The sequence below is a fragment of the Benincasa hispida genome, chromosome 10 (genome assembly GCF_027475165.1).
Source record: "Benincasa hispida cultivar pf3 chromosome 10, pf3_genome.v1.1, whole genome shotgun sequence".
In the NCBI taxonomy this organism is placed as follows: domain Eukaryota; kingdom Viridiplantae; phylum Streptophyta; class Magnoliopsida; order Cucurbitales; family Cucurbitaceae; genus Benincasa; species Benincasa hispida.
In genome coordinates this window covers 50934187-51078365 of record NC_143487.1, presented here as the reverse complement: position 1 = coordinate 51078365, position 144179 = coordinate 50934187, and the positions used below count along the sequence as shown (strand labels likewise).

The 144179-nt window shown below is 34.6% G+C and overlaps 6 protein-coding genes, 1 long non-coding RNA gene and 1 other non-coding gene across 14 annotated transcripts; 3 read left to right on the top strand and 5 right to left on the bottom strand.

Annotated features, from left to right (window-relative positions):
- Positions 1-1189: 1189 nt before the first annotated feature.
- Positions 1190-2365, top strand: LOC120089264 (uncharacterized). The gene is made up of 2 exons (XR_005485121.2): positions 1190-1747; positions 1932-2365. It is a non-coding gene; the product is annotated as an uncharacterized LOC120089264 (long non-coding RNA).
- A 13874-nt stretch (positions 2366-16239) lies between these two features.
- Positions 16240-20931, top strand: LOC120088619 (uncharacterized). 2 transcript variants are annotated; one of them, XM_090305514.1, is made up of 6 exons: positions 16240-16598; positions 17593-17892; positions 18942-19076; positions 19199-19273; positions 20420-20536; positions 20629-20931. In XM_090305514.1, exons 1-6 carry the CDS (start codon positions 16389-16391, stop codon positions 20788-20790), a joined length of 999 nt encoding a protein of 332 aa, XP_090161640.1. In that variant the 5' UTR covers positions 16240-16388; the 3' UTR covers positions 20791-20931. The 2 variants fall into 2 exon arrangements, with proteins under 2 accessions (XP_090161640.1, XP_038901961.1); XM_039046033.2 differs by having other exon boundaries at positions 20408-20536.
- A 34558-nt stretch (positions 20932-55489) lies between these two features.
- Positions 55490-57799, bottom strand: RD2 (Adenine nucleotide alpha hydrolases-like superfamily protein). Its single transcript, XM_039045688.2, has 5 exons — positions 57343-57799; positions 57144-57223; positions 56922-57040; positions 55895-55971; positions 55490-55780 (listed from the first exon to the last, which is right to left on the bottom strand). The coding sequence occupies exons 1-5, from the start codon at positions 57572-57574 to the stop codon at positions 55755-55757; spliced, it is 534 nt and encodes a 177-aa protein (XP_038901616.1). The 5' UTR covers positions 57575-57799; the 3' UTR covers positions 55490-55754.
- Positions 57800-57819: 20 nt separating this feature from the next.
- Positions 57820-85268, bottom strand: LOC120088412 (uncharacterized). Of its 3 annotated transcripts, XM_090305772.1 has the most exons (3): positions 80477-85268; positions 61975-62081; positions 57820-61869 (listed from the first exon to the last, which is right to left on the bottom strand). In XM_090305772.1, exon 1 carries the CDS (start codon positions 84564-84566, stop codon positions 84021-84023), a length of 546 nt encoding a protein of 181 aa, XP_090161898.1. In that variant the 5' UTR covers positions 84567-85268; the 3' UTR covers positions 57820-61869; positions 61975-62081; positions 80477-84020. The 3 variants fall into 3 exon arrangements, with proteins under 3 accessions (XP_090161898.1, XP_090161899.1, XP_090161900.1); XM_090305773.1 differs by lacking the exons at positions 57820-61869; positions 61975-62081 and adding an exon at positions 62093-65097; XM_090305774.1 differs by lacking the exons at positions 57820-61869; positions 61975-62081 and adding an exon at positions 67752-69025.
- Positions 85269-85409: 141 nt separating this feature from the next.
- Positions 85410-88322, bottom strand: LOC120088694 (uncharacterized). The gene is made up of 2 exons (XM_039046117.2): positions 88273-88322; positions 85410-87065 (listed from the first exon to the last, which is right to left on the bottom strand). The coding sequence occupies exon 2, from the start codon at positions 85847-85849 to the stop codon at positions 85433-85435; it is 417 nt and encodes a 138-aa protein (XP_038902045.1). The 5' UTR covers positions 85850-87065; positions 88273-88322; the 3' UTR covers positions 85410-85432.
- On the bottom strand, positions 88125-88207 carry LOC120089582 (small nucleolar RNA U30). The gene has a single exon (XR_005485257.1). It is a non-coding gene; the product is annotated as a small nucleolar RNA U30 (small nucleolar RNA).
- An 11038-nt stretch (positions 88323-99360) lies between the features above and the next one.
- Positions 99361-114942, bottom strand: LOC120088044 (glutamine--tRNA ligase-like). Of its 4 annotated transcripts, none has more exons than XM_039045065.2 (23): positions 114265-114942; positions 113893-113943; positions 113602-113673; positions 113347-113446; positions 113129-113224; positions 110412-110473; positions 110171-110272; positions 109974-110069; positions 109601-109753; positions 109436-109491; positions 109152-109242; positions 108979-109065; positions 108555-108752; positions 108375-108473; positions 102638-102769; positions 102422-102558; positions 102207-102306; positions 102031-102126; positions 101470-101570; positions 101275-101380; positions 101093-101182; positions 100871-101000; positions 99361-99666 (listed from the first exon to the last, which is right to left on the bottom strand). In XM_039045065.2, exons 1-23 carry the CDS (start codon positions 114400-114402, stop codon positions 99578-99580), a joined length of 2382 nt encoding a protein of 793 aa, XP_038900993.1. In that variant the 5' UTR covers positions 114403-114942; the 3' UTR covers positions 99361-99577. The 4 variants fall into 4 exon arrangements, with proteins under 4 accessions (XP_038900993.1, XP_038900995.1, XP_090161950.1 ...); XM_039045067.2 differs by having other exon boundaries at positions 113788-113943; positions 114265-114857; XM_090305824.1 differs by lacking the exon at positions 110412-110473 and having other exon boundaries at positions 114265-114891.
- A 19831-nt stretch (positions 114943-134773) lies between these two features.
- LOC150033446 (secreted RxLR effector protein 161-like) lies at positions 134774-135605 on the top strand. Its single transcript, XM_090306410.1, has 3 exons — positions 134774-134818; positions 135054-135119; positions 135216-135605. Exons 1-3 carry the CDS (start codon positions 134774-134776, stop codon positions 135603-135605), a joined length of 501 nt encoding a protein of 166 aa, XP_090162536.1.
- Positions 135606-144179: the final 8574 nt, after the last annotated feature.

The window sequence follows — 144179 nt, the reverse complement described above, 5'->3', positions numbered from 1 at the left end:
TCACACAACGTGCAGATTTTAGCATAACTCAATTATTTTAGATATTAATAGCTTTGGTCGAGGTTAGAGATTCAAAATATTTTCCAAAATTGAATATAATAATTATAACAAAGTCATAGAAAAATCCAATATAATTGAATGGTCATTGTTGGCTTGTAGTTGTAGGGTGTGGGGTAGGATCAAAATGCATATAATACAGATTATGTATGGAACTACTCTACTAGGAAAAAAAATTATATGAAATTCATTTAAAAAGGAGGCCCCAATCATGTGACAGTATATCCTTCCTCACCTTAGAGATATGGAAATGGACATGGACATTAAATCAAAACACAAGAATGGTTCATTCAACATACAATAAAATGAACACTACCATTATTATTTTTTTTTTATTATTATTATTATTTTCAATTTTAGTCTTTAGGATTCTAGGACTTTATATCAATGAAGTTATTTGTCTTTATACATATACTAAAGATCTATGTCATTTTGATATAAATAAAAATATATTTCTTAATAATCTAAAGGAAAAAGGGGGGAAATAAAATAAAATAACTACTTGGATAAAGTAATTCTTTTTGTAGATCATAAGTAGTTGTCAAACTAGAAAAAGATTGGCCAACACAGCATGTTACCCCAATCCATGAGTCCTTTTCCCTAACACAAATTTTAAATTCAAAGAACTTCGTCATGGGTAATCTTATGTTTATGAGAAAAACTATTTACATAAAATAGCATAATTTTAAATTTTTTTTATAGAGATTGATAGAAATCTATCAATTTTTATCAGCGATAGACACTAATAGAAGCCTATCACGAATAGATATTGATATCACTGATAGACGTTGATAGACACTGATATCACTGATAGACGCTGATAAAAGTCTAATAAAAGTCTATCCGTATCTATCAATATTTTCTTTTTTTAATATTTTTTAAAATAATTTGACATTTTTTTTATCTATAAAAATTTTCCTTATTTTTTTTATGGTTATCATGTTCCTATCTTGGTCTCCCTCTAGGCATTTTAAGTCAAATCTAGTAAACTATAAACCAAACTTTTCCCTTAAATAAATGCACTTTTTTTTCCTACTTTTTTTTTTCTTTATTTGTTGATGGTGGCATGGGCACTGATAGCCAGATCAGATTGGAACTCAAAATATAGATACTTGAAAATCAACTTGTCTTTATTAGTTGATTTGTTACTATGAACCTTATTGATAACTTTATTTCAAAGCTCTATAGCGCACTATAAAAATCTTTCTAGAAAAACAAATTGAGAGAAAAATGTGATGATTACTATAAAATCTACCGTAGTTGACACTTGTAGTTTTTAATTATTTGACATTTCTTTAAAAAAAAATGTCTAGTAATGACCTTTTAAAAAAGAAAATGTCAAGTAAAAGAATTAAAAAAAGCAGAAATTGACGGAATATTTCGAATATTTTCACATTGTGTCAAGTAATATAAGATCTTGCTTGACACGTTTTTTTAGTCAAGTATAAGAAACTCTTACTTGACATATTTTTTGTGTTAAGTAAAATATAAAAAAATATTTTGCATGATCAAACATTGTTGCTCGTCTCCTTAGCCCAAGCCGGAAGGAGAATTCATCGCCCGTCATTCACGCCGACTAAACGCTGTCGCTCACGCCCTAGCCATATAAAAGATCGAACAAGACAAACCAGGGATGGATGCTCAGTTCACTTAAGCTGCATTTATTTCCATCAATTCAAGGGAAAAAGGGGTACTGCTTCGATTTCGTCTTGCTTTTGTCTTCTTAATTAATCTCATATGACTTTAGATTGCATTTCTTGAAGTTTAGTGTCTGCTGTGGTTGATTTTTTGTTATGGCACATGAGGTGTTCGACGAAAGTCCAAACTGGAAACCACTGGTTTTTCTTCTAACAAAGCTTTGTGTTGCGATTCAGAAATGGAAATGATTTGTTATATAAAGTGGAGCCCTGTTGGTCAGACCGCAAGTTCTCTGCTTGCTCAAGCGGATGCTGATAGTTGTCTTAAAATTCATGCTCTTGACTGCTCTTCAAATGGTGTAGAAGATGAGAAGCTTTTTTGCATACTTTTTGGAAATATACGTGGGAAATGGAGATGTTAAATGTACTAAATTATATATGATATTTGAGATTGAATTAAGCACAAACTGGTGACCGGAGAATTATTCCGCCTCTCCTCCAACAGCTACAGATTTCAAGCTTTGCCATCCATTCTAAATCTCCTCCTCGTCCCATGAAAATAATGCTAGAATATATGTAATCAAACGCTGGTTGGTTGTGTGTTATTTGTAATGTATTGATATGTACTAATGCTCGTTTAGTTCATTAAAGTGATTCATGATTGAGTGTGAGCTCATGATTTTTCATTAAGTATGAAGTATGAACTACGAGAAAAGTGTTAGGTGTAAATAAAGTCCCACGTTGATTAGAAAATGAAGTGATTATGGATATACAAGTGAGGATAATTATCTCATGTTTGGTTATTTCTTCATTGTCTCATGTTTAACAGATTAGTTTCACCTCATAGTCTAATTTCTTGTTTATGATTAGAAAATTTCATGTTGAAAATTGGAAGAAATTGATCTTGGGTTGTATGTCCTAAAACTCGCAGTTTGTAAAGTTAAACATTTTCTATTATTAATACTCAACATTTCATCAATAAAGTTGTTATTGAATCTTTAAATTGCATTCATAAAGTCTAAATCCAATAAACTAAGATCTATGACTATTACACAAATACTTGAACTTTATGTAGAGACATAAAGATAGATCAAGTTCGAGTAAATAGCCAAAATGGTTTATAGTATACGAATAAAGTTGGGTACCTTATTCTGGTAACACTATTGGATGTGGCCTACTCTGTAGCGGTTACAAGTTGTTGTAAAGGTGCTACAAACAAAGTGATCCTAATTCGTTCATGTATTGACATGAGGAGTAGGGGCATCCTATGAGATGAGTTTGCATAAGATCAGACCAATAAATAAGTTACTCTTACTTTATAATGTTGTTTACTGTTTAAGATTGACAATTTTACTTACATAACCTAGGTAACTCGATCTTAATCCTGAGCCAACTATGAACTCATGTTTATTCGTGATCATCCTTAGACTTGCATGGGTGAGGGTTGGGTCAACAACGCCAGCTCAATAAGCCTCCTATTTCAGGTGTAAGGCTGAGTAGATACTTGGGGACAGAGGGTGTAAGATGGAATTCACGTCTACCCAATTTAAGGATAGGAAAAATGTTGTTCTCTTAAGTACTGAATCTAGGTCTTGAACAAGGGGTCCTACTCTTTCACTGTCCCGAGCAAGATCCGGTTTAGTGATTGAATCATAAACCAATTGTTCATTAAAGGATCAGTAGGAACTTAACAAAGATATAATATCGGGGGTAAAACAACATATTGACCCAGTCGTTATTACAAACAACCTGTGAAGGATCGACTTACTGGTTATGGTTAAATCATGTGGGCACAAATATATCTACAGTGAGGAGAGTGCAACTATCGAGCTATAGTGGTGTTACTTGATAGTTAATGAATGCTGATTAATTTGGTCTAAAGAGTGTTAGCCAATTAATCTTAAATTATTGGAGCTCATGATTTGTAGGTTCATAAGGTCCCTCTACTAGCTCATAAAACATGAACATTGAATTATTAAATTGAGTGAATTTTGAATAATATCAATTTGAATTGTTCAAATTGAAATTAGGGTTTGTATAATTATATTTGATATGATAAACGTTTAATTTATTGAAATTAAACGTAATTGGAGTGTTAATTATATTTAAATATTGATTTAAATATTAATTACATGAATAGGATTCATGTTTAAAATTAGGTGTATGATTAATTTAATATTTGATATTAAATTAGATTAATTAATTAAAAATCAAATTAATTTCCAATTTTAATTCAATTTAAGAAATTGGACTTTGTTTTTTTTTTTAATTGAATTAATTATGAATTAGTCAAATTAGATTTTAGTTAATTAAAGAATTAACTGAAATTTGAATTTAAAATTTGAAAATTGAAAAATTAAAGCCTGAGTGGGTTTTTCCCCCAAAACAACCAAGCATGAGATGTTCTTCATGCAATCACACTCAATTCCACTTCCATCTTCAAGCAGCTAGTGGCAATGTTGTTGGTAAGTGCCTGCATGATGAAGAGTGAAAAAACACACAGAATTGAAAGAGAAGGAAGAGAATTTTGAAGTTGAAAAATAGTTTTCTGCATCTTCTTCTTCTCCCTCTCAAACCCAGAAAATTAACCTCACAAATTCACTCAAAATTCGATTTCCACCACTCAAATTCAAGGCTGATAATAGTAGAGAAGATCTCTTGGTGGTTCACCGACGATTTGGAGCTGAACTCGAGTGAAGAGCAACTTGGATTTGGAAGAATTCATTAAATGTATGTTTATTTGAAACTCAGTTGTGATTTTCTACAAAAGCATGCTTTAGAACTTAAATTAAATTTAATTATAGTGCTTATTGATTTTATTTGTTTTCGTTGCATGCTAATATATCCTATCAAGTGAAGGAAGAGAAGATAAAGTGGCTGCAACTACTTGTAGATAAGATTGGGCTTCCAATATTCTCTATTTTTTATTGCTTCTAGATAAGATAAGTTGTGAAAGTTGGGGAAAGGTATCTCCATTCTTCTATTTTAAATTTTAGCATATGCTTGATTTGTTAATAATCTTCTTCCTCTTTATTATATTTTCTCAAATCCCTCTCATCTTCCTTTGTTTTGCAGCGAAAGGTAATTGTTCCTCCTAATGCTGGATATGGTCAAAAGAGAATGAATGAAATTCCAGTAAGTCCCTAACTTTAAGTTGTAGATATTTTTTAAGTTTTGAGTATGCTATTTTTCCATTGCATAAAGTAAATCAATCTTGTACATTTTTCCTTGTGCGTGACTTTTTGTCGTTGTATCTTAACACTTATTTCTATATTTTGAAATTTGATGTTATCGCCCTTTATTCTATTTTGCAAGTTGACTTGCAAACATGGCTTGCCTGATCCTTAGTTCTCGATCTTTAAACTTCAAAGCTCAATATATAGATTAAATAATGTACCTTGTTCAGAGTTTACTTATTAAACAATTTTTCACTTTTGTATTTGTTGAAAGTTGAGTTTTGTATACAAAAGCAATAGTTGAGATTTTATTTTGTGCATGTACATGTAAAAGAGAAATATTGTTGTAATTTATGAGGAGTGTTCATATGAAAGGTCATTGTTGAACATATGGAATTTTTAGTGAATATATTGAGTTGATAGATCTTAAAGGTATAATTTTGTTTAGTGATGTGATTGTATCAAGGTAGAAAATGAGAATATCAATTGGGACATTTAATTTGAAAAAAAAAAAAAAAGGACACATACTTGACAAATAAAAAACATCAAGAGTTATCATATATAATATGTAATTGATGTCAAGAATCAATAAACTTGACATACCACCAATGTCAAGTGTATTATCTTTCTTGACACAAAAATTGTATCAAGAAACGTTTGTCTTAACATTTTTTAGGAGTCAAATTATCACACTATACTTAACAATCAAATACTCGACATTTTTATAAATGTCAGGTATACCCTTTACTTGACATTGAAAAAACGTCAAGTAATCCAATTTCTGTTGTAGTGCGATATTCACGTATAGAAGTTTCAATAGATGATTACGGCAGTTAAATCGAACATAGTTTAATATAATTGGTATATGAATATGTTAGTAGTCATGAGGTTTGTGATTCGAATCCCCTACCTTTAATTGTACCGAAAAATAGATGATTATGGCACATATAAGTCCATGTGCAAGTTTAGTAAACATGGTAACCAAGATGAATTCCAAATAGTATTACTATAGTTTGTTTGGTATATAAACGATATATTCACTACAAGAATTCTTGGCTTTAATGTCGGGTGACAATTGACATTAAAGATAGTGTTAATAAAGCCCTTTAATGTCGGTTGTCTTTAATATCGGTTTAAAAACGACATTAAAGACAACCGATATTAAAGGGCTTTACTAACACTATCTTTAATGTCGGTTTTAAACCGACATTGAAGCCCAGAATCCATGTCTATTTTTTTCAGTTATTGTCTATTTGTTTAAATTCCGTTGTCGAATCCATTTTTAATATCAGTCAAAAAGTTAAAAACGACATTATACGTCGTGTTGGGTCAGGAAATGTCCGTCATTGTTTTTATTAAAAAAATATAAAAAAAAAATTATTCATTGTAATGCGTGTTTGTTATATTCTGCATGGCAAGCCAACAATATTTTTCTTCCACCTATGAATTCATTGAACTCAAACCTGAAATATAACAATAGACAGAACAATATACTCTATCACAAAACTAATAAAAAGTTACCTGCCATCAAGCACACTTCTATAATAATTTATCCACAAATAAAAATTAATATTTCCAATCCATTCTATAAGTACTCATCAAATATGAAATAAACACACTAACCAATATTTGTATATCGATAACACACTTTCATAGAACAATAATTATAAGTATCAACCACCTCTATAATATTAATAATCATTTCTCTCATTCACAAATATCAATTAGTACTTCCATGAATACTTACACCAAATACCCCATAAACAAAAAAATTATACATAAATCTTCCAATAAACAGATCATAGTTAGATAACAATTCCTCTATCCACAAACCAACGATTAGTACTTCGGATTCATTCTAAACTTGCATATTTTACTCAAAACTCGTCAAGATTCATTCACATTATATTGAGACAAAAAATAAGAAGTACATCCTTACACAAATCGGCCAACAAAACTTGCCTATTGGGTTCGAATTACGTTAATCTCTCCTTAGGTATATGCATTTTTTGTATTGAACTACAAAAAGAAAAAAATAAGATAAACTCAACATAAGTTTACATCATTTATTAAATCAAAGCTAGTATATAAAAAAATAAACAATTTACATACGAGGCTACTAATGGGAGTAGTAGGATTATGCACTATTTCGTATATTTACTTTTGCATATAGTACCCGCATCCTATAGAATCTAATTAACGAAGGCACTGCATATAAAGAAGTTGAAAACAATTATTCTTATGTTCGAATGAACATAAATTGTTAAAAAATGAATGCAAATTTACCTTTACAAGTTTCCATTTTGGAGAAAACCGATGGTGTTGGAGATCGTGCTTGGCTTGCCATGTTTTCAGTCCACTAAATAGTTTGAAAACATTAGTTAAACATAAATACTTCAATTAAGAGCTAAGAAAGTTCAATTACACTTACATATTTATAACTCCATGAAAATCCTTACTTTGAATAGAGTCCAAATCATAAACACAATTTTCTTGTTGATTGATTACAATCAATATCCAATGATAACTATAATAAGCAACAATTTTGAAATATTAGTACACGTATAATGCAAATTAAAAACAACTAAAGAACTTGTATGTACTTACCCTGTGTTATATGGAATAAGAACTAATTGGTCCAAATTAGCCAATTCTAGTTGGTTGGCTAAATTTCTAGATCGAATATCTTGAGACTTCACATGTGACGATATTTTTGCTTGATTAATTATAAATAAACATCTTCGTAATATCACAGCCACATTCATCCCCAAGATACCTAAACAAAGTAAAAGTTATTATTTAAACATGAAACAAAATGTACATGAGTGAATCTAGATGAGTAATACTTACGCAGTATATGTCAAAATACACATGTAACCTATTTCAACCATATTGCAATATTAGATCAGATCATCACGGCCTAAATAAACAAATTTGTCTCTTCCAAATATATGCTCATTCAAATAGATATGGATCATGTCTACATCATTCATGTTGTGCATGGCATGTCCGTTCAAGAGTTTGATGGTACCATTGGTGTCCGTATATTTGAAGGAGTGGCTGAAGCTCTTAATTGTTGAATGGTCCTACGATAACCAAAGTTACAAAAATTCAAAGTAGAAAAAATAATAAATAACCAAACTTATATACTAAAAAAAGAGGCATACTTTTTTCTCGTCAACCATAATTACAAGTTCACGAGGCCATGTTATGAAGTTGTCCATTGCTTGATTTAAGGACTCTATTTTTCCCTTCATGGGAATTGATATTGGCAAATCTTCTCTCATGAAAATGTCAATCAATACTTTAACAGTTAAGCATGACACATCATCATCAAATGTTGTGACTACTGCAACAATATTATCTAGAGTTCCTATAGCCAAGTGGCATGGTGTCCCCTTAACAAATTTAAAAGAACTAATGTCATGCATGGTTAAACACAATATGATTAAAATTTAAAAGTCACAACAAATAAATTACCTCCAAATCTTCTTTAGGCATTTTCTTAGTATCTTTTTCTTCAGATGCACTAAGTGCGACACTTCCAATAGATGATTTAGACTGATGAGATTGTCTCATTGATAAGGGAGAAGCTTCTCGGTCCATCAACTGAAAGGAAGAATCACTCAAGTGAATTCTACTCATATAGAAGAGTAGAATCAAGTACAGAATGCATTCACTAGGGAGATGGAATCCCTGGTATAAGGTTAGGCCAATGCATTAGACTTCCTAGCTTTCAATACTGTATCAGTACGGGAAGAAAGACCAAGCTTATCATATGCTATGGGTTTTTTCTCTTGACACTTTAACATGTCAAACATTTTTTTCATTAGAGCCTCCTTCAATTTCTTGGCCCGTTGTGGACTTTGGTTTTATTAATTTGAAATATTGGGAATGGGAAACAAAATCACCCACCTCTAGCACGTCCCCAATGTTCATCTATCTCCAATGCTTTGGTCAAAACATCTTCATCTTCATAGACTTTGGCCAATTTATCCTATAAAACATATTACAATTTTCACACAATATCTATGTCATCACAAGTTTCAGATATTATATATATGCCATCTTAAACTTTGTACAGTATAAACTTACAATTCGACTGACATATTCTCGAGTGGCTCCATCAAAGTATTCATTATTTTTTTTCTTTTCGTGCTTCTTTCCATAAAGTCCACCAAATTTAATCGAGTTTTTATTCCATTCTTCGTTTTACCAGGAATATCAAGACGGTGCCAATAAGATTTGCACATACATTCTTTTCAATGTGCACCACGTCTAAACAATGTCGCGCGTCAAGATACTTCCAGTATTCTAACTAAAAAAGAATATTTTTTCTTCCAGTAAGTTGAAGGGTTAACTCCACTGTTCTTTTCCTTGATAGTTTTCTTACCAAATGAATATTGATACTTACTTGTTTCTGCAAGAATTTCTTCCACACTCAATGGTTCTGAAGCAAATTCTAATTCTTGTGCGCCATTAAAAGCTTTCTTTTGTTTCCTATATGGATGATGACGTGGTAGAAACTTGCGATGCCCGAGATATGTCATCTTCTTCCCTTTTGGTAAATAAGTGGATTAAGTTTTCTCTCCACAAATTGGACATGTATGATATCCATTAATTTCATCGAGTTTTTATTCCATTCTTCATTTTACCAGGAATATCAAGATGGTGCCAATAAGATTTGCACATACATTCTTTTCAATGTGCACCACGTCTAAACAATGTCGCGCGTCAAGATACTTCCAGTATTCTAACTAAAAAAGAATATTTTTTCTTCCAGTAAGTTGAAGGGTTAACTCCACTGTTCTTTTCCTTGATAGTTTTCTTACCAAATGAATATTGATACTTACTTGTTTCTGCAAGAATTTCTTCCACACTCAATGGTTCTGAAGCAAATTCTAATTCTTGTGCGCCATTAAAAGCTTTCTTTTGTTTCCTATATGGATGATGACGTGGTAGAAACTTGCGATGCCCGAGATATGTCATCTTCTTCCCTTTTGGTAAATAAGTGGATTAAGTTTTCTCTCCACAAATTGGACATGTATGATATCCTTTAACCGTACAACCACATAATTTACCATACGTAGGAAAATCATTAATGGTCCATAATAAAATAGCTTTAAGCATGAAAGGTTGTTCTTCATATGCATCGTAACATTCTACCCCATCTTTCCAAAGTTTTTTCAAATCATCTACTAACGGAGCTAAATAAACATCTATGTCATTTTCCAGTTGTTTAGGATCAGATATTAGTGCAGTCAACATAAAAATTTTTCGCTTCATGCACAACCATGGAGGTAGATTGTACATCACTAACATCACTGGCCAACAACTATATTTCCTACTAAGATCCCCATGTGGATTTATCTCATCTGGCGAAAGAGTAAGATGAAGATTTCTAGGTTCTAGAAACTTGCGATGCCCGAGATATGTCATCTTCTTCCCTTTTGATAAATAAGTGGATTAAGTTTTCTCTCCAAAAATTGGACATGTATGATATCCTTTAACCGTACAACCACATAAGTTACCATACGTAGGAAAATCATTAATGGTCCATAATAAAATAGCTTTAAGCATGAAAGGTTGTTCTTCATATGCATCGTAATATTCTACCCATCTTTCCAAAGTTTTTTCAAATCATCTATTAACGAAGCTAAATAAATATCTATGTCATTTCTCGGTTGTTTAGGATCAGATATTAGTGCAGTCAACATAAAAAAATTTTGCTTCATGCATAACCATGGAGGTAGATTGTACATCACTAACATCACTGGTCAACAACTATATTTACTACTAAGATCTCCATGTGGATTTACCTCATCTGTCGAAAGAGTAAGATGAAGATTTCTAGGTTTTGACGCAAACTCTAGCCATAAATTGTCTATTTTTTCAACGATAGGGCATCTTTGGGATGTTTTAATAAACCATCTGTTTCTTTTTGTTTTTTAGCATGCCACGTCAATAAACTTGATGTTTCTTTACTTTGAAACATTCTTTCAAATCTTGGAATTGGGGAGAAATACCACATGACTTTTGTTGGGATATTCTTAGCCCTTCCTTTAAATTTTTATAAAGCTTTCATCTTGACGTACCACAAATGGGGCACACATTTGCATTAGAGAGTTCTTTTCTAAACAAGCAACAATCGTTGCTACATGCGTGAATCTTCTCGTACTTCATTCCAAGAGTACCCAACATCTTTTTTGCTTCATAAATAGAAGTTGGAATTTCATTAGGACTAGGTAATATGTCATGAATTAATTCCAACAACTAACTCTTATCGCTTCATCTAAATTTAGCTTTCAAATTATATAACTTTACCAATGTAGATATTTTGGTAATAGTTTTACAATTTGGGTACAATTGTTTCTTCGCATCATCTAATAATTCTTCAAAATTATCGGATTTTTCATTAAAATAGTTGTATGCAGCCTCAAACATTCCAATTGTGTCATCAACATCAACATCATCCTCATCAACTTTGTCTCTTTCACTAGTAGACATATTTTCATTATTTCTGTTAATCGGTAATGATTCATCATGAAAAATCCATGTCTGATAACTTTGATTTATATCATTAAATAATAAGTGATCTCTTATTGTGTTCACATTTAGAGTCTTTGCATTCACACACTTCAAACATGGACAACTATGACATTCGGTATATTTGAATGTTGTAGACCATTTTTAATAAACATCTAAACCCCTAAACCATACTCAGCTGACGTTCTATTCATTTTCATCCATGACTTATCCATGATTGTAAAATATGCAACTTAATCTTAAAAAAAAAAAAACAAACAATAACAAGGAAAAATTACATAATCGTAAGCTTATAAATTTAACAATAATCAACAATAAGACCTAAAACATTAACCAAGCGAGACTATCAACTAAATACATGTTTTTTAACTAATTTCATTCCAACATTAAAAAATTTCAAGAAGCTTAATCATTGGAACAAAACATAAAACTAATGAAATAACACTTGAACCACACCAATCAAATTTAATCAACCAAGTAAGACCAAATTAGTTTATATATAGTTGAAAGAAAAGGATTTTGATATATACTTGAACCACACCAAGCAAGACTATCAACCGAGTACATATTTTTTAATTAATTTCATTCCAACATTAACAAATTTCAAGAAGCTTAATCATTGGAACAAAACATAAAATTAATGAAATAACACTTGAACCACATCAATCAAGCTTAGAAGCTTAATCATTGGAACAAAACATAAAACTAATGAAATAACACTTGAACCACACCAATCAAATTTAATCAACCAAGTAAGACCAAATTAGTTTATATATAGTTGAAAGAAAAGGATTTTGATATATACTTGAACCACACCAAGCAAGACTATCAACCGAGTACATATTTTTTAATTAATTTCATTCCAACATTAACAAATTTCAAGAAGCTTAATCATTGGAACAAAACATAAAATTAATGAAATAACACTTGAACCACACTAATAAAACTTAATCAACCAAGTAAGACCAAATTAGTTTATATATAATTGAAAGAAAATGATTTTGATATACACTTGACCCACACCAAGCAAGACTATCAACCAAGTACATATTTTTTTAACTAATTTCATTCTAACTAAAACAAATCTCAAAAAGCTTAATCATTGGAACAAAACATAAAATTAATGAAATAACACTTGAACTACACCAATCAAGCTTAATCAACCTAGTAAGACCAAGTTAGTTTATATATAATTGAAAGAAAAGGATGTTGATATACACTCGACCCACACCAAGCAATATAACCAATCAAGTATATATTCTTCAACTAATTTGATTCTAACATTTCAAAATTTCAATAAGTTTAATCATTAAAATAAAAATAAAATGAATGAAATAACTTTAAATTACTATATTGAAAATTCATATGAAAATAAAATTTTACCTTTCCTAGAAAACAACTTAAACAACCCACAAACTTGAAGAGATCTGAATCGGAGCTCGAAGATTGGAACGTCAGCAGCACCAAATCTTGCGAACAGATTTGAGATGGCAGATCTGACAAAATTACAACGCCGATGACCGGATCAAAAGACCCATGAGTAGATCGGGCAAATAGACGACCGAATCGGAAAAACCCACAACTAAATCTATAGATCCACTCCGGCGACCCACCTCTACAACCAGAACCAGCTGGACGAACGGCGAGCTGACCCACCGGAAGAACAACCACGGCGAACAACCATCGGAAGAACAACCGGAAGAACAACGCCCACGCAATGACGAAAACCAACCAGAGAACACCCATGCGAAGAACTACCGGAGAACACCCACGCACCAGCGAAGAACATCCCGAGAACACCCACGCACCTGCAAAGAACACCCACACGCCAACGAAAACCAACCGGAAGAACAACCATCGGAAGAACAACGCCCACCGACGACGAAAAACAACCAGAGAACACCCATGACGGTGACCCACCATCGAAAGAAGCCCACGACGATGGAGATCCAAGCAACATCGGTGACAACGACAATTGAAAGTGATGTGCACGGTCAAGCTAAGGAGAAGAGAGGGTTTGGTAAGAAAGGATTTGGTAAGAGGAAGTGAAAGGAGAGAAAAGATTTGATATGTGAAATGAAGAAGATATTTTTTAGAAAAGTTAAAAAAATAAAATAAATGAGAGGCCTTTAATGTCGGTTTTAAACCAACATTGTAGTTCATCTTCAGTGTCGGTTTAAAACCAACATTAAAGATCCATTTTTTTTAGAAAAACCGACATTATACATCCGAGTTCACTTTTCTCAACTGACATTAAAACCCAAAATTCTTGTAGTGATTGTACAAATTTCCTATTCATGCACTTATAGAACATATCCTGGTTTATTTTTAGAAAATTCAAATATATAGTATTGTACAAATCAAATATTCCATTTTTTTTTCAAAGTTTCTTATTGATTCTTGTTTTCATTTACGAGGACAACAATTTTTTAACTTTTGGAGAAATTTCCCTTATTAATATAGATTCTGAAAATAAAAAACCTTGGAAAGTTTATAACCATTAGAAACTTTTCTTACGTGCTTCTTTTATTATTATTATTATGTGAATAGTAAGGAGGCAAGAAAAGGTAAATTGGACAAGACTCTCAAGTAAAACAATAGCATATTAGATTATTCATACAAAAAACAGAAAGTTTAGACAATTATGTAATTAGACTTATTTATTTAGGTTATATGTATAGATAGCCCTAGTTGAAAATACCAACTATTATAATTGGAGACTCAAACAATGAGTGAGCTATAATAGTTCAGTCTACTCCACCTAATTGAAGGTTAGGCCCAAACGATCCCATAGTATTTTCCCGACTTCTAAACCATGTGAGACAACATAATTCACATTATGGTATAGGAACAAACTGAATCATGTTCCTAAGGGTGATGGAGAGACAACCATAAACAACCCTTCGTTTTTTAGGAAATTAAGTGTATTAGAATTTTTTTTCCTTCTTTTTTCCTGTGTACAACAAAGGGGTAGGACATATATATATATATATATATTTAAGTGCAACAATTGTGGTTATAAAAGGCCAAATATCCGACTTCTAAAAAGGAAAATCATATCAATTATCATTAAAATAGGCTCGCTTTGATGAAGGGTAGGAGAAAGGTAAATCTCCAATTTAAAAAAAAAAAAATAGCACATACCAATTATTGTCATTTTGATTTATTAGAATTAGGAGATGCATATAAAATAAAACCAACAATTCTCCAAACTTGTTTTAGTAAAAAAGCTTACCTCATAAAAGGGCAGGTGTAAAATGCTCCAATTATAAGGTTCACCAAGTTGAAAAAGAAACACATGAAGAATAACTTTCACACGGTTAATTGTTAGGTATCCTTATCACATAGAAGGAAGAAATTAAAATAATATCCGTCCATATTTTATCGGTCCATCGAAAGGTTCGACAACAATACTAAGAATTAATCAATATCTTTTGTAAATACTTCAAAAAAAAATTAAATAAATAATATTAATTCCTATATGAATATAAATACTAAAAAGTTCTAAAACTAAAATGGTTATAACTATTAATTTAAATAACTCTTATGCATTTTGTTTTACTTATGTAAAAATATTCATCGATATTAATATTTTAGGTATATTTATGTCCTTTTTTTTAAAAAAAAAATCATTAAAGCAAAACAAACATACATGCTTAAATCCTCATTAAGAACAGAGATACACAGTTAAAATAAGAAGAAAGCCAAAAAGTCTCGTGATCTTCCAAACTAAAAAAGAAGGATGAGCAACAAAACTAGTTACAACATATGCCAAAGAGAAAGCATCAACATTACAAGAACAATCATTTAACAAAAGAGTTAACATCAACACGTTACCCAACGCCCAAGAACAAACGAGGCATCAACCACATTGAAAATGTTGATGACAAAATATGGATAAGAAGAGTCGTCTGATCTTCACATGCCCTCAACGGTAAATTTGTAATCAAGAGAAGAAAGATTGCCTACAAAATAGAAAAGAAGAGAACACTAGTGTGGTGCCAACCACATACCCTTTAATACTTAAGTCAATAATCAGTAAATAATCAGAGTAAGCTAGAAGTCGGATAAAGAACCTACCTTGGGTGATGCCTATGGCCCTTATTTATAGTGGGATAGACTTAGGATTCTAAATCTATGAGGGATTAGGGAATGCAAATTCGGACCAACAAAGGGAGCTTGGATCATGATCCACAAGAAGTAGACTTTCAGGGATTGGACAGAGGCTCGCCTCGACCTTTAATGTCGAGGCGAGCAAGTTGGGCCGTTTGGCCAAGCAAAGCCACTCATGCAAGCCCGAGGTAGGTATGTTAGGCCATTTGGCCCAACATCTTTCCTTCCTCTGATCTCTTCTTTCGATCCATTGATCTGTTTCTTACCATCTTTAGGCCCTCACATGTCATTAATTATTCTAATTTCATCTTAATAATCCTCTCTTCTAAACACATGATTCTTGGTCCAGAAGTTATCCATAATCGTTAATATTAAACTGATATTCGATATCGACATTAATAGTTTAATCATCGATCATATGACTAATGGCAAAGAGTTCTTAAAAATAATAATAATTGAAAAAACAAAAACAAACTCATATGAGATTTGACCCATTCCATTTCACAAACGTCTCCTCTGAGTCTCTGACTGAATTCCCCCTTTTCGTTAAAAAAAATAATAAATAAAAGTAATTTAATTTACTGAAATTAAATAAAAATTCAGGCTTTTTTCACATACCCACGTGGCCGTCATGTCACCGGCCCCACCGCCCATGGCGTTGGCTCTCTCTCTCCGTTTTAACGTCCGCCGTTGCTGTCAGAATTCGGTGCCACTGCCACCCTTTTTTCCCCTTAATTTATTTCTTCTTTCTCACATTATTTATATATCTCTTCTCTTCTTTTTACTTTCATTCAACAACAACAAAAACCACAACGTTACTAAACACAATATTAACTCTTTTGGGCTGCCGGCCGGAGACATGTTCAAGTCGGAGATGACGGTGTCGGCTCGACTCAAACGGCGGCGACACCGCGGAAATTGCCAGAGCTTGTCTTCCGTCTCAGTTCCGGCAAGTCGGGTCGACCATTTCGAGGATCTAGTTAGACCCGGAGGTTTGTCCGAGTTGGCTAAGTACGAGATCTCCTCTACGGAATTTCGAATTAATATGATGTGTTCGCCCCTAGTAGAGGTGATGGTTCGTACTATATTAAATCATCACTAAACTCAAAAAATTTTAAATTACTATCTATTCTACTATATATTTATAATTTACTATCAATTTAATTGTACATTTATAATATTTTTTTTTAATTTTATGATTATATTCATTATTAGGTGATATTTTTTTCTTCTTTTGAGTGAGAAGATTTCTCTAATTTTAAGAGATTAATTTTGAGAAGGGTTAGTAATGATTATATGGGCAATACTACACTAACTTTAAATGACAGATAAAATATTAAATTATTAATAGTAACAAAAGTTTAAATGTAAAGATTGTTGTACATTTATTAGAGTACTGTTTGTAACTATTTTTTTTTTAAAAAAAATAGTGTTTCATCACCATTTTTTTATAAGTTTTTCACCTTTCTTAAAACTCATTTAAAATTTTTTATTTTTCAAAATTTAGCATGATTTTTAAAATTTTTTAAGTAGGTGATAAAAAAATAAAAAAAAAAAACAATGTGTAAAAGTAGTATTTACATACCTTTTAAAAATAGAAACAAAATAATTATCGAATGGGATATTTATTATTTGCTACATTCTCAACACTTCTTTTGTTTATTATAAAAGAAATACTTCATTAATAGATGATGTGAGAAACAGACAACAAAGTTACATTCTCAACATTAAGAATATGTCACAATTATAAAATAATAATAATAATCTCATTTGATTTTTAATTTTTGAAAATTAAGTTTATTAACGTTACTTAAGTTCTTTTATATTATTATATAAATTTGCAATTATTTTCCAAAATCCAAGTTGACTTTTGAAAACATAATAATTTTTTGTAATCTTATTTATACTTTTGAAATTTAGTTATGAAATCAAATGTTTTTTAAACAAAATAAAAACTATGACAAAGAAACCGTAAAAACAACAAACATAAATTTATAAAGCGGGTGACTGTCAAATGAGAAATGACATTATATTTAATCAGTTATTCATATTGTTCGACGCAGGCGAACTCCATGGTCGAGGGAGAGATTTCGAGAAAGAGAAAAGGCAAGAACAAGGAAACAAAATCGAAAGTGAGAAATGATAATAATAATAATAATGTTGACAGGGAGGATGGGAAAAGAACAGAGAAGAAAATGAAAGAGAAAGTTGAAGAAGATGAAGATGAATCAAAGATTACAGAGGAAACAGAGAGATGGAAAAAACATAATTCAAAAGCTTTAGAAGAAGTTCAAAAATCAGAATATGTTCATGTCAGAGCACGTCGAGGCCAAGCCACAGACAGCCATAGTCTTGCAGAAAGAGTACGTTTTTTTTGTTTGCTTTCGATTTAAAAAATTATAATTAATTAAGTTTTACTATTAAAATTAATTTTAAAATTTCAGTTCATAATTAATTTAAAATAATTAATAGACATTACCATAAATGAGTATTTAATAAAAATTGAGGTTAAAAGTATAAATCTTGAAATTTAGGAACTAAATGGAAAGAAAATTCAAATGTCAAAAGTAAAATTGTAACATTTTAAAACTTAGAGATTAAAATTAATCCAAAATCTAGGACCAAAAAGAATATTTTTCCTAGTTACATTACAAATTTAGTGTATGAACTTTCAATTTTTTATGAAATTCACGAACGTATTCGACACAAAATTGAAAATTTAGAGTTTTAATAGGCCTAATATTTAAATTCATATTTAATAGATCAATTAATTTTAAAAACTTCTAAATTTCTCATAAATTTATTAGACACCGAATTGAGAGTACACAGACATATTAGATTCTTTGAAAGTTCAAGAATAAAATACATATAAACATCAAAGTTTAGGATCTAAACTTATCATGTATTACTTTTTTTAGTCAAATTACAAAGTCCCACAAGTTTCAAAAGGTGTTTAATAGATTGTAAACTTTCAATTTTACATCCATAAAGTTCTTAAATGTAAAAAGTGTCAAAATAGATCTTAGACTTTCAATTTTGTATTTAATAAATCTCTATTTTATTCAATTTTGTATCTAATATGCCTTGACCACTTCAACATATATTTTTTTAAAAAAATTAAAGTATGTTAACGTATCTACTAAACATAAAATAAAAATTTTAGGGTTTCATTATACATTAAATTCAATTTTGTAGCTAATAAATCAATTCTATATCAATTAATAATTTTCTAAAAACAATTTGAATATATCGGAATATTCTATTAGATGTAAAATTGAAAGTTTAGAATTTAATAGACACAAAATTACGACTTTAATTTATTATACACTTTTAAAAATTTAGAGATCAAATAAATATACACGAAAGTCCTAATTTAACACGTTTTTTTTTTCTTTTAAATGGGAATATGCAGGCAAGGAGAGAAAAGATAAGTGAAAGAATGAAGTATTTGCAGAATTTGGTCCCTGGGTGTAACAAAATTGCTGGAAAAGCTGGAATGCTTGATGAAATTATTAATTATGTTCAATCTCTTCAGCAACAAGTTGAGGTCATAAATTCATCTAAATTAACTCAAAAAAAAAACATAATAATAACAACTTTTGAAAATTTTCACTGAAGTTTTTTCTTTTTCTTTTTCTTTTTCTTTTTTTTTTTTTCAATCTTGTGTAGTTCTTATCAAGGAAGGTGGCTGCTCTAAATCATAGAGTTGATTTTATCAATGTAGATGACCTCTTGGCCAAACAGGTGAGCTAGATAATATCTCAATCATACCATAGAAAATAAAAAGGTTAAGAGAACCACGTTTTAAGTCTCATTTGTTAACTATTTCATTTTTTATTTTTTTATTTTTAAAAATTAAGTTTATAGACACTACATCTACCTCACCTCCAATCTCTTTTTTCTTATCTACCTTTTACTAAATGGTTTAAAAAATCAATCTAAATTTTGAAAACTAAAAAAAATGGCTTTTAAAAACTTGTTTTTGGAATTTGAAATTTGGAATTCAACCATTGTACAATAAAGATTCAAATCATTATAAGAAATAGAAAGGTAATAGGCTTAATTTTCAAAAACTAAAAACAAAAAACAAAATGATTACCATACGGGATTTTTTGTTTTTGGTTTTTGAAAATTAAGCATATTTTCTTCCCATTTCTTACAATGATTTACATATTTTTTTAAGTATCATGATTGAATTATTAGTCAAATTCCAAAAATAAAAATAAGTTTTTAATAGTTACTTTTTTTAGGTTTCAAAGTTTGACTTAGTTTTTTAAATAGATAACAAAGACAGAAATTTGCAGATAGAAGTAGTATCTATAAATTTAATTTTCAAAAACAAAAAACTAAAAACCATATTGTTATCAAACGGGATCGAAATAATCATCAAATGGGTCTTAATATATATATTTTTTTCAATATGTTATAAATTATTCGAAGGATTTCAACTAAAATCGTACGATCTATTAGAAGTTGTAGATCAAGTAGGTTTACCATATATTTTCCATCGTATTAAAATATTTAGTATTTATAACTTAATTAATAAAATGTAGGGTAAATTACACTATTGACCTTTAGAATTTGGACAACTTGTTCATTAGTGACGTCAATAGGTCCAATGGTGAGTGTTATCTTTTGTAAATATATATATATATATAATCCAACGAGAAGAGTATTAGGTAACATTTCATCTCAAAATTAATTGATATTAATTCTTTATTTTTTAAGAATAATTATTCTAAATGACATCTATCAATGTCAGATATTTATTAGATATATATCAATGTCTATTACTGTCTATCATTAATATTCAGTGATATTTTGTTATATCGAAAAATAAATTGATTTATTTTTCTATATTTTAACGAATTTTTTCAGGAAAATTTACAGGTATTTCCAACGATAACAGCTGATTGTTCATCCTACTTTAATCAACTTGGAATGGGCTCAAGCTCTCTAACAGTCCCACAAACTCCATTGATCAATAACAACCTATCTTCAATTACTGTAATTTCCTTTTTTCTTTTTTTTTTTCTCTCTAATTCAAATTCTTCGTTTTTTTAAAAATGAATTTCTTTCCTTTTTTTTTTTTTTTACAGCATTTTGAACTTTCTTCAACTTGGGGAGGTGATTTACAGAGGTTTGAAGAATTAGGAGGGCCGCCATTGTTGTCGCCATCAAGCTTTTTATCGCAACAATGTTCAGGCATTGAAGATGAAAATGAAACATTATTTATGGACCACAAAGTTGTTCCATTTTAACGTTTAATTATTATTGCAGATATTCAAAATAAAAAAAAAAAATAATAATAAATAATGTCTTATGATGGAAATTCACTAAATTGTAGGTTGGTGTTACTATTGAATATATTCAATTTCATATGGATTTGGTATTTTTCAATACACCATTTTCTTTTCTTTTCTTTCTTTGTAATTAAGTTGAGATATTCATTTTAATTATAGTCTCTATCTATTTTTAGAGTTGATTTTGAGTCTTTGGTTTCAAAATGTTACATTTTCATACCTGAGTTTTGAGTTTAATTTATATTTGGTTTTCTAAATTTCAAATTATTACATTTTCATATTTAAATTTTGAGTTTAATTTATATTTGGTTCTCTAAGTTTCAAATTATTACATTTTCATACTTGAGTTTTGAGTTTAATTTATATTTGATTCTCTAAGTTTCAAATTATTACATTTTTTTCCTTTGAATTTTGAATTTCGTTTCAATTTATTATCCATAACTTCATAATTTGTAGTTTTAATATTTATTTTTATTAAATACTTAATTTTTAAATAAATAAATAAATCCTCGGTGTTAATGTATATTAATTAATTAAAAATTTTCATATGACAATTTAAATTAGTTGACTGAAAATTAATGTCAATAACAAAGTTTCAATTAAAAATTAAAATGCAAGAATGCTAGGAAAAAATGAATGCCAAAATCTACCTACTTTCAAGAAGCTTAATTAACAAGGGAAAAAAAATCAACTTACGAACAAAATCTCAAAACGAATAAACAAAAAGTATGTGAATAACTTTCGACTAAGAGAACAAGATCAAATCTTTTTTTTTTTTTTTTTAAAGTTTAAAATCGAATAACAAACCAACAATGCATGAATTTTTTTCACCTTTAAAAATTAGAACGGGTGCTTCCCTTCTCTAAAAATCAAAGTCATGACTACTTCTTAGCTCCTTTAAAAAACAAAACCACACCACCACTCAATTAATTGGACTTGTGACGAAAGCCCAATTTATCCCCTCATGTGTCTGTATCATCACTTACTACAACGTTTTGGTCTTTTATCATAGTTTATATGTAACAGTTTGAATGTTAGTCATAGTACAATTGTAACTAAATAGTTATTCGTTTTAATGTGATGACATTGGACATTGTTGCTAGATGACAACATATAATATTTTTGCCGCATTCTTAACGATGAAAATTATCATTCGTCACTAAATCGAGCCATGATTTTGATATAATCGCTAATATTTCATCACTAAAAGCTATATTTCCTTGATGAGGGAGAAATGGATTTGAAAAATCAATATACATATTTATATTTTTTAAGTTCAAAACTCCCTCAAGCCATGAGAATGTTTATGTCATCCCTAACCACTACCTATTAAGATAGGTATTAAATAATTTCAGGTGACAAGGTTTAATACTAAAGTACATCAAAAGTCCAAACCTAGCTAGGGCAGGCAAAAAAGGAAAAAAGAAGAGGAAAGGTATGGTTGGTTTGTGGGTAGTTGAAGAATGTTTTATTTGTCCCTAGTTGGAAATTGAATTCAATTTCATCAAACCTATGGATAAATTTATTATTATTATTATTATTATTTATAGGGAAAATGGAGAGTTTTGAGTATGTGGATGAGACTAGAGGACCACAGAAAGAGATGCCTGCACCTTCTTGTTACTTAGCTTTCAATTTGGTCCATAAGGCAAAAGAAAGAGATCTCATTGATTCTACGTTTGGGTCAATGGATGGGGAGATATGATTTTGTTCTTTCATTTTCTTTGGTCCCAAATTTTGGGTGCTACCTTATCTTTTCTTCTTTTTGCCCTCTCTAAATGTCAATTCTCATTTCTCATCTCAACTTTGACGGCGTAGAAATTAGTTTAATATTAATTTCGAGTTGTTTAGTCATGAAGTCTCGTAGTGTAGGTTGTAAATAAGTAATAAAATTGATGTTAATAAGTCTTGCTCACGGTGGATTTAAAAACTCCTAGACCAAACAAAGAAGGGAATTAAAATCTCTACCCCATTTCTCAAATACCCCATGGTCTTGTTTGTTTCTTCAAATAAAAAAATAATATAAAATTAGATTATTTTTACGAGATCCAACAAGCTGGTTACTAAGGTTTTACTGTATTCTAACTTATGGACATATAGGTTGTTGATCCAAAATCTAGACAAGGTAGAAACGGTAAATTTATTTGTATAGAAAAAAAAGAAACTCCTACAAAAAAAAAAAATAAATAATAACTGTATCCACCAATGTGATAGATATTGCGTCCACTCTGATCTTTAAGTTAGAAAACAAATCAAAACTTAAAGTATTAAACTTTAACGGAATTCACTTAAAGAGTCTTCATGACATGTTTATAGAGTCTATTGCTCTAATCTTTTTAGGCTCATATTTCAAAACCTCTTTAGGATACGTTTTAGGCTTCATTGGACTAGACGACTCGAATGGGATATTCCCAAGGGTTTTTGTTAGGCTCGATCTTGGCTTGGGCCGAGGTCGAGCAACTTGGAACAGGATTTGGTTCTTCTTCCTTCTTTCCTTTTACCCTCTCTTGGGCCTTAATTGTTTTTTTTTTTTTCCGGCCCTAGCTCCTCCTCTTAGATTGATTTGCTGCCCAAATTGTGTCTTAGAACAATTTTACCCCTAATCCAAAAATTTTCCACAATATAGGTGTTTAGAAAGTTATCCATTTTCTCCTTAATTCTCATCTGCAAATGTGTGCAATCATTGTTAACATTTGTTTATAATGTTTGGAGCAATTGTGCAACACTAGTAAATATTGCACACAATTGCCCACAAAGAAATACAGAGTAAATGAATATGATTATACACTTAAAACAAAAAACAAAACAAAACATAAATATGTAAACCAAATGAGAGGAACATAAGCTTCAATGAGCATATATGATCAGAAACAAGAACTTGAAAACACAAGATTGAAATGATAGGTAGTTAAAGACATTGTTTACAACAATCAAGTGCTTATCTGAAGACAATTAATTGCTTTGTACGGGTTGCTAGCAATTCCAAGTGAGTACAATAACAAGACTCTAAGATAATTACTTTCAAACCATAATAAAAATAGGGAGAGACATTTTTATAGATTGATGAACACATATGCAAGCTAGCATTATAATTACAATCATACAAAACATGTAACTCTCCTTCAAAACAAACAAACGATAGCACAATAGAATATATGGTGTATAAATTAAAGAGGTCAAGATATGAACTTAATTAACAAGCTTTCCAATAATGGTATCTTAAGTTTAATGATACCATCACATTCTTTGGATTTAAAAAAAATATTGTTGATCAATGTATATATCTAAAGATCAGTGGAAATAAAATTTATAATTTTTGTTCTATATTGTTGATGACATTGTTGGTGAAAATTGGATTTTGAAAAGAAAAATGGTTTTTGAGAATCCCACACTGGTTAAGTTAGGAAGTGAAGTCTTCTTCATATACTCCCATTTTAGACCTTAGGCTTGGGTCCCAAGGGGTACCCATATTTTAGAGGGAGTGAGGAGATAGATCAATGTGGGTACGGTGAAAATCTCATATGTGCGTGCCATCCCAACGAGGCAATCAATTATTTTTATTTTACTATTATTATTTTTTCAATGCTCCACGTGTTGCAATGAGTATCAAGTCTTTAGTGCGCATGTTCAATGGCTCCACGTATTTGGTGGCTTTGCACGTTCTATGGTCGAGCACTGTTTGCGGTTCATATTGTTGGCTCTTTGCACCTATAAAAGGCACAAGCCTTCAGCCTCTCAAACCACCTCTTCATTCAGAATACTCTCCACTCTCATCTCTCAACCCTTTTTTCCTATTTATATTCTCCTGATCATTTTTTTTCAAGCAATCAATCTGAAAGGTGTGGGTTTTTCAGTCGATAACGGTGCACCTCCGATCGAGACCTTTTTAGGGTTGTTTTATCCTAGGGACGTGGCAATACTGTTGACCTGCATGTACACCTGGGCAGAGTCACGAAACATCTTAAAGAGAGTGAGCTCTGTGACTCAGCCCGTAACGAGTTTTTATTTTGCAAGTTCTACATTTCTAATGACCACGGTTTCTAATTGTTCGCTGCTGTCAATTTTTACCATCGAAGGGTGGTCGGTACTAACATTTTTAAGACGTTTTGTTCTGTCAATTCTGCAACAACCCTCACAAGCAACAACGACATTATAACATCCGACCTCAACTGTCCATTCCGGTTCGAAGGGGCGGACTTCAAACCATGGAAGCAGAAAATTATGTTCTTTCTTACTTTAAGAAAGTTGTGATGCTCATACCACGGATAAGTCAATCGTCCCAATAGAAGATCCATTTGAACAACAAATAAAAAAAGTTGTTGATTGGGAAGGGAAAGATTTTTTATGTAAAATTTTATATTGAATGGTTTGACTGATGATCTTTATGACTACTACAACATGATGAAGACAGCAAAGGAAGTCAAGGATGCCCTGTAGAAGAAATACGACACCGAGGAGGCCGAGTCGAAAAAATATGCTGTCAGCCGTTACCTCAAGTTCCAGATGATGGATGACAAATCTGTGGAGGCCCAGTCACATGAACTGCAGAAGATAGCCCATGAAACAATAACTGAAGGTATGCCTCTAGATGAACAATTCTAAGTTGTTGTTATTATTGACAATCTGCACCTTTGTGGAAAGATTTCAAGAATACTTTGAGGCATAAAACTAAGGAGTTTTCCTTGGAGAGTATTATCACCCGATTAAAGATTGAGGAGGAAACCCAGAAGCAGGACTAGAAGGAGGATGTGAACATCGTACCTGGGAAATCTGCCTCTACCATGATACAGTCTAACCAAAAGTCTAAGGAGACAAAAAGGAAAAGTCAGAACCATGGTTCCAACAACCAGAACTAACAGAAGAAGAAGAAACCTCACATCGGGAGAAATGGTATAGTTCTTTTGCTTTAACTATAATAAACCTGGACACATGGCTAGGAACTGTAGGAACAGGCGTCATCCCACTAGTTAGGTGAACGTGATAGAGGAACCATTAGTTGCCATGATCACAGAATTAAATGTGATTGATGGTTATGAGGGGTGCTAGATAGACACTAGCGCCACGTGCCATGTTTGTCACGACCTGTCGTTTTAAAACTTATATTGAAACTAAGGATAAGAATATTATGGTAAGGGATCACCACTCTAGGAAAGTTGCTAAAACCTGTGAGGTAGAGTTGAAGCTTACCTCCGGGAAGACCCTCACGTTGAAGGATGTTCTGTACACTCCGAAGATAAGAAAGAATTTTGTCTCGAGCTATCTCCTCAACAAGACCTATTTACTCAAACCATAGGTGCAGATTTATATACCCTTACCAAAAACAATGTATTCGTAGGGAAGGGGTATGCAACTGAGAGAATGTTCAGATTAAATTTAGATATTAATAAAATGAAATCTTTTGTGTATACGATGTGTTCTATGAATGTTTGGCATGTTATACTCTGTCATGTTAATAAGAAATTAATTAGTAACATGATTAGGTTGGAAATGATTCCTAAGTTATCAATGAATGAATTTGATAAATACGAGTATTGTAGTCAGGCTAAAATTACTAAAACTCTGCATAAATTTGTAATTGGGATTTCTGAGCCTCTAGATTTATTTCATTATGATTTATGTGAATTTGATGGTATCTTGACTAGGAACAGTAAAATATATTTTATTACTTTTATTGATGATTGCTCTGATTTTACTTTTGTATATTTGTTGAAAAACAAAAGTGATGCTTTTGATGCCTTCAAATTATTTTTAACTGAGATAGAAAATTAGTTTAATTGAAAGGTTAAAAGACTTCGTAGGGATAAGGGAACTGATTACGACTCAGACAGCTTTAATAAGTTCTTTAACTCTCATGGAATAATACACGAAAAGACTGCACCTTACTTTCCTAATATGAACAAAAATCCGAAAGGAAAAATAAAACTTTAGTTGAACTAGTAATTGTTATTTTACTTCGTTTAGGAGCTACGTCATATTGATGGGGTGAAATCATCCTTATCGTGTGCTATGTCCTCAATAGAATACCAATGTCTAAAAATACAATTTTACCTTGCGAAGTCCTTAAGAATAAGAAACCAAACCTATCATATTTAGAACATGCAGTTGTCTAGCCTTTGTAAGGATTCCAGACCCTAAAAGAAGAAAGCTAGCCAATAGAGCATATGAATGCATCTTTATAGGTTATGCCATAATTAGTAAAGCCTATAGTTTCTATGATCTAGTAAATCAAGTGATCATTGAGTCAAATGATGGCGACTTCTTTGAGGATAGATTTTCTTTTAAATCGAAAAATAGTGGGGGCTCGGGATCCAGTAGTCTAACCCTAGTTAGTAATTCCACCTCTATAGAGGAAGCTGACCCAGAACCTAGAAGAAGCAAAAGAATTAGAACCACCAAGGATTTTGAGGATGACTTCCAGACCTATAATATAGAAAAAGATCCTAAAGTCCTAAAAGCTGCCTTGTCCTCTATAGATGCCAACTTATGGCAAGAAGCCATAAATGATGAATAGACTCTTTAAAGTCAAATAAGACATGGCACTTAGTAGACTTACCTCCAAGTTACAAGGCAATAGAGTGTAAATGGATCTTAAGGAAGAAACTTAGACCCGATGAAACAGTTGACAAGTTTAAAGTCAAGTTAATGACAATGGGTTCTAAACGAAGAGAAAACATAGACTTCTTTGATACCTTCTCTCCTGTCACTCGAATTACCTCAATCCGTGTTTTTTTCTTTCTCGCTACCCTTTATAATCTCTTAGTACATCAGATGGATGTAAAGACTGCTTTCCTAAACGATAAACTTGAAGAAGAGATTTACATGGAACAACCTGAGGGTTTTGTAGTCCATGGTTAAGAAAGTAAGATTTGTAAACTAGATAAATTTTTCTATAGTCTGAAACAAGCTCCTAAGCGATGATATGAAAAGTTTGATAACCTAATCCTTTCTAAAGGTTTTAAAGTCAATGAAAGTGACAAATGCATCTACTATAAGGTTAAAAATAATCTTTGCACCATCCTATATCTATATATAGATGATTTGTTAATTTTTGGGTCAAACTTGCACATCATACATGATGTGAAATCTACATTGAGTGCAAACTTTAACATGAAAGACTTAGGAGAAGCAAATGTAATCTTAGTCATAAAAGTGACTAGGTCTGAAAAAGGAATTTCTTTAGATCAATCTCATTATGTAGAAAAGATTCTAAAGAAATATAATTACTTTGAATGTAAACTAGCAAGTACACCTTATGACCTTAGTGTTAAATTGTTCAAGAATACTAGTGATGGTGCTAATCAATCTGAGTATGCAAGCATCATAGGCAGTCTTAGATATGTTGCTGACTGTGCTAGGCCTGATATAGCTTATGTTGTTGGATTACTTTGTAGGTTTGCAAGCAGACCTAGTATAGAGCATTGGAATGCTATAGAAAGGGTTATGAGGTACTCGAAGAAAACCCATAACTTAGGATTACATTATCAGAAGTTTTTCGCTTCTTGGAAGGATTCAGCGATGTTGACCGAAACTCTCTCTCGGATGAATCAAAGGCTACAAGTGGCTATATTTTTAATATAGCAGGTGGAGCTGTCTCTTAGAAGTCCAAGAAACAGACTATTTTAGCCCAATCTACGATGGAGTAAAAAATGATAACACTAGCAACAACTAGTGAAGAAGCAGGCTGGTTTAGAAGTCTGCTATCAGAGATTCCTCTATGGGAAAAGCCTCAGTCGTATTGATCCATTGCTATAGTACTACAGCAATTGCAAAAGTTCAGAACCGTTATTTCAACGAAAAGAGATGAAAACTACGTCGTAAGCACAGTACCATTAGAAAGTTTGTCACTACTAGTGCAGTTAGAATAGATCATATACAGACTAAAGGACTGGCCAGAGAGAAGATTTCCAAAACCTTAGAAAGGATGGGACTCTTGCCTATAGAGAGATGAATCACTATGAGAAAAATCCAATCTGTAGATTGGAGATCCCAAAAATCAGGTTCATTGGGTAATAACTGATTACAAGTGACACAAAGTGAATCATGCTAAAACTAACATAGAGTCCCCTTCCTATGACTAGAGTCTGAGCATAATATCCTGAAGCGTAAGAAATGTTGAACTTAGTTCTTAATGAGATCTATACTTGATGTCAAGTGGGGTACCTAGCTACAGGAGTACTCTTGATAGACTCACCTATGTGAATGTGGAAGTGGGGGCCACTTTTTGTGGAGTTTTTAGGCAAACTCTCTAGAGCATTCACTAAACTGAATACACACGCTAGGCCTTAAAGCACAGGCTTTTCGAACTTCTTTTTAATGATACTGTGTGAGATGTTGTTAGAGATAGAGTTTAAAATGAAGGATTACTTTAGTATATTCTGAATCATCTACACTATGTAAAGGTTCAAGTCGTAAGACACCTTTACTTATGCACAGTGTTGTATAGACTGAAACTGCTCGATGAAAAATGTGTTTCTTATATATTTAAATTTTTAAGTGGGGGATTGTTGGTGAAAATTGGATTTTAAAAAGAAAAATGGCTTTTGAGAATCCCACAACGGTTAAGTTGGGAAGTGAAGTCTCCTTCATATACTCTCATTTTGGACCTTAGACTTGGGCCTTAAGTGGTACCCATATTTTAGAGGGAATGAGGAAATAGACCAATGTAAGTACGGTGGAAATCCCACACGCGCGTGCTACCGCCATCCGTCTGGTCCGACGTGGCGAGTGTGTGATTATTTTTTTAAAAAATTATTATTATTAATTATTATTATTTTATTTTTTTCAACGCTCCACGTGTCGCAATGAGTGACAAGTCTTCAGCACGCACGTTTAGTGGCTCCACATATTTTACGGCTCTGCACGTTTTGTGGCCGAGCGCTGTTTGCGGCTAATACTGTTGGTTCTCTACACCTATAAAAGGCGCAAGCCTTCAACCTTTCAAACCATCTCTTCATTCAAAATATTCTCCACTCTCCTCTCTCAACCCTCTTTTCCAGCCTGAACGATGTTAGTTTTTTTGTCGGTGACGGTACATCTCCGATCGGGACCTTTTTGGGGGCTTTATCCTGAGGACGAGGTGACAATACTATTGACCTGCTTGCACACCTGGGCAGAGCCATGAAACGTCTTAAAAAAAAGTGAGATCCGTGACTCAGCTTGTACGAGTTTTTGTTTTGCAGGCTCCACATTCCTAATGACCACGTTTTTAACTGTTCGCTACTGTCAAGTTTCACTGTCGGAGGGTGATCGGTACTAACAAACATCTTATTGGCTACTAATGACTTTGGTTTATTATGTTAAACTAAATAATTTCTCTCTAAATATGAAACGAAAGATATGGGGAGGCATCCTATATAATTGAAATTGTAATCATTTGACACAGAATAATTTCCATTATGAATGGTCATAAACTATTGAAATTCATTGTAGTGACAAATTTAATTTACAGACCTAAAATTCGTAATTTAAACGACCATTTAAAAACTTTTGAATTGAAAAATCATAACACCATGCTTTTTTCACATATTTACACCAAAAATCATCATATATAGGGTCCATTTAGATAGACTTGAGAAAAAAGTGTTTTAAAAAAATCATTTTTATTTAAACACTTTTGACAAAAGTTGTTGAAAATATTCTTCAAAAGCTATTTTGAGTGGTTGCCAAACATTTCAACTTTTTTATAAAATGACTTATTTTTTAAATTAAACGGTTGAAAAGACATTCCAAACACACCCTTAATTATGATTAAAATTATTAAAGTATTTTTTTTTTATTCAAAGATCGTGTATGGAAGTCATTACAAGGGTGGAAAGACAGGTTCTTTTCGCTTGGAGCGAAGGAGATCTTAATTAATAACCTGTTTGGAAACTCATGATTTTAAGGGATTTCAATTCAAGATAGATTTCAAATGAATTCTATTGTTTGGTACTGCAGGAAATGAAATGATTTTAAAATTCGAATAATTTCAAATTCTATTTTACTTAAAAAACTTTCTTGACTAAAATGCTCAGATTTTGCAAGATATTATAAGATTGAAAGTAAATTACATAACCTTGTCAAATTCAAATTTTCAACTAACACATCATAGTAAAAAACCTATATTAATAAATTCTTAACTTTATTTTCTTTTCTGATTACCATCCCAACAATAAATTTTGAAAATATTTATAACAAATCTTTCTTGTTTCAAACAAAGTAATTAATTTAAAATCATTTATCGAATTTCAAATCAGCTCAAGCCATACCTGTAGGATTGTATCAGCAATAGCGAAAGCACAAGAATCATCTAATCACTCAAATTCACTAATTTTGCCAAAATATAAAACATGCTTTTGCAGAAACAAGTGAGTTTCAAGACATACCTCTTGTAGAACTTCTTCAAAGCTCCTTCTCCACTTCTTATCTTCTCTGAATCTTGTTGTAGACCATCTCAAGATCCTTCCCACTATTCTCTTGGTACTCTAGATTAAGTTGTAGGACTCAAAATAAGCTTGAATCAAGGGATGAAGGAGAAAAGCTCATTGCAGCAACCTTGTTGAAGAACCTTTCTTCAAACCGAATTTTCTCTAAAATTCTCTATAGATTGCATGCTCGATTTTCACTCCAATTTCTTCATTATATTGCAGATCAACATGCATAGGAGAGACTTGCATGAGTTGCAGCTCATGCTTGGAGAAGACAAGGCAAGATTGAATGCTTCATGTGTGAGCAACTTCAAAGATGGATAATAAAGAAACTCTTTTTTTCCATTTTAGTGTTTTGTTTATTTTTTTTTTATCTTTATCTTTATCTTTTTCAATTTTATCATAAAATCAAATTTTGATTTAAAAAATCTATTTTGATTTTAAAAAAGAAAAATTAATTAATTTCATAAATTAATCATTAAATAAAACTTAATTAATTTAATATCAAATATTAAATTAATTTTAACACATATCCATCTTTATACATTTAAATCATATTTAAATATATATAAATTCTCCTATTTCATTTAATTCTCAAATTAAACATGTACTTATATCTCATATAATTATTAATTCCCTTAATTCTAATTTGAGCGTTTCAAATTAACTTATCACGTTATTCTTGAGCTAGCCCGTTACGAGCTAGTAGAGGGACCTCGCGGACCTATAGATCATGGGTTCCAACGATCTGAGATTAATTGGCTAAACTCGTTAGACGAAATTAATCCCCCATTCTTTAACTAATGGGTTACTCCACTAAAGTCTATAGTTGCACTCCTCTCACTGTAGATATATTATGTCCACATGATTTAACCATAATCAGCAAGTAGACCCTAAAGGAAATTGGATTCGAGATTTACATGAGCAGCGAAACAAGATTATTCCAAATCACAATCATAAATGAACATAACATTTACAGTCGACTTCAAACAAGCGGTTATACAATTCATACAAAAATTACAGCATGAAAAACTCAAATGAACAAAGAGAGAAACTCTACGAACATTTGAAGATGCGTCTCCACGCTCCGTTGCCCACGACCGCTCGAACACCAACAACTTCAAATGCTCAATCTACATGACTACAACACAACAACAAACACAGCACAAACATTTCGCGCTCGTCCTCAACGATCGCCTCGACCACGAACTCCTCAGCAACACGAAGGAGGAAACACCGATCGCATACACGACTGGACAAGTGGGAGATGGTGGAGACCTATCGTATAGGTCAATGCCCAATCGTTTAGATAAACCTATGCAATCGTCTAGCAAAAGCTATGCGATCGTTTAGCTCATCGTTTAGCTCAGTCTATCGCTTACAGACTCTACATGATCGCTTACTTTGGGCAAGCGATCATCTAGCAAAACTATGTGATCGTTTAGTAAATATTGTACGATGTTTAGCTTGCCATTGCACGATCGTTTAGCTTGCCCAGCTGTCGTTTAGTAAATCATCCGAATTTACTTGACGATTACATGAGTTTCTTTTGCACGAGAGAGAAAAATCAAAAAACTTTTTACAACAATTTGTAAAATCATCATTTTAAAAATTAGGAAACCATTTTCCTTTTAAACTCACAGTTACCATGAATTCAATAACCACCCATTCACTTGGTTATTAAAGAAAAAAAATTAATTATCCAATAATTAATATTGTTATAAATATAAATGATAACTAACTTATCATACTATATTTATAACCTATAGTTTTAATATTTCATCTCATGAAACATATAAACCATAGTTCTTTTTCTATTCCATGGTACTTAATGTAAATCTCATTTACATCAATCCTCCACTAGATGTATCTCATACATCATGCTGATTATATCATATATAATCAAAATACCTCTTGTCAATTTGAATATTTCAAATCAACACCAAGAACTGATCCTCAACTGAATCCATTGAGCTAATAAAGGGACCTCATGGACCTGTAGCTCGAAGCTCCAACGATACGTGAATAGACTAAACTCTCCTTACTATAGATATATTATGTGTCCATCTTATCTAATGAGCAGTGCGACAACCCTTCACATATCGCTCATAAGTACAGATGGGCCAATAACCGTTAAGCCCCTGTAGTTACATTTGTCTCCTTAAGTACCACTGATCCATCTAATGAACATAAGTCATAATCCTACTATGACTGAGACTCCTCTTCCAAAGAGAAGTGTGGCCACTATGTTCAAGCCCCGAAATCAGCCCTTAAGAGAGCAATCTCTCTACTTATTCTTGCTTCGGGAAAGAAGTGAATTCCATCTTGTGGATTGAGTTCCCAGCTCCCAGATGAGACAAGTCCCCAAAAAGGTAGGCATGTTGAGTTGGCAATCTGGCCACTCTCACCCATACTAATCAAAGAACCGCCCTTAAATGCAGGAGTTCCCAAAACACTCAAGATTGAGGTTGTGTCACCTATGGTCATTTAGGTGAGATGCAAGTCTCTAGTATCAACGACGTTATATACAGAGTCTACTCATCTCGTGGTCTAAGTCTTATACAAACTCTTTGTATAGGACAACCCCGCTCGCACGTCTCCACATGAATGGTTAGGATGTACCATCTGTAGTAGTTTACAACACTTGCAAATCTCTACAAGACGAGTCGTATCCGTAGTGTCACCAGGATCAGGTATCCCACCTTAATCCTTATACTATAGACCTATTTAGGTTATCACTTAAGGCATGATCCATTTGTATATCACATATACATACTTAAATTCACAAAAGATAACCAAGGAGCTTTGTTTATTAAATATGAGTAAATATCAGAATTAAATAACACTTATTTTATTCATTAAATAATGTGTATCTTTACAAAACAACGAGACTCCAGGAGAATTAGGACACCAATCCCAATAGACCCTTCACAAGTTGTTCATGATAACGGCTGGATCAAATATTTTTTTTACCCCCGAGATTACGTCTTATTCTTCAAGTCTCTACTGATCCTCTAATGAACAACTGGTTTGTGATCCAATCACTAAACCAAACTCTCTCAACCCAGTAAGAAGGTGGGGCCCCTTGTTCAAGACCTGGATTTAGTACTTGAGAGAACAACCTTTCTTCTATCCCTAAATCATGTAGGCGTGAACTCTGTCTTCTACCCTATGTCCCTAGTTATCTATCCGGTCTTACCCCTGAAATGGGAGTCTTATTTAGCCAGCACTGTTGAGCCAACCCTTAACTATGCAAATCTAAGGGCAACTCCAAATAAAAAGGAGTTCATATTTAGCTCAGGATTAAGATCGAGTTACCTAGGTCATATAGGTGAAATAACCAGTCTTAAACAGTAAACAACGTTATAAAGTAAGAGTGACTTATTTTTTGGTCCTGATCTTATGCAAACTCATTGCATAGGATGCCCTCACTCCTCATGTCATAACATGTACGAATTAGGATCACATCATATGTAGCACTTTACAACTCTTTGTAATAACTACAGAGTAGGCCATATCCAATGGTGTTACCAAAATAAGGCACCCAGCCTCATTCATGTACCATAGATCATTTTGACTATTTACTCGACCCGATTCACTCTTATGTCTCCACATAAAGTTCAAGTACTCCTACAATAGTCATGGGTCTTAGTTTATTGGATTTAGACTTTTATACAATTTATGAGATTAATAACAAGTATATTGATAATAGAAAATATTTATTATTTTACAAACTGAAAGTTTTTAGGACATAAAACCCAACAATACTCCCACTTAGACTAAAACTCCAGTGGATCAATATATACAAATATATACAATGTTGAGTTTACATGGCGAGAATAAAATGCACAAATATAATAAACTAGGGCATTACAATACCCACAAATTTTCCCACTTGCCCTAGTGATACAAAACTCGTAGACCTAGTCCTACTATGTGATCATCAAACACTTTAGTCGAGAGGGCCTTTGTAAATGAATCAGCTAACTTATCTTGGGAAGCAATCTGAGTGACAATGACGTCTCCTCTGTGTACAATCTCCCTAATGAGATGGTACTTCCATTCGATATGCTTTTCCCTTTTATGGCTTCGTGGTTCCTTTGAATTTGCAACTACTCCACTATTGTCACAATAGAGAGTGACAGGCAAGTGCATGTTAGGAACTACATCCAGATCTGTCAGGAACTTTCTGAGCCATACTGCTTCTTTTGCTACTTCGCTTGCAGCTACATACTCAGCTTCCATTGTGGAGTCCATAATACAATTCTGCTTGATGCTCCTCCACACAACTGCTCCTCCGTTTAGAGTGAATACTGACCCCGAAGTTGATTTCCTCAAATCAATATCGATCTGAAAGTCAGAATTAGTGTATCCAATAAGGATCAGATCCTTAGGACCATACATGAGGATATAATCTCTCGTTCTCCAAAGATACTTGAGAATATTTTTAACAGTAGTCCAATGGTCATGACTAGGATTGGACTAAAATCTGCTGACAATTCCTACGGCATAGCATATATCAGGACATGTACACAGCATTGCATACATCAAACTCCCAACTGCAGATACATATGAAATTCGATTTATTTCCTCAACCTCTTGAGGTGTCTTAGGACATTGTTCCTTAGATTGGTGAATTCCATGCCTGAAAGGTAAAGATCCTTTCTTGGAATTTTGCATTTTATACCTAGACAACATTTTGTCTATATAAGATGCTTGAGATAATGCTAATGTTCTGTTCTTGCGATTCTGAACTATTTGGATTCCAAGAACATACTGTGCTTCTCCCAAATCTTTCATAATGAATTGTGAAGCCAACCATCTCTTAACGTCAGCTAGATATTCTACCTCATTCCCAATAAGTAGAATATCATCAACATACAACACCAGAAAAGCGACAGTTTTATTGACGATCTTCTTGTTACACAGGGTTCGTCAATATTTTATTCAAAGCCATAAGATTCGATCGCAGGGTCAAATCTCATATTCCAGGATCTAGAAGCTTATTTTAATCCATAAATGGTTGATTAAGCTTGCAAACTTTTTACTCTTGACCCATCTGTATAAACTCTTCTGGTTGAGACATATAGATACTTTCTTCAACATAGCCATTCAGAAAAGTTGTCTTGACATCTATTTGCCATATTTCATAATCATAAAATATGGCTATGGAAAAAAGTATTCTAATAGACTTTATCATGGCAAATGAAGAGAAGGTTTCTTCAAAATCTAACCTCTCTCTTTGGGTAAACCCTTTTGCCACAAGTCTAGCTTTGTAGGTATGTACCTTACCAGCTTGGTCTCGTTTTCTATTGTAGATCCATTTATAACCGATGGGTTTTACCCCTTCAGGTTAATCTACAAGATCCCAGATAGAATTGAAATACATAGATTCCATTTCAAGGTCCATGGCTTTAATCCATTGGTCTTTGTCCACATCATTCATTGTTTGATTAAAAGATAATGGATCCTCTAAACCATCATTTGGTATGGTGATTTGACTTTTAGTTAAACCCACGTACCAGTCGGGCTGTTGCACAACCCTCCCACTATGACGAGGAATTCCTAACTCTTGAGAAGGATGTAGAGTATCAGTTTCATTAACAACTCTTGTTGAAGGACCTGCTCGATCAACAACTCTTATTGGTACGTTTGTCATTTTTCTGGACATTTCTTCTATTATTAGCTTACTGCGAGGTTGATAGTTCTTTATATAATCTTCTTCTAGGAAGGTTGCATTTGTCGATACAAGTACTTTATCTTCTTGAGGATCATAAAAGAGACCACCTCTTGTTTCCTTTGAGTAGCCTACAAATAGGCACACTTTTGAACGGTGTTCCAACCTTTTAGGATTTTGCACCAACACATATGCTGGAAACCCCAAATCCTAAAGTAATATAGATTTTCTCTATGTCCTCTCCAGAGCTCGTAAGGTGTTTCAGAAACATTTTTCGAGGGAACATGTTCAAAATATATACCGCAGTCTCAACTGCGTGTCCCCAAAAACAATTTGATAACTAAGCGTAACTCATCATGGAACGAACCATGTCCAACAAGGTTCTATTTCTCCTCTCTGCCACACCATTCTGTTGATGTGTGCCAGGGGCTGTGAGTTGAGACTGAATTTCATGTTCTATCAAATAGTTATAGAATTCTATATTTGTATACTCACCACCTCGATCCGATCAAAGCATTTTAATCTTTTTACCTAATTGGTTTTCAACCACAGCCTTATACTCTTTGAACTTTTCAAAAGTTTTAGACTTTTGGTGCATTAGGTAAGCATGCCCATATCTGATATAATCATCTATAAAACTGATGAAATATTCATACCCTTCTCTTGCTCTAACAATTAGAAGCCCACAACGATCTGAGTGAATCAGCTCTAGGGGTTATTTGGCTCTAAGACCTTTTCCAGAAAAGAACCTTTTGTCATTTTACCCTCAAAACAGGACTCACATGGTGGTAATGAACTATCTTCCAACTTGTTTAAAAGACTGTTCTTAACCAATCTCTAAATTCTGTTGAGATTTATGTGACCTAGACTCAAGTGCCAAAGATAGGCATTTGAAGAAATCTTCATTTTCTATGAGTCACAGCAGTTTTAAACATCTTTATGTTCAAAATATCTTTGACCTCAGTTGGTTTTAACATGTACAAGTTATTTTCTAATTTTGCAGAGTAAATTTGTTTATTTCCCATTTTGATGAACACTTCACCATTTTCGAAATAAACTTTATAATTTTGTTCTAGCAAAAAAAAAGAAAGATATTAGATTCCTTTTCATATAATGAATATAATATACATTTTCCAAATAAATGTACTTATCTCCTATAAATAACTTCATATCTCCCACTGCTTTGGCTGAAATAATCTCCCTGGTCCCTACCTTAAAGATTGTTTCACCTTCTATCAACTGTCTCCAAGAACTTGTTTCCTGTGAGATAATACATACATGATTAGCGGCACCTGAATCAATTATCCAGACTTTATCATTTTCTACTAAACATCTTCGGTAACAAGTAAATCATATTTATCTTGTTGTTGGAATTCAACATTCTCATCTACATAATTCATAATTTTATATGAGTTGGGAGATAGAGGACAATCCTCTGTTAAAACTCTGTTGGTGTAATCAACCGCTAGTAATTTGTTTGTTGATTTGATTTTACTGTTATGTACATCAGAAGCGAGTATTAAAGAAGAATTCGACATGCTAATAAAATTCAAACAAATTCTAATTAGCAAATTGTATCTAAATCCAATATCAAATTTTAGCAAAAAGTAATAATGTACCCATAACCATTATTTATTTGCAACGATACTTGAGTGAGTTAGAATATGTGCTACCGTGGGGCAGTCAGATACTCCTTCACTGAAGCAGACAATTTTGACCAAACAATATCCCCAAAATAACTCTTATTCCTACTGTCTCCGGAGTAACTCTTATTCCATATAGTCGTTTAGTTATCATTTTCAGTCAAGATATTTACTAACAACTTAGTAATTCTTGTAAGTGTGACCCTCCATTTTCGGATCCTATAGTACGATATGAATTTTCCTCTAAAATAGAAAACAACATCCAAGACGGAACTATAAGACCCTATTCATTTTACTGAAGACTATGTTGTTCCGAATCCTATGTTACAACCCTCCGTAGGGATAGCCGTCGCTAAACAACTAGCAAAAGGCCGCTTAAAGCTATCCAACAGGCGCAACATAGGAATCTCACGGTTCAGACTAATGGAGGAGACCGTAGGATATATTGAAACATATCCTTCACCCACTTACTATGAACTACTTCCTCCATTTACCTTGATATTGACTCATACAAAACACTCTCCAAAGAGAGGTCACTCCCAGGGTGACACGAAGCGTCATATGAATCTTACGGCGTAAACTATGTGGAAACATGATAGTTGAAATCTATTTATCGTATAATAGACTTATATTTGAACAACTTCCTCTTATTTACCGAAATCTAGATTTAAGCTAAAAAAATACTTTCCGAAGGGAGGTCACTCCCTGGGTGACACGAAGTACTGCTTAAATCTGGATTGTGAACTTTTAGAGACATGAGAGCTAAAAATAACGTAACGTATATGTTATTAATCTCCCACTGAAGTTTTCTTATAACTCTATCATATAGAAGTTATTAAACTGCCACTGAAGTGTTCTACTTTAGGTAGATTTATACTTAGGTTCTTTTCAGCTAATAAAACAGCTCTAAGTCTATGTGGTTTATCCAAGTATAACTCTTATAATTGGATTTTAACCTACGATGTCTAGGTGATAAATCATTTTATTACCTTACATCACTCATGTATGCTTATTAAACCAGTTACCAACGCTCAATAATTCAGCCATAATCGCCAGGTAGAAGGTGTTCTGTAAACTATCAATTTAAGTACCCCCAGCCTTAGGCAGGATTATATACCCGTTGAGTTTGTAACCTAAGTTTTATAAGTTTTAACAATTAAAACAGGTGATCAACCTACGTGAGCATGCAGTTGTTGTTTATGGATTTTAAATGTCTAACCCAATTCTATAACAACTTATAAAACTTTAGACATGCTAAACATCCATAACATACATGAGGCATTCAAGATTTAATATAAAATTTATATTAAATATAAGAAACCCTAACATGCATATTATATATTATAACAATTATAACATACATTTAATGCATGTAACATGCTTCCTATGGTGGGATTTTAAATCTAAATAGCATACTATATGCACATACAAGATTTATTTAATTATAACATACATCAAATGCATAAATAATTAAACACAGACTGATATGGTTTTAGTTTTGGCAAAAAAAAAAAAAAAAGCAAACAAAACCTAATTGTTACAAAACGCTTCTAAACTGCTCCCAGACCGCTCAAATCGCTCCAAAATGAACTCAAGTAACTGGAATCGGACCCAAACTGTCTGAACCGGACCAGACCACAAGAGAACCGGTCGAACCGGCAGCCCTTGCTCATGTTCAACATCTCGTTAAGTCTCATCGTTTAGCGATGACGACCATCGTCTTGCATTTTTCCTGATTGTTTAGTAAGTGCTTGATCGTTTAGCAAAGCTACACAATCATGTAGTATTTTCCTTCTATCACATAATGTCATCATCTAGTGCCGAAGGAAGCTACACGATTGTTTAGTGTCTCACACTATTGTGCAAATCCATCTTTAGCACGAACAATTTACTACACGATCGCTTAGCTCCGTTGTCTAACGCATGAAAGCCGATCGTTTAGCTCGTGCAAAAGGTAAACGATCGCTTAATGCCATCGTATAGCATTCAACGCATCGCCCAGCTACCGTACAAAGGTAAGCAATCGCGTAGTGCTATCGCTTAGCAACTCGACACATCGTTTAGCTGCCACATAGAGGTAAACGATCGCGTAGTGCTATCACTTAGCAACTCAAAGCATCGTTTAGCTCCCGATCAAAGGTAAACGATCATGGTAAGCGATCGCTCAGGGCTATCGTATCGCTCTTCATCGCATTGCTTAGCTCCCACCCGAAGCTACACGATCGTGTAGTGCCGTTGCATAGCAATACAACGCATCGCTTAGCTCCAGCAGGTAAACGATCATCTAGCGCACAATACCTCAACAATCAATGCCCAAAGCTACACGGTCGCTTGGCTTTTCTTCATATCGTCTAATGCATGAAGCTAAGCGATCGTTTAGCTTCTGAAGCTCAACGACGATAAGAACAGAGGCTAATTTTCTGGAACTGCAACTCGATTTTTTTGCTTGTTTCTATGATTTACAACTTAATTTCAACTCTAATGACTCCAAATAAATTACAGACTCTTGGGAACATATTAAAGCTCATCAAGCAAGAGCCAACCACAAATTTAAATGAGAAATTAAAGAGAATTAAATAGCCAAAACTCAAAAAAACATATCAGTGCATCAGTTTCATATTTCTCATATAAAACACCTACCAAACCAAAATTAAACCAAATTGAATGCTTATTTGATGCTCTGATACCAATTGGCAAAATATAAAGCATGCATTTGTAGAAACAAGTGAGTTTCAAGACATACCTCTTGTAAAATTTCTTCAAAGCTTCTTCTTCAGCTGCTATCTTCTCCGAATCTTGTTGCAGACTATCTCAAGATCTTCTCCACTATTCTCTTGATGCTCTAGATTGAGTTGTGGGATGCAAAACTAGATTGAATCAAGGGGTGAAGGAGAAAAACTCACTGCAGTAACCTTGTTGAAGAACCTTTCTTCAAACCGAATTTTCTCTCAATTGCATGTCCGATTTTCACTCCAATCTCTTTATTATATTGCAGATCAATATGCATAGGAGAGACCTGCATGAGTTGCAGCTCATGCTTGGAGAAGACAAGGCAAGATTGAATGCTTAATGTGTGAGCAACTTCAAAGATGGATAATGGAAAAACTCTTTTTTCCATTTTAGTGTTTTATTTTTTTTTCTTTTTCAATTTTATCATAAAATCAAATTTTGATTTTAAAAAATCTATTTTGATTTTAAAAAAGAAAAATTAATTAATTTCATAAATTAATCATTAAATAAAACTTAATTAATTTAATATCAAATATTAAATTAATTTTAACACATATCCATCTTTATATATTTAAATCATATTTAAATATATATAAATTCTTCTATTCCGTTTAATTCTCAAATTAAAAATGTTTTTATATCTCATATAATTACTAATTCCCTTAATTCTAGTTTGAACGTTTCAAATTAACTTATCACGCTATTCTAGAGATAGTTCGTTACGAGCTAGTAGGGGGACCTCGCGGACCTACAGATCATGGGCTCCAACGATCCGAGATTAATTGGCTAAACTCATTAGACCAAATTAATCCCCATTCGTTAACTAATGGGTTACTCCACTAAAGCCCATAGTTGCACTTTCTCACTGTAGATATATTATGTCCACATGATTTAACAATAATTAGCAAGTCGACCCTTCACAGGTTGTTTGTAATAATGGTTGAGTCAAATATTTGTTTTACCCTCGAGATTACGTCTTATTCCTCAAGTCTCTACTGATCCTCTAATGAACAACTGGTTTATGATCCAATTAAACTCGCCCCTTGTTCAAGACCTATATTCAGTACTTGAGAGAACAACCTTTCTCCTATCCCTAAATCGGGTAGACGTGAACTCTGTCTTGCACTTGAAGGAACTCTTATTCAAGAGTACCTATAAGTGGAAGTGGATCTTTCTAAATCATTGTGACAGAATTACCTCATATACATTCAAACAAACTTTCATAATGCTAAAGGGATCAAGAAATCATACCAGATGAAGATTTCTTCTTCACAACGAGTCTGAAGCCCAACCGTCTACCTCAAACAGTCACCACTCGGACAGAAGAAAACGGAGAAGACAACACCACTCAGAGCCCTCAGTATTCTTGGAGTGAGAATCCAAAGTGTGGGCTTTGTTCAGATTTGGTAGAGGGAAGGAGGAAGAGAGACCGTACACAACGATCAAGCAAGTGAGAGATGTGGTCGTCTATCGCATAGACAATATGTTTGATCGTTTAGCTGAAGTACACGATCGTGCAGTAAAAGTAAACGATCGTCTAAACGATCATGTAGGAAAAGGTAAACGATGGTCCAAACGATCGTGTAGAGAAAAGGATCGATCGTCCAAACGATCGCGTAGGAAAAACTAAGCGATCGTCTATATGATCGTTTAGTAAATATCATGAGCTAAATGATTGCTTAAGAAAAAGGTAAACGATCGTTTAAATAATAGCGCATGATAGTGTAATCGGTATGTGATCGCTTAGCAATATCGTATATGTAAGCAATCGTGCAGTCATTATTGTATAGGCACTGATTTTCTAAATGATGACACTATCTTTTTCACAATATTCGCACACCCTGAGATCAACAAACTGTCTACTATTTATAATGCACTCATCCGTTATTTAGAACGAAGAGGCGCCTTCCAATTTTCTTTATAACCGTCTAATGAATGTGATATTATCACATTCATAACTTATAAATTAATATCATATATTAATTATAATATTTTTCCTCTACTAGATATAAATCATATTTATATCAAATTTCTTCCAAATTAATGTATCTCATACATAAAGTTAATTATATCATATTTAATTAACTCGTTCAATTATATCATATATAATCGAACCCCCTCTTGTCAATTTGAACATTTTAAATTGACCCAAAAACTGACTCTCAACTTGTATCCAAGCTACCAAGGGGACCTTATGAACCTATGGCTCAAAGCTCCAATGGTACGTGAATAGCTAACTAAACTCTTTAGTCACGATATCCACCATCCGTTAACTGCCAAGCATTTCACTAAAGATCGGTAGTTGAACTCTTTTTGTCATAGATATATTTCTATGTCCATTGGATATAACCAATCATCAGTACGATGACCCTTCACATATGCTCATAATTATAGCAGGCCAATTTACTGTTTTGTCCCTGTAATTACATCTTCCTCCTTAAGTATCACTGATCCCTCTAATGAACAATACAACATAGTCCTACTATGTGAGAACACCTCTCGGACCATGAGAAGATGTGTGACGCCACATTGTTCAAACCCTGGAATCAGCCATTAAGGGAGCTATCTATCTACTTACCCCTGCCTCGGGGAAGGAATGAATTCCATCTTGTGAAGCTGAGTTCCCAGCTCCCAAATCAGACGAATCCCCAAAATGATAGGTTTGAGTCGGCATTCTGGCCACTCACACCTATGCAAATCAAAAGATCGCCCTCAATGGCAAGAGTTTCATCACTCAAGATTGAGGTCATGTTACCTATGGCCATCCTAGTGAAGTGAAGTCTCAGTTATGAACGGTGTTATATAACGAGACGTTAACACTTCATGGTTAGGTTTTATAAAAACTCTTTGTATAGGACGCCCCTGCTCGCATGTCCCCTACACGAATGATCAGGATCAGACCATCTGTGACAAGTTCACAACACTTTTGACCATTCCACAAAGCGCGCCGCATCCGTCGCGTTACGAGGATAAGGTTTCCCTCCTATATCCATCTACTACAGACCATTTTGGTTATCACTCAAGACATGATCCACTTGTATGTCACCACATACATGCTTAAGTTACATACAGATAACTACAGATATTAAGTTTATTGGTTTGTGGTAAAATCTAAATGTGCAAAGTCAAGTAGTGAAGTAAATATCATTTATATTATACATCACAAGTGTTCGTACAAAGTTGTTTACAAACTACTGAACACGAGATTTTAGGGCACAAACCCCAACAGCACTCTATGTCCCTAGCTATCTATCCAATCTTACCCTTGAAATGGGAGTCTTATTGAGCCCGCGTTGTTGAGCCAACCCTCAACTATGCAAATCTAAGGGCAACCCCGAATAAACAGTTCATACTTAGCTCAGGATTAAGATGGAGTTACCTAGGCCGTCTAGGTGAAATAGTCAGTCTTAAACAGTAAACAACGTTATAAAGTAAGAGTGACTTATTTCTTGGTCCTAATCTTAGGCAAACTCATTGCATAGGATGCCCCCACTCCTCATGTCATAACATGTACAAATTAGGATCACATCGTATGTAGCACTTTACAACTCTTTGTAACAACTACAAAGTAGGGCGCATCCAATGGTGTTACCAGAATAAGGTACCCAACCTCATTCATGTACCATAGATCATTTTTACTATTTACTCTAACCCAATCCACTCTTATGTCTCCACATAAATTCAAGTACTCCTACAATAGTCATGGGTCTTAGTTTATTGGATTTAGACTTTCATAAAATTTATGAGATCAATAACAAGTATATTGATAATAGAAAATGTTTATTATTTTACAAACTGCGAGTTTCTAGGACATAAAATCCAATAATACCTACTTATGCAATGAGTTGTTTGTGTTAGATTATGGTGGGGTTCATCCTAAGGGAAAGGAAAGATGCATTGGATGTGGTGGAAAAAGTTATGTGATCCGTGAGAGAATAGAGGGTTAAACTTTCGAGACAATTAATGATTTAACCAAGCCCTGTTAGTGAAGCAGTCATGACGAATTTTGAAAAATCCTCTTTCACTTGTGAGTCGAGTGTTAAAGGGTCAATATTTTCTTTTCTTTGAAACAACGAGGACTCAAACTTGGGTTATTTATATTTGTGGGGACTTTTTGAAACTTAATTAGGGAAAATGGGGATTTTTTTAAATTATTTAGGGGAAAGTGGTTCTTTTTTTGTCCCTATCCGAATACATCTTTTGAAGAGACACATTCACCAATATTTTATTATGTTTTTTCTCCGCATTATATATATATATATATTGGTCAGAATGCAACTGTTGACCGCGCGTCAAAGTGAGTTGACAACTCCTCTGACAAGCGTCGCGCGGTTAGAGACGCATTCTGACTAATTTTGTCTTCTTCTGCCTCCTTCTACCATAAAAAAAAAATATAAAAAAAAACTCTTCCCTTCACCGAATTCATCTTCCCCTTCACTGAAACCCTCATTTCATTTCACCCAAAAACAAAATTTCCTTCATTTCTTCTACCTTCTTTATTTATTTTCAAATACCGATCGTCTTCTACCTTCATTTCCACCTTCATATTATTAATTTGTTTCAATGTAGTATTTTATTTGGTAAGTTGATATATTTTTGTTATTTAACTTTGAATGAAGTTTTTGATAATTTGTACTGGTTTTTTTAATGTTTATTTTGTTTACAGTGGATATTATATTAAAGAAAAGTTCAACAAACCATTATTCAAAGTTTGTTTTGATAAGGTTCAATATTTTTCTTTTAATAAATTAATCTATTTTTTATAGTGGGTTGTCATAAGGGAGAATTACATGTGATTAACATTGTGTTATATATGTTGGGTTTAAGTATTAAAAATAACTCTAATAAATATAATAAACTTTTATGTAGTTCGCTTTACTGCTGGTTGGTATGTCTTCTTTGGTTTTCTTTAAAAATAATTACCTTGCAATTTTATTGCTACTTTGGTAGTTTTTTTTTTTTAGGATAAAAAATTTTATTGAGCTGATTTTAAATGGAATCAAACTAAAATAGCTACCAAATCAATAACGAAAATGTCTAAATTAATTTATGTGGAAAGAAACTTTGAAGATAAAGTACAACATCTAAAATGACATGGAAAATCTTCCTAACATGTGTATGTCCACCCTAAATTATTTAAAACATGCATATAAATGTAGATCACTTCCCATATTTTGGGAGAAGCAAATCAAAATAAACCCAACCTATTGTTCTTGGGAAAAATTTGTAAATGATTCACACTTTGTTCTAAAAGAAGTATAAATTTTCGAACCTATTTCTTATGCACATTTCTAAACAACTCATACTTTGTTCAAAATAAACCTAACATATTTCTTATGCATATCAAATTATGATAATTATTTTTAAAATATAATAGAGTGTTCAATTACGATTTTTAAAATATATATCATAGTCTCAAATTATTTATGTTTAAACATATAAAAAAAGTCATTAATAAAAAAAAATATTACACAGTAAAAATAATGTTTTTTTCATACTTTTAATAAAAATAATCTAACTCAAATTTTTAAAAATAAAAAATTATCTTTAATTCACGTTCAAAGAAAATTTTAACGAAATCTAAAAATAAGTATTTAAATATGAAAAAATAAATCTTTTTAAATGTAAAATTTATATTTAAATCTTTTTTCATTTTGTCAAAATTTTAAAATTTTTTAGTAGTTTTTAATGTAAAATTAAGAATATGTTCCTAATGGAAAAAAATAGAGATATTACTTTATTTTGTGGAGAAAATAAAAAGAAAACTAAAACAAATTAAAGAAAGAATTAAAGTTAATAGTGGTATTGGATTTATACTAAAATGTTTTATTTTATAATGGATTAATTGGAGAATTTATTTTATAGTGCATTGGACATTTTATTTCTGAAATGAAATAAAAATGTAAAATATCCATAATTTTGTATTGATTTTTTTTTTTTTTTTTTTGTTTACGGTGGCTATTATTTCTGAGAAAACTCTGCAATCAAATCATTTAAAGGTTATGTATATAGTTATTTTCTATTATTTGGAATGAAGTATTGATTATTGAATATTGAATGTTTGAATGTTAATGTTAATGTTAATGTTAGTAATATTGTGTTGTTGTTGTTGTTATGTTTACTATTTATCTAGTCAATTATTTTGGATTATTCACCTTAATATTGCAAATTTTATGATGATTAAAGAACAAATATTCATGTCAATAGAAAAGAATATTTATCATTGATTTATGGTCAATTGATGATGCATGTCTTAGTAACAATATTTATCATGATTTTGTACCTACTTTTTATTATTATTTTGTTTGAAGATAGATATTATTTTTTAAAAAAAAAACATTCCTTTATTTTTACATATTTAAAAAAATAGTAATAACACATTAATATAATTGGCCTAATATATACTTACATATATTATGATAAATATCAGATTGTATTTGCCAAACCACGATGGACGTTGTGGAATTTTTAGGTTATATGCATGGAAACATTGTTAATGGGCCAAAAGAGATAGAATATGATAGGCAACCATCTCTTCGTATAAACATGCATCGTCAAGACACATTAATTGATGAATTATGTGATGCATTATCCATAAATAGAGATGATGGGGGTAGAGGTAATATTTAAATATGGTAGTTATGTAGCGAAATCTACTTTCTATATCCCCATCTCATTACGAAGTGAGACTGATGTACGGTTTATGATGAGCAATGCCCCATACTCTCCAAATAGAGTTGAACTGTATATATCCGAACCTAGTGTCCCAAGTCAACCCTCAATGAGAGAAGAAGTTGAAACTATTGTTGAGTTAGAAGAAGTTGAAACTACTGTTGTGTTAGAAGAAGTTGAAACTACTGTTGAGTTAGAAGAAGTTGAAACTACTGTTGAGTTAGAAAGTCATGATGTAGAGGATGAGCATTGTGATCCAACTGTTGCCACAAACGACGAAGAAGTCGAAATAGATGATGATGATATCGATCTAGATCAACTACCTGGTCAAGTTTATTGCGTACATGAAGTTCCCGAAACATTTAGTGAGATAGACCTGAACGAGATGACCATTAAATCCGATTCAACAACGGGGGAAGACAGTAATATGGGGTCTGATTCACTGCTTAAGGGGATGATATTCAATTCCAAATTGGATTTAAAAAATGCAGTGAAAAACTATTCAATCATTCGACATCAAAATTTTGAAGTCATTGAGTCAAAGAAAACAACATGGGATGTCAGGTGTAAAAGATATAGCAATGGGTGCATATGGAGACTTCGTGCTGTTTGCCGTAAAAAACACGATAAATTTGAAATTACCCATTATAATGGCCCGCATTCTTATGTGTATGAAAGACTGAGTCAGGATCACAATCAATTGGACTCCGATTTAATTGCATCTAAGGTAAGCAACATAGTGGGAAAAATCCGTCAGTTGATATTAAAACATTACAAGATATTATCTTGAAAAAGTGTGGTTATTCCATTAGTTACTGGAAAGTGTGGGACAGAAGAAGAAAGGCAATTACGAAGATATTCGGAGATTAGATTGAATCATACAATTTTCTACCTAAATGGATGAATATCTTACAAATCACAAACCCCAGTACAGTCGTCCATTGGAGGCTAAATGAGGTGGATTGTGATGAAAGGATTGTAATGTTCAGTAGCGTGTTTTGGTCGTTTGGACCTGTTATTGAGGGTTTCAAGCATTGCAGGCCGCTACTTCAAATTGATGGAACCCATTTGTATGGGAAGTATGAAGGAACATTATTAATAGTTACCTCAGTCGATGCAAATGGTCACGTCTATCTAGTTGCATACGCCATTGTACTGGAGGAAAGTGCTGACTCATGGGGCTGGTTTTGGAGAAATCTATGGGATCATGTGGTGCATAGAAGGGAAGGAATGTGTCTAATTTCATATAGATTCAAAGGCATTATATCTACCGTTAGAAACCCTAACAACGGTTGGGTTGGAGTAAACCACAGATCCTGCTTGCGACATGTGGCGAGTAATTATAACAACAAGTACAAAAATAGTCTATTGAAGAGTTTGTTGTATAGTGCAGGATCAAAATTTCAAGTTCGGAAGTTTAATGATTATATGGCCGAATTTCAAACAACAAACCCTAATTGCTTACGATATTTTTCTTCCATAGATCCTAAACAGTGGACACAGTCACATGATGGTAGTCATCGTTATGAATGGCTAACCACGAATGTGGTCGAAAGTACAAATGTTGTTCTGAAATGAGTCAGAAAGCTACCCATCACTGCACTAGCTCAAGCAACATTCTATCGAACTATTGCTTATTTCACTACTTGTCGTGTAGAAATAGAGACTGCTCTTGAATCGGGAGAGTGTTTCACAAGGTAAATTATTCACATCTTAGTTACCCACGTTTTTATACTAACTGTAGACGTATTCTAAGTAATTTTCGTATTTGTCATAGGTACGCGGTAAAGAAAATAACTCGTTGGAAACAACGTGCAACTAAACATTCCGTCAACATATTTGGCCATCGAACAATGTTATGTGACGTCACCACCTCAATCAACCCAATAAAACTAAAAGGTGGAAACACACACCAAATAAAATTAAGTGAAAAAACATGCACATGCAATAAGTGGCAGAATTTTGGAATCCCTTGTTCTCACGCTATGACTGGATGTAAGACCATTAGGGTAGACTATTTTTACTACATTGAAGACTATTACAAAATTACCACTTATCTGGCATGTTATTCACCCCAATACGAGCCCATCCCCGATAAAAAATGTTGGCCTGATTCTAACTTTCCCACTATTTATCCAGATGAATCACGAGTTAGGAAGGTTAGCAGACAGTGTGCTTCTCGCATGTAAAACGAGATGGCTTGGAGGGAACGTTACAAGACATGGTGCACAATTTGCAGACAAGAAGGGAATAATAGACGGAATTGTCCCAATCGAGCTCATGATGCGACTTAGTTATTTATTTTTAATTGTCATTGTATTTAATTGATTATAACTCCTTTTACTTATTTATTCTTTATTAATTGTCATTGTATTTAATTGATTGTATTTATATAATGAAGAGTGTATTCTTTATTAATTGTCATTGTATTTATTGATTGTAATCACATTGATTTTTACTAAATATTTAAGTTAAATTTAATGTTGTTTTTATGGGATCAGATGGACGGGGATGTTACCACAGGGCCATACAACGACTCGGTTTTGTACTTACAGTGCAACCATAGATCTGAGGTTGTTTGGGAAGACGAGCATATCGATGCAATGCATTGTCGGCGAAGAGAGGCTGTTATTCGAAGGCACGAGAACCAGACCCTCGTATATTGAACTATCTACGAGCTGCAGGATTCTATGGAGTCTCTTGTATAAAATGTATACAACTAGATCGACATCTGATAACGGCATTAGTGGAACGATGGCGGCAGAAGACACACACTTTCCACATGTTGCATGGAGAGTGTACAATTACACTTCAAGATGTAGCCATCCAATTTGGACTCCCGATTAATGGAATACCATTGATCGGGTCTCTAAATTATGACTAGGAACTGTTAGGGTTGATGCCCTAAAGTATCGTGTCCTGTAGTTTGTAAACAGTTTGTACAAACATTTGTGTTGTTAATATATGATATTTACTTCATATATTGTATTTTTGTTCAGTTGCTTGTTTTATTTTCTTTACCACAAACCAAAAAACATAAAATATCTGGTTATCTGTATGTGACTCAAGCATGTATGTGGTGACATACAAGTGGATCATGTCTTGAGTGATGACCAAAATGGTCTGTAGTATATGGATATAGGAGGGAAACCTTATCTTGGTAACGCTACGGATGCAGCCCGCTTTGTGGAATGGTCACAAGTATTATGACTTGTCATAGATGGTCTGATCCTGATCATTCGTGTTGGGGACATACGAGTGGGGGCGTCCTATACAATGAGTTTGTATAAGACCTGACCACGAAGTGTTAACATCTCGTTATATAACACCATTCATGACAAAGACTTCACTTCACTAGGATGACCATAGGTAACATGACCTCAATCCTGAGTGAGTTGGAAACTCCTGCCATTGAGGCGGTCCTTTGATTTGTATGGGTGCGAGTGGCCAGATCGCCGATTCAAACCTACCATTTTGGGGATTCGTCTGATTTGGGAGCTGGGAACTTAGCTACACAAGATAGAATTCACTCCTTCCCCGAGACAGGGGTAAGTAGATAGATAGCTCCCTTAAGGGCTGATTCTGGGGCTTGAACGATGTGGCACCACACACTTTCTCTTGGCCCAGAGGTGTTCACACATAGTTGGACTATGTTGTATTGTTCATTAGAGGAATCAGTGGTATTTAAGAAGTGAGATGTAACTACAGGGGCATAACGGTAATTTGGCCCAACTTTACTTACGAGCATCTGTGAAGGGTCATCGTACTCATGATTGATTATATCCAATGGACACAGAAATATATCTGAGATAAGAAGAGTTCAGTTGTTGGTCTGTAGTGGAATGCCTAATAGTTAATGGATGGTGGATCTCATAGCTAAAGAGTTTAGTCAGTTGTTCATGTACCGTTGGAGCTTCGAGCCACAGGTCCATTAGGTCCCCTAGGTAGCTTGGATAAAGTCGAGAACCAGTATTTGGGTTAATTTGAATTGTTTAAATTGAAAAGAGGAAGTTCGATTATCTATGATATAATTGGATTGGTTAATTATATATGATATAATTGGCTGAATATATGAGATACATTATTTTGGAGGAAATTAGATATAAATATGATTTATATCAAGTAGAGGAGAAAATACTATAGTAGATATGTGATATCAAACTATAGGTTAAAAATATAATATGATTATATTTATTAATATTTTAGTTGGTTAATTATATGATAATTAATCCAAAAAACTCACGTTTGGACGTGGGTTAGTGGGGCAGTGTCGGTTATTGTAACCGATGACTTAAAATGAAAATAGTTTTCATTTTAAACGCTCGTCCGAAAAAAGATAGAAGATCGCGTTGGTGAATCGTAAACGATTGCTTAATAATTTCGAGAGCCTATATGATAGTCGCTCTTCGTCTAGACGATCGTCTACCTCACGCCTAAACGATTGCACACTAGTTCCTACACGATCGCATAGCTTCTCTAAACGATCGTATAGTGTGCCGATTTTGCTAAAGATCGTATACCATTTCCTAAACGATCGTTCAGTAAAACCTACACGGTCATGTAGCTTCTCCTAAACGATAAGCATTGTGCTATGCGATAGCACCTGTTTCCCTCCCACTTGCTTATTGTCTACACGATCAGTGTTTCCTCTTTCCTCTACCAAATTCACCAAAGACCACGCTTTGGGTTCTCACTCCCAAAATACCCGGGGCTCTTTTCTGGTGGTGTCGTCCCCACGACGTTCGTGTTCGCGGTTGTTTGTGCTGTTGCAGTTGACGCTTCCACTGGGCGTTGGTAGATCGCGTGGAGGTTTTCCGCTGCTTTGAGTGCTGAAGTTTGAAGAACGTCTTCAACTGGTATGACACTCTTTCCCTTGTTATTTTGTTGTTCATAGCATGCCGATAATTAGTGTTTGTTTGCATAACTATATGTTTTGAATGTATAATATGTATTTCGGTCGCGGTGAGATCGGAGCGATCCGAACGCGCTCCTGAAACTCTTCAGTAAGAGATCATTCAGGAACAACTTTGTGCCCTTCTTTTAGGCATAACCACGAATGACGCCGTTCTTAAGGGAGGTCGTCTAAGCTTGTCATGGTTAACTGATCAATTTAACAACTTCACCCATCAACCAGACCATGCAGATGAAAAGGACTTGCAACGATATGCTCAAGCATATATTCTCATGTTGATTGGAGGATTGGTATTTCCCGACAAATCCAACAGTGGAGTGCACCTGATGTATCTTCCTCTCTTGGTAGATTTTGATGTTACCGAGATTTAAGTTGGGGCGCTGGATGTCTTACATGGTTGTATAGGCAACTATGCAAGGGTGCAGTTATAGATGGAAAAGACATTGCAAGCGCACTTTTATTGCTACAAATTTGGGCATGGGATCAATTTTCTCTTCTAGCGCATCAACGACTCCATAGATACGAGAAAAACTTAGGTGACAAACCATCTACAGTAAGGTAAGCATATTTACCTCATTATTGTTGTGTTCATTATGAAATACTAATAGCTAAAATTCAACTTGTGATTGTTGTAGATGGAATGACAACTATTATGTATAGAGCATCGATGCATGTTCTAGTACAGTATAGGTACATACTAGATACACATATGCCTAACCAGGTAATATTTTATTCATTCATATATCATATATTCATAATGTTTCAATCTTCTGGTTAATTTATATTTTGACATACATGTATGTAGATTATTTGGGAGTCATATAATTATCTTATCCAACTATTTCCACCATACTTTTCGATGGTAATGAGATATGGACATCCAGATGTCCACTCATATGCTTCTTCATTCTTCGTTGTGAAGTGGCATCACCTAGATCGTGTGATGCGTCAATTTAGGATGTTGCAACAAATTCCTCAACCTTGCAACACAGACGCCCGACTTCATTTACACGATATAAGGGGCAGGCATGAGCGAGACTAGATTGCATATTTGGCTCCTCAAATTTCAATTTGGGAAAATCAACAGAATTTGGTTGTTCATGGATCTCCTATTAACAATGGTGTAGATACCGAGCCTGGATATATTGAATGGTATTCCACTGTGAGCAGGCAGTACATAACTAAAGCAGGAGCATCCTATCACTTGTTGGTATGAGTTTATTGTTTACTAGGATTATTTGATTTTATTTCTTCATTGCACACCAAAATAAATTTTAATGTCATTAATTTGTTATTCAATTTTTTTTCAAGCTAAGCTTCCAAATTTACCATTATTTGCTTAAAGAGCCTTGCGTAGTCTCATCTCAATATATCGAGTGTGATATTTCGATGGTGATGTTCCAATGGAAGAACAAGGTGATCCAGCAAGACATAAAGATGTTCCTATTCGACCTAATATTCGGAATGAATATCCAACAATGCCACCCAATCATTTTACACATACTTCCATAGTGTCCTCTCCCTCAACATTTGAATTTTTTCCAACAACCCTCAGTACACTAAGTATGAAAGATGGACAAACTTCACGTGTCCATCCAAATGTCCATGACCAGTATGTGACATATTGACAACGTAGTGAGAGTATACACTTTGTAGAGGAAAGTCAACCATCAAGTGTAAGAGGGCGTGGCAATCATGGACACTATGTCACTCAACATGATTGATCTAGGCGTAATAGGGGATCGTTTTCCGGTCGTGAATAAAGAATATTGTACATATTATTAAATTTATTAATAAAATTCAATTACGAAAATGCACTTGCAGTCTACAACACATCCTAAAAAACATTGAATATTATTTCCAATAGTCGAAATTTAATATCTATATTTTTGCATAAGTTTCTAACAACTTTAAACAAAAACAATAATTTGAAATTAAAAATTAATATTGAGTATATCAAATCAATCACAAAAATTTCTTAATCTCAAAATAACATGATTGTTTATCTTGTTAAAAAACTAGTAATATTACTATCAAAATAAAAAACGAGATTAGTGAGATGGTTGATTTTAGGTAACAATGATTTAGAATTAAACAAATGAAAATTATTAACTGTAAAAAAAAAAAACATAAGTAATGAAAGAGTTAGATTTCGAGTTGTTAAAAGAATAAAAAAAAATAAAAGCAATAAAAGCAATATATTTTTGAAGAAATGCATCTTTTTTTTTTTAATGAATGCGTCTCTGAAGAGACTCATTCAGTCCGAAAAAAAATAATAAAATATTGTTGAATGCGTCTCTTTGAATGGAGACAAAAAAAGACACCTTTTCCCCTGTATAAGTTCAAAAGACCCACTTTTGCCTAATTAAGTTTCAAAATAACCCCACAAATCTAAATAACCCCTCAAACTTCATCTCAATTGAAGCTGCAATTCAAGTTGTGTAGGGAAAGACATTGACAAAAACTTATTTGAAGCCTTTCATTTTCAAAATTAAACGTTTAAGGGTCAAATCCGTACAAATATTTAATTTTGAGGGTCTAATTTTCACTTTGATATAAGTTGAAGGACTGACTTTTTACAACTGAAAGTTTGATGATACAATTGCAACTACTACCATACTTCAAAGGTGGTTTTTGCGATTAGTCCAAAAATATATTATCAAACACATTTTAAGTAAACAACTGTCTAATCGAAATCCATTTCTAAATTGGCTACTAATCACACCTAATCGAAAATTACATATATAAATACAATATCAAATTCTTCTTGCAATCTAAATACAAAACCCCAAAACTTTAATACTAAAACCAAAAAAGAAAACACAGAGATTGAGGAAGAAACATTGTAGTTTCATTTCAAGCTTCAACCAAGTAGTTGGCATTCAAATCACAGATGCTTCTCCAGCTTCTGTCACAAATGACAAACGAAATTCCAAATTCACACTTTGAAGTTTGAACCTTTAAATCTGTAAGCAAAAAGATTTAGAATTTCCCCTTTATTTTTTATTCTACAAAATTGTACCTTTCCCAGGAACTATAATAACAGGTGCTGATTTGCAGTTGTGAAACACATGCTCGCTCACACTTCCTTGCAAAACACTGAAAATTAAAATAAAAAAAATCCAATTCCCAACATTAGAAAAGTAAATCTACTTTGTGTTATAGGAAATATTTTGACTGCTAGATGTCAAGTCTAAAGTTCTGTAAATTGAGTTTGATTATATGAAGAGATAGCTTATATAAAAACATGAATGCGTGTAAGTTATATACAAGCGATTTATCATCATTCTCGGATGTAGCAACCAACTTTCGATTGTAATGTGTTCTCTTGAGTTGTTTCCCGCTATACTCTAATGCATTTCTAGGTTTCATGAGTCGAAGAGCTACTTTGGATTGATTTTTTAAGTGATTAAAAACACTTTTTTAAGCATTTAGAAACTTAATCCAAACATGCTCTAATTTAAGTAGCAAGTGATATAAACAAATCCATATATCATATCTAGACTTAACTTCTTAATCCCTACATATATGAACCTAATCTACAAGTCAAATACCCAGGAGGTTATGTTTTGGTTTAGTTTTAGTCTTATTTCATTTGGATACATATACATGAATATCGTTTGTCAAGTTCATGAATTGGTTTAAAGAGTTAGTTTAAATCTTTGTCCTTTTGCCAAAACTTTAAATATCACATCTTAAACGATATAGATACAGACATAAGACACGGACATGATATGACACAGACACAGACACACATAATTTTTTTAAAAATCTAGGACACACGTGAAAGACACGTTTGTTAATATACATTTTTACACTCGAAGAAAATTTAAAGTAAATAGATGGATGATTTATATGTTTAAAAAATAGTTTGCAAGATTTACTATTATATTTATGATCATATAAGTGTCTTTTTAGTCTATTCAATGAGTTATATGCATATCTAATGCATACTTGCATCATCAAGTCAGATAAAACGTTCAAAACACAAACACCATAATCAACGCCACAGAAAAACTTCCCATGTAATTGCCAAGTTTAAGTTATACCTTTGAATTAAGCTTCTTCCTCTTGTGCCCATAACAACAGCAGCAGGCTTCAATTTCTCTGCTTCCTTACAAATAACCTTCCCTGCATCCCCCTGCACAATCCTTGCCACAGTCCTAACCTAAAAAGCAAAAAAAAAAAAAAAAAAAAAAAAAACCAAAATCACATCTCATTTGCCATTAATGGCAGCAAAAAATCAGCAGTGTCCTTAAGTCAGTACCCACCATGGCCACCTCAAAGGCCTCCACTGCAAGCTTCTCCATCAGCCCTTGACTAAACTCATAAACTAATTCATTCTTCACATCTAATTAATCAAAACCCACAAAAGAAAAAACATTGAAACCAGTGAAATGGGGATTTTGGGAAACAGGGGATTTTTCTATTTGATTTGGTTGTGTGAAAGGGTTTTGAGAGATTTATTACTGGAAACGGCGTGGACTAGATGGATGGTGTCGGCGAGGCGGCAGAAATGGATTAGAGCCCAATCGAAAGCGTGCTTGCTGTTGGGTCCATGGTCGACGGCGATGAGGATGTCTCGGCCACGGCGTCTCTCCGCCGTCTCTCTCTCCAGCTCTGGCTCCGGCACCACTGGGATCAGCGACGGAAGCCGGACTTCTCTCCAATTGTATTCTTCTTCCTCCTCTAATGTATCCATCGAAGAGAAAACAAGACGGTCAAAATCGAATGATGGGATTTGGGGTTTTGTGTGTACGTTTGGATTGTGGAATGGAATCGGAGAGATGGGAAATGGGTGGTGATTGGGGCTTTAAAATGGTGGCCGGAACCAGAGTTGGTGGCGAGTCGGGTCTTTTTGCTTTTCACAGCCGCCGATGCTGACGAAATATCGTCTCTGATTATTGAAGGCTGGTTGTTTCTAGCTAATTACTTTTAGGATAAACATATACATTTTGTTAATTTCTATTTGTAGATTTAAAAATAATATTCTATTAATACAATAATTATGGATGAGAAATTAATTTGTGTAATCATTATATTAAAATAAGTTGTAAGTATAATTGTTTAATTGCATATATTTAGAATTATAAATTTTATCATATTTATAATTACGGTTACCATTATCATTAATTTTAAAAGTGAAATCAATTTATAATTGTTACATTTGTATCAATTTAGTTACATTGGTAGGATATTACACTTTCAATCGTTACCTTTATAGTATCAATCTCGAAAATAAATGAAAAATACAAAATAGGGTGTGTTGAGATTTTGGCGGGCGGGTCATGGATTTCACAACCACCATTGCCAACCTCTCTTGACTCAAAAGTATGCTTATCGTTTCCAACCAATATTTATTTATTTATTTATTTTTGGAAAAGTGTAACAATAGTTGAGACTTAAAATCAAAACTAAACAATTAACTCATTTGGGTTGGATTAGATTCCTATAAATAAAATTGGGTTGAGTTAATTCATGGATTTACCTAAAATAATCCAAACAAATCTCGACTTTATTAATTTTAGGGAAATTGAACGAAATAGCAAGAATTTAGATTTCATTTGTTTTTTTGACGAATTCTGAAAAAAATAATATTTTTGGCAAAACGTGTGCCACTCACCTGAGATCTTATTTACAATACCTATTTGCCCTTCGTGTGATCAGGAATATTGAATACAGTGTAATTATTATAGTGTGAATCAAGGGAATAGAAATACAGTGTAAACGGGTCAACATCGATTATCAGTTTCTAATCTTACAGATTTTAGAGAAAAACATTTTTCCCCAATTTGAATTTCATGTTGATAGTTTTTTCTCAAATTAGATTTGTATCACCACTTTTCAAATCCATTAAACAAATCAAGCTCAGATCTTTATCGAATTTAATCATCATTTTCATGTTTCTGATTATAACAGAATATTGTATCTTTTTTATTTTTCTCCATTAATATTGGTATATTCTAGTAATTAACTATCATATAATTACACATATAGTGTAATAGTAATATGAAACTATGAAATTTAACTAATCTACATTTATACATGCAGTGTAATTGTAATGTAAAATTATTATGGCTCTGAAATAGGCATCTCTATCTTAGAACATAAGGTTTGATATTGCGATCAAATCTTATGGTTTTGACCAAAACATTGATTAGTCTTGTGTCTACAAGAAAATCATCAACAATTCAGTAGTTTTCCTAGTGTTATATGTAGATGATATCCTACTCATTGGGAATGATGTAGGTTTACTGACTTCAATTAAGAACTGACTAGTGATCCAATTCCAAATAAAAGATTTGGGAGAGGCTCAGTTTGTTCTTGGGATACAGATCTTTCGGGATCAAAAGAACAAAGTGCTAGCACTGTCTCAAGCATCGTGCATTGACAAGATGTTGATCAAGTACTCGATGCATAACTCCAAGAGGCTCGTCATGGAGTTAAATTGTCTATGGAGTAATATCCTAAGACACCTCAAGAGGTTGAGGAAATGAGACGGATACCCTATGCATCTGTTGTTGGTAGCTTGATGTACGCGATGTTATGTACTAGACCTGACATCTACTACGCTGTGGGGATAGTTAGTAGATATCAGTCTAATCTAGGACAGGGTCATTGGACTGCCGTCAAGAACATCCTCAAATATCTTCGGAGAATGAGAGACTATATGCTTGTGTATGGTTCTAAGGATTTGATCCTTACAAGATACATGGACTCTGATTTTCAAACTGATAAAGATTCTAAAAAATTCACTTCAGGATCAGTGTTCACTCTTAATAAAGGGGTTGTAGTTTGGCAAAGCATTAAGTAGGGGTGCATCGCTGACTCTACTATAGAGGCCGAGTATGTAGCAGCTTGTGAAGCTGCTAAGAAGGACGTTTGGCTCAGGAAGTTCTTGACTAATCTGGAAGTTGTTCCAGACATGTCTAAGCCCATCACTCTTTATTGTGATAATAGTGGTTTGTGGCGATTCCAGAGAGCCTCAAAGTCACCAGCATGGCAAGCATATAGAGTAGAAATACCATCTCATCAGAGAGGTTATGCATCAAGGGGACGTGATAGTCACAAAGATAGCTTCGGAGCACAATGTTGCTGATCTTTTTACGAAGGCTCTCACGGCTACAGTGTTTGAGGGTCACCTACAGAGCATGGGTCTACGGGACCGTCCGCGGCTGGACTAGGGCAAGTGGGAGTATTGTTGTATTGGGCCTTTGTGCCCTAGTTTATTGTTTTGTACTTGTATTTTTCTTGTACACCTCACTAGCGTTAGAACAAGTGGGAGATTGTTGGGGTTGATGCTTTAAATCTTGTAGGGTTCTATAGTTTGTAAACACCTGTATGAACAAACATTTGTAATGTAATAATATGAGATATATTATTCATTACAATCTATGAAATATGAGATATTTTAGTTGCATTAACTGGAAACCAATAAATTAAGATCCTTAGTTATCGTTGTAACTTAAGCATGTATGTGATGACATACAAGTGGATTGTGCTTTAAGTAATAACCTAAATAGTATGTAGTATATGGATAAAGAAGGGAAACCTTATCCTGTTGACTCTACGAGTGTGGCCCGCTTTGTAGATGTTACAAATGTTGTAAAGTGCTATAAATGGTCTGATCTTGACCATTCATGTATTAGACATGCGAGCGGGGATGCTCTATACAAAAGAGTTTGTATAAGACCGAACCACAAAATATTTAGTCTCGTTATATAACGTCGTTCATGATATAGACTTTCATTTCACTAGGATGAACATAGGTAACATGACCTTAATCCTGAGTGAGTTGGGAACTCCTACCTATGACGGTGGTTCTTTGATTTGCATCGGTGCGAGTGGTCAGATCGCCGACTCAAATCTACCACTTTGGGGATTCGTTTGATTGGGGAGATGGAAACTCAACTACACAAGACGGAATTCACTCCTTCCCCGATTCAGGGGTAAGTAGATAAATTTCTCCCTTAAGGGCTGATTCTAGAGCTTGAACAATGTGGCGCTACACCTTCTCTTGGCCCGAGAAGGATTTACTCATAGTAAAACTATGATGTATTATTTATATCCAATGGACATCTGTTGATTGGTTATATCTAATGGACACAAAAATATATCTGTAGTACGAAGAGTGTAGCTGTCGGTATTTAGTGGAGTGCCTGGTAGTTAATGGATGGTGAATATCGTGATTAAAGAGTTTAGCCAGTTATTCACGTACCGTTGGAGCTTCAAGCTATAGGTCCATAAGGTCCCCTTGGTAGCTCAATGGATTCATGTTGAGAATCAGTTTTTGGGTTAGTTTGAAGTGTTCAAATTAACAAGAGAAAATTTGATTATATATGATATAATTAAATTGCTTCAATTATATGTGATATAATTGATTTGATGTATTAGATACATTAATTGGAGGAATTATTATTAAATGCCAAAAATGAGAAAAAATAACTATGGTTTATATATTACATAAGATGTGTTATTAAAACTATAGGTTATGAATATATTATTTATTTGTAATTAAATTAATTATGGGATAATTGGTTTCGGTTTTTTCTCCAAATAACCAACTTAGTGGGAAGTTGTGATCAGTTATGGTAACTGATGGATAAAATGAAAATCGTTTTCATTTTTTTTTATGATGCGATTGTTAAGCGATTGATAATCGAATGCACAAAAGAAAAAGTTATACGTTAGCTTGAGAGCATAAACGGTCGTGCATAGAGTTTGTTATACGATAGACACTCACTTACTAAACGATCGAGTACTTAGTCTATACGATAGACTCTAGACTTCTCCCACTTACTCAATCGTCTACACGATCTGTCAATTCCCCCTTCCATCTACCAAATCCATACATAGCCCACAACTCCTAGATTCTCACACCGAGAAAACCAAGGTAGCCTCGTGTTGGTGTCTTCTTACTGATCGAGGATCGAGTGTTGCTTGTTTCTATTCAAGGAGATTGCTGAGGCGTGATGTTTGTGCTCTTGAACGTTTGTACTATTAGATCGAGGGAAACAAGAAGAAAAGTTCTTCAAGGGTAAGTTTACTTGATCTTTAGTACTTTCCTTTGGAAGCATGTTGTAATTTCAAGTTTATGCATACCTGTTGCTATTTGATTGTAAATGTGTATGTTCTGTCATAATGGGGTTTGGAACGATCTTGCTTCCGCTCACTGGTTCTCTTTGAATAAAGTTCTTTCATCAAGATGCCTGATTAGAAAGGATATGTGAGCTTTTTTTTATATGTATGATGTATGTTATTTATGTGAGTAAGATCTTGTTGCACAAGATATTTTACAAGAATGTATGAGCATGATCTAGATCTTATTTGGCAAGTATGAGAATATATGAGATTTATGATATGTTTTTTGTGTATAACTCTGTTTAATGATGCATGATATTTATGTTAGTGATAGTTGTCCCTACCCGTAGTCTTGTACACACAAGACGTTTGTGTTTCTTTTAGGATTTACTAGAGGTTAGTGATCTCCTTTGAGATTTCACCAGAGGATAGTGTTTCCTTCGAGCTTCACCAGAGGTTAGTTTTTCCTTTGAAAATTCACCAAAGGTTAGTGACCTTCTTCAGGATTTCACCAGAGGTTAGTGTTTCCTTCGAAATTTCACAAAAGGCTAGTGATCTTCTTCGGAATTTCACCAGAGGTTAGTGATCTCCTTCGGGATTTCACAAGAGGTTATTGATCTCCTTCGAAATTTCACCAAAAGTTTGTGGGTACCTTTCACCTATGGTATGTTGGGGTTGATTTCCTAAACAGGATAAAAAGGAAAGTTAGAGGAGGGGTTCAAGACCTCCAAGTTCAGGATCCACAAGTTCAGGACCTTTTCGCGTCGGGAGTGTGGAAGGATGAAGCCGGTGGGAGTCAGAATGTTCCAGTAGCTCTGAACCCATCTAGTTCCCAGGTTGATGAGGAGGCAATTACAGCACGAATTGAGGAAGTTGTTACATCGTCTTTGATAGGGAGGATACAAGAACTAATCCTTAGCAAAGTGGCAGAGCAGGCAACTCAAACGAATCGAACTCAACAGGTACTAATACCACCAGTACAGGTGCAACCGACCAAGCTCCAAAACCAGAACGTGCAGGACTTGTCCCTTGAAGCTAAGCACTTGAGGGATTTTAGGAAATTCGACCCTCGTACTTTCGACGGGTCGCTGAAGAGCCCTACAAAGGTAGAGATGTGGTTATCCTCTAGCAAAACAATCTTCCATTACATGAATTGTCTAGAGGACCAGAAACTCCAGTGCGCAATTTTTATGTTAACAGATAATGCAGAAATATGGTAGCGTTCAGCAGAAAAGATGAACGACACCAATGGAGGGCTAGCAACGTGGGATCATTTAAAGTGTTTTTATGAAAATAATTCTCTACCAACATACGATACAACAAGCAAGCTGAATTCCTAAATTTGAAGCAAGGGTTTTTGTCAGTGGAGGAGTATGAGTTAGAATTTGACAAGTTGTCCCATTTTTCCACTGAGTTGGTAGCCACTGAGGTGGCAAGGACGAAAAGGTTCATTCAGGGCTTGAAGAGCAGACTACGAGGGTTCACGCTCTTGACCTTAATACCTACGCCGCAATATTGCGGATAGCTGTAAGGATCAACGTTGATTCCCATAAGAGGGATGAGTATAGAAGGTCATTGGGAGTAGGGACCACTGCAGGGCAGAAAAGAAAAGCAAAGCAAAAGACTTATAAACCTCAGCAAAAGAGTCAGAACATAGATGGAGCTCCACGACATTGAGGGCAATAGGGCTCCCAGTCTGTAGCTATTAAAGAGGATAAGCTGGTAAGTTTGTCATGTGGGAGACGTCACTAGGGTGTTGTTTAGTCAGTATTAGAGTTTGTTTTTGGTGTGGTCAGAAAGAACACACGTCTAAGAAGTGCCCTAAGAGGAATGCATCTAATAGCAAGGGCTAGCATACAAGCTCAGATCATAGAGGTTTGAGTTGTCAACAGCAACAGCAGGGTCAAGTCTATTCAACCACTCAGCAGAACAGTGAGAAGTCTGGCACCGTGGTGACACGTACGCTCCCAATCTTGGGACACTATGCATTGGTTTTGACTCCGACTCGTCTCACTCATTTTTATCTTCAGTTTTTGTAAAGCATGCTATGTTAGAGTTAGAACATTTACAATATGTCCTATCAGTTTCAACTCCATCTAGAGAAATTATGATAGCTAAAAAAAACATGTCAGATTGAAATAGCAAATCATACATTAGATGTGACCTTAATAGTTTTAAACATGCGTGATTTTGATGTGATATTGGCATGGATTGGTTGGCTACTAATCATGCCAGTATAGACTACTCCCATAAGGAGGTGATTTTTAACTGTCCAACAGAAGCTAGCTTTAAGTTTAAAGGGATTGGGACCGGGGATTGGCCCAAAGTCATTTCAGCTATGAGAGCCAATAGGTTGTTTAACCAAGGTACTTGGAGTATCTTAGCCAATGTGGTTGACACTAGAGAGACTGAGGTCCCTCTGACTTTAGAGCCAGTGGTAAGAGATTACCCATATGTTTTTCTAGAGGATCTCCCAGGTTTTTCACCACATAAAGAGATAGACTTTGCTATCGAGTTAGAGCCAAGCACTGTTAAGATTGATGTCCTAAATCTCTTTGTAATCTCGTAGTTTTTGAACTTTGTATAAACATATTGTTGTTAATAAAATAAATGTTATTTTATCAGCATATACTCAATCCAATAAACTAAGATACGAGGTTATCTCATGTAATTTAAACAAGTATGTATAGACATACAAGTGGATCTTGTTTAAATAATAACCTAAGTGGTGTGTAGTAGATGGGGTTGGATGGACACCATCACACAACGGAAGAAATCAGGATCCATAAGCATTCTAATTCATTAATTTTGGTTGAAAAGAAACATGCTAAAAACAGAGTTTAATGGGTTTCATGAATAAACCTTGGCCAAACCAACGAAATCTCCATTTCCAGCTGCAAAATCCTCTGAATCCTTGGTAGACCACCACAAGATCTTTCCTACTATCCTCTTGGTACTCTAGATTGAGTTGTGGGACTCAAAATAAGCTTGAATCAAAGGGAATATGGAGAAAACGCACTGAACAGAACTCATTGAAGAACACCTTCTTCATCCGAATTTTTCAGCAAAAATTCAGTCGGTTCTCTTGTCTTTCTTCACTTCAATCTCTTCAATATATTGCAGATTATCATGCAAAGAGAAGTCCTGCATGGGATGCAACTCATGCTTGAAGTAAATCAAAGGAGAAAGTGGGTTTCTTGTAAGCTACTTTGAAGATGAACTTGAAAACCCATTTTCAAGTTTTGTGTGATTTTTCAATTGCATAAAAAAAAATGATTTTAAAATAATATTTTATTTCAAAAATCAAAATTTATTAATTTTACAAATTAATTTCAAAAACTAATTTTCTAATAAAATTAATAAATAATTATTTAAACAATTTAAATAATTCTAATTAATTTAATATCTAATATTAAATTAATTTTTACACAAATTCATCTTCATATATTTAAATCATATTTAAATATATTTTCTCCAATTCCATTTGATTCTAATTTGAACGTTTCAAATTAACTTATCACACTACTCTAGATCTATCCATTTTCGAGCTAGTAGGGGGACCTCATGGACCTACAGATCATGGGCTCCAACGATCCGAGATTAATCGGCTAAACTCATTAGATCGATCTAACTCCTATTCGTTAACTAATGGGTCACTCCATTAAAGCTCATAGTTGAACTCCCCTCACTATAGATATATTATGTCCACTCGATATAACCATGATTAGTAAGTTAACCCTTCACAGGTTGTTCGTAATAACAGCTGGGTCAAATCTCTATTTTACCCCCGAAATTACCTCTTGTTCCTTAAGTCCCCACTGATCCCCTAATAAACAATTGTTTTGTAATCCAATCACAAAACCGAGTCCCTCTCATACCAAATGAGAGGGTGAGATCCTTTGTTCAAGCCCCAGAATCAGCACTTAAAGGAACAACCTCTCTACTATCCCTAAAGTGGGTAGGAGTGAATTCCCTCTTGCACTCTATGTTCCCAACTATCTATCCAGTCTTACCCCTGAAATGGCAGTCATATTGGGTCGGCGCTGTTGAGCCAACCCTCACCTATGCAAATCTAAGGGCAATCCCAGATAAACAGGAGTTCATAGTTAGCTCCGGATTAAGGTCAAGTTACTTAGGTCATCATTTTGAAATAGTCAGTCTTAAACAGTAAACAACTTTATAAAGTAAGAGTGACTCATTTCATGGTCCGATCTTGTACAAACTCTTTTGCATAAGACACCCCCACTCCTCATGTCCAACATGAACGAATTAGGATCACTTCGTTTATAGCACTTTACAACTCCTTGTAACAACTATAGAGAAGGTCGTATCCAATAGTGTTACCAGAATAAGGTACCCAACCTTATCTCTGTACTATAGATCATTTTGACTATTTACTCAAACCTGATCCACCTTTATGTCTCCACATAAAGTTCAAGTATTCATCCAATAGTCAAGGGACTTCTAGGTTTAATTGATTTCTATTCAAGCAATAGATCTATTCAATAACACCTTTATTGAATTTTCAGAATAAGCTCCATTGTTTACATACCACGAGTTTTAGGACATAAAACCCAACAGATGGATAAGGCTACATACCTTATCCTGGTGACCGAATACGACTCGCTTTGTAAGTGTTACAAGTGTTGTAAAGTGCTACAAATGACCTGATCTTGATTATTCATGTGAAGACATGTGAGCGGAGGTATCCTATACAAAGAGTTTGTATAAGACCAGACCACGAAATGATTAGTCTCTTTATATACCGTCGTTCATAATAGAGACTTACATTTCATTAGGATGACTATAGGTCACATGACCTGAATCTTGAGTAAGTTGTGAACTCCTCCTCATGAAGGTGGTCCTTTGATTTGTATGGGTGAGAGTGGCTAGATTGCCAACTCAACAAACCTACCATTTTGGGGATTCGTCTGACTGGGGAGCTGGGCTACACAAGACGAAATTCACTCCTTCCCCAATGTAGGGGCAAGTAGATAAATTACTCCCTTAAGGGTTGATTTCAGGTCTTGAGCATGGTGGCCACATCCTCTCTTGGCCTGAGAGGGACTTGGTCATAGTGGGACTATGACTTATTGTTTATTAGAGGAATCGGTGATACTTAAGGAGTTAGATGTAACTATAGGGGCAAAATGGTAATTTTGGCCCAGTTATACTTACGAGCAATTTTTTAAGGGTCATCGCACTATTAATTGGTTATATCCAATGGACACAGAAATTTTATCGATAGTGCGAAGAGTGTAGTTGTCGGTCTTTAGTGGAGTGACCGGAAGTTAACGGAAGTTGGGTAATATAATTAAAGAGTTTAATTAATTATCTGAGTACCGTTGAAACTTCAATCTACAGGTACATAAGATCCCCTCTTTAGCTCAGCAGGGATTTAATTGAGAATTAATTTTGGATTAATTTGAAGTGTTCAAATTAATTATATATGATATAATTAATTAAATTGATTATATATGTTATATAATTAATATAATGTATTTGATACATTATAATTTAAGGTAATATGAAAGGAATTTGAATATGATTTGAATACCAATTATATGAATGAGATTCATGTAATTAAATATAAATATGATTTATATTGAGAGGAATTAAATATTTGGATATAATCCAAATATCAATTATATGGATGAGATTCATATAAGTGAATTTAATATTAATGTAATTTATATTAAATGACATGTATTGTTAAATCTATAGTTTATGTTGTATTTGATGCAATATAAACTATAGGCTATATGTTATATTTGATATAACATATAGTGTGTGTGTATATATATATTAATCTAATTGAAATTAATTAAAGGGAAGGAGTTACAACTCCCTCCCCTTATTCTCTAAATATTTTTACGTGGGTTGTAATTAAGGTGGTTGGTGATTTTTGCATCTTCTTCCTCAATTGGCTCTGAAAGAAGAGTTCTCTCCAAGAAAAAGTTTACAGAGAAGAAAAGTTTTCTCTTCTCTCTCCTCCTCTCAATCTCCTTCCCTCTTCCAAGGATTCAAGCAAAGCCCACAACTCTTGCTTGAATCCTTAATCCCAAGAGAATATAGAGGGTTCTAGAGTGGTGGTGTTCCACGTGGAGAAGGAGTTTCGTTCGTGGCTTGTACGAAAGAGTTTTTGAAGAAAGGGTTCTTCAAAGGTAAGGGTTTCTAAAACCCTATGTATTTTATTTAAAGCATGTTGTATTTTTAAGAAAATGCATATCTTGTTATTATTTACTATAAAACTTATATTCAATGAAAAATGAAATTTGGGTCAATCTTTGCTTCCGCTCAAAGGATCTTTTTCGAAAATTTCCTTCAATTAGTATTAAAGCTAGGTTGTAGGTTTCTGATTCCAAATTCCATTCGTTTTATTGAATCGATTTTACAGTAATGGTGGGTTTTATATTCTACATTCTGGTTCATGTGATGAATTGTGATGAATGTGGTTTTGTTGATGGATGTTTCGGGATAGGATACTTAGTTTTAAGGCTTTCTTTGTTTACAAATTTGGTTTGTAAAGTCCCCTGCATTTTTTTTGCATAATTTGTAAGTTTGAGTCGCTCATGTTGTTCCCAGGAAGCTTCAAAGAAAGGTTGCAGAGCACAGTTTCGATGGAGAAGTCAAAGCTACAAGATCGCAAAACATTAACTACAAGATCGCATAGCAAGAGCTACATGATCATGTAGCATTTGCTATAAGATGCATAGATGTTTGCTACGCGATCGTGCAGTCATTCCTACTTGATTGCATAGTTGTTTGCTACACGATCGTGCACTCTCCTACGATGTGCACTAGAGCTACGCGATGAAGTTAGGCAGCGTGCAATGAGGTTTGCGTTGGTCTTAGGCATACGACCATAGAAGGGACGTGATAGCCTCAAGGTGAGCTATGCATTGGCCAAGGTTGGGCGATGCACTCTGAAGGAAGCATGCGGCCAAGTGATTGCAAACGTTGGCTTGGAAGTTGAGGCTTGCCTTGATCGCATAGTTTCTTGCTACACGATCAGCTACAAGGTGGTGCATTGAAGACCGGTTCAGTTCGAGCGGTTCAAGACCCGGTTCACCTGTTTCGAACTAGATGACTCAAGTTTATGTAATAGTTAGCCTTTTTTAATTTCCTTTCAGGTGTCCTATCTGGGTCCATCAATTGTTAGTGTAAATATGCATGCGATATATGTTTAATATTATATGTCATAATGTATGTCATATAGTTTTAAAACCCACCATAGGTTATGCAATTACATGCATCATTTATATTATAAGTGTTATAATAGATGTATATGCATGATTTAATGTTATAGCATGTTCATGCATCATATAATATAAGTGTTACACAATATGCTTGCATGCATAAATAACATAGCCATGCATCATTATTATTATAATCATTATAATATATAGTTTGAATATATGCATGTGATGTATGTTATTTAATTTCATTACTTTGTTATATATAAGTGTTATGTATATGTTTTAATGAAATGAACATTGCATGATGCATGACATTACTTTAGGTAATCTTATAAACGTTATAATTTTATAAAGTATGTCAATCGATGCAATGTAGGTTTTAATTTATTTCATTTACTTTATAAGAGTTATAAATAAATGAAATTAGAAATTAAAATCAATAATTAAAAGTTACATGCAAACTTAGGTGAAATTATTTTTTTAAATAGTTTTAAAATATGATTTACATAGACCTAAGTTCGCAAATTTCTAATGAGATTAGAAATTAGATTAATATTTTTAAATCGGTTTAATAGGATTAAATTGATTTCAATAAAAGATTAAATTTGTAGCAAATATATCTATAAGGGACCTCTTGTCTAAGGCAGGTTCTGGCTAGGCTGGGGTACTTAAGATGACGGAAACGGAACACCCCTAACCTACCTGGAAAGATGAATTAGATAGATTTGTTACAAGCATGCAATTGTTGATTAACATTTGATAAAATGTTTAACGAATATTAATCAAAATTGTTTAACTTTCCAAAGTAAGTGTTACTTTTGGGAAAACTTAAACAATCACTTAGTAAAAATAATTAGCCGTATTTTTCCTAAATAAATTAAACCCTAGGTCGTTAAAATACTCAGTGGGAGGAAAAGATGAATACGTCATTTTTTTCACTCACAATTCTCCCTTAATATTCACACCGTGAGACTCATGCTTGGTCTTGAGGCGCCCCGGGAGCATCCCCTTCGGATGATGTTTGCATGGGTCAATATCAATGTGAATGGAGAGAGTATTTTTAGTAAGTGGGAGAGGGATGTGTGTCAACATGTCCTACGGTATCTTTCATTGGTTTGCACCGTGAGACCTTCTTGCATGGCTTCGGCACCCTGGGAGCGTCCCCCTTCGGATGGTTTGTGCAGTTGGTCAATATCAAGGCGAATTCCAAAAATGGATAGGATCGCTTTAGTTTTTTCCCCAATCGGTTTTTCCCTTTGGTTGGCTCATTGGGGTGGAACTCTAGATTCTAAAATAAAAGGTCACACTTACGGGAAATTATTAAGCAAGTTAATGATTTCTTGACCAAATAAATGATGATTGATTGTTATAGGAATAAGAGTTATTCTGGTGTAATGATTGGTTGAGAGTGTCTCAATTCAGTGTAAGGACAACTGACTAACCTTCGGTGGCTTTTGTCCTAAATCACTGAAGCGTCATTGCAAAGTTAGATGTTAAATGGGGTTCGTTAAGATTTTGCTAAAATTGATTGGATTTTTTTAAAGTTATGCTAAAATCTAATGTAGATCAATATGTTTATTTTTCAGCAAATATGTCAAATAGCGATTTTTCGTTAGTTGCCTTTTCTAGTTTGACCAATTTCAATTACACGTCATGGAAAGAATCCATTAAAATGTTTTTCGTGGTAAACGACCTCGAAATTGTCATGATTGAAGATTGTCCTCAAGTCCCAACCCCTGATGCACCACGAAATGTTCTAATGCATATAAGGTGTGGATGAAGGCTAATTCGAGGGCCCAAGTTCACATTTTGGCAAGCATACCTGATGTGTTGGCCAAAAGGTTTGAAAACATGGTCATTGCACACGAGATCATGGAATCAATGCGAGAATTGTTTGAAAGAAAGTTTTCTCACGATTCAAGCAAAACGGAATTGATGACAATAAAACCAGTAGTGTCAGTTCCCAAGATAGTCTCCAGTCCATATTGAATGTCAAGGGACTAACAGAGAAAGCAATTGTTGCCAACTCTAATGAAGTTCGTTGACGAGGATTGTCCTCTGAGATGAAACTTGGAGTCATAGACTTAGGTTCTGGAGCTGATCCCAATACTCTCCAGAAAAGGAAGAACTCCAAAGAAAATAAATATGATTTATTTTTTTTGGAGATGTGCATAGTAGAGAATGATAATTCTGCTTGGATAGTTGATTTGGGAGCTACTAACCACGTGTGTTCTTCCCATCAAGGATTTAGTTCTTGGAAACAGTTGGAAGTGTGAGAGATGACTCTTAGAGTCGATACTGGTGAGGTCATTTCAGTTGTTGCTGTAGGCAAGCTTAAGTTATTTTTGGACATGAAACGATATATGTTATTAGATAACGTATATGTAATTTCTCATATCAAGAGGAACCTGATTTCTGTTTTCTATCTAATTGAACAAAAATATTCCATATCCTTCTCTAAGAATAAAGTGTTTATTTTTAAGAATGGAATGGATTTAGGTTTTGGTTCAATGGAAAATAACTTATATGAGGTTTTGGTTCAATGGAAAATAACTTATATGTACTAAGGTCGTTAGTCATAAAAGCCATGCTCAAGACTAAAATGTTCAAAACAGCAATAACTGTAAAAAGACTGAGAATTTCTCCTAAAGAAAATGTTCATCTTTGGCATCTTAGGTCACATCAATCTCAATAGGATTGAGAAGTTGGTAAAAAGTGGACTTCTAAATGGTTTAGAAGAAAACTCTTTACCAGTATGTGAGTTATGCCTTGAAGGCAAAATGACCAAACGATCTTTTACTGGAAAAGGTTATAAAGCCAAAGAAACCTTGGAGCTTATACATTCAGACATCTGTGGTCCGATGAATGTAAGAGCACGAGGTGGGTATGAATATATCATCTCTTTCATAGATGATTATTCTAGATTCCACTATCTATACCTAATGCAATATAAGTCTGAAGCTCTTGAAAAGTTCAAAGAGTATAAGACTGAAGTTGAAAATTTTTTAGGTAAAAAGATAAAAACACTACGATCTGATCATGGTGGAGAGTATATGGACTTAAGATTCCAAAACTATACGATAGAACATGGAATCACGTCCCAACTCTCAGTCCCAGGTATACCTCAACAGAATGGTGTATCAGAAAGGAGAAACATAACCTTGTTGGCATGGTCCGGTTTATGATGAGTTTTGCCCATCTTCCTAACTCATTTTGGGAATGTGCAGTAGAGACTACAGTTTATATTTTGAACAATGTTCCCTCAAAGAGTGTTTTTGAAAGACCTTTTGAGTTATGAAGAGGTCGTAAAGGTAGTTTACGTCACTTCAGGATTTGAGGATGTCCAGCCCATGTGCTAATGGCAAATCCCAAAAAGTTGGAATTTCGTTCAAAAGTGTGTCTATTTGTAGGTTACACAAGGAAACAGAGGTGGATACTTCTATCCAAGTGAGAATAAAGTGTTTGTATCGAAAAACGTTACCTTCTTGGAAGAAGACCACATAAGAGATCATAAATCACGAAGTAAACTTGTTTTAAGTGAGATTTCTAATGAGACGTTGAGACTTCAATAAGAGTTGTTAAACAGGTTGATAGATCAACAAGGGTTGTTGATGTCAGTTCATCTAGTCATCCATTTCAAGAGTTGAGACTGCCTTGACGTAGTGGGAGGGTTGTGAACCCACCTGTGCGCTACATGGGTTTAACAGAAGCCCAAAACATCATAACTGATGATGATGTTGAGGATCCATTGTCTTATAAGCAAGCAATGGAAGATGTTGACAAGAATGAATGGATTAAAGCCATGAATCAAGAAATGGAGTCCATGTACTTCAATTTTGTATGGGAGCTTGTAGATCAATCTGATGGGATAAAACCTATAAGTTGTAAACGGATCTATAAGAGGAAAAGAGGTGTAAATGGAAAGGTACAGACCTTTAAAGCTAGACTTGTAGAAATGGGTTATACCCAGGTTGAGGGAGTGGACCATGAAGAAACTTTCTCACCTGTTGTCATGTTAAAGTCTATCAGGATTCTCTTATCCATAGCCACATATTATGACTATGAGATATGACAAAAGGACGTCAAGATTGTCTTTTTTAATGGTAATCTTGAAGAGAGCATCTATATGAATCAACTATAAGGATTCATTGAACAAGATCAAAAGAAAAAGGTTTGCAAGCTTAATCGGTCCATTTATGGACTGAAACAAGCATCTCGATCTTGGAATATAGAATTTGATATTGCGATCAAATCTTATGGCTTTGATCAAAATGTTGATGAGCCTTGTGTTTACAAGAAAATCATTAACAGCTCAATAGCTTTCTTTGTGTTGTATATGGATGATATCCTACTCATTGGGATGATGTAGGTTGCCCAATTCCAAATGAAAGATTTGGGAGAGGCACAGTTTGTTCCAGGGATCCAGATTACAAGGGATCGTAAGAATAAAAGATTGGCCTTGTCTCAGGCATCATATATTGACAAGATGCTTGTGAGATATTCGATGCACAATTCCAAGAAGGGTTTATTGCCTTTCAAGCCTGGAATTGAATTGTCTAAGGAACAGTGTCCTAAGACTCCTCAAGAGGTTGAGAAAATGAAACGATTTACCTATGCATCGGCTGTTGGCAGCCTTATGTATGCAATGTTATGTACTAGACCTGACATTTGCTATGTAGTAGGGATTTTCAGTCGATATCAATCCAATCCAAGATTAGCTCACTGGACGGTGGTTAAAACGATCCTCAAGTATCTTCGAAGAACGAGGGACTATATGCTCGTGTATGGAGATAAGGATTTGATCCATACAGGATACACAGAGTCTGACTTCTAGACTGATCGGGATTCTTGAAAATCCACATTAGGGTCAGTGTTTACTTTGAATAGAGGAACTATAGTATGGCAAAGCATCAAGCAAGGATGCATCGCAGACTCCACTATGGAAGCCGAATATGTAGTTGCTTGTGAAGCTACTAAGGAGGCTATTTGGCTTAAGAGGTTCCTTACCGATTTGGAAGTTGATTTTCAAATATGTCTTTGCCCATCACACTTTATTGTGATAATAGTGGTGTTGTGGCAAATTCTAAAGAACCTAGGATCACCAAAGAGGCAAGTACATAGAACGAAAATATCATTTGATTTGGGAGATTGTGCATCGAGGTGACATGATTGTCACGAAGACTGCTTCGGAGCACAATGTTGCTGACCCGTTTACAAAGGCTCTCACGACTAAAATGTCTAAGGGCCATCTAGAAAGTCTAGGTCTATGGGATATGCGATATATTGTCTAGGGCAAGTGGGAGATATTACTAGGGTATAGTGTATGCCCTAGTTTATTGTGACTTTGTACTTTATTTGTATTATACATTAGTCTCCCTAATCTATAAGACAAATGGGAGATTGTTGGGATTGTTGGGATTGGTGTCCTAAATCTCTTTGTAATCTCGTAGTTTGTAAACTTTGTATAAACATATTGTTGTTAATAAAATAAATGTTATTTTATCAGCATATACTCAATCCAATAAACTAAGATCCGAGGTTATTTCACGTAATTTAAACAAGCATGTATAGACATATAAGTGAATCTTGTTTAAATAATAACCTAAACGGTCTGTAGTAGATGGATAAGGTTGGGTACTTTATCCTGGTAACACTACGGATACGACCCACTTTGTAGGTGTTACAAGTGTTGTAAAGTGCTACAAATGATCTGATCTTGATTATTCATGTGAAGACATGTGAGCGGAGGTATCCTATACAAAGGGTTTGTATAAGACCAGACCACGAAATGATTAGTCTCTTTATATACCGTCGTTCATAATAGAGACTTACATTTCATTAGGATGACTATAGGTCACATGACCTGAATCCTGAGTGAGTTGTGAACTCCTCCTCATGAAGGTGGTCCTTTGATTTGTATGGGTGAGAATGGCCAGATTGCCAACTCAACAAGCCTATCATTTTGAGGATTCGTCTGACTAGGGAGATAGAAATTCAGCTACACAAGACGGAATTCACTCCTTCCCGATGCAGGGAAGTAGAGAAATTGTTCCATTAACGGCTAATCTCGAGTCTTGAACATAGTGGTCACACCCTCTTTTGGCCCAAAAGGGACTTGGTCATAGTGGGACTATGACTTCTTGTTTATTAGAGGAATCAATGGTACTTAAGAAGTTAGATGTAACTACAAGGGCAAAACGGTAATTTTGGCCCAGCTATACTTACGAGCAACTTGTGAAGGGCCATTGCATTATTGATTAGTTATATCCAATGGACACAAAACTTTTATCTGTAGCATGAAAAGTGCAGTTATCGGTCATTAGCAGAATGATCGGCAGTTAACGAAAATTGGGTAATTTAATTAAAGAGTTTAATTAATCATCTGAGTACCGTTGGAGCTTCAATATACAGCTCCATAAGGTCCCCTTTGTAGTTCAATAGGGATTTAATTGAGAATTAATTTTGGATTAATTTGAAGTGTTCAAATTAATTGAGGGAATAAATTATATATGATATAATTAATTAAATTAATTATAAATGTGATAATATAATGTATTTAATACATTATAATTTAAAGTAATATGAGAAGAATTTGAATATGATTCGAATACAAATTATATGAATGAGATTCATGTAATTGAATATAAATATGATTTATATTAAGAGGAATTAAATATTTGGATATGATTCAAATATCAATTATATGGATGAGATTCATAGAAGTGAATTTAATATAGATGTGATTTATATTAAATGTCATATATTATTGAAGGAAAATAAAATATATAGTTTATGTTGTATTTGATGTAATATAAACTATAGGCTATATGTTATATTTGATATAACATATAGTGTATAATATATATATATATATATATATATATATATATAAATATTGATTTAATTGAAATATTAAAGAGAATGAGTTACAACTCTCTCCCCTTATTCTCTCAATGTTCTTACGTGCGTTGTAATTAAGATGGTTGGTGATTTTTTCATCTTCTTCCTCAATTGGCTCTGAAAGAAAAGTTCTCTCCAAGAAAAAGTTTACAGAGAAGAAAAGTTCTTCTCTTCCCTCTCCTCCTCTCCATCTCCTTCCCTCTTCCAAGGATTCAAGCAAAGCCCACAACTCTTGCTTGAATCCTTAATCCCAAGAGAATACAGAGGGTTCTCGAGTGGTGGTGTTCCGCATGGAGAAGGAATTTCGTTCATGGCTTGTACGAGGGAGTTCTTGAACAAAGAGTTCTTCAAAGGTAAAGGTTTCTGAAACTCTATGTATTTTATTTAAAGCATGTTGTATTTTTAAGATAATGCATATCTTGTTATTATTTACTGTAAAACTTATATCCAATGAAAAATGAATTTGTGTCGATCTTTGCTTTCGCTCAAAGGATCTTTTTCAAAATTTTCCTTCAAGCACAACTCTTATCTCAAAAGCTCCATATAGAATGGAGTCAACAAAGTTGAAGGAGCTCAAGATTCGGTTGCAAAAGTTGCTGGATAAGGGTTTCATACACCCTAGTGTGTCACCTTTGGGTGCACCAGTGCTATTTGTGAAAAAGAAAGATGAATCATTGCGTCTTTTTATTAACTATAGGGAGTTGAATAAAGTGACTATAAAAAATAAGTATTCACTTCCCAAGATAGATGATTTGTTCAACTAGTTGTAGGGAGCTACAGTATTCTCCAAGATTGATCTTCAGTCAGGTTACCATAAATTGGGGATAAAGGACTACGATATACTGAAGACTAGCTTTTCGTTCGAGATATGAGCATTATGAGTTCATCGTAATGTCGTTCGACTTGATGAATACTCCTGCAGTATTTATGGACCTGATGAATAGGGTGTTCAGGGAATTCCTCGACATTTTTGCGATAGTTTTCATAAATGACATATTGGTATACTCCAAGACAAAGATAGAAGACGAGAAACATTTACAAAAAATTTTGGAGACTCTGAGGTCGAATAAATTATATGATAATTTTTCTAATTGTGAATATTGGTTGAGGTAAGTATCCTTTCTAGGACACGTGGTGTCAAAGGAAGGAGTATTCGTTGACCCTACAAAGATTGAGGCGGTTACGAGTTGGCCTCGTCCAATCATAGTGAGGTGCCTAGTTTCCTAGGGTTAGCAGACTATTATTGACAATTTGTGAAGGATATTTCTTGCATATCCACTCCTTTGACTCAGTTGACTAGAAAATGAGCTTCCTTTGTTTGGAGTAAGGTTTGTGAAGACAGTTTCCAAGATCTCAAACAGAAGTTGGTTACTACTCCAGTTCTTATAGGATCAGATGAAATAGGTGGTTTCGTTATTTATAGTGACGCCTTCAAGAATGGATTGGGGTGTTGATGCAGCAGGGTAAGGTAGTTTCTGATGCAGTAGGGTAACTATCCTACACGTGATCTGGAATTGGTAGCAGTGGTTTTGACTTAAAGATTTGGAGGCATTATTTATATGGAGAGAAGATATAGATTTTCATCAACCATAAAAGATTAAAATACTTCTTTACTCAGAAGGAATTATACATGAGACAGTGCAAATAGTTAGAATTGGTGAATGTTTATGATTGTGAGATTTTGTTTTGTACCACCTAGGAAAGGCAAACATAGAGGCAGATGCTCTAAGTAAGAAAGCAGCCCATTCAGCAGCCATGATTACTAGACAGACTCATCTATACAACAATCTTGAACTGGCTGAGATTGCAGTAGTTGTAGGGGAAGTCACTGCATAGTTGACATAGTTACAGAGAATTATTGATGCTCAACGGCGTGATCCTTACCTTGTTGAGAAAGTTCGCAAGATGAAGTTAGGTCAAGGTGGTGAGTTCTCTGTGTTCGCAGATAACGGTCTCCTTTATCAAGGACGTTTATGCATACCTGTAGATAGTGACCTTAAGAATGTAGAAGCTCATAGCTCCCCATTTTTTATACATCCTGGTAGTACCAAGATGTAAAAGGACTTGAAACGTTGTTATTGGTAGAATGACATAAAAAGAGAGATAGTAGAGTTCGTCAATAAGTGCTTAGTGTGTCAGCAAGTGAAAGCTCCGCGACAAAGACCAGCAAGCCTGTTGCAGTGGTTGAGCTACCAGAATGGAAGTTGGAGAATGTGTTTATGGATTTCATCGTGGGGTTTCCCTGAACAGCAAAGGGCTTTACTGTGATTTGGGTTGTAGTAAATTGACTCACAAGCTAGTGCATTTCATTTAGGAAGTTTACTTTTTCGGTGAATAGCTGGGTGTAGTTATACATGAAAGAGGTAGTGAGGTTGCATGGGGTGCCCGTATCTATCGTGTCCGACAAAGAACCTCGCTTTACATATAGTTTTTGGAAGAGTCTCCAATTAGCGTTGAGTACTCGGTTAGATTTCAGTATAGCTTTTCACCCACAAACTGATGGTCAAACAGAACGTTTGAACCAGACGTTGGAGGATATCTTGTGTGCTTGTGCGTTCAAGTTTTTAGGGAGTTAGGACTCTCACCTGCATTTGATGGAGTTTGCATATAATAACAGTTATTAGGCTACCATTGGCATGTTGCCGTTTGAGGCCCTATATGGACAGAGTTACAGGTCTCTCATATGTTGGGATGAGGTTGGTGAACGGAAGTTGTTAGGAGCTGAGTTAGTACAGACTACGAATGAGGCAATACAGAGAATCAACGCATGTATGCAAACAGCTCAGAGTAGACAAAAAAGTTACGTCGATGTTAGGTGTAAAGATCTAGAGTTTGAGACTGGTGATAAGGTGTTCTTAAAGGTGGCACCTATGAAAGGTGTTTTAAGGTTTGGTAGAAAGGGGAAACTACGTCCACGTTTTATTGGACCTTTTGAGGTCTTGTGACAAATTAGCCTTATAGTTTATCAATTGGGTTCACAATGTTTTTCATGCCTTGATGTTGAGAAAGTATGTGACAGATTCGTCCCATGTGGTGGACTTTGAACTATTACAGTTGAATGAGAATTTGAATTATGAGGAAAAGTTGTTCAAATTCTCGTCAGAGAGGCGAAGACTTTACGCATAGCACTAATGAAAGTTTTATGGCATAATCACCGATTTGAAAAGATAACATGGGAACAAGAGGATGAGATAAGAGTCCAGTACCCATGGCTTTTTTAAAAATAAACTTTCGAGGATAAAAGTTTCTTGAGAAGGGAAGAATGTGACATTCTAAATTTTCACGTAATTTAACTTTAATTATCTTGAAATATTTGAAGGTTATTTTGAATTTTGAGGTTAAATTGAATTATTGAGCAAGGAGAATTCAATTTTCTTTGGTGAAGATTTGGGGATTTAAATTTAAGCTAAGGAGATTTAGAAATTGTTTTAATTTGGAGAAGGTAAATTAAATAAATTTAATAGGATAATGGATTTAAATTTATTTGTCCATAAGGATTTAAGAGTTTTTTTTTTTTAAAAAAAAAAAGATTGGAAATTTGGAATTGGAGAGGGAATAAGAAAGGGATTTAATTTGGAATTGGTAGTTTGGATTAAAGTTAAAAAAAAAAAGAGTTATTCGTGGATGTTTGTTGAAGTTATTAAGAATTCATTAAGTTTTTTGCTTGGATTTTATATTATCTGTGATGTTTATAGTTCAAAATTAAAATCGAGTTGAAAAAATCCAAGATAAATATCAATTTCATTTAGAAAAACTACATCGAATACCCCACTAAATATAATTTAAAACATGAGAAACTAAATATATCTATCTCTTAAAACTCTATACCAAAAAAAATATTTTTCTCAAAATATATAGTTATTTTTAAATATAGAAAAAAATTATCCATAATATTTATAAAATATAGCAAAATTTTATAACTATTAATAGTAGATGCTCATAGACACTAATAGACTTCTATTACTGTCTATTAGTGACATTGATAGACACTGATAAAACATCAATACCTATTGATAGTTTTAAAATTTTGCTATATCTTGTAAATATTTTCAACAATTTTACCCTTTGAAGTAATTTCCCAAATATATATATATATATAAACCTTAGGTGAGTTTGAGAAAAAAATAATATTAAAATATTAAAATATTTTTTTAATAGGTAATATAATACAATGACAAGAGGATCCACAGTCCGGGATCAAAGCACCACAGCGAACAAAGCAACAACAAAGACCGAGCTCTTAATAGAAACAGAGATCAAAAGCCATAGCAAAAGAAAACAGAATAACCGTCCAGAGAAATAGTCGCAAAACAAAATAAACCCCACAAACCGAGAGCAATACCCAAAGAAAACAAAAGACTGAACAGAATAAGGAAAGAAATAACATTAATAAAAACTAGAGAAGACCAAGAAGATTAACCCACCAAGAAACAGCACGAGCACGAACCATAGAGACAATAAGATGGAATAAAGTAGTCGTCGTCCTTGGACGACCTCCATGCAGCCGACGATTCCTCTCCTGCCAGATATAATAAATAAAAGCACACCAGAAGACTCGAAACAACTTACTTCATACCCCCACTTGACAAACCCAAATCAGCTCGACATCCCACCCAACCACCTCGATGACACGACCCCAACAGACACAACACACCCGACCATACCTCTCTCCCAAACCCACACTTGAAAAATAAATGATCCCGAGGCTCCTAACCCCTACGCACACGACACGCACCATCAGACAAGACATTCCACCTCCTAACCCAATCCCGAGTACCTAACCTGTCCCTTACAACCAGTCAGGCACAAAAAAAGTGCCAAGGAATACCATCCCCAAACCACAGAAGTCGCACCCAAGACACCATAGAAAGACGATGACACAAACTCTCTCATGCATTCGCAATAGAAAATCGACCATTATCACTCGGCACCCACACCCCCAATAATCCTCACCACTCACCCTAGGCCCCCGCTACCTGAATCATACCCAAATCTCACGCAACTCACGCAAAACAGAAGGCCACCTCCAACCCCCCTCTCCATCAAAAAAAAATCCGATAATCAAGCCTCCCTACTACTCGCTGCACATCAAACACCACCCTAAGACCATATGTCTCCAAAATCGCACCTCCAGGCAACCACGGATCCCACCACACAAAACACCTTCTCCCATCACCCATCTTTAAACGAACCAATTGCTTGAATTTATCCTGACAACGAAGGATAGCCCTCAAGCACCAGGATCTCCCAGCCTCACATCGAATCGCCCACAGAGATCGCCCCCTCAAAACATACTCTTCCATCCACGCCACCCACAAAGAGTCGAACTTAACCAACAGAAGCCAAAGAAGCTTCATAATAGCTGCCTGGTTCCACGACACCGCATACTTAAAGCCCAACCCCCCTACTTCGGTAAGCAAACCTCATCCTACGCAACCCGCGCACCACCACGACCTTCCACCCTGCCTCTTCACAAATAAGCCCGCGGAAGACAATCAACCTCATTAGAGACACAAGCAGGCAAAACAAAGATGCTGGACCAGAACACTTAAAATGACTGAAGGACAGACTTCACTAACTGCAACTTCCCAGTAAACAAAAGCAAACGGGCCGCCTAACTCCTAATATGAGCAGTAATCCTCTGGATCAACGGAGCGTAATCCACAACCTTAAGACCAACCAACAATGGTAACCCCAAATATCTGACAGGCAGAGAACCAAAAGCAAACCCTATAAAGGTAGCAAGCTTCTCAACCTCAACAGAATCCACTCCTGTAACAAACATAGAATTCTTCCCCACATTTGCAACTAACCCCGACATCTCCGCAAAATCCACCAGAACCCTCCTCACAAAATCCAAAGAACCCTAGTCAGCCGCACAGAAAATCATGAGATCATCAGCAAAAGCCAAATGAGTCAGGCCAACACGCTCAAAACGATCATGGAACCTAAACCACATAGGAAGCTTATTCAGCAACCTCGAAAGAACTTCAATTATCATCACGAACAGAAAGGGAGATAATAGATCACCTTGTCTCAGTCCCTTCCTACCCGGGAAAAAACCCTCAAGAGATCCATTGATCATTACAGAGAAAGAAGAAGACGTGACACAAGCCTGCACCCAACTAATAAACTATACAGGAGTACCAATAGCCAAAAGCACTCTAAATAGAAAATACCAATTCACTGAATCATAAGCTTTTTGGAGATCCATCTTCAACACACACCGCAGTTCCCCCCTGTTTAACTGATTACCCCCCACAAGCTCCTAACACAAAAGAATGTTATCAGTAATAGACCTGCCAGGCACAAAAGCAGACTGGTTACCACTAATAAAAGTTGGAAGCCACACCTCTCTGCCAAAACTTTCAAAATACACTTATACACCACATTACAATAAGAGATAGGACGAACGTCTTCCATACGCTCAGCACCAGCTCACTTAGGAATAAGCGTGATAGCAGTGGCGTTAACTCTACAAGGCAGGTAACACGACTCAAAAAAATTTATAACTGCATCACAAGTCATCACCAACTACATTCCACGCAGATTTATAAAAATCCATTGAGAACCCATCAAGGCCTGGGGCCTTCCCAGACTTTATAGAAAATAAAGCCCTTTGAACCTCCTCCCTAATCACTGGACGACCAGGAGCCTTTACACACTCCACAGGCCAGCTGAACTGCACAATATCCCCAATCTGAGAAGTAAATCCCTATACCACATAAACTGAGACCTCAAACTACTACGAAAAAAAATCTACAACCACTCCTGCCACCCGCTCATAAGAAAACTGTCGAATGCCCTCAGAATCAACAACTGAAAACAAACCACTCCTACTACATCGAGAATGAACGGAGCGATAAAAAAATGCAAAGTTCTAATCACCCAACTCCAACCATCTCACCCGGGATTCCTGCATAAGAGACACATCCTCCAGTCTAGCCGCCGACCAGAACACCTCAGTGGTCTGGGTAGCCTCTGAACATAATGACTCCGAGGAGGGATCCCTCTTAACTGCTGCCTGAGCAACCTCCATAACCTATCTAGTCGCCTGCACCTTATCAGACAACAAAGAAAGACGTCTTCCAAAAGAAGCATGCAAAACCAACTTCAAAGCCCTCAGATTCCTCAAGAAACTTACCATAAGGGAAACCTCCGAACGCCTTCTCCACACAGCTGAAACAGCATCCATAAAATCATCAGACTCCGCCCAATGGCTAAAATAACGGAACGAGGGCGAAGGACGACTCCTCACCTCACCCCTCGAAACCAAAAGATGACTATGTTCAAAAATCCCCCACGAACCAACTCTAACCTTCGAGTAAGGATAAGCCACTACCCAGGCCTCCTTAACCACACAACGATCCAAACGACGTAAGAGACCATTCCCTTGAACTTTACTAGTCCAAGTGAACTAGTTCCCCAGCACACCTAGCTCAACCAGATCCGTTCCCAACAAAGCCCTATCAAACTCCTCCATCTCTCCCAAACTAGGAAAACCACCATCCTTTGAACTATTACGAATAAGCCTCTGAACTATTACGAATAGCATTAAAATCACTCATAATAATTCCAGGACACTTCCAAGTAGAGCATACATCAACCAAACTACACCAAAAGTTACGTCTATCCCTCACCAAATTAGAAGCATAGATCGCACCTACATGCACACGAAGATTAGATGCAATATCCACCAAGGCCCCAAACATAACCTGATCCCTACTGACATCCGGGATGAAATCATAAACACTCCTCCGCCACAACACCCAAATCCTCCCAACTCCACTCAAACTGTAGTTACACACACAGCCTCCCTAAACCTATCAAACACCGCATCAAAGTTCTCCTGCCTATCCCGAGTCTCAAGCAAACAACAAAAACTGACAAAAGAAGAACGAAGAAAATCCGCCACAACCCTACATTGGATAGGGTCATTCAACCCCATAACATTCCATGAACACCAGTTTATGATAACGGCAAGGAATCACACCTACTACCTCCCACAGGGCTCTTGCCCGTACTCCTAAAAATCCCATCTATAACAAGCAAGTTAGGGTTCAACTGCACTATAGCCAGCGCCAACGATTCACCCCCCTCATCACTCAAAATGTCAAACTGATTACGCTCATCAACATGCTTCAACAACCCTGTAATCCCAGGGGAACCACGAACTATTCTACTACCCAAGGGCGACGAACCCGGAGATCCACTACCACCTCTACTCCCAACAACTCCTCTTTCACGCCGCCTACGACTAACCAATTTGAACTCACTATCACATCCTCCACTACCATTCACCACCATAGGAGTAGCAACCCTCCCTACATCAACTCTACCAGACCCCCTATTACCCATGCCACTCTTTCCATCCAACTCCCCCAAACCACCCTCATCAACCACCACCAGACCCCCTATTACCCATGCCACCCTTTCCAACCAACCCAAACCACCCTCATCAACCACCACAATATTTAAATCCTGAACCTTTGACATACTTTGCTTTTCACACATAGCAACAATATTCCAAACGAACTACAGCATCCACACTTACGTGGTTTCCACCCATACTTCATTGAAACAATAAACTCCTAACCCTGCATACGAATAGTATTGTAAGGGGCATCAACGATTCCCTATCCACCTCTACACAAACTCTAGCATACGATAAACGACGCCTCTTTCTAGTTGTAATATCAAAAGAAACAGGCCTACCCATAACACTAGCCAACACTGTTAAACCCTTATCCGTCCATAACTCCAAGGGAACACGTTCCAATTTAACTCAAATTGAAACAAAATCAAAGACAAAGGTTTCAAGGACGATACCTGGTGACTACTGTCACAGTAAGATGGGTTTGCCACTCAAATGTCACAGACCATTATCAAGCACCTAGTCCCGAGACTCAGATTTGAGGAATTTAAAAATAATTAGGTTGTCCAGCAAACTGGAAGAAGACTCAGCTGAACTGGAAGAAGACTCCCCCATCGAGCGAACTGGAATGACGGGCGTAACTCGACTCACATCAGCCTCGGCCCATCCCACCTCTCCCAGCCCAGCCCGCCAACATTCCTCAGGACCACAACCCTTCAGCCCACCCTACGCATCTTCCAAACCTCCCAGCCCAGCCCGCCTACCATCAGGCCCATGACTCGGCCCACCCTTCGAACCCAAACCTCCCAGCACCATCCTCTCACCAACACCATCCTCTCGCCAATCTCCCCCTCCTCAAGCCCAACCCCGACAGAACCTCCTCCTCGCGGCCCAATCCTTCCCTCTGGCCCACAACGCTGCCTACCTTCCCCATCCAACCCACCTTTGCCCCCCCCCCCCCCCCACTCCATCAGACCCAGAAAATCCTCCCTCCTCCAAGTAGGACTCAAACAATGCCCATTAACCTCACTTGAAGCCAACCACTCTTCAGCACATCCAGCCCAGTTCCCCCAACAGCCCTAGCCCCAAAACCAACCCCACCCAATTCACCCCAAACCTGGTTTGCACCCACCAGTTCTAGGGTTGATGCCACCTTCGTCTTCAACCCCACGGTCGTCGCTCCACCTTCCTCAGAACTGAAATCCACCGAATCCCTATCTCCGACACCAGTTCCACCAAACTTTCCCTCCTCCAAACGGTCCGATTGCATAACAGGGATCTCTGAACCCTGCATCTCCGAGCGCAACCCAACCTTCTCAACAACAATTGGCTCACTCTCAAGCTTCATAACACGGTATGGCTGCCTCAACACTCGCGAACCATTCTTCTCCTTCAATCTTAACGGTGATCGTTTATGCACCATCGATTTAGCACACAAAACAAATTAAACCATCAGATCCAGATGCTTTACAAAACACGAACCACCTGCAAACAAAACTCCATATCCAACCGAACACACCAAATCCGGACACCAATCGAGTCACATCCAAACTAAACCATCAGATCCAGATGCTTTACCAATGAATCAAGTAACCAACCAATGAATCAAGTAACCAATTGAAGAAATCTAGAAAGAAACGCGAGCAGATCAATCTCAGATCCAATCACGTTGAACAGAAACCACCATTCGATCGCCTCTCACTTGTCGAGAGAAGTGCGTGATTCCACCTTTTGAGGATGATCTTGTTGAATTGAAAGGGGACCTCGAATTTACTCCTCCATTGGTTGAGGATGATAGAGTTGTTGAACCTTGTGAGGATGTTCTTGAAGCGAGAATTAGTATGTGGGACAAATCCTTAATGGGTCAATTTGTGGATGCGAAACTATTGTATTTCGTGATTTATTGGCTTATTTAGAGGATTTGGGGACGTGTGGAGATACCCACGATTACTTTACTAGACAACGACCTAATTATTTTTAAATTCATCACATCTGAGTCTTAAGACTAAGGGCTTGATAATAGACAACGACCTAATTATTTTTAAATTCATCACATCTGAGTCTTGAGACTAGGGGCTTGATAATAGTCTGTGGCACTTAGGTGGCAAACTCATCTTACTGTGGGTAGGCCTGTTTTTTTTTTGTCACTAGAGTTGTGTGTAGAGGTGGATGGGAATCATTAATGCCCCTATGGTTACTGTTCGTATGACCCTATCAAATGTAGGATTGTTAGTTTCGAAGTTGAATGACCCGGTCAAATGTAGGATTGTTAGTTTCTGTTGTTTTCTTGAGACTCGGGTTAGGCAGGAGAACTTTGATGCAGTGTTTGGTAGGATGATTAGATTATTTTTGGGACCTTAGTCATGTCTCCTTTCTTTATGATGATCAATGGGGACTACGACAAGGTGATTCATTATCTTCCTTTCTATTCATGATGGTAATTCATGCTACCTTTATAGGATTTGCTCTTGGTTCTGACTATTGGTACTTCTATACAATTTGTGCAGGCTTATGTCTCTAATGAAGTTGATCATCTCTTGTGTGTGGATGGTTGGGAGTCTCAAGATCATTTATTCTTCAAATGTAGGTTTGAGAGAGAGGTGATCAAATGTGTTGTGTCTGTTAGAATCGTCTCGTACCTAATAACATTGTAATTAGGGCGATGAAATTGTACCTTAAGGTACATCCATTGCTTTAATTTTTCTAGAATGGAACAAAATAGGATCGTCCTTCCTAACCAAAAAGATTTTGAAAAAGAAAGAATTTTTGGAGCATTTATCAGTTTTGGGAAAAACTAATAAGAATATATACTTCATAAATTAATTTCTCAAAAGTTGAAATGTCTAGCTCAATTGTTAGAGGCTATTAGTTGGGTTACAATTTAGTCTAATTAGAATTTGATTCCAGTTATTTTAAAAATTAGAATTTAATTTTATGGTTGAATTAAATCCTTCAAAATAATCTCCATTCTAATTATAAGTCACAAATACTAGATTCTCAGAGCCAATTGTAATTTAACATTTCAATTAAAAATTCTTTTGACGAAATTACAATTTAAATTTCTGAACTTCATGTTTGCGTTTTCTTATTGAAAATAAAATAAGTATTCCATAGTTACTAAACCTTTAATATAACTATTAATTTTTTTTAAAAAAAAAATATTGAATCTGCCAAAAAAAAATATTAGACTAAATAAAAAAACAAAAAACAAAAGACAACAAACCGCACTTTAGTTACTACATAGTTTTATATTTTTTAAAATTGAAAAAAAAAAAAAAAAAACAAAACAAACTTTTAACTACAAGCATAATTTTTAAAATATTAGACAGGATGAATATGCAAGAACTAATTTGTCATTTCTCTAATTTCTGAAATATAACTGAAATGATGAATATAAAACTAAAAAGCAATGGAACATTAAAAAAGTACCAAGTTTTGATATATTTAATTTCCATTTCAATTTTGATTACTGTACTTTCAACTTAAATGTTTTTCTATTTTGATTTAAATTGCTATAAATATAAACGAAAAAAACTAGATTCAAGAATCGAATCATCATGATGAACCAATCAATGAAATGAGGGTTGTTAAAAAAAAAAAAAATCGGCTAAGTGAAACGAAATCGAACGGATGGCTGAAAATCAGATCCAAATGCTCAATAGAAAAAATCGAAGAAAAAGAAAAAAGAAAGAAAAGGCGCTCAGAAACAAAAGAATGGATGAGAGATTATCCTCACATGAAGATCGGATTAACGAGATTATTTGAACTCATCATCATCGCAGCCTTCTCATAAACAGAAATACAGAGCAAAATTAGGGTTACAAAGCAACATTAGGGTTTGCATACCAGTAAAGAAGAGGGAGAAGAGACGGGGAAGTTGCAGTCCAAGGTCATTTTAGGGTTTGTAGTTGGAAAGAAGTTGAAGGAGGAAGTATTTATAGAAGACAAAAACTCCAAAACCCTAGATGAAAGGTTTCAAAAAAGCCCACGAGCCCAACCAAAATGAAGCCCATTGGATTTTATTCTTCAACAAAATATATCTCTAACCCAATAATAATAATAATACCTTCTTTTTTGGAAAAGTAACTTTTTGTCCCTCCATTTTGAGTTTAATTTTCATTTGGGTTTGATTTTAATATAGTCTTTACATTTTTAACATTGATTTTCTTACTGAATACTTATATGTAGAATAAGTAGGGACCAAATAGAATGGCACAATTATATGTAGGAAGTAAATTTTTTCTTGCATATTTTTTGGATAACAAAAGGAAGGAAAACAGAATTACGATATCAAAATCAAAGCCAACCACTTAGGGAAAGGGAGAAAATAGTATAAAATTAGTATGTAAAACAAACATATTAATGCTCTGATACCAAGGCAGAATTTGAGCTTAGTAGCTGAGATTTTTGGATTTTCTCTTTTGAATGTTGTATATTATTCAGGGGTGCCATGCCCAATTTATGCACGAATTGCCCTTGTACAAGAGAGAAAGAATAATTATTTACAAATAAGGAATAACAGAAAGGACACATGGTCTAATCACAATTAAGGAATAAAAAATAAATAATTTCACCTTTTGGATCCTAATAGATTTTCCTATCCGATGAATTTCCACCATTGTCCTCCTTATGTGATGTGACATATTTGTTTTGAGGTGTCTTCTTTGGACCCTTTGACTTGTCTACATGGCTATTCAGTATGGCTTTTTCTTTAATACATTTGACCCAACTATAATTATAAACTACTTTTGAGGCATTAATTTGGACACCACTCATTTTGATAGTGATCAGCCATAACATTCTTCATTTTTGCTAATAATGTGTTCCTTTCTTAATATTTATTTTCTTGTTCAATTCTTAGATACAAGTCCTTGTATTCCAACGCTTTCACTTGGCTTTAATGAGATTAATCTCAAGCCTCTTGTTTCTCTTCAACAACTCATCGATTGAAGGCGTTTCAAAGTCGTCATCGGAGAAAAAGGAAATTTGTGTCGAGGTTCAATGGCTTGGGATTCAGTGCATGGAGAAGAGCGCAAGTAGATGCAAGGGAGGAAGGGAGCGAGGGCACTAACGCATTATTGACCTTATCAAAAACTTATGCTTCATCATTTTCAAAAGTGAGTTAAACAACAAAATGTGAGTTCTTCATTTAAGAAAAAACTATGGAGCACGAAAAGGACGGGAAATTAAAGGTTTTTTTTGGTAGGTAATTTGAAAATAGAAATTTAAAATTTATTGATTAAATGAAAATAGAATTGTATTTCTTGTTTTCAGATATGTGCTTAGTAGGAGATATAGAAATTAAACAATTGTTCAAAATGTATTTGATAGTATATTTAAGAACCATAAAACTAATAATAGTTATTCACTAAATATTAAATTAAATATAAACGGGAAATTCATGAATTGGGTTCAGTTGGGTTGAAGGACATTTTAGACTCAACTCAGTTGTTGGAGTTGTAAGTTTCTACAACCTAAGTGACCATTGTTAAAAAGTGAGCTCAATTTAACCCCACTATGAAACATTTGGGTTGGGTTGGTTCAGGTACTCGGGTCATATATTTAAATTTTTGTTCTAAAAAGAAGTAATGAAAATTTGGGTGTCAAGGAAATTCATATAATATTAAATCCTAGGTAGGTAACCAACATGGATTAAACTCGTTATTTCTTAGCCTTTTTATCATAGGATGCTCCTTTATTAACCACTAGGTCAATCTATGATGGTTTAATTTAAGTCTCTTAGGGCTATTTGAGCCCCAGATTAGAGTGGGTGGAGGGGGTTTAGGGCTCTAACTATTTTTAGTTGAGGCTCCAACTATTATACCCCAAATTAACAACAGTATTTACTATTCCCTAATCCATGATTTCTATAGTGTTCACTATTTGCAACCTCTCAGTTTCATCTCTCTCGTCTTTGGCTTATCTCTTCCATCTCTCTTTCTTCTCTATCGAATGTAGTGCTCAGATCTTGGCTTGTCTCTTCCATTTTCATCAATTCCACTCCTCATATCTGCCTTTTCTCTCTATCTTCTCCGTCAACTCCACTTCTCATATGTGGTTTTCGTCTCTTTCATCTTCATCGATACCACTTCTTAAATCTGGTTTTGCATCTCTTCATCTCCGGTGATTCCATCTCCGTCGAAACCAGATATGGATCCTTAAAGTCCCTAACTTTATTTCATCAAACCCTTCATAGATCTATGATCCACGTTTAAGGTGGAACTCTTCTTGCATGTTTTTCTCTAGATCTAATTGGGGTTTCGTCTGACTTCTTCCTTCTCGTTGCCATTCAAATGCGTCTGTTCCTTCTTCCCCTTGTCGATCCAAACGAAGAATTCCTTCGTCACTTCAAACGAAGGATTCCTTTTGTCACTTCGTTCGATTTCTTCATTTTTTTCATTTTATCTTGATGTTTAATTTGTTTGGTTAAGGGACGATTATGCTTAGTGAGAGGTGGAGGTTCTCGTTTGGAGGGTGGTAGGGTCTGAAGGATCCATTATGGAGCTTGGTAGGGGGGAAGAAGTCTAAGGTAATTTTCTTTCCATTCCCAACTGATGATGAGGGTTTTTTTTTTCAATTTTAGCTCAAAAGTTTCAATAGCTTCAATTTAATTCTATATTTTTTATTGTAAGTTTTGTAAATTTTGGTCTCTGTTTGTCCATTGTTGGTCTCATATGGATGATTTCATGTTCATTGTTTGTCCATTTTGGACTCTGTTTGTCCATTTTGTAAATTTTGGTCTTTATTATCCATTGTTTGTCCATTTTGGTTTTTGTTTCTCCATTGTTTGTCCATTCCTGTCTCAATTTGTCCATTTTGTAAATTTTGGTCTTTGTTTTTCCATTCAATGGATGGATGATTTCATGTTCATTTTTTGTTCATTTTGATCTCTGTTTGTCCATTGTTTTTCTATTTTGTAAATTCTTATCTTCGTTAGTCCGTTGTTTATCCATTTTGGTATCTATTTATCCATTGTTTGTCCATTGTTTGTCTATTTTGGACTCAGTTTGTCCATTTTGTAAATTTTGGTATCTGTTTATCCATTGTTTGTTCATTTTGAAAATTTTGATCTCTGGTTGTCTATTTTATAAATTTCTAATGCATCATAGCATAGGAGGAGATATTCGATGGATGGGTGAAAGTACAATTTTGTTTATATTGTTTTACGTATATTGATAACCTAATTATAACATCCGCTTTATCCTTTGTGCAGAGTCATCCTGCAGCAAAGGGGCTTCTATATAGGTTATTCTCATACTATGATGATTTGACCTACGTCTTCGGCAAGGATCAGGCTACGGGAGCATAGTCAAAGACCTTTGTAGACGTTGGGTCTAATGTGTCAAACCATATGAATGATGGTGTTCCTATTGCTGAATCATAGGATCTGAAAATCCCCATGATGTCTTGTCAAGGAATGAATATGTCACAGGATGAGATGCATGGAACACGTACTGGTCGAAGCACTGAAGAAGAAAATTCTTCGAGAGAAAGTAAGAGAAAGCGAAGTAGATATCAATCTGAAATGGCAGAGGTTGTTAGGAATGCGATTGTAACGACCCGACCCCCTAAGACTTAAGTTAGGTCGTTACTAAATACACGCATGCATGGAACTCAAAACAACACTCGGTTATGGTGAAATAAATGCTAATTAAATAAGGTAAGTTCAAAAGACTTTCATTAATTTCAAATATTAAAACAATAGGAAGGTACCCATAAATCATAAAAGATAATAAATAAGTCTGAAATACGATTCTTAAAAATAAGTTTTAAACATCAAAACTAAAAGTTAAGGGAAACATGAAAAGAACTCTAAATTTCATGATGCAGAAGCGTAAAAACTAGTCCTAGTAGCTCGATCACGTCCATCGCCAATGCATCTCTACCCTTACCTGAAACAACAACATGAGAAAGAATGAGTATAAAATACTCGGTAAGTAACCCCACTACTGAGGTCAAACTGGGCATCTATGTCCTCTAGATACTCACCTCTGGTGAAACATATAACTGCTCTAGTCCTCATGGGACACATATGCACATGAAATAAGAAGGAGACTGAGTTCTATCTTACTGTAGTTAAGTATGCCCACTACCTCTGATGAATTCCGAAGGAGACACAAACTGGTGAATCCCGAAGGAGACACAAACTGGTGAATCCCGAAGGAAGTACAAACTGGTGAATTCCGAAGGAAGCTCAAACTGGTGAATCCCGAAGGAAGTACAAACTGGTGAATCCCAAAGGAAACACAAAATCTAATGGGCATCTAACTGATCAGTAAGGATATTTGTACAGTCTCAACATCATAATCATCATTGTACGGATCTATGACATATATATAAACCTCAACATCATGGCTCTACAACTTACACATATACCTCAACATCATGGTTCTACAATATACATGTATACCTCAACATCATCAGATTAAATACAACCATGGAAGCACATACCATCTCATACTAGCATTCAAGTGTCTATGTGCATAAATAAATTATTCGATCTCGTAACAGAACATACTTTAATCATATTATACTATCAATCTTTCATGTTGTCATTCTGCCATAACCTTCATTTAACATGCTAGCATACATCTAATGCCTGGCCTGTGGGCAGTTCCAGTAGTAAGATTACTTACCTTGATATTAGGTCGAACCAAAAGGCAATTGAATCTTTGTGAAATTCTTGAATCCTTAATCAAGCCTAAACATAAACCAAGCTTTAAAATTAATAGTTAAGGCCAAATTCCAAACACCCAAATATTACAAAATATTTCCAGATAACCTTACCTAAGGTGTGGTCTAATTCAAATTCACCTTCTAAACCTCCAATTTTAAGTCCAAATAATTAGCAAACCAAACTCTTCTTCATCTTAAATGAAATTCTTGAATCAACCCCCTAATCATAATTTGAAATTAGGCTTACATGATTAAAGCTTGAATCAAATACATACTTCACTACCAATGTCTCAAATAAATTATCCATATGTAGTTTCGTCAAAAAAATCACTTCCAAATGACTTTACCAAAATTTCTCAACAACCAAAATTAATCCACAAGAGGGTAATCAAAGCATAAAACTTACCAAAACTCGCTAAAACAAACTCCAACTTCACTGAACAACACCTCAATACCTTCACAAACTTGAATCCAAAGTTGAAACACAATGGGTATTAACCAATTGATACCAAAAGTAAATGAGTATTCATGAATCAACCGAAAACAAACCTAAATGACAGAAATCTTACCCAAATCGATAGATCCAGTGATGGCAAAAGCGAACGACGCTTGAGCAGTGATGGACGAAGGTCATGAAGAAGAAACTGACGGCGACTTTGGGCGGCGTCGAACGGGCTCACGAACGTGAGGAAGAAAATAGGGTGGGGTTTGACTTTTTATAAAAATAATAATAATAATAATAAAACAAAAAAGGAAATAAATATAATTACATTTAATTCCTTTCCATTTTATACTCTTAAATTCTTTTCCATTTCAAAAGAAAATTAATTCCTGCCATTAATTTCTAATTTGAATAATTTTACGCCAACAATTAAATTCCCGCACTTACACTTGAAGTCCAAAATTCCAAAAATGCCCTCCAACTAATAACAATTACTGAAATTCCAAATAATAAAGTTAATGAAATTATATTATTACTAAAAAAATGTGCGGGGTGTTACATTCTTCCCTCCTCAAAGAACTTTCGTCCTCGAAAGTTCATTCTTGAAAAAAACTCTAGGTACTAGGCCTTCATCTCATCCTCTTGCTCCCAGGTAGCCTCCTTGAACTAGTGATTCTACCACAGGACTTTCACAAAAGTAATTTCCCGGCAGCACAATGTTTTTACCTCTCTGGCGAGGATCTCTATAGACTTCTCCTTATAGCTCAAGTTGTCATTCAACTGTAAGGGCTCAAAGTCAACTACATGGGACAGGTCTATTACATACTTTCTCAGCATCGAAACATGGAAGACATTATGAATTGAAGAAAGTGATGGAGTCAATGCCAATTGGTAAGCTCCAAGAACAATTCGCTCCAAGACCTCGAAGGTCCAATGAACCTCGGGCTCAACTTCCCTTCCCTTCCAAACCTCAAAACACCCTTCATAGGTGCCACCTTTAACAACACTTTATCATTAGTCTCAAATTCTAGGTCCTTACGTCTCACGTCGACGTAGCTTTTCTGTCTGCTCTGAGCTGTTTGCATACGAGCCTTGATCTTCTATATTGCCCCATTCATGGCTTGCACTAGCTCAAGTCCTAGAAATTTCCTCTTTTCTACCTCATCCCAACACACAAGAGACCTGCAACTCTTCCCATAGAGGACTTCAAACGGTGACATGCCAATGGTAGCTGGATAATTGTAATTATGCTAATTCCATCAAATGCAAGTGAGAGTCTCAATTCCCTGAAAACTCTAATGCACAAGTGCACAACATATTCTCCAATGTCTGGTTCAAACATTCTTTCTGACCATCAGTCTGTGGGTGAAAAACTGTATTAAAATCTAATCGAGTACCCAATGCTAACTGGAGACTCTTCCAAAAACTAGATGTAAAACGAGAGTCACTGTTTGACATAGCTGAAACTAGTATCAAAAGAGGTGTGACAACCCCTTCCATATATAACTATGAAACTTAAGATGCTGAAAACCAACAATACTTTAACATGCTCAAGTTGAGAACTATGAAAACTGTCATGAGCTTAAGAAAGACTTAACCACTAAAAACATATATCTGAGCTAACCATTCTGTCATAGGGAAAACTTCATATGTGTAGTGGAGAAACTGGTCATGCTATATAATGCATCATCTGAAGATACGTATCAGAACAAATTTGCTTAACTGAATACTGCTTCTACTCTAGAAGCGCCGACTGTGATGTCTCTCTTAGGGTCTACTTTTCTGAGAATAACTCGGTCTAATTAAGTCTCACATTCATGAGAAACTCATTATGAGGCTCTATACTGTCATGGGCTATAAAACTTGCTTGAGTCAATCCTCATATTATTCTTTAGCCTTAAAACAATCACATATCATTACTTAGACCCCGTTGCGGATGAGTCTAAAATTCCCTCTGAAAATGAGGTTTTGAAGTCCCTAAATGCTAAAGCATCAGTCAATTGATAACACATTTCCATAACCTCGTAATAACTGTAATTGATCCTTGAAGTCATTTTTTTAAGGATAAAACCTTCTTGATTCATAAATCCTAGCTTGGATTACTCGCACTCCCTAACGCTAGTTAACTCATTGCCCATGCAAGAGAATACATACTATCTTGTAATGCTTCAAACCCACTTTTAGTAACTTCTTACTATCAACTCAACTTTATTGCCAAGTCTATCCCTTATACTAATGGTTATATTGGAAGATCCAACTTAATTACTTTTGTGCATATACCATTATTGTCTACCTCGAGTTGGATTATTTTCTTTTCTCAATCAAATTGATGGTCTTGCTAGTTCATGTTTCCAACACTTGCACACAAAGTCAAAATCCTTTAAATCTTACTAATGCCCTCAATGTTTTACATCTTAACTAATGAAGCCTCAACATACCATATCAATAATTCTCGAACATCTACTGTTACTAGTAACTCCATTTTAACTTATCCCTTCTCAACCTTCTGTTTTGGTAACAAATTCTTGTGTTAAAACAAAGTTCCATACCAATCATCTATGTAAGCTATCTTTCCATCTAATACATATTGTCCCAAAGTCCCACATGATCACTAGATATTTTTCTTTTACACCAAAACAAATACCTTGTAACCCCTCTTATCAAGCCTTCAAACTATACTTAACTAGGAGTTTCGAACACATTAAATTTCTCTCTCTTTCCAAAAGAGTAAACTTTCTTGGATACTTTTCTCTCATTCACACTTATCTCTGATAAAACCACTAAATTCAAGACACCTCCCTTTTTTTTCTTTTTCCACTTTCCATGTGAAACATAATCTCTTTACTAAATTATATTTTACTTAACTCCTCCATAAATCTTATCTCTCTCACTAAGAATTTCCATCTTGTAGAATTCCTCTTTGCCAATTTGCATACATTTAAATTCCAAAAGACTTTTGTTTCTTCAAATCTGTCTAACTTGGATCTCCTTAACACAATAAGGTGCAGGGTTTAGTCTAGGTATACTAAAATAATCCTTCAACCTAAACAAATAACACCTTGCTTTAACTCCTTTAAGCCCAAGGTCATGTCCAACTATTTTAGCTTCCTTTAATGATCTACTTCACCAAATATTCCAAAAGAATCCTTCATATCATTACACATACTTTACCTAGTCCATCAAGTCGTAGTATTACCCAAATGATTATGACTTATGAATTCTTTCTAAAATTCTTCTCGAAATGTTGGGTTTTTAATATCTTTAAACCTTTAATAAATCTATAGACTCTTCTTCTTTTCATCCTTATTCATAAAACAACTTTTAACCTTATACTTGAGCACTGGCCTGTGTATTTATACTACCACCGATTGCACTATCCAACACAAAACATAACACTAGTCCTTGATCAATTCTTGTCTCGACAATTTTATTCTTTGATTTAAACATTTAAATACCTTCATTCCTAAATTGTCATAACTCTACATAGTTTCATCAATCTTTAGCATCTCTGAACTAAGGCATATATTTGTTCATTCCTAACATAATTTTCATGAGATAAACTAGTACCAAGTGACCTCATAATTTACTCTATTTTACTTTTCTCCTTTTGTAGTATCGTACCTGATAATCCTCTTATAATAACTTCTAACGAGTCACTAACCCAGCATTAGAACATAACTTGTGCATTTAAGTTAAACAAATATTTTAATGCACAACTATCATAAAACTTGTAATTGATAAGATGTACCTGGCGATGACGAGGAATCCGTTCATGGGCCACAGGGACAATCTAGACTTATATAGTAAGTCAGTCTACAGAACCCAAAACATGGGCTCTGATACCAACTGTAACGACCTGACCCCTTAGGACTTAAGTTAGGTCGTTACTAAATACATGCATGCATGGAACTCAAAATGACACTCGGTTATGGTGAAATAAATGCTAATTAAATAAGGTAAGTTCAAAAGACTTTCATTAATTTCAAATATTAAAACAATAGTAGGGTACCCATAAATCATAAAGGATAATAAATAAGTCTGAAAAACGATTCTTAAAATAAGTTTTAAACATCAAAACTAAAAGTTAAGAGAAACATGAAAAGAACTCTAAATTTCATGATGTGGAAGCGTAAAAACTAGTCCCATTGGCTCGATCACGAATTCCTCTTGTCCATCGCTAGTGCATCTCTACCCTTACCTGAAACAACAACATGAGAAAGAATGAGTATAAAATACTCGGTAAGTAACCCCACTACTGGGGTCAGGCTGGGCATCTATGTCCTCTAAATACCCACCTCTGATGAAACATATAACTGCTCTAGTCCTCATGGGACACATATGCACATGAAATAAGAAGAAGACTGAATCCTATCCTACTGTAGTTAAGTATGCCCACTACCTCTGGTGAATCCCGAAGGAAGCACACAATAGAGGTCGAAGTGTGTGCGGAAGTCGTGAGCCAACTCCAGATATTCCTGAATTGCAGAATCGATAGAGGGTGAAGCTTATGCAAATCATATTCTACAGTGTGCAAGATAGAGGGAGCTTCTTGTCTGTTCCCACGGCCATGAAGTTGGAGTATTACAACCTCCTCCTTGAAGAGAATGTTTGATCAACCCGTATTTTGGACTACTTTTTGATAATGAACAATAATTACTTTGTTTCAATTATGCATTTAAGTTTGTAGTAGATTTTGTATGTAATCTTGATGGTCAATATTTTAATTATGCAATTATGAATTAGTTATTTTGTTTTAGATTTTTTTGTACCTCCAAAAAAGGGAGCTTTATATATGAAACAAATGAATTGCATCCTAATATAACGTTTTTTTTTTTTTTTTTGTCCATGTTAACCAAGATACCTCCCAAAATGACAAAAATGATTAGATTTTAATATAAATTATTCAATTAATCTTGTATAAATTAGTGAAACATATAGCGTTAATGATATTTTCGAAATATGATATTTTATATACATAATTGTTTGTATTATAAAAAATAATAATAGAAAAAATTATACACGAAAATAACCTAAATTTAAATTACTGATTGTCATAATTCAGACTATAATAACTTGCACTCCAAACACAGACTATTATAACACAAATTAAAATAATCAGCACCCCAAGACTATAATAACCTACTCTACGCCCCAAACATACCCTTTGAGTTTCCTTTGAGAATCGTCCATTTTATAGGTATTTGTAACGTAGGATCTATAGACTAATTATCTTATAAAAATAGAAGTTTAATTTACTCAAATGGTAAGTTTCACACGCTTGATTAAATGAAATCTAGAGGAATGTGTAAATTGATACACATACGAAAGATCAAATTATATAATTATTAATTCATGATTTTTATTGATACAACCTCAAAGTTTAAGAGTATAGATTCATATTCGTATCACATTAACATAGTTACTTATTTAATTCAATTGTAATAAACTAATAAATATTGATTGATTGTTTAAAATACATACATATTAATTTCATTGATTCTATATGTAGCAATACAGTTTCTTAGTTTGTTAATTTCCTAATTTCAATCAATTCACTTAATCTGTTAAATTGTGTATTCTTTATTTTAGTAATCCCTCGTCACACAATGGACAATTTATTGCCAAAATCAGAGTTTAATTCGCCCGACTCTCCTCTCTCTGTAGGTTGAAAGTTTCAATCCACGTGCTTACTGCCTGCAATTGTACTTCCAAAAAAAAATGACAATTTATTCATATGTTAAAACTAATATTTTTAATACATTAACTGAATTATATTTATTTCTAAGAAGATTAATTCATCAATTTATGTATCACAATTACGTAAAATATATGTATTATTCTCATTAAATAAACAATAATAACATTTGTTTATACAAAAATCTGATAACATTCTCGTGTGTAAATCAAACACGGTCATGTTATTCATAATCATACGTATCTGTGTGTACACAAAGCTGAATACAATTTTAAAGTGAAAATTTTACCAGCTGACACCTTTTTTTCCCCATCCATGGCATTTTTTTCCTTTTCAACTTACTTGCTCTTATAGCTATCTCGAAGGGTGACGGTCCGGTTGAATACGAGTTTCTCCGGAGTCGAGTCTTTATCAACTGCAAAATACCCTGAAAAAATGTAGGAAATAGATGGGTAAGTCAAAAACAGAAGCAAAATATGAAAACAAGGAAAATTTTCATAAGTAGACTATCAAATTCTCGTTCTCATATGAGAAGATCCAGATTACGTGCATATTTGGGAGTGATTTTAAAATCATAAAAAAATTCTTTTATTATTTTTAAAATCATTCTAAAACACACTTTTATCTCTCAAAATTAATTTAATATTAAATTTTATGCTTTTAAATGTAATTTTGATATCATCGAAAAGGATTAAAAACACGTTTCATATGTGATTTTGAAAATGAAAAAAAGTGATTTTAACTATTTTAGAACACTTACAAACATGTCATACATATCATATCCATAGGTCTCTACCTTCGTATGTACAAGGGAAAGAAAATATAATAACCATGAAACTTTCCTGCAACTTTTTTTTTTTTTTTTGACAATTATCAATTTATATCCAATTTCGGGGTTAGTATCAATTAAAACCATAAAATAACAATAACATCAATTTACACCCTCCAAATTTTGTTTGACCAATTACATATGATACAATGAGTTAATTAAATTGCTACATTTTCATAAATAAATCAATTTAGACTCTTAACTACAATTGTCTTTGAACATTGTCCACACGTTAATTCTCATACATATATGTACACATCTTCAAATGCCAGTTTGACAAAACAATAATTAGAGAAAATACATGGATAATTCTCAAAAGAAAATTTTGACCAAAAGTCTAAACTGATCTATTTATGAATGTTTAAGGATTTAATTGATACGATTATAAATTTCATGCAAGTTTTTTTTTCCAAAAGGAACATAATAGAGTGTAAATTGATACACTCACAAAAGTTTATGGTTTAAATTGATACAACTCTTAAAGTTTAGGGATATGAATTGATATTTTTCTTTTTTTTTTCTTTTTTTTTTTTTTTTTTTTTAAGTTCTATGAAGTTTTTGGCTTGATAGGAGTAGCTGAGTAGGAGGTTTTTACTAGTCTCACTTCAATACGTCCTTGGGGTTTCTCCCAGTAGAGTTTTTCCAGTTGCTTTTGGCCAATATATTTTGTTCGATCTTTCTTTTGTTCTTTTATCATTCTTACACAAATTTAAAAAATAAAAGAACAGTAATGATAATAGAGAAAAAAAATAATAATTATTCAACTAAGGCATAAACCATACTGAGCAGCCAAAAAACTTACCGAGCCTTTCAAATTGGAATGTGTCCCCAACAACAGCATTCCTAAGTCCTGGTACAGCATATGCGCTTGGGATGACTACTTTAGAATGTGGGTTCAAATCAGCAAGCCAATCATCAAGTTCAGCAGGGTTCTGATATAGCAAAAACAAGAGATTAGAATACAAATTACACAAAATGCATAGCAAACAAACACGCATAGAGAAAAGCCATGGGCAGATCCAACCTCAGAAAGGAATAGCTTGTCAAACAATCTAACTTCCACACTGAGAGGATTAACTTCAGGAGAAGGTTGTGCAACCCAATGGAGGACTCCCTACATTTAAGCAGAAAACTTTATTATTGTACTGCAAGCTTTAAGAACATCTAAAACTAGACAGTAAAAAGCTTTGGCCTAACAAAAGAAACCTTTGGCTTTGATTTCTTGGAAGCATCGTATTCTGCTCGAATCTCAAGTACTGTTTCATTGTCGTCCGCAAGGATAACATCCGTGCATTTAATAGGATATGCATACCTGGAAACAAAGAAAAAAGTTACTGTTTTATGGCATGCGTTTGTTGTATGTGAATATAATGGCAAAACAAACTTGCAATCATTAAATACCTCAGGAGGACAGACTTTCCAGGTGCAAGGCCATAGTAATCTTTGGAATCTTTCAACCGGAAATCTGATTGTTCTATGTACACAATATTGGAAAATGGAACCTAGAGCAAGAACAGGACAAGTAGAAAGAAAACCGTAATATTCAGTTTCAGTAGTAAAAGCAATGAAAAAAGAATAAGGTGGTGTAAACAATATTATAATATATTAATAAGATAAATATGACAGAAAAAACAGACGTCCTTTAAAAATGAAAAATAAAATTACAGGAAATAAAAATATTAACACGGTGGTGTAAACCACGTTATGAGGATCGTGCATCATAAGAATGCTGATTTTTCTTTTTCTTTTTTTTTGAGATATTCACCATAAAAAGGTTGAGATATCCACTACGAAACAAATGGAAAATTACAAGAAATCGAATAATTATTGATAAGGTTCCCATTTTAAGAATCATCATAATATGGTTGATCAAATGAAATGCTTCTTGGAGATTGTTAATGTATAGTATACGCACCAACACCAGACGCATATATAACAGTATAAAAAGAAAACCAAGTTCACCTTATAAAAGGCCGATGCCTCATCTGCTTGAGCTTCAGGCCATTTCTTGGCATCAAGATCCAATATTGATCCATTTTCTAAGTTTGTAATAACAATCTGAGGAAATAAAAAATTCATCAAAAAACACCAAACAAAAAATATATTATAAGAAATCTAATAACAATCAAAGAGTGCACCTTAAGCGGCTGCAAGACAACCATTGCTCGTGCAGCTGTTTTATTTAGCTCTTCTCTAATGTGATATTCAAGACGATCAAAGCGAATCAAAGAACAGTCACTGTAGTGAAAATATCAGATAGTTATTGTAACAGATAAATAAATGTGACATCACATGCAACCGCCTTCTTTTTACGTGCCCATATATTAGGCATCATACTACAAAATATTCCAACCTTCTAGTAATTCCAATTCCTCGAACAAAAGCATTAATGGCTGTTGATGTAACACCTCTGCGCCTAAGACCAGCAAGTGTCAGTAGGCGAGGATCATCCCAACCATCAACCCATTTTTCGGTCACCAGTCGATTTAACTGCAAATGGCACGTGGGGTAGCAAAAGATCACATATCTAAGTTGTTCAAAGATGAATTTAGAAGCATGCCACACCCACCTTACGCTTAGACAACACATTATTTGAAACATTGAGGCGAGAATATTCCCACACATATGGTTGGTAAAGGTCCAGTGCATGCAATAACCAGTAGTACGAAGCACGACGTGTTTCAAATTCCAAGGTGCAGAGCTGAGAGAAGACAATGGAATAAAAGAATGTATAGAAATCAAATTTGTGAGAACCCTAGTTAGAGATTATTAGTAGGATAATAGTAAGGGCATAGGGATCATTAGCCAATGGTGCCTTGGTTATAAATATAGTGTGTTAGGGTCTTTACAGGATGCCCATCATTTTGATAGGTATTTACATTGTGGGAACTTGGTAGAGAGTAACCCTCCCAAAAGACTGATATTATAGTTTCTTCATTGATATTACTCCCGTAGACATCCATTATTTACTTAAGAATTCTCAAGTGACAACATACAACATTCAGCCTACCAACTATGACCAATTCGAGAGGGTCACAATCATCCACGCTTATTGGCTTCACAAGACAAGAACACAACCTTCAGTGTTTACAGATCCCATATAAGAAAAACAACATAGCCAACAAGGGAAGTTATAACTACCTAATAGACAATAAGATCTATCTGATATTGATCCCTTTTCTACACCTTAGTGTAGGCTTAGTAAGCTTTTGTTATTTCTCTCGTAGCAAAGCCAATTGGAGGACTTTCCCCTTTCTTTTATTTTACATTTCATTGTTCTATGAAATATTATGTTTCTTCTTTCTTTTCAACCAAAAAACTTAGAGAGAGAGAGAGAGAGAGAGAGAGAGAGAACATCTACAGGATACATTACAAAACGAAGGCCTCTATTTTATAATTCAGCAAAAAGATCTATCTGATACATTAGCTTTCTGATTTCTCACAGCTAGACAACTCAGTCACCAAATTTTGTTTTAAAGTAGCTCATTTCAAGTAATTTAATAACTCTGTCCTCAGACCACTGTATAATTATGTCATTTTCACGGTAACCTATCAAAATATGTATTATACTCTTGTAGGGGGTGAAGGAAGGAGAGCCCTATGTTCGGACGAAAATATCAAGAAATATGGATGAGAAATGAAAGTACTCAGGAGGCAAGCGAACACATGCAGCCTTTTGAGGACCAGAGTGATAAAATCAAAAGTTGGCTATTTGGAGGGTATTTCCCATTTCTAACGGAGGGATAACTACTTTGAGAAACGCAGTCTGGTTAAGAATCCCCTCTTATTTGATGTCAATCTTCAGCATCATGTGGCTATTTGTAGAAACATTGAAAATATTTCCAGAATGTCTCTTTGGAAGAGAGCTGGCGAAGTGAAAGGGTGCCATCTTGTTAGTTGGGATGAACTTTTGACTTCTCATTCTTCGGGAGATTTGGGTGTGGCAGATCTTAGATCAAAGAATATCTCCTTACGAAAAGGATATGGAGGTTTGAGAAAGAAAACAAAGCCAGTTGGTGGGAAGAGCAAGTTTGGTGTGGAATCAACTATAGACTATCTCGGCACTTGTAAAGGTTCCTCCCACAGATATATATTTCACATAACACAAATTAGCAAATACAAGACCAGTTTGATATGGTAGAAATCTCCCCATTGATATTTTTCACAAAATAACAACACAAAATATAACATAACCTCAAAAAGGAAAGCTAACTAACATAAATACGTTGACCATAAACGAACAGGTAAACCCCAGAAGATAAGTGAAAGACCCATTAAGAGTTTGGATGCGAATTTCCAGATCTACCCCTCCTAACATAATGGTGAACTATCAGAGGTCTCACAGCAATCTAAGTGGAAATTCCTTCAGCCCTCGGAAAGAAATTGCATAGACCAGTAGTTTTTTTTTTTAAATATGTGAGTTGCAGGGTAGGAGATGGCTGCGAAATTCTATTTTGGGAAGACAAGTGGATCGCAAACCAGCCTTTAAAGGTGATGTTCCCTCCATGCATTTAAAAAACTAAATCCAGTAAGGGCCATCAGTTGTGGAACTCCATGGCCAAAACTGGGACTTGAAGTTGAGGAGGGATATCTTGACAGAGAGCTTGAAGAGACAGTTCTGATCTTATTCTATGTCACATGATGACTCCTTTTCAGTTGAGCCATTCTGTCCCAAGCTTGTTGTGAAGGAAGCTGCCCTGAATAGACAGAGTTCTGATCTTATATGAAAAGTTAATTGTCCTAATAAGGTCAAAATCTTATAGATTTTCTCTTTTGAGAGTTTGAATACTTGTTGTATAATCTAAAGAACCATGCAAAATTATGCTCTCTCCCCCAATTGGAGCGTTCTTTGTAAAATAACTGAGTCCTTGAAGTTGACACATCTTTTATTTTATGCCCTTTTGCTGCAGATTGTTGGGGAAGGTTGTTTAATTTGTTCAACTTGCAATGGTGTTGGCCTAGCAAAGCCTCTTCTCTTCTTCAGCTTATTGAGGACCCCGTGTTTCATGCTCAAGCAAAAATCCTTTTGTCTAATGGGGTCTTTGCCCTTCTCTAGAGGATTTGGTTTGAAAGAAACTCGAGGATCTTTTGTGGCCATGAACTAAGCAAGGACGTTTTTTGAGATCATGTTACTCCCTTTGCTTCTATTTGGTCTTCTACCTCTAAATTCTTTTGTGATTATAGTCTAACTCATATTTACACCCGTTGGGCTTCCGTTTTGTAACTTGGTGTGTGGAGATATCTCATCTCCCCTCTTTTGTATCCTCCTTTAGATAATGAAAGTTAAGTTTTGTATCAAAAAATGAAAAAAGAAAGACAGCTTGAAAAGTGGGGCAACCCATCTTCCATTTAGGAGCGTTTTAGGCCAACTAACATCCATGATCAGTTGTTATGGAGTCTAAAAAGTAGAAACTAGTGGAGCATTCATGATGAAGTCTGCCTATTTGGCTTTGCAAGAGAATAGAATGCTCTTGGGCAAGAATTTGTGGGGTGGTTCTGATGTAGCCTAAGAGATAAAAAGAAGAAAAATCTCCAATAATAAAATCAAAGACTTTATTATCAATCGAAAGTTGCCAATATAAAAAGACAATCTCTCTATTTATAGAATTGGGAAGCAAACTAATTCTAATCCTAATTAATCAAAGAAACTAATCCTAATCCTAATTAGTCAAAGAAACTAATCCTAATCCTAATATACCAAGGAAACTAATCCTAATACTAATCAACTATGGAAACTAATCCCAATCCTAATCAATTATGGATTTGACCATAATACCCTAATTTATCCTAATCCTACTACATCATTTTATCCCTCCCAAAAAAAACTCATTAACGAGTTTTAAAACAAAAATGAAGATAAAAATAAAAAAGTAAGCCACTCAAACGGACACATCTCTGAACATCGGGCACCAATAACAACCAATTTTCACGAGCCACGCCAATATATCAAATATTTGATTCTTGAAAGGGAAAATTATTTCCATCAATACTATCATTAATGACCCTAAGAATTAAGTAGTTCAAAAAATCCTTTGTTGTTAAAATATATGCAGTCTCCTTAAGGAATGGAAGAAAAATATTTTCAATTTTCTTTGAATTAGGTTGCCTATGAGTATTTTTTCTTCCACACTTAAAGAATTCACGTCCTCCCAGTATTTCTTTTGATATAATCTTGATCTTGGTTGTTCTTGAATGATTCTCGGTAAATCTTGGACATTTTTTGCACACCATAGGTGGTGTTGATTCTTTTGTTGTCTTTCTTGGTGGTCAAGACTAACTTTCCCTCTATTCTCTTGTGGTGGAGGTAATTGTGGTTGGTTGTGTAGCTCGGTTAATTGATCTGACTAATTGGACACATTCTTTACAGTGACTTCATCTTTTTCAACACGTCCATCGTTGATTTCATCAATTAATAGTTTCTCATCATCTGGTTCGAATTGAGCAACTTTCATGTTAGTCCCATCGACTTTTTCTTCATCCAACACAAGCTCCTCTTCGATCTTTCTACCTTTCTTATTCAACTCATCTTCAATTGATTTTTTCTTTTCTTTTACTCTGTTCATTTTTTGCGCAATTTCACAGCCCATTTGGATGAGTTCTTGATCTTTTTGAGTGACTAAATGTGATTTTGGATGGTTTCTTGAAAAATCTTGAAGATCATAATTATGCCTTGAATTTTTTCCAAAAGAACCCAAATTTCATTCAGCCTCTTTCGAAAGTCCTCTTGATAGATGTTTTCATTTGAATAATTCTGTTTTCTTGAAAATGTTTCGACCTCCAAATTTATGTTGGAATGATTCATGGGTGTTCTTTGATGTTGGTGATAATAATTTCTTTCACACTCTGAATCATCTAACTCCTAATTCTTACGTCGATTTCTAGAGAAACTGGATTGATTGGATCGTCAGGCTCTTTGTTGATAATGTCGCCTTGTTATTCCGTTCCAAACTACATTAAAATCTTTATCAGAATCGTTAGAATCACTATAATCAAATTTCAAATGTGGATAATGATAGGTTCTTTGAGAAAATCGAGCACAGACGAAATTATTATGTTGGAATTCTTCTGAATCATTTGAATCAAAATTCCAACACTGTTTTTGGGAGGAAATTTGACTTTCTTGTCTATACCAACTGCTATATTTTTTCTTCGTCGTCTTCCTTGATCGGTAATAGTCCATTCTTGAAAATCTTGAAAAAAAAAGCTCAGTATCTTCTTTCTTTTTTAAAATTTAAAGGGTTCCCCCTATATAGATGTGGACTATTGAACAACGAGCATAGCCCACGAAGCTCCCTTTTGCAATCGGCGTCACTAAGAATTTTCCGATCTTCCATCGGCGGCAGTCAACGTTGGCCCAAACGAATGCTCTAATACCAAATTGATGTAGCCTAGGAGATAAAAGAAGAGAAATCTCCAATAATAATATTAAAGTCTTTATTATGAATCAAAAGTTGCCAATACAATAAGACAATCTTGGAAAGCACACTAATCCTAACCTAATTAATTAAAGAAACTAATCCTAATCCTAATTAGTCAAAGAAACTAATCTTAATCTTAATAAACCAATGAAAGTAATCCTAATTCTAATTAACCATGGAAACTAATCTCAATCCTAATCAATTAAGGATTTGACCATAATACCCTAACTTATCCTAATCCTACTACATCAGGTTCAGTGCCTAAAAAGTAGTTCTTTTTGTTGACCTCAGCTCACAGAAGTATAAATACCTAATACAAGGTTCAATGGAGATATCCCTACTCATCTATCTCCCCAAATACGTTTGTGTTATGCTAGAGGAACAAACTTGATCACCTTCTTCTACATTGCAATTTTACTAGCATGGCTAGGGATTATTTCCACTTATTTGGCTCAAATTGGTGTCAGTCTCCACCAATAGATGCTTGCTTGGTGGAATCCTTAATCGGATGGGGTTTCAAAGATAGGGCTAAAATGCTTTGGAACAGCATTGTGTTGAAGGGTATTTTGTGCTTGATATGTAAGGAAAAAAATACTAGAATCTTAAGAAATGATAGAATCTTATCCAATAAGCTCAATTCTCTTGATTATTATTGTGACCTTGTTTAGTTCATAGTCTCTACTTGGAGTGGCCAACATACGTTTTTTTGTCACTACTCCACTTTCTTCATCAACTTAGATTGGAAGGTTTTTATATCAATTGTCTATGGTTGGGAAGGAGACACCTTGTACCTGTGCCCGCAAGGTTAAGTTTTGGTAGTTGAATGAATGTTCATCGTTGCTTATTTAGGAAAAAAAAAATGAAAGCATGTCAAGGAGGTAAACATACCGAATGTGTTATATTTTCAAGAGAGTCCACAGTGCAGTGTGCATAATCATAACTTGGATAAATACACCACTTGTCTCCGGCATGTGGATGAGGTGTAAACTGGACGAGCAATTTGCAACATAGAGTATCAGTGTCTACAGAGTTCAGATGTGTGTGTAAACAAGCTAAGAAAGGTCTCACCTTAATACGATATGCAATAAGGTCATACATATTAAAATTATCACTCTGCATGTCTTGCTTCATTCTAAGAGTCGCCTTGCCTTCCTCAATCAGACCTTGCTTCATTTCGTCGAACAATTTCAATGACTCAGCTACAGGCCTATCCCTCCAGGGACTATTCATCTTTTTCTCTCTATATTCTTTTATTTCGTCGGGAGTCTAAAACCAATAATTGAAAATGTACTTTAGTCAATGAGTCAAACAGATGTCAATGTTATCATGGATCACAAAAACACTGACACAAGCACAAAAGTTAAGCTAACTGATCAACTCATGATAATTATCAACATCGAGGCCTCACAAATGTTATCTTAGAAGAAAGCAAACATTCCCACTGCAGTTCACATGCAACACAAAAAATATTATATACAATTGCCAAAATGACCTGGTGATCAACATAAGCATGGCCCTTACGTATGAGCTCCACAGCTAATTCATACAGATCTTGGAAGTAATCACTAGCATAAGTAATCTGGAAAGGAAACAAACAAAAACCAAATGGTATCAATATAAGAACAGATAAAACAAATAATTGACCAAAGTGGACTAAAATTACACCTTGAAAGGCTCCCAGCCCATCCACTTGACAATTTCTTCTATATGATCAATATACTCCTCCTTCTCAGCTTCCGGATTTGTGTCATCATACCTACAAGCACACATTTTCAAACATCAGCAAAAATAAAACGGTCAACTATATTGTTCAAACTACAATGTTCATAAGCAATTATCAGACATTGTTGAACACAGAAGATTTAAGGTAGAAGAATGAATCGATGATAAACTTAGTAAAAAAAATGAAAAACAAAGATTGTTATGCAATGCAAGAAAAGAAATTTAACCTCAAATAACAGCCTCCACCTCGCTCTTTTGCAAGGCCAAAATCCACAAACATCGCCTGATCGATCATAATGATAATAACAAATAGAGGAAAGCTTCTGGTGAAGGACTGAAGACAACAATTGATAAAAGGAAAAAAAAGCATATAAAAGAACAGCTAATACTACCTTGGCATGACCAATATGGAGATAACCATTTGGTTCAGGAGGAAAGCGAGTCAAAACTCTTCCCCCCGTTACTTTTAGGTGCTTTTCAAGCAGCTCCTTGGTGTTGCAACATCTTAGGATAGTTCCATTACTGAAAAATACTTCAGTATGAACCTATCAATTTGTAAGGAAAAACTGTCAAAAATTGTAGTACTTGAAAGTAAATCCTTCACGAGTATATTTACTGATTCAGTTCATGCAAATCTCTCTGGTATGGAGAGATGAGAACTGATATGTTTTCTAAATTCTAAGAGAAACGTATACAAAAATATTTAGAAAAAGAGGCGTAACCCATTAGAGGAAGCTAAGCATCTTTTAGGAATTTATTTTTTACCTTATAATTATCCTCTGGCTGAGGGAATATTAAATATGGGTTAAAATCTTCCTCAGATGGAGGTTGTTCCGGTGAAACAATAGCAGCAGGTTTGTCCTGAACAAAAGTTGTGAGTAATAACAGAAAATAAGTTACAAAAAGGGCTAGTCATCACACAAAGAGATACAGGAACTTCATAGTACAGAAGATGTGCTCACCTCCAATTTAGCAGGCTTCTCTTTTTTCTTTTTCGCTATTTTTTCATTATCTGCTGCAGTCCTTTCACCGAGTAATTCAAATAATTTGTAATCAATAAATTGCTGTCAGCATAAGGTAAACGGGTGGTGGAAAAACAATGTTAGAGAAAAAGAAAACATGAAAATAGATAAACTAAATGGCCCAATCATATGAAATTACAGCATAAACTCCTAAGACGAAGTTCTCATAATGTAGAAGCACCTTGACAATCTTTGGATCAGCCCAAGGATGCTTCTTCCGTACCTGCCCAAACAAGTCACCCACTACAACCAAAAGAATTAAGTAAATATATGGCTCATTTGATAACGTTGATGTTTCCTATTTTCTGTTTCTGTTTCTCATTTTTTAAGAAGCTGACTTGTTTGATAATCATTCCTGTTTCTTATTCCTAAAATTTGAGAAACGTTCCTAAAATGGAGTCAAAATTGAGGAACTACAAAAAGTAGTGTCTCCTGTTCCGTTTCTATTTTATTTAACCGTTTCTATTTTATTTAAGGTTGTTTCTAAAATGTATCAAAGTGTAGATTTGACTAGTTAGTAAGAAAGCTTGCCCAAAACACTCCTTAACTTCGTGGTCTTGGATCAATCTCATGTGAGACTTTTATTTTATTTTTCTTTCTTTCTTTTTATTTCATTTTTCTCTATAAATTTTTTTTTTATCTCTTTTATAATTATCTCTTTCTTTTATTTGTATTTATTTTTCTTTATTATTTTTTTTTATATCTATATGTTAATTTAATTTTTAATTTTTAATTTTCAAATATTTAGATTTATATATTATTTTGATTTTCAAATTTCAAATTTTCAATAGATTTGTTTTTAAATATAGGAAAATGAACCAAAATATTTACAAATATAGCAAAGTTAATTTTGAATTTTCAAATACTTAGATTTATATATTATTTTGATTTTCAAATTTTAGATTTTCAATAGAGTTGTTTTCATATATAAGAAAATAAACCAAAATATTTACAAATATAGCAAAATTTCACTGTCTATATGTGATAGACCGCGATAGACTAGTATTGTGTCTATCTATGTCATGATAAACACAGATAGTAATCTATTACAGATAACTGTGATATTTTGCTATTATTTATAAATATTTTCAATATTTTTCTCATTTAAAATAATTTCCATTTTCAATGTGTATATATAAATATTTTTTGAATTTTGAATTTTAAATTTTGCGATATGAATTTTTATATATATTTTTAAATTTATTTTTTTATTTTTCTTACATATGAAACCAATTATAATTTTACAATATATAAATTTTGTTTACTAAGATATTCATTTAGGTTCATTTTAATATTTTTACAATCACGACATTTACATAATAATATAATTAAGTTAGATTTGAGTCTACATTTAAAATTTAAAAGAAAAATGACTTGAGTGAGAAATAATATTGTAAATCAAATTTTAACAACATATGAATAATAGAAACAGCTGTATTATTGTTATTAATTTTACATCGGGACTTATGTGTATTTGATAATTTAAATATTTGATAATTATTGTTTATATTTTAATGGCTATATATTTTTTATTTTATATAATTAGATTAAATTTAAACTATAAAATATAGAAAAACATATAAAGGAAAAAATACAAGAAACGAGAAACAAGAATAGTTATCAAATAAGTTTCCATTCTTGTTTCTTTTTTTTTTTTTCAAGAAAGTGGAGACAGGAATAGTTATCAAACATATTCCTGTTTCTTGTTCTCAAAAAAGGGGAAACAAGAAACAGGGGAAACGAGAAATGGAAACGTTATCAAACGGGCCCATGATTGACAACAAACGGGCCCATAATTGACCTAACTTGAATAAATTTTGCAAGTAAAAACTATCTACATGTATGGAATGCAATGGAACTTCCTATCCTAAATAAAAACAGGCAGCATACGAATACCAACTGGCATGCAATCTGCATTTACACACTGCTGCAGAGTGCAGAGACAATCCACAGAACCTACTTGCAATTTTCCTCCTAGAATGGAATCTTGTTATCTCCGACTCTTACTTTTTCAAGTTCGACCCCATTCTTATGTGTGCTTGCTACTTACAACGATAATTATTAAATAATTTCATTGAACACCTAGCCTACAAATTTGGCATTGGAAAACTCAAGTGGATGTTCAACATCCTAAGTAGGTACCAGAGCATAAATCTATAACAGCTCTTCTCTTTGAACATTGAGCCAACTTATGGTAGTTCGTTTTTCATTTATGTAATTGTCACATGTCACCTCTAAAGGAGCTAGATCTATGCCAGCATATGCCTTTTGATAAAAGCATCAGACAAAAAGTAATAATATCATAATATAATAAATACATAAATGATAAGAAAGTGAAAAGGAAACCCTTAGTTACAACTGAATGCACATATATATAGGATGATGCAACCATTACAGCGTCGAAGGGCAGTTCTATGCGGCCATTAACGTTGGCTGGAAGTACAAGAACATACATAGCAATTAAAAATGAAGAAAAGTTCAAATGGAAGAAAAATCAATTTGATGTAAAAAGCAACACATAGGATACGGATGGTGGACTAGAAACATCACTAATCAAGCAAAAGCACCTTTGCAGTACAGCATAACCATATGAAGCATCGAGTCAAAACAAAATTGTTCGGTAAACAATCATTTATAAATATGTTAAAACAATTCCTTGTAGAGACTAACCAACCAATCTAAAATTGAGTAATGTCCACCCTCTCTGGAAAAGAAAAACACACAAACACAAGCAAACACAAGCAACAGGGATAGACGAATGCACCCAAAAGAAAGATAATGGTTTAATGGCTTAATTAAATACATGCCTTCTAGTAGAAGAATAAAAAACCAAATAATAATGAAAAATAATCTCGAAGGTAACACACTTCGAATCTCAACTACAAGAAAAGTACCAACCATTTGTCCGATAACGTTGCTCCAGAATTTCCTTTTTATGCTCTTCAAAAACCTCATTAACAGTCTGCTTAATTTCTTCAACGGAAACTTCTACACCTGCATGAGCATATAATATAATCAAGGTATTAACATATAGAATATAACTACAGAGAGAAACCAACAATAAGTGTGCACTCCTACTAAAGGATCAAACCAAATGACAAGTAATATTATCATACCAACACCACATGCATTTTCAAATTCATTTAATTTAATATCTTCTTGGCCAGCAGCAGAAAAAAATGAAAATGCCGCTTCCAATTGAGCCGGCATCTTTACCTGCAAAGTAACACACAATTTTAAAAGAGCGCATAGTGTTGTATGATTGCAATTATCCTGCAACCTAAAGAAGAAGTTCAAGTAATGACACAATAAAGAGGTATTTCAAGGATGTTGGAGATGGTTGTTTCTTTAAGAAGTCTTCATCTGAAAACCTTATTTGAAGTAATATAGTGCAGCAATATTGGTCGATGAACGAGAGCATTTGTTGGATACTTTGTCGCAACCTGAATAGAAATGCAACACCAAGCTATTAAATAATTCAGAGAAAATTTTCTCCTTTAGAGGAAAAAAAGAAAATGAAAGGGTGGATGCTTGTACATAAGTATGTAGAGAAGTACCGTAACAATTGAACAAATTAGGTATAATCCAAGAAAACCCATCCAGCTAATATTTCCTCAATTGAATGAGTAACTGAAAACTTAGAAGTAGTTGGACAAGCTTACAGTATACAAGAGATTTCCAACAGCCCTATCGCATCCATCAAGCACGCCAGCCTGAAAATTAAGGATGAAAAGCGATGAACTACAAACTCTAACTAAGTTTTGCGTCCTCAAAGCTCCATTACAATTTACGTCAAATCAGGACAACATATAGCAGAATTATTAAATTAAAGAAAAAATCAACTGTTTTCATTTAAAAAAAAATGAAAAAAATGGCATACAAAAAAATCAAGCCACTATACTACAAAAAGTAAATCCACCTCATTTAACAATCCACTACAAATTACATATCACCTCCTTTCCTTGGCTTATTATTTCACTTTTTTCATCGAGTAACCATAGAAATTGACAAGGATGAGAGAAAAGTGAGAATACCTCGTGAATAACGGCATTGAGATTGGCAGTGACCTTGTTGTTGGCTACGGTGTTTCGTGCAGTGCGCTCATCCAATCCAATTTTCAGAAACTGCTCCAGCAACTTATCCTTGTCAATATTCTCATTCTTCACTGTCATTTCTGCTTGAGAGAGGGAACGTAAATGGAAGTCGAGGAATTGGGAATGGAGTCTGGAAGAGGGAGGGAGGAGAGAGGGAGGACAATGGAAATAATGGAGAAAAACCCTAACAAAACTAAGTGGAATCAAAAGGAATAAGTGAGCTGTGGGGTGGAAGATTTTGCCGTTGGATTCCAACTTTGGGACAAGGTTTTGCTGTGACCTGGTGTATAGAAAATGGTTAGTCCAACAATCCAACGCTAGATAGTTGCAAAATAAAATAATCTGCCTTTAAGCAATCCTTTAAAACCCTTGGAGAAGAGAGAAACCTTCTCCACATAAAGATGCCTTTATGACCAATTTAGGGAATGTAAAACCCTAGCCTCCATTCTAGATTTTCACTCAAATATTTTTCTTTCGACCATTCTCAGTTATTCTTCCTCATCCAAGGTGATTGAGATCACTCTTATACACTTGGATTCCTTGAGAATAACAAGATTGCACAGAAAATGTGAAGAGTTTGAGATTCGACAAAGATTTGTTGCTTTCTCCTTTGTTTCTTCTTTTAGCATGATTCCTATCATGTTTATCCATTATTATTTCTATTTTTTTTTTTTTTGTTTCCTTAAAAACTGAAAAACAAAATGGAATGCGATCTCACACTTCCGCAGGAATTCGAGCCAATTCTTGCAATTTTGTTTTTTGGTTTTTAGAAAAAAAAAATAGAGAACACGGTGGGTGCTTTTGTGCATTGCTTTCGTGACATGAGTACTGAAATTTTCATTTGGGTAATTTTGGTTTAATAGATGTTTTCGGTATTTGACACATAGACTCGTCTTATTTGATTATCTTGATTCGATCATGTAAGTGAAAGGATCGAATCCCAAGCAGAAGCGTGTGATCCCCTTGCAATTTTATTTTCGATTTTACATAAACAATTTATGGTATAAAAATAATAAACATAATGGATAAACAATCAAGATTAGCATGCATTTAAGAGAAGAAAAGAGTGAAAAGCAAAACTTTACCTTTGTAGATTCCCAAATTCTTCACGACTCCCCTGCATCCTGTAAGTGAAACCTTGTTATTCTTTAGATCCCGAGAATTGGATGTGTGGTCTCGATCATGAATACCTATATATAGAGAGGAAGGGTAACCCATTCTCCTAGTTTTTTTTTTCTATTACTACTATAATTCTAATTTAATTAAATAACTTTTGTTTAATTAATTAGTCCAATAATTAAATAACCATTAAATTCAATTTAATATATATAATTTATTAGTAAATAAATAAACATCATATGTTTACTTATCTCTACTTCTAAAAAATTAATTAATTAATTAATTGACCATTAATTAATCAATTAAACGACTATATTAAATCATATTTAATATAGAATTAATCAACATATAATTATCCCATATTTATATGTATACATCTCTTTAATATTTGAATCTTATTCAAATATTTTTTTCTCTTAATTATAGATCACATCTATAATTAACCATATTATATTAATCTTATTAATATGCAATTGATTTGAACAATTTAAACCATTCCTCTTATATATCTTTTAGTGAGTTAACAAGAGAACCTTATGAACCTACAAATTAGAAGCTCAAAGGATATAAGATTAATTAATTAAACTCTTTAATTAAATTAATCAATTTTCTTTAACTACCGATCACTACACTAAAGATCAATAGTTGCACTCTTCGCATTGTAGATTTATTTTTGTGTCCACAGATATAATTAATCAATAGTGAGTCGACCCTTCACAAATTGCTCATAACTATAGTTGGGTCAAAATATCGTTTTACTCCTGTAGTTACATCTAACTTTTTAAATACCATTGATCCCTCCAATGAACAAACAGTTTATAGTCCAACTATAAACTAACACCTCTCGGGCCAGTGAGAGGTTGATGCTTCAATGTTCAAGACCCAGAATTAGCTATTAAGGGACAATTTATCTACTTTCCCTAAGGTCAGGAAAGAAGTTAGTTGTATAGATGTATTCCCAACTTCCTACTCAGACAAGTCCCCAAAATAATAGGCTATTTGAGTCAGCTAACAAAGCCACTCTCACCCATACAAATCAAAAGATTGTCCTCATAGACATGAGTTCACAACTCACTCAAGATTAAGGTCAAATTACCTATGTCATCCCAGTGAAATGTAAGTCTCTTCTAGCAATGGTGTTATATAGAAAGACTATTCATTTCATGGTCCGGTCTTATACAAACTTTTTGTATAGAATATCCCGCTCGCATGTTTACACATGAGTGAACAAGATCAGATCATTTGTAGCATGTTACAACAATTATAACATCTACAAAGCAGGTCGTATTCGTAGTGTCACAGGATAAGGTACCCAACCTTATTCATCTACTATAGACCATTTAGGCTATCACTTAAACTTGATCCACTTGTTTGTCTCCACATACATGTTTAAGTTTCATAAAATAACCTTTGGTCTTAGTTTATTGGATTGATTTAATGCAATCTAAACAATAATAAATTATCTCTTATTTTATTTGTAAACCCTGAACCTTATTTTCCCTGCCTAAGTATGTTCACTAATGTGTTAAGTAAGATAAGTATGAAATAATGTTATGTTTTTAGGGAAAGGCATGAAGATATTAAAGAAGAAAGGATGAATCTTGAGTTTTGAGAAATGAGATATCGGGTAGTAAGGTGTTTGGTTTTAGCAAGTAGAAAATTTGGCTAAGTGTTGAAGTCAAGTGTAGCTTTGCAATGAAGCTTGTGAAGCATGGGCGTATGGAGCATGTGTTGTGCGACAACCAAGGTTAAGGGTTGGCCGAGGGCTTGCTATGCGTTAACAATGGGCAACCGGTGATCAAGGCCTTAGGAGGCTGTTGATGCCAAGGGCGTGTAAGCGTTAGGCTATTGAGGCGTCGAGTGCACGACATGAGCAAGGCAGCCTAGGTGTTGAAGCTGGACATGCGCGTCAATCAATGTGTGGCAGTGAGATTATGTGTTGGCCACAAGCCTATGCAAGGAAAGGAGAAGCGTCGGAGTATGCGTCAAGTGGTAGTCGGGCGCGATATGAAGTCCCTATGCGTTAGAAGACCATGTGTGTGCTTAGGTTGCATTGGTGGTGTTGGCGCAAGGCACATGAGGCATGCGCTGCTCAATGGTTATGCATTAAGGTTGCCTAGCGTCTAGTTGGTGATGCAATAGGATTAAGCTATGCATTGGCTAAGGCTAGGCGATGCACTATCTGAAGGGGCATGCGGCCAAAGGGTAGCAAGTGGTGGAATGGAGTTTTAGCCTTACGTTGATGGAAAGGGGAAGGTGATAAGCTTAATCACCGTTTAAGTGGCCAGCTGTCATGATCAAATCATTTAATTCCAATTAGTGGAATGATGTGGCAGCTTGAAAATTAAGGAAAAGCATGTAGTTTGTGGTATAAAAGGGATGGCTAGCTTTTGAATGTGGGTTTGAGTATTTCACTTGTGCTATTAGGGTGATTTCAGAGCCGTTTGAAAGCTTTATGAGTCTAATTGATGATCTAGGCCTTTCGAAAGGAAAATCCATAAGAATCAAGCTGAAATTTGAAGAGTTTGTAAGAAGGTCGAGCTCTTGGGTGAAGTTGGGCCAGTGTTGAAGATTTGAAGTTTCTGGCCACCACGAGAAGTTCTAAGCTCAAAATTTAAGGTAAGAATGTTAAGACAATTTTGAACAAGTTTGTAGAAGGAAATTTTCTAAGAAAAAGCTTGGAAAATGAGTTATTTGAATTATAAGTTTATTTTGAAATTTTGAACAAGCAGGTAGCTACTTGGGTTGAACAAATAGGCAACTCAAGGGCTAGCATGTGCCCAAGTGGCGGCTAAGTGATGAGTTGTGCGGGGAGTGTGCGACACGTTATGTAGGCATGCATTGAAGGCTTGGACACATTGAAGACAATACGCGTGCAAGGACTGATTGATGCAAGGCCCTGTGCAAGTAAAGACACTAGACTGTGTGCGAGGGGGCTGAAGGCGTGTGTCAGGCTAAACGTGCTTGTGCGTTGAGCGTTGAGAGCATAGGCTGGGAAGTGTTACGAGAGTGAGCAGTTGGACAGGTGCTTGAGCTATGCGTTGGCGCATGGTGTGAGCGTTGCTATTGCTTGTTGGTCGCCTAGTTGAGACATAAAATTCAAAGAAATTTCTAAGTGTTGAACGCCTAAGGTATGCGTTTGGATGAATGGATCCTAAATAAAGATTAAATATGAGCTTAATTACGCAAATTAGTCTCAAAAGGGAGACCATTACTAGTAGCTAAAGGATGTTGTTACGTCTACAAGATTGACACCAATAGGAGAAGCTTACCAACCTTAAAGGAGTTGCCAAAGCTGTGAGTGAAAAATCTAAGAAGTTTTCTAAATGTTCTAGTAAGAAGTTTTCTAAATGTTTTAGTAACTCATGCTAGCTTAATTATAAGAATGTTTTCCAAGCAAACCAAGTTTTAAGAGTTAGTATCACATGTTAGTTTAAAAGAATGTTTATAAAGCATGTTTAAGTATTTATGTGTTTATGTACACAAAGCATGCGTTAGAAGTTTTAAAAGATATGAAAGCTCTTATTCATTTTGCTATGTTTTCAAGTATACATGCTTGTAAAGAATAAGTTTTATGATGAGCATGATAAACCTGATACTAAAGGACTCTGAGAAGGTATCTGGGCCATAGTACCTAAGGTATGATGGTACTTAATTATTACTATGTACATGTAGGTATATTTGATGTTGATTATGTTGAGGTCACTCCATACCAGCTAAGGCTTGACGTTGAGGGATTAAGCAAAGGAGTTCTTTCTCAACTAAGGATTCAGATGTTTAATGCTTTCTAGATGTTATATGTTTTTAAGTTTTAAGTATGAGTTTGCCTGGTAGTTTTCAAATTTTAAGTATGATGTTATATTTATTTAGTCACTCACTAGGCTAGTAGCTCACCTCATTTGAAATGTTTTCTCTTCCCAGGTAGCGGTCAACTTCCTAAGAGGTAACTCTGTTGCTGCTCTGCCACTCAAAGACTTTAGCTCGGAAAGAAGTTTAGGTGTTGGTTCTGTATATACTTGAACACATGTCTTGTTCATATAGGGACTAGGCTAGTATGTCGAGACCAACTGGTTTTTGTATTGTACATATGTTATGTTTATCAAAAGTTGTATGGAACCCTGTTCCTATTTAAGTATGTGAATTGTCAGTTGAACTATTCTATATGTTTCTTAAATACGTTTGTATACCAGGGTTTCTAAGCAGTAAAGTAAGTCAGTTAGGATGTAAGTGCTACAAAAGGGTGGTAATTGCTGCAGTCACATTCCTTTATAGGTTAAAAGGGTAATCTGGGAGGGGGTATGACATTATTAGATATATAATTTGTCTTTACAAATTACAAGATACACTCGATTTAGGACATTAACTCCAACAATCTCCCACTTGTCCTAAAACGAGTGAAATGTACCGTATCAAACACAATATAATGAATAAGTGGAGCATAAAGTATTAAATACCAAAAATGGGATGTACAGTATCAAATACAATACAATAAACTAGGGCATACAATATACCCAACAACATTTCCTACTTGCCCTAGATTAAATTACTCATATCTCGTAGACCCATGCTCTCTAGGTGACCCTAAAAAACTTTAGCCGTGAGAGCCTTTGTAAATGGATTAGCAACATTGTTCTTCGAGGCAATCTATGTGATAATCACATTTCCTAGTGTCGCAATCTCTGTAATGAGATGATACTTGCGCTCTATATGTTTTCCACGTTTGTGGCTACGAGGCTCTTTAGAGTTTACCACTGTACCACTGTTATCACAATAAAGGGTGATGGGCAAAGTCATATTTGGAACAACTTCCAAATCTGCCAGAAAATTTCTAAGCCACACAGTTTCCTTAGTAGCTTCACAAACAGCTACATATTTTGTCTTCATTGTGGATTTTACAATGCATCCTTGCTTAATGCTCTGCCATACTATACCTCCTCCATTCAGAGTGAACATTGATTTCTGATGTAGATTTCCTTGAGTCCTTATCAGTCTGAAAATCAAGGTCGGTGTATCCTGTAAATATCAAATCCTTAGCACCATACACAAGCATATAGTTTCTCGTTCTCCTAAGATACTTGAGAATGGATTTGGGCACTTTCTAGTGATTAAATCCTGAATTGGACCGATATCTCCTGACCACTCCCACTGCATGGCAGATATCGGGTCTAGTACACAACATGGCATACATAATGCTACCTATCGCAAATGCATAAGGAATCTATCTCATCTTCTCAACCTCTTGAGGTGTCTTAGGACACTGTTCCTTAGAAAGAACAATACCATGCCTAAAAGGTAGTAAACCTTTCTTGGAATTCTACATCGAATACTTGACAAGAAGTTTGTTAATATACGATGCCTGAGACAAGGCTAGCGTTTTGTTCTTACGATCCCTTATAATTTGGATCCCTAGAACATATTGAGCTTCATCTAAATCTTTTATTTGGAACTGAACAACTAACCATTCCTTAATTTTGGTCAGAAACCTACATCATTCCCAATGAGTAGGATATCATCCACATACGATACCAAGAAAACTATTGAACCGTTAATGATCTTCTTGTAAACACAAGGTTCATCAACATTTTGATTAAAGCCATAGTTTTTTACCGCAACGTCAATCCTCATGTTCCAAGATCTAAGATGTCTATTTCAATCCATAGATGAACCGATTTATCTTGTAAATTTCCACAGAAAGGGAAAAAGGTCAAAGGTGCAAAGGAAATTGTTTCCTCTGCAACTAGGATGGGCATTGGAAACGGAACTGCCTAATTTATTTGGCTGAGAAGAAGAAGAACAAAGAAGGTAAATATAATTTACTTGTTCTTGAAATGTGCTGAGTAGAACATGCCAACAATACATGAATACTTGATTCAGGAGCCACTAACCATGTTTGCACTTATTTACAGGAAAGTAGTTTCTGGAGGCAGCTCGAGGCTAGATAGATGACTCTCAGGGTAGAAACGGGCGAGGTTGTCTCAACTGTAGCAGTAGGGAGCTTTAAGTTACTTTATTATTATTATTATTATTTTAAATTGATATTGTTGGAAATGTGTACTTTGTTCCAAACTTTAAAAGGAACTTGATTTCAATATCTTGTTTGCTAGAACATTCTTATAATATATTGTTTACTTTTGATAAAGCGTTTGTCTCGAAAAATGGTGTTGAGATATGTTCAGCAACAAATGAAAGTAACTTATACATACTAAGGTCGTTAGTATCTAAAATGCTCCATAATATTAAAATGTTCAACACTGCACCTAGCCAAAACAAAAGAAGGAAAGTTTCTCCAAAAGAAAATGCTCATCTTTGGCATCTAGGACTAGGTCACATTAATCTCAATAAGATTGAGAGATTGGTTAAGAATGGACTTCTAAACGAGTTAGAAGAAAATTCTTTACCGATATGTGAGTCTTGTCTCGAAGGAAAAATAACAAAATGACCTTTTACTGGAAAAGGTTATAGAGCCAAAGAACCCTTGGAGCTTATACATTCAGACCTTTATGGTTCGATGAATGTTAAAGCAAGGAGATGTTTTGAATACTTCATCACTTTCAATGATGATTTTTCTTAATATGGATACGTTTACCTAATGTAACACAAGTTTGATACACTTGAAAAGTTCAAGGAGTATAAGGTTGAGGTTGAGAATTTGTTAGGTAAAAGGATAAAAATACTTTGATTAGATCGAGGTGGAGAGTACGTGGATGTAAGATTCTAGAATTATATGATAGAATATGGTATCACATCTCAACTCTCAGCGTCCAGTACATCTAAATAGAATGGTGTATTAGAAAGGAGAAACAAAACCCTATTAGACATGATTTGTTCCATGATGAGTTATGCTTCTCTTCCCATCTCGTTCTGGGATTATGCAGTGGAGACTGCAACATACATTTTGAACCAAGTTTAATCAAAGAGTGTTTATGAAACATCTTTTGATTTATGGAGAGGTCGTAAAAGTAGTTTATAGTATTTCAGGATTTGGGGGTGTCCACCACACGTGCTTATGGAAAACTCGAAGAAATTGGAATCACGTTCAAAATTATGCCTATTTGTAGAGTACTCCAAGAAAACGAGAGGTGGTTTGTTTTCCGATCCAAAAGAGAATAAGGTATTTGTGTCGATAAATGCAACTTTTTTGAAGGAAGACCACATTAGAGAGCGTAAACCACGAATTATGATTGTATTGAATGAACTCACCAAAGACACTACTGAAACATCAACAAGAGTTGTTGAAGAATAAAATAATTCAACAAAAGTTGTTGATATACATTGCTTCATTAAGTCAAACACATCCTACTCAAATGTTGAGGGAGCCTCGACATAGTAGAAGGGTTAGAACTTAACCCACTCGCTATTTGGGTTTAACTAAAACTCAAAGTATCATACAAGATGATAACATTGAGGATCCATTGTCTTACAATAAGGAAATGGAAGATGTTAACAAGGATGAATGGATTAAGGCTATGAATCAATAAATGGAGTTTATGTACTCCAATTTTGTCTGGGAACTTGTTGACCAACTTGATGGCATAAAACCTATAGGTTGAAAATGGTTCTACAAGAGGAAAAGAGGTGTAGATGGAAAGGTGCAAACCTTCAAGGCTAGATTAGTAGCAAAGAGTACCCAGGTTGAGGGGGTGGACTATGAAGAAATCTTCTTACCTATTACTAAGATAAAATCTATCCAGATTCTCTAGAATATTACCACATATTATGTCTATGTAAATGGACATTAAGACTACCTTTTTTAATGGTAATCTTGAAGAGATAATCTACATGACTCAACCAGAAGAATTCATAGTACAAGGTCAAGAGCAAAAAGTTGGCAAGCTAAGTCGATCCATTTATGGATTGAAACAGACATCTCGATCTTGGAACATGAGGTTTGATGTTGTAGTCAAAACTATGGCTTTAATCAAAATGTCGATGAACCTTGTGTTTACAAGAAGATCATTAACGGTTCAGTAGCTTTCTTGATGTTGTATGTAGATGATATCCTACTCATTGGGAATGATGTAGGATTTCTAACCAAAATTAAGGAATGATTAGCTGCTCAATTCCAAATGAAATATTTGGGTGAAGCACAGTATGTTCTAGGGATTCAAATCATAATGGATTATAAGAATAAAACGTTAGCCTTATCGTATATTGAAAAAACGTTTGTCAAGTATTCGATGCAGAATTCTAATAAAGGTTTATTACCTTTTAGGCATGGAATTATTCTATCTAAGAAACAGTGTCCTAAGACACCTCAAGAGGTTGAAGAGATGAGATAGATTCCTTATGCATCTTTGGTAGGTAGCTTTATGTATGCCATGCTATATACTAGGCTCGATATCTGCCATGTAGTGGGAATGGTTAATAGATATCATTCCAACTCAAGATTAGATCATTAGATGGCGATAACAGTCATTCTCAAGTATCTTAGGAGAACGAGAAACTATACGCTCGTGTATGGTGCTAAGGATTTGATCCTTACAGAATATACTAACTCTAATTTTTAGACTAATAAGGATTCCAGGAAATCCACATCAGGATCAGTGTTCACTCTAAATGGAGGAGCTATAGTATGGCATAGCATCAAGCAAGGAAATCCACAACTATAGCTTTTTTGATATTATATGTTGATAATATCATGCTCATTAGGAATGAGGTAGGATTCCTTGTTGACGTCAAGAGATGGTTGGCATTGCAATTCCAAATGAAAGATTTAGAAGATGCACAATATGTTCTTGGAATCCAAATAGTTCGAAATTGCAAGAACAAAACGCTAAAACTATCTCAAGCATCTTATATAGACAAGATGTTGTCTTGATATAAAATGCAAAATTCCAAAAGAGGTTTATTACCTTTTCGACACGAAATTAATTTGTCTAAAGAACAGTGTCCTAAGACACCTCAAGAAGTTGAGGATATAAAAAGAAATCCTTATGCATCAGCAGTTGGAAGCTTGATGTATGCTATGTTATGTACATGTTCAGATATATGCCTTGCAGTCGGAATCGTCAGCATGTTCCAGTCCAATTCTGGATATAGTGATTGGACTGTCATTAAGAACATCCTCAAGTATCTTCCAAGAACGAGGGACTATATGCTCGTGTATGGCGCCAAGGATTTGATCCTTACTGGGTACATTGATTCTAATTTTTAGACTGATGTAGATTCTAGAAAATCTACTCTGGGATCAGTATTTCTGACTCTACCATGGAAACTGAATATTTAGTTACATGTGAAGCAGTGTAGCTTAAAAAGTTATTAACCGGTTTGGGAGTGGTTCCAAATATGTGTTTGTCAATCACCCTGTATTGTGACAACACCAGAGCAGTTGCCAACTCAAAAGAACCAAGAAGCCATAAATGCGGCAAGCACATCGAGTGCAAGTACCATCTCATCAGAGAGATAGTATATCGAGGAGACGTGATCTTAACGCAGATAGCCTCATAAGAAAATTTAGTTGATCCATTTATGAAGGCCCTCATGGCTAAAGTGTTCAAGGGTCACCTTGTCGGACTAGGATTATGAGCTTTATAAATCTAGGGCTAGCGGAAGAACTCATAGGTATATAGATGCCCTAGTTTATTGTATTTATTCTTTCATACTCAACATTGTATACTTGTATATATTTAAACTCACTGGAGGTTTTAGTCTAAGTGGGAGTTTGTTGGGAAATGTCCTAAAACTCGCAGTTTGTAATCTTTTAACAAATTCTATTTTACAAAAGATGTTTGCATAAGACCGGACCACGAAATAGTCACTTTTCTTTTATAACGACTGTTTACTGTTAAAACTGACTATTTCAATTTGATGACCTAAGGTAACTCGATCTCAATCCTGAGCTAATTATAAACTCTGATTTATTCAGGATTATCCTTTAATCTGCATGGGTGAGAGTGACTCAACATCGTCGTTCAATAAGCCTTTAATTTTAGGGGTAAGACCAAATAGATGGTTGGGGACATAATCCTGTAAGATGAAATTCACTCCTACCCATTTTAAGGTTAGTAGATAGGTTGTTCCTGTAAGTACTGACTCCTCGTCTTGAACAAAGGGTCTTACCCTCTTTATGGTTGAGAGGGGCTCGGTTTATTGGTAAGATCATAAACCCATTATTTATTAGAGGATCAGTAGAGAATTAAGGAACAAGATGTATTATAAGGGTAAAACGGTAATTTTAATCTAGTTGTAAATGCGAACGACATGTGAAGGATCGACTTACTGATTATGATTAAATCAAGTGGTCTAAAATTTATCTACAAGGAGGAGAGTGCAACTACTGAGTTATAGTGGTATGTCTCGGTAGTTAACGAATATTGATTAATCCAGTTTAAAGAGTTTAGCCAATTAATCTCAAATAATTAGAGGTCATGATCTGTAGATTCATTAGGTCCCTCTACCAGCTCGTAAAAGGACTAAACCTTAGAATAGCGTGATGAGAGAATTTGAAATGTTCAAATAAAATTGAGGGTTTGAATTATTATATTTGATATAATTAAACGTTTAGTTTACAAATTAAACAGAATTGAAGAGTTTGAAATATTTAAATTTGATTTAAATATCAAGTATATGAATAGTGATTTATATATGGATTATGTATTTTATTAATTTAATATTTGATATTAAATTAATTAAATTTGTTTAATTAATTTTATTTAAAATAAAGTATTTTAAATAACATTAGAATTTAAAAATTAAAATTCAGATTTTAAGTTTTATTTTAAATTTGATTTTTGAAAATTGAAATTAATTTTAAAAAAATTATTTAAAAAATTTGGAAAGTGGATTTTTCCAACTTTTCCAAATTTTCTACACCTAATCCACTCAATTGAGTGGAAGATTATGTGTCAATCTCCATTACCCACTAATTTGCATGTTAATGTAGAATAAAAGAGATCTATTTGACTGAAAATGATGCATGCATTCTGAAATTAAAAAAGGAAAAATTATCTAGTTTTCTCTCCTTATTCCAACTCCCTAATCACACCAAATTTCCTCTCAATTTGAGTTCCACCACTCAATCTAAGGCTCGAGATTAGTAGAGAAGACTCTTGTAGTGGTCTACTGTATAGATTGAAGAAGAAATTTATGGTGAATTCAAGAAATTATGAGAAATCATCAAAGGTATTCACTTAAAACCATAATATATTGAATGCCAAGAACATGCATGGTTTTTTACTATAATTGATGTAGTTAAAGTGCTTAGATCCTTAATTGCTTCCACATGTTCAATGTCAGCTCCATCAGTGTGGCACCACATTGTTCAAGACCCGAAATTAACCCTTAAGGGAGCAATTTATCTACTTACCCTAACAATGGGGAAGGAGTGAATTCCTTTTTGTGTAGCCGTGTTCCCAACTCCCCAATAAGACGAATCTCCAAAATGGTAGGCATATTGAGTCGATGAATCTGGCTACTCTCACCCATACAGATCAAAGAACCACCTTCGTAGGCAGGAGTTCACAACTCAATCAAGATTAAGATCAAGTCATCTATGATCATCCTGGTGAAATGTAAGTCTCTCCTAGCAACGGTGTTAGAAAGAGAGACTATTCTCACTTCGTAGTCCGATCTTATACAAAATCCTTGAATAGGATACCTTCGCTCACATGTCTCTACGTGAATGATAAGGATCATATCATTTGTAACACTTCATAGCAATTGTAACAATTATAAAGTGAGCCGTATCCGTAGTGTGACCAGGATAAGGTACCAAAACTTATCCATCTACTACAAACCTTTCATGTTATTACTTAAACATGATCCACCTGTATGTTTCCACATACATGTTTAAGCTTCATTGAAGAACCTTGAATCTTAGTTTATTGGTTTTGGGTTAATGAAACTAAATGTTAAATAAAATAACATTTGTTTTATTAAATAAATAATATGTTTGTATAAATACAATTTACAAACTACAAGAACACGAGAGTTAGGACATCAACTCCAATAATCTCTAACTTATCCTAAACCTAGTAGGGTGTATCAATATAAAGTACAAACCAATATAATACACAAAAATAATAAACTAGGGCATACACTACGTGTCCAGTAAAATCGCCCACTTGCCCTAGACCAAATGTGGCATGTTTCGTAAACCTAGACTCTCTAGGTGACCATCAAACACTTTAATCATGAAAGCCTTTGTAAATGGATTAGCAACATTGTGCTTCAGAGCGATCTTTGTGATGATCACGTCTCCTCGATGCACAATCTTTCAGATAGGATGATACTTGCGCTCTATATGCTTCCTACGTTTGTGGCTTCTAGGCTCCCTGGAATTCATCACAACACCACCATTATCACAATAAAAGGTTATGAGCACCGATATGTCTGGAATAACTTCTAGATCAGTTAGAAAGTTCCTGAGCCATACAACCTCCTTGGTAGCTTTACAAGTTGCTACATACTCTACTTCAATGATAGAGTTAGCTATGCAACCTTATTTTGTACTCCTTCAAACTATAACTCCTCTGTTAAGAGTGAACATTGATCTTGAAGTGGATTTTCTAGAATCCCTATCAGTCTCAAAATCAGAGTCAGTGTATCCCATAAGGATCAAATCCTTAGACCTATACATAAGCATGTAGCCTCTCATTCTTCAAAGATACTTAAGGATTGTTATAATTGTTGTCCAATGATTTAACCCTGAATTAGACTGATATCTACTGACTATCCTCACTGTATATCAAATGTCAGGTCTAGTACATAACATTGCATACATCATGTTGCCAATAATTGATGCATAGGGGATCCGTTTCATCTTCTCAACCTCTTGAGGTATCTTAGGACACTATTCCTTAGACAAGACAATTCCATGCCGGAAAGATAATAAACCTCTCTTGAAATTTTACATTGAATATTTGACAAGTATCTTGTCAATGTATGATGTCTAATACAAGGCCAACTTTTTATTCTTATGGTCCCTGAAAATCTGGATCCCTAGAATAAACTGCACCTCTTCCAAATCTTTTATTTGAAATTAGGCTGCTAACCCCTGCTTAACATCAGTTAGTAAACATGCAACATTCCCAATGAGTAGGATCTCGTTTACGTACAATATTAAGAAAACTATTGAATTGTTGATGATTTTCTTGTAAACACAAGACTTATCAATATTGTGATTAAAGCCATAAGATTTGATCGCAGTATCAAACCTTATATTCCAAGATCGAGAAGCCTGTTTTAGTTCATAAATGGACCAGTTAAGCTTTCAAATCTTTTGCTCTTATCCTTAGAAGATGTATCCCTCTGATTGTTACATATAGATGGTCTCCTCAAAATTACCATTAAAAAAGGCAATCTTGACCTCCATTTGCAAAATCTCATAGTCATAATATACAGCGATAGATAGAAGTATTCAGATAGACTAACATGGAAACAAGTGATAAAATTTCCTCATAGTCAACTTCTTCAACCTAGGTATAGCCCTTTGCCACTAGTCTAGCCTTAAAGGTCTATACCTTACCATTAGCACCTCTTTTCCTTTTGTAGATCCACTTGCAACCTATAGGTTTGATCCCATCAGGTTGATCCACAAGATCTCAGACTGAATTGAAGTACATAGACTCCATTTCGAGATCCATAGCCTTGATCCATTCATCTTTGTCCACATCTTCCATTGCTTTACAGAACAATGGATCCTCTGAAGGATCTCTTACCGAAGAGTTCCATGAGCGCATTCGAATCACTCCAATTTCACAGTGATCGAAATACAACAATATACATTCAAACGCATAGTTCTGCAAACAAATCTTAATTAACGACATGCTTTGAACAAGAAATAAACAAGGTAGATAGTTGCCATATCAGTTGAAGACGTTCTTCAAACTTCGAAACTCAATGCAGCGAAAACCTCTACTCGATCAACCAACGCTCGAACATGCGTCGACTGCAGCAGCACGAACAACCACGAACTCATGAACGCAACGGGGACGACACCACCAGAAAAGAGCTCCAGGTATTCTCGGAGTGAGAACCCAAAGCGTGGTCTTTGGTGAATTTGGTAGAGGAATAAGGAAGACCAGATCGTGTAGGCGATAAGCAAGTGGGAGAGAAAAAGGCGTTATCGTATAGCACGATGCTTATCATTTATGAGAAACTACACGATCGTGTAGATTTTACTGAACGATCGTTTAAGAAATGGTATACGATCGTTTAGCAAACTCGGCACAGACTACGATCATTTAAGGAAGGTATCCGATCGTGTAGGAACTAGTGTGCGATCGTTTAGGCATGAGGTGGACAATCGTTTAGGTAGAGAGTGACTATCGTATAGGCTCTCGAAATACTTAAGCGATCTATTACTTTTCACCAGCGCGATCTCTCTTTTTCTTTTTAAACGGGCCTCCCGAACGAACGATTCAAAATGAAACAATTTCATTTTAATTCATCGGTTACAATAACTAATGCATTCCCACTAACGCATGTCCGAACGTGAAAACTTGGCTTAATTATCATATAATTAACCAATTGATTAATGATAAATATAATCATATTATATTTTTATCCTATAGTTTGATATCACATATCTACTATAGTATTTTCTCCTCTACTTGATATAAATCATATTTATATATAATTTCCTCCAAAATAATGTATCTCATACATTTAGCCAATTATATCATATATAATTAACTAGTCCAATTATATTATATATAATCGAACTTCCTCTTGTCAATTTGAACATTTCAAATTAACCCAAACACTGGTTCTCGACTTTATCCGAGTTACCCAGGGGACCTAATGGACCTGTGGCTCGAAGCTCCAACGATCCATGAATAGCTGACTAAACTCTTTAGCCACGAGATCCACCATTTGTTAACTGTCAGGCATTCCACTAAAGACCAACAGCTGAACTCTTTTTACTATAGATATATTTCTGTATCCATCGGATATAACCAATCATGAGTACAATGACCCTTCACATATGCTCGTAAGTATAGTTGGGTCAAATTACCGTTTTTCCCCTATAGTTACATCTTACTCCTTAAGTACCACTGATTCCTCTAATGAACAACACAATATAGTCCAACTATGTGTGAACACCTCTCGGGCCAAGAGAAGATGTGTGGCGTCACATCATTCAAGCCCCGAAATTAGCCCTTAAGGGAGCTAGATCTACTTACCCCTACCTCGGGGAAGGAGTGAATTCCATCTTATGTAGCTGAGTTCCCAGCTCCCAAATCAGACGAATCCCCAAAATGGTAGGTTTGAATCGGCGACCTGGCCACTCGCACCCATACAAATCAAAGGACCGCCTTCAATGGCAGGAGTTCCCAACTCACTCAGAACTGAGGTCATGTTACCTATGGTCATCCTAGTGAAGTGAAGTCTCTGTCATGAATGGTGTTATATAACGAGATGTTAACACTTCGTGGTCAGGTCTTATACAAACTATTTATATAGGACACCCCCCACTAGCATATCCCTAACATGAATGATCCGGATCAGACCATCTGTGACAAGTCACAACATTTGTGACCATTCCACAAAACGGGCCGCATCTGTAGCGTTACTAGAATAAGGTTTCCCTCCTATATCCATATACTATAGACCATTTTGGTTATCACTCAAGACATGATCCATTTGTATGTCACCACATACATGCTTGAGTTATATATAGATAACCAGAGATTTTATGTTTATTGGTTTGTGGTAAAGCAAATAAAACAAGCAACTGAGCAAAAATACAAGATGTGAAATAAATATCATATATTAACAACATAGGCATTCGTACAAACTGTTTACAAACTATAGAACACGAGACTTTAAGGTATCAACCCTAATATCCTCAATGTCACCATCAGATATGATGGTTAGGAATTTTGTTAAACCCATATAACAAATAAGTGGGTTTGCAACCCTCCCATACATCGAGGCTCCCTCAATGGTTGAGGTGGATGTGTACGACTAGATGAACCAACATAAACAACTCTTGTTGATATACTAGGCTCTTCAACAACTATTGTTGAAGTTTCAGTAGTTTCGTTGGAAAGCTCACTCAACACGATCTTATTACATGGTTTATGTTCCCTAATGTGATCCTCTTCTAAAAGTGTAGCATTTGTAGACACAAATACTTTATTATCTTTAGGATAGAAGTGACCACCCTTCATTCCCTTAGGATAACTTATAAATAGGTATAATTTTGAACAAGATTCCAATTTCTTAGGATTGGCCTCAAGCATGTGTGCTGGACAACCCTAAATCCTGAAATGGCGTAAACTACCTTTACGACCATTCCATAATTCCAAAGGTTGTTTCATAAACACTCTTGGATGGAATGCAGTTCAAAATATAAGCTGCAGTTTGTACTGTATAACCCACGAATCAGGTAAATGAGCATAACTCATCATATACCGAACCATGTCCAACAAAGTTCTATTTCTCCTCTGTGGTACACCATTCTACTGATGTGTACTTAGTGCTAAGACTTAAGATGAAATTCCATGTTCTATCAAATAGTCCTAGAATTTCAAATCCATGTACTATTCACCTTGATCGGTTCAAAATGTTTTAATTATTTTTCCTAATGTATTCTCAACTTCTGCCTTGTAATCTTTGAACTTTTCAAGGGCTTCAGATTTGTGTTGCATTAGGTACACATACCCATACCTAGAATAATCATGTATAAAAGAGATGAAATATTCAAACCTTTCTCTTGCCTTAGCATTGATAGGACTATAGAGGTCTGAATGTACAAGTTCCAAGGGTTCTTTGGCCCTATGACCTTTTCCAGTAAAAAGGCTTTTTAGTCATTTTGCCTTCAAGGTATGACTCACATACCGGTAAAGAATTTTCTTCTAACTCGCTTAGAAGTCCATTCTTAACCAACCTCACAATCCCATTGAGATTTATGTGACCTAATCTTAGGTACCAAAGTTGGACATTTTCTTTAGGAGAAACCTTTTGTCTTTTATTTTGAGTTATCGCAGTTTTGAACATTTCAGTACTAAGAATGGCCTTAGCACATAAAGATTACTTTCTAAGTTTGCAGAACAAATTTGAACACCATGCTTGTAAATATCTACATTAAAGTTCAAAGTATAAGATTGTTCAAGCAAATATTTTACAGAAATCAAGTTCTTCTTTAGACTGGGAACTACATATACATTATCTAATAACGAATATGATTTCTGTAAAAGTAATAGAGGCCTCCCACTGCCACAGTTGAGACGACTCCTCTTTAACTGATTTCTATAAAAACCAACCACTTCTCTTTCTAATTGCCTCAATAAATCGCAAGGATTTATAAATTTGAATTCAAAATTCAAATTAAAATAAATTATATTAAACTAATTTAATTAACTAAATTTATACTATATGTTATATCCCATAACATATAACCTATAGTTTATTATATCCCATATAATTAACATATAGATTATTATTCTCTCATATAAACTATAGTATTAATATGGATCATATTCATATTAATTTTAACCTATAGTTTTTATATGAATCATATTCATATAATTAATATTTGAATCATATTCAAATATTTATTTCTCTCATTAAAACTTTTAATTATAATGTATCACATACATTATATTAATTGTATCAGATACAATTAGTTTGAACAATTCAAATTAACCCAAAATTAATTTGATTCTCATTAATTCTTATTGAGCTAACAAGGGGATCTTATGGACCTATAGATTGAAGCTTCAATGATACAAGATCAACTAATTAAACTCTCTAATTAAATTAATCAACCTTCATTAACTACCGGTCACTCCACTAAAGACTGATAGTTGCACTCTTCGCATTATAGATATATTTCTGTGTCCATTGGATATAACCAAGCAATAGTGTGTTGACCCTTCATAAATTGCTCATAAGTACGACTGAATCAAAATTACTATTTTGCCCATGTAGTTACATCTACTCTTTAAGTACCACCGATCCCTCTAACGAACAATTAGTCATAGTCCAACTATAACTGAACCCATCTTGAGATAGAAGAGAGTGTGGAGCCACATTGTTCAAGACTGGGAATTAGCACTTAAGGGATCAATTTATCTATTTTCTCTAACAATCGAGAAGGAGTGAATTTCTTCTTGTCTAGCTGTATTCCCAACTCCTCAATCAGATGAACCTCCAAAATGGTAGACATATTGATTCAACGAATCTGACCACTCTCACCCATGCAGATCGAAGGGATCGCCCTCATAGACAGGAGTTCACAGCTCACTCAGGATTAAGGTTAAGTCACGTATGATCATCCTGGTGAAATGTAAGTCTCTTCTAGCAGTGGTGTTATAAAGAGAGACTATTCATTTTGTGGTCTAGTCTTATACAAACTATTTGTATAGGATACCTCCACTCACATGTCTCCACATGAATGATCAAATCAGATCATTTGGAATATTTTGCAACAATTGTAACAATTATAAAGTGAATCATAGCTGTAGTGTAACTAGGATAAAGTACCCAACCTTATCCATTTACTACAGACCTTTCAGGTTATTACTTAAACATGATCTATCTGTATGTCTCCACATACATGTTTAAGCTTTATCGAATAACCTTGGATTTTAGTTTATTGGTTCTAGGTTAATGCAACTAAATGTTAAATAAAATGACACTTATTTTATTACATAAATAATATGTTTATTCAAATACAATTTAAACACTACAAGATCATGAGATTTAGGGCATCAACCTCAACAGTTATACATGATTCAAATGGAGGAAATATTGCGTCTCCTAGAATGAGATTGGGAAAGTAGATAATCGTAAATCTGAGATAAGCGTCTCCTCAAATAACAGTGACATTCCCCTTGACAATTCTGAGAATGTTGATCAAAATACTTCTTTTGAAAGTGAAAATGACCCAGTATATTCAAAATAACCTTCCAGCAGAATCTTGAAGAATCATCCCTTTAGTAATATTATTGGAAATTTAGAGGCAGAACTGTCCACCAGAAAAAAGGAAAAGGTGGACTATTTACAAATGATTAGGAACATCTATTTCACCTTTCCTATGGAACCGAAGAGTGTTGGTGAAGCCTTAAAAGATGAATGTTGGGTGAATGCAATGCAAGAAGAATTGTGTCAAATTGAAAGGAATAAGGTTTAGAAGCTGGTTTCCATGACATGTGTTTGCAAATGTGATTGGAACTAAGTGGATTTACAAAAATAAGACCAATGTTGATGGTGTAGTCACTAGAAACAAAGCACGTTGAGTAGCTCAAGGTCACTCTCAAATTGAGGGTATCAACTTTGATGAAATTTAAGCTCGGGACAAGTGATTCCCAACAACAGTCAGTTGAAAGCTATCAGACTATTGTTGGGAATCACTTTTCTCTTGAAATTTAAGCTTTATCAGATGGATGTGAAAAGTGCATTCTTGAATGAGTACTTGAATGAAGAGGTATATGTTGAACAACCCAAGGGTTTTACCGATTTCGTCACCCTAATCATGTGTATAAACTTAGGAAAGCTTTGTATGGCTTAAAACAAACCCTTCGGGCTTAGTATGACAGGTTGAAAATTTTTCCTATTAACAATGGTTACATGAGAGGAGGTGTGGATAAAACCCTGTTTGTAAATAAACAAAAGGGAAACTTAGTGATTGCTCAAGTTTATATGGATGATATTATTTTTAGTGGAATATTACAAGAATTGGTAGATCTCTTAGTGAAACAAATGCAAATAGAGTTCAAGATAGTATGGTTAGTGAGTTAACATACTTCTCGGGATTTTAAACTAAGTGGGTGAAGGATGGGATTTTCATTTCTCAAAGTAAGTGTACCAAAGCTATTGTGAAGAAATTTAGGTTGGAAAATGCAAGTGTTAAGCAGACTCCTGTTCCTCCATATGTCAAACTATCTAAGGATGCTGATGAGATGGATGTTGATGAAAGCCTATATCAGAGTATGATTGGAAGTCTTCTGTATCTTATAGCAAGCAAACCTGATATAGCCTTTTTTGTGGGAGTTTGTGCTAGATACCAAAGTAGGCCTAAAAATAGCCACCTGCTAAGTGGCAAACATATCATCAAATATATTAATGGGACCAGTGAGTATGGAATTTTGTATACTTTTGATACTAATAGTTCATTTGTTGGATATTATGATGCAGATTGGGTTGAGAATTTTGAATATCGCAAAAGCACTTCTAGTGGTTGTTTCTTTCTTGAGAACAACTTAGTATCCTGATTCAGTAGAAAGTAGAATTGTGTTTCTCTGTCCATTGTAGAGACTGAATACATAGCCGCTGGTAGTAGTTGTACTCAACTCTTGTGGATGAAACAGATGTTGAGAGAATATGATGTTCCGCAAAATGCTATGACATTGTACTGTGATAATTTGAGCACAATTAATTATAAAAAATCCAGTCCAACATAGTAGAACCAAACACATCGATAATAGACATCACTTTATCAAGGACTTGGTTGAAAGCAAGTAGATTGTTCTGGAGCATGTTCACACTAATAAGCAAATATCAGATATTTTCACAAAGGCACTGGATGTGAGACAATTCGAAGCCCTCAAGGCCTTTATAAGCTTATGCATGATTGAGTCATAGCAATTACCTAAAGGAGGGTTGTGGGCCTTAGGGGGAACAAGACTCATTACTTGTGAATATGTGACGTGGCACTCATTTATCGCATGGCTTAGTGCATGTTGGTGTAAGATGAAAATTTATTACCATGAGATGATATTGTTTTAACCTGTGTCAGTTATGTTTTCACAAGAAAATCTTTTCTGAATTTTTAATTTCATTCACCTATGATCTCTCCAACTTCCTCTGTGATCGTGTCTCTATTGAATACCTGCTTCACAAAATGGTTAGTACACTTTGAAAAAATGATATTGGATGAACCTAAGATAGTGAGATTAAAACAAAAAGTAAATCAACAAAATTTTGTGGAGATTCGGAAGGAAGATATTCCTATCATGGCCGATGCAACAAACTCTGATGAAAAACAAGAGATTGTTGAGACTTCGCATGAGAATGTTGTTGCTGAGACTACGCATGAGAATGTAGTTTCTGTTGGGTTTTATATCTAAAAACTCGTGGTTTGTAAACAATAAACTTATTTCTGAAAATTCAATAAGCTGTTAATGAATATATGAATTGCTTATTTCGTTTTAGAAATAAATCCAATAACCTAAAATATCCATGACTATTACATGAGTACTTGAACTTTATGTGGAGACATAAAAGTGGATCAAGTTCGAGTAAATAGTCAAAATGATCTATAGTATATGAATAAGGTTGGGTGTCTTATTCTGGTAACACTATTGGATGTGACCCACTCTATAGTTGTTACAAATAGTTGTAAAGTGCTAAAAATGAAGTGATCCTAATTCATACATGTCATGACATGAGGAGTGGGGGTGTCCTGTACAATGAGTTTACACAAGATTGGACCACGAAATAAGTCACTCTTACTTTATAACGCTATTTAATATTTAAGACCGACTATTTCAAAGCGATGACCTAAGTGTACAATGAGTTTACACAAGATTGGACCACGAAATAAGTCACTCTTACTTTATAACGCTGTTTAATATTTAAGACCGACTATTTCAAAGCGATGACCTAGGTAACTTGACCTTAATTCTGAGCTAACTACGAACTCCTATTTATTCGGGATTATCCTTAGATTTGTATAGCTGAGGGTTGGCTCAACAACACGGGCTCAATAAGCCTCCCATTTTAAGGATAAGATCAGGTAGATAGCTGGGGACATAGGGTGCAAGATGAAATTCACTTCTACTCGCTTTCAGGGACAGTAGAGAGGTTGTTCCCTTAAGTATTGACTTCGGGTCTTGAATAAGGGGCCCCACCCTCTCATTGGCCTGAAAAAGACTCGGTTTGATGATCAAATCATAAACCAATTGTTCATTAGACGATTAGTGAGACTTAAGAAACAAGAGGTAATCTCGAGGAAAAACAACCTTTTGACCCAGCCGTTATTACGAACAACATGTGAAGGGTTAACTTAGTAATCATGGTTATATCGAGTGGACACAATATAATTACAGTGAAGGGAGGGCAACTCTAGGCTTTAGTGGAGTGACCTAGTAGTTAACGAATGAGGGTTAATTCGGTGTAAAGAGTTTAGTCAATTAATCTCAGATCGTTGAAGCCCATGATCTGTAGGTCCACGAGGTCCTCCTACTAACTCACAAACGGATTTGTCTTAGAGTAGCCTGATAACTGGATTTGAAACGTTCAAATTAGAATTAAGGGAATTGGTAATTAAACAGAATTGGAGAATTAATTAATATTTAAATATGATTTAAATATTAAATTCATGAATAGGGATTTATGAAGATGGAATAGGTGTTAAATTAATTTAATATTGGATATTAAATTAATTAGAATTAATTAAATTATTTAATTAATTATTAATTATTAATTTTATTAGAAAAATTAACTTTGAATTAATTTTTGTAAAATTAATATAAATTCAGTTTTAATTGTAAAATTAAAAACTGAAATTGATTTGTAATTTTGAAATTGGTTTCAAAATTGAGAAAATTGGAAAAATCCAAAAAGATTGGATTTTTCCACTAGAAACACCAAGAGCTTACTCTTTGTTCCATTACAAATTTCAGTCAAATTTTAAGCTGGAGCTGTGATTCATGCAAGGCTATTAGTTGCATGAAAGTCATGCAATATAAGAATGGAATTTTGAGTGGAAAAAGACAATGCAATTGTTGCTGAAACTTTGAAATTATGGGTGTTGAAGAAAAGTTCTTCAAGCTACTCAAAACCAGTACCATTTCCTCCAAATTCCCTTCAATTCAAGCTTATTTTGAGTCCCACAACTCAATCTAAGATACCAAGAGAATAGTAGAGAAGTCCTTGGGGTGGTTCACGAGCTGAATACAAGGAGATTGCAGTTGAGAATCGTGATTCAAGGTGTTCTTCAAAGGTTAGTAATGAAACTCTGTTTCTATTTTATGAGCATGCTTAGGTTAAAGCCAAAATTAATGAATTAAAATGCTTAATGATCCTGTTTTACTTTCACTGTTTACTTCCTCAAACCAACAGTTTCTTCCCCCGTTGCCAAGAGAAAAAGGTTTACTCGAGTATCCAAGAAAAAAAGGGAAGAAGAAACATGGTGGAACTTCCCTTGCTCTTACAATGGAAGACCTGGTTGGCCTAGGTATTGTCATTACATCTCCTCAACATAAAGGTGAGTTCTTGAATCTGATTGTTAATGAGTCTATTGTTTCAAAAAATGCTGGTGAAACTGTTGAAACTGTGCACGTTAACTATGTTATTGTCTCTATTGTTCCTGAGGAAATTTGTGCTAAGAAAGAAATCAGGGCTTCTAAGTTTCCTAAGTCGGTCAGTTTTGCTGGTAAGAGTACTGATTTTGTTAATAGTGTTTTCAACTCTGAAGTGGAGTTGTCTAACCCTAGTAACAACGATCGAGAGAACTTAAAGCTGTTAATTATGGTGTGGATAACCATCCACTTGATTGGTTATTAAATGTTATTACATCTATGTTCTGAATGAGGATGGTGTTTCTCAAAATGAGTCTAGTCCTAGGTTGTCTGTGTTGCCCTCTGAGCGTGTTGAATATGAGATTGAGAAGGAGAATACTAATATTTTTTTGTATGATAATGTGAATATGGATGAAACCGAGGAGAGAAACCTTGATGTTTCAGAAGAAGAGCATGAAAGTGGAGATGTGTCAGATTCTGTTGATGACACATTAGAAGACAACATCCCTATTAACTTGCTGAGACAAAGAGGAAAATAGAAAGAAAGTGATGCTGGTCCGAGTTCAACTAGGCCAAGTGGTGATGATAAGATTTTTGGCTCTGAGTGGGTTCATGAGCAAACCGATCATCTTGAATCTAAAAATTCTCCTGATAATTCTCCCAAAACCAAAGAAAATTAGTTGGTTAAGCAAAATAAGAAGAAGACTTCTTCAAAGTCTGTCTCTGTCATGCCTCTAGATGAAATCTCATTTCGAGGACAATGCTAAAAAATTTGTTGTGAACAGAAGGATTGCTATAGAAAAAGATCTGTCCGAGCAAGCTCAGAATTTTCTTGAGATTATGAATTTGTTGGTAAATGATGATTTGATAAGATCGGTTCTAAATTTGGTGCTTATTATCCTCGCTTGGTTCATGAGTTCTATGTAAATCTGCCTAGTTAGTTTGGGAAAGATGACAACCCAAATTTTGTGAAGTTTATGTGAGAGATCATTGCTTTATTTTTACTATTCCCTTGATAAATAAGTTTCTTGATCATTGTGTCCCTGAGAATGTTACTGAACAAAGACTTTCTATGTATGATATGGTGTTTGAGCTAATAGAAGGAGTTATAAGATCATGGCCTTCAAAAGATCAATTACCATGTGAGTGTAAATTATGTTTTGTTGCACAAAATAGGGATTGAATACTGGTGTCCCTCTATTCACAAATCAAGTATTTCCACCAGTCTTGCTAGTTTGCTTTATCAGATTGGAATGGGTGCTCAGTTCAACTACGGTGTTTTTGTGATCAATTAGATCAAACATCACATTGTTTCCTAACCAAAGTTCTATTGTGCTTTCCCTATCTGATTTATGGCATTCTCTTGGCCTAAAAACCTGATATATTAACTAATTTGCATGTTCCTGGACCAGTGCCTTCTTCAATCTTCTTTAGCTATAGATTATATCAAGGCAAGGACGTGCCTGATATGGTTCATACTGAGGTTCTTGCTATAGACAGTGGTTCAGCAAGAGAGTTTCTTTAGACACCTTGTGGGAAAAAGATAGTCAATGTTTTGACAAATGAGTCGAAGGAACTTGGGATTCTTATTCAGCAACTTACTACCAAAAAAGTTGAAGTTGATTATTTGTTGAACTTGCTTCGTGGGTCTGTTGCTCATCTTGATTAGGGAACTAGCTCTAGCGAACAAAATGTTAATGCTACTACTATTTGATTTTCTCGTTTGTTGGTACTTACCCCTTATTTTTTTAAGCTTGTCAAAAGGGGGAAAAGAGTTTGTGGTTACTGGCTTTTGGTTTGTTGCTTCTTTATTTTGATAGACTCAGTTTACTTTTGTTTTGTATTGTTCTTGACGGTTTATGTTGAAGCAATAGGTTGTTTCCTTTTCTGTTGAGCATATTATTTGATTTGGCATAACTTAAAAAATATTGCCAAAAGGGGAGTTTGTTACACTTTGTGTGTTGGCAATATTTGTTTAAGTCAGCCAGATATTGTTAAGGTTGTCTCTGCATTTTTTCTAGCTGGTTAAAGGTTCTTTTCTAGAAATGTTGTCTCTGCACAATATTTTCATTATGTGGAATATCTTGTTTGCAGTATTCTTACAGATCATTTCCTTTTTTGTTCGCAACTAATTTTGGAAGGTAAGATCGCTCTTTCTTGTATCCACTGTACTTATTTAAGGACTCTAAGTTATGGAGTTAGGGTTGGGTGTTCTTACGAAAGTTTTGAGAGCCGCGTGTCTTGTGTAGATCTTTTGTCACAAGTAATTGTTTTATCTTGTCTATCGTTGAAGTTGAAGAATATTGTTTTGTTGTGAGGTTGGAGACTTACTCCAAGCCGGTTGTGTGCTTCATCTGTATACTTTTTGAGAAGGGATTCTCCAGCTTAGAGGTGTTGGGATTAGTGTCCTAATTTTCCCAGAGTCTCGTAGTTTGTAAACTTTGTACACATTGTTATTAATAAAATAAGAGTTATTTTATTTGTATTTACTTATATCCAATAAACAAAGATCCATGGTTATTTTATATAAACTTAAGCATGTTTATGAGATATACAAGTGGATCATGTCTTAAGTAATCACCTAAAAGGTCTGTGGTATAAGGATAAAAAAGGGATACCTTATCCTGGTGACACTACGGATACAGCCCGCTTTGTAGAGGTTTACAAGTGTTGTGAACTACTACAGATGGTCTGATCCGGACCATTCATGTGGAGACATGCGAGCGGGGGTGTCCTATACAAAGAGTTTGTATAAGATCGTTAATCTCTTTATATAACGCCATTGATACTTGAGACTTACATCTCACTTAAATGACCATAGGTGACATGATCTTAATCCTGAGTGTTTTGGGAACTCCTGCCTTTGAGGGTGGTCCTTTGATTAGTATGGGTGAGAGTGGCCAAATTGCCAACTCAATAAGCCTACCTTTTTAGGGATTTGTCTGATTGGAGTGCTAGAAACTCAGTTACAAAAGATGAAATTCACTCCTTCCTCGAAGTAGGGGTAAGTAGATAGATTGCTCCCTTAAGGGCTTATTCTGGGTCTTGAACATAGTGGCCACATCCTCTCTTTGGAAGAGGGGACCCAGTCATAGTAGAACTATGACTTATTATTGATTAGAAGAATCAGCGGTACTTAAGGAGTTAGATGTAACTACATGGGCAAAACGGCAAATTAGCCCAATTGTACTTATGAACAATCTGTGAAGGGTTAACACACTGTTGATTAGTTGATATGAACACAAATATATATATATAGTGAGAAGAGTGCAGCTGTCGGTCTTTAGTGGAGTGCTCGACAATTAACGTATGGTGGATCTCGTGACTAAAAAGTTTAGTCAGCTGTTCACATACCATTGGAGCTTTAAGCTACAGGTCCATAAGGTCTCCTTGGTAGCTCAATGGATTCAAGTTGAGAATCAGTTCTTAGAGTTAGTTTGGAGTGCTCAAATTAATAAGAGGAGATTCAATTATATGTGAGATAATTGGCGTGATGTATGAGATACACCAAGTGGAGGAATTAATGTAGATATGATTTACATTAAGTACCATAAAATAGAAAAAGAACTATGGTTTGTATGTTTCATAAGATGAAATATTAAAACTATAGGTTATAAATTTAATATGGTAAGTTGGTTATCATATTTATTTATAATATATTAATTATATGATAATTAATTTCTTTTTCTCTAATAACCGATTGAGTGGAAGATTATTGGTGGTTTTATGGTAACCGTGAGATAAAAAGGAAAATTGTTTTCCTAAAATTGAGAGTTTCCTCATTCGGAAAGAGCTCACGTGACAAGCTATCAAGTAAAAAAGTTTCACTAAGCAATAACATTGAGAGACTACACGGTCAGCTAATCAATCGCTTACCTTTAACTATACGATAGTCATTCAGCTGATCGTAGTTATACGATTGAGTGGCTTTGTCTATGAGATAGGCTGTCATTTACTCAATGATTGAACACATCGTCTATACGATAGACAATGTCATTTCTCCTACTTTCTCGATCGTCTACTCGATCGTAGACCTCCAGACTCTTCTTCAACCCAAGATCATACAGAGCTCACAACTCCTGAATTCTCACACCGAGAATACCAAGGTAACCATTGTGGTGGTGTACTCACTCAGTTCGTGGATCGAGTTAGACTCGATTGGTTTCGTGCTGTGTTCGTTGTGTTCGTGCTGTGTTTTGTTCGTTGCGTTCGAGGGCTGTGTTAGACGCTTGTAGATTGATCGAGGGATTCATGAAGAATGGTTCTTCAAAGGTATGCATCATTTATCCTTTGTACCATCGTATAACATGCTGTAATTTCTAGTTGTGCATGACCTGTTAGTTTTTGTTTAAAGACTGTAATTGTTTTATGTTCAATCGAATGGAATTTGGAATGATCCCTTTTGTTGCTCATGGAAATCCTCTGTTTGATTTCCTTCAAGAGGAGCCTAACCTAATCGAGTGAAGTGGTTTTTGCTTGAAAGGGAAAGATAAGGAGTAAGTGAGAGGGAGTTTCACGACTTAAGGGGAGCTTAAATATTGCCCAAAGGGAGTTTCAGTCTTGGGAGAAGCCTAAGACATTTTTCACTGATATCATTTCTTAGAGGGAGCCTAAATATCCGAGAGAGAGAGTCTCACATCTAGGGACAATTTAAGTGAATGGTTAAGTAGTTAAGCTCTAAAAAGGTCACTGTAATTGTGTTGTCATTACAGATAAAAAGTATGTTGTAATTGCTTATCATTTATATTAATGAAGTTATCTTTTCTGAGCATTCTGCCCCCCAGATGTAGGTGTTGTTCATCAAATCGAGTTAACAATCTCTGGTGTTCATTTTCTGTGTTCTTTAGACTTGTTAAATGTTCTGTGGAATGTTGTGACGTTGCTCATAATATCATTTAACGTGCGATAGGTACTTCCATTTATTTTTCATATGGTTATCTGGATAATAGATTAATTTACATGAAATTTATTTATTTTAAGGCGACGTGATAGTCCTATTTTTAAATTCTTAGTCCCATATTCCTTTGTGAAATCAGTTTATATCCTAGCCTTCTTAGCATTAAGACTCCACTAGATGGCTAAATTAAGTGATCAGTTTAACTTAATAATATTTATCTATAAACTCAACAAAAGAAATGCATAAGTAAAAAAGGTATGAAACATAAGTATTGCTCAAACTATAAAACACAAGGGTATTCACATAAATGAACCCCTTAGAGAATTTAGCTCGTGATTGATAATAAATGAATAAATCTCATTAAATCATAAATCATGACTACAAGGTAAAGGTTTAACAAGAAGAATAAAGAAATGAAATAATAAAAAAAGAGCGTAAATAAATAGAAGAAAGATGGAAATGTAAATAAGTGACTCATTCCGACTATCTCTTGATCTACCAGTCTTTTCCTAGTGTGATTCTCTCCTTCCGAAGATGAATATAACCTCTTCATACATTTTCACGGTGGAGAAGTAACCTAGAGCACCCAAACCCCAGAGGGACTTTCATCCTTAAAGCTTGCTAACTGAGGGGAAGAGATCTCAACC

What these genes read in the sequence shown, in the direction of transcription:
- LOC120088619 (XM_039046033.2), top strand. Translation starts at nt 16,389, where the DNA reads ATGTTCAAGTCGGAGATGACGGTGTCGGCTCGACTCAAACGGCGGCGA. An exon ending in TGTGTTCGCCCCTAGTAGAG is followed by an intron (nt 16,599 to 17,592) that starts GTGATGGTTCGT and finishes TGTTCGACGCAG; the next exon opens with GCGAACTCCATGGTCGAGGG. An exon ending in GCCATAGTCTTGCAGAAAGA is followed by an intron (nt 17,893 to 18,941) that starts GTACGTTTTTTT and finishes GGGAATATGCAG; the next exon opens with GCAAGGAGAGAAAAGATAAG.
- RD2 (XM_039045688.2), bottom strand. Translation starts at nt 57,574, where the DNA reads ATGGATACATTAGAGGAGGAAGAAGAATACAATTGGAGAGAAGTCCGG. An exon ending in TCTAGTCCACGCCGTTTCCA is followed by an intron (nt 57,224 to 57,342) that starts GTAATAAATCTC and finishes TTGATTAATTAG; the next exon opens with ATGTGAAGAATGAATTAGTT. An exon ending in AGGCCTTTGAGGTGGCCATG is followed by an intron (nt 57,041 to 57,143) that starts GTGGGTACTGAC and finishes TTTGCTTTTTAG; the next exon opens with GTTAGGACTGTGGCAAGGAT.
- LOC120088412 (XM_090305772.1), bottom strand. Translation starts at nt 84,566, where the DNA reads ATGTGTGAAAAGCAAAGTATGTCAAAGGTTCAGGATTTAAATATTGTG.
- LOC120088694 (XM_039046117.2), bottom strand. Translation starts at nt 85,849, where the DNA reads ATGGTGCATAAACGATCACCGTTAAGATTGAAGGAGAAGAATGGTTCG.
- LOC120088044 (XM_039045065.2), bottom strand. Translation starts at nt 114,402, where the DNA reads ATGACAGTGAAGAATGAGAATATTGACAAGGATAAGTTGCTGGAGCAG. An exon ending in AGCCAGAGGATAATTATAAG is followed by an intron (nt 109,754 to 109,973) that starts GTAAAAAATAAA and finishes ACAAATTGATAG; the next exon opens with GTTCATACTGAAGTATTTTT. An exon ending in TTGTCTTGCAGCCGCTTAAG is followed by an intron (nt 102,127 to 102,206) that starts GTGCACTCTTTG and finishes TTATTTCCTCAG; the next exon opens with ATTGTTATTACAAACTTAGA.
- LOC150033446 (XM_090306410.1), top strand. Translation starts at nt 134,774, where the DNA reads ATGGATGTGAAAAGTGCATTCTTGAATGAGTACTTGAATGAAGAG. An exon ending in ATGAGTACTTGAATGAAGAG is followed by an intron (nt 134,819 to 135,053) that starts GTATATGTTGAA and finishes TATTATTTTTAG; the next exon opens with TGGAATATTACAAGAATTGG. An exon ending in ATAGAGTTCAAGATAGTATG is followed by an intron (nt 135,120 to 135,215) that starts GTTAGTGAGTTA and finishes GCTATTGTGAAG; the next exon opens with AAATTTAGGTTGGAAAATGC.